The sequence below is a fragment of the Prionailurus viverrinus genome, chromosome D4 (assembly GCF_022837055.1).
Source record: "Prionailurus viverrinus isolate Anna chromosome D4, UM_Priviv_1.0, whole genome shotgun sequence".
NCBI lineage: Eukaryota > Metazoa > Chordata > Mammalia > Carnivora > Felidae > Prionailurus > Prionailurus viverrinus.
Window position 1 is genome coordinate 63,051,995 of NC_062573.1, and position 117,466 is coordinate 63,169,460.

Genomic DNA, 117,466 nt, shown 5'->3' on the forward strand with positions numbered 1-117,466 from the left:
GCATAATCCAGCTGGTGGAAAGGAAAAAATGTATGGAGACACGCTGGCCTGGTAGTGGCAGACATCATTTCTGCTCACATTCCACTAGCAATAACTTAATACTTGACCATACTAACTGGAAGAAAAGCTGAGAAAAATACAGTCTGTGTGCCCAGGAACAAGGGGAGAAGAGCCTGTGACGGACAATTAGCAGTCTGCCAGAATGATCTTGCTTCTTAGTTCACAGAGAAAATAGAAGCAGTTAGAAAAGAATTTCTATCAAATCCATAAGCCTACCTACTTCCATATGTCCCATATATGTGGAGACTGGGGGATGGGAGGTGGGATTATATTTCTAGGCTGTCGTCCCCTATCACAAAGGAGCAATTTCCAAGCTTTTAATGGGAACATGGTCGGTCAGAGGATCATACCACCCAATTACAAAATTCAAGTATACCTTCTTTCCTCGTGCACTTTAACCTCTGTGGTATGATTGTCAATAAACACTTCTTCCTGCCCCTGCCTTTATGGAACTCCCAATTTACCTTGCTTTGGTGATTCTGCATTATCCTGATTCCCCTCCTGCTTCCTCCTCCCTCTCTCTTTGCTGGTTTCCCTCATCTAGATTAGATCTCTTCTTTATTTGTTGGCTTCTCTTACCTAGGTCACAGTTTCTCAAACTGTAATGTGATACAAATCACTTGGGGTTCTTGTTAAGGATGCTGATTTAGCACGAGTTTGGGATGAGGGGGACTGAGATTGTACCTTTCCAACAAACCCCCTGGTCATGCCAGTACTGCTAGGCCACTGACCACACTTCAAGTAGCAAAGTTCTAGTGAAGATGTTCTCCAAGATTCTACCCTTTGTTTTCTTCTTTTCTCTCACAGTGATATCATTGATAGGCTGCTAACTTACCAACCTGTTTTCTAGTTCAACCCTCTTTCCTATATTTCAAAGCTTTTATTTCTAACTTCTTACTATCCACCTCTATCTGGCTGTCTCAACAATCTTTCAAACTCTTAAAGTGTCCAAATCTCAACTGATCTTTCAAAAAGCAGTTCCTACTTCTATCTCTATTTCTTCTACAATTACCTAAACTCAAAGCCTCCACTATCTTCGATTTTTCTCTTCCACCTTCATATATGTTCTCATGTTATCCCCTCTCGCTGTAAAACCAATTTATCAATCGCCAAATTCTGTGGATGCTGCTTCCACATCATCTTCTAACCAAGCTCTTTTAAATCCTTCCTGCCTTACCTTTAGTTCAGACTCATCATTACCTTTCACCTGGCCTATTGCAGGTCTATTTGGCAGTTTTCCCACCTCTGATTTCTGTATCCATTCACAGAGATGTCAAAGAAAAGGAAGGCTTTTAAGCTACGAAAACTCAAAGTACCGTATTAAATACAAAATTCTCCCACTTGGCATAGGGCCCCATTCTTGTTTGTGCCACTTCTCAACATGTCCTGGAGTTTAACCATCTGCTTTTTCCTGACCATGACTTTCATTATCAGTCTTCATTTATGTTCTCATGCTATCCTTCTTGCTGTGAAACCATTCCCATCTCCTCCATGGTCAATCCCAAATGCCTCCTCCATGCTGCCTTTTCTTTCCTGATATCCCACACAATTAGGTTTTTTTTTTTTTTAATCTTCAGTACTCTTCGTGTTTTTCATAAGGCACTTATCACGGTTTGTCTTTTATTGTAACTTTTATCTTTATTTCTTAGTCTCTGAAGGCAAGAATAACATCTTTAGCCTCCCTAACTCTGCAGATGTTACCTATGGGAGTGTATGTGTCTACTGTTAGTTAAACCAAAGTGATTTAGGGAGATTTTGTGATCGATGGTAAGCAGTACAGAATTTGAAGTCAGTACAGCAGGGTTCCGGCTCTGACTTTTATTAACTGTGAGGCTTTGGGTGAGTTACTTGGCTTGTAAAATGAGAATCCTACCTGACGGAGCACCAAGAGACAGAGAACGCTAAAGTGCTGTGTAACTCTACAGAAAACTGAGCAACGTTGGTTATTTTCCTCACGGGAGAGCAGATGCAGTCTTGTTACTGAAATCTTGATTTGCAGAACCATCCCCACTTCACTAACGGGACGTGAAACCCGGTCCACCAGGTCCCACGACCCTCTTCCGCTCCAAGGCCCCCAGATTGCTCTCCGCGACGCAGGTGAAACTGCCCAACTGCGGAGAGTGGCCTGGAGCCCTATTCCCTCGGGAGGCCTCCCTCCTTCCAAACGCCCAGGGAAAGCCCTTCTCTTCCCGGTAACCCCGAGGACCGCGGCGCCGCCGCCTACGCGAGCCGTTTGGACCCTGCCCGGCCCCCGTAGCTCCCCTTCTCCAGCAGGTGGTTCTGGTTCTCTCCCCCAACTCTGGGCGCTCACGTCACCGGCGAACCTCTACCCACGCGCCAGCGCCGCAACCAACCGAGAAAATAAACAAACCCCCGCGCGCGGCGGCGGGCGCGCCTGGCCCCGCCCCCGCTCCGCCCCGCGGCTCTCACGCCGCCCCCTCCGCCGGGACTTCCCTCCCGCCCTCGGCTCGCAACCGCGCTCTCCCCGCCCCTCACCGCAGCCTGCAGCCGCGCTCCTCTCCGCGGGCCGCCCAGCCCGCCTAGCCCGGCGCCCGCTCGCGGGGCCCGTTAGTGCCCGGCGCCCGCTCGCGGGGCCGCCGCGCGACTCCCGCCCGGCGCGAGTTCGCCCCCGCCCCTGCCCCTTGACCCAGCCTAGTCCCAACGCCCAGTGCGGCCGCCCCAGGAGCCGCGGGAGCGGCGGCGGTGGGGAGGAGGGAGAGGCGGACCGAGCCGGCGGCCGGGGAGGCCCGGTGAGTACGCGGAGGGCGGGCCCGCCTCGAGGGGGACGGCTCCGGCGCCCCTGAGGCGGTGGTGGCGCCTCGGCCGCGCCGCTCCGTGCGCCTCGGGCTCGGCGCTTGGGGACTCGGCCTGAGGCGACGGGCCCCGCTGGTCGGAGCCGCTGGGCAGAGGGCGCGGGGAGGGCCGCTCCTCGGGAAGGGCCGCGGCCCCGCGGCTCGGCGCGGAGAGGGACCCGCGCCTCCTCAGGCCCCGGCGCCCGGGCCGTGGCTGCGCCTCCTCAGACTCCGCGGGGCCCGGGCCCGGGGGCTACCGTGGTGGCGGGGCCGCCGGGTGACAGGTGCCGTCGCCCCCTCCCCGCTGCGGGCATCGCGCTGCCTCGTCGAGCCGGGCGCTCGGAAATTTCTGGAGCCACGACCGGACTCGCTGTTTTCTTCCTTTCAGGTTTGGAAGCCGCATCTCTGCCCGAGTTAGGTCTCGCCCAGCCCTGTTTCTTTCTCCGTGTACTTTGTGCGAATAAGTTTTGGAGCCTCGGTTGACAGCCTCTGGGTGAAATTTGGCTTTCGTTCGTGAATGAGGTATAGTGTATTACTTTTTGAATAAAGTGCTCCTTCTCCTCCTCCCCGCTAGCTGTTGAAAAGTAAATGAGAAGGGTTTTGAATTTTGTTTCTTGCCGTTTTTCTTTGGAACAGCCGTCAAAGAATTTTTGTCAGATCTCTAGCCTTTGGGGGGTTTAGTAGATGTTGAACAGTAATGACAAAAATGGCTTGTTCAATTGTCTTTTCTCTCAGCTTCTTTGATTTTTCACTCTCACCTTAGTCAGATTTTACGATTGAGTGGGTGCTACGGCTTTCATTAGAAGCACTAATTAAAGATCATCTTTCTTTTACTCAAAAGCCAGTGACATTTTTTCTACATCATTCACTGTTGTCTGTTTCTTTATGTAGTAACGATGCTTGTGATTGTAACCTGAATCATCAGTTTAACATATTTGACTTGCAGCAATAGGAATGTTGGAAAAACTTTATGGGAAATTGAAATATTAAAAAATACTTAATCTGTGGAAATACAGATTTTATTTCTCAACAGGTTTGTAACCGTCGTTGATATTAATCATATATCCTAATTAATGGGAGATATTCTTTTTTTTTTTTTAAGTTTACTTTACTTTTTAAGTAATCTCTACACCCAACGGGTGGCTCAAACTCCTAACTCTGAGATCAAGAGTTGTGTGCTCTACGACTGAGCCAGCCAGGCGCCCCTAATTAATGGGAGGTATTCTTAATTGTTATAAGTGGTTATAACAGACTTATCTATAAGGTACCAATTTAGTGACTTCACTCTGTGGACTAAGAGCAAGAAACTGGAAGTTGACCAAAAGCATATTGGAGCAAATGAAGATACACTTGGTACTTGCTTGTACTTTTTGCTAAAATTAGGCGCAGATTGGATTAGGGAAGCAGTACTTAACTATGAAGAAAAAGTGGAATTTAGGACATACCCATTAAATTTACATGGCTTGTTTGTAGTAAGTGTGTTGGGAGCAAGGTTTTGGTATGTACTTGGCAAGTGTTGGTTGTGAACTTTATAAGAAGCCAAAGTGAAAGATTGCTTAGTTGTGTTGCCTTGAGGAACAGAACATGAAATAATATGTTAAAATTTTTTTCACCAGGTACTGAATCACTGATAGTGCCATTTCATTTTATGCTCACTCTGTTTTTTTATTTTATTTTATTATTATTTTTTTTAAGTTTATTTTGAGAGCAAGAGCACAAGTGAGGGAGGGGCAGAGAGAGAAAGAGAGAGAGACAGAGAGAGAGAGAGAGAGAGAGAGAGAGGGAGAGAGAGAGAGAATCCCAAGCAAGCTCTGTGCTGTGAGTGGGGAGCTCAACAAAGGATTCAATCCCACGAACCCATGAAGGGGTTCAAATCATGACCTGAGCCAAAATTAAGAGGCGGTAGCTCAGCTGGCTGAACTGCCCAGGCTCCTCTCAATCTGTTTTCCTAAATCTAAGTTATATTTCAAGGAGGCCACTACCTTGTATTAATTTCTTTTTTTGATTAGGCTAAACTGGTTGATAGTGTTAATGGAAGATAATTATCATTTTATTAAAGAAATATATTTGGTTGTTGATTGAGTATTTTATACAGGTGTCAATTCTGGATTGCCCTAATTGTGGTTCCCAGGACTGAGATAGGGCTACTGCTACCATTTTTCTTGACCCTACAGAGCTCACAGTCTAGAGGAATGAGGTCATAGTGGCAGTAGTCCTCAGAACTTTGGTGGAAGAGCCTGAGAGTACTAACCATTAATCCTGCTGTTTACAGTTTAGGTTATTCATTTTTAGAAAGAGTTTATTTAATTAAGTACCTGGTATATCCTAATTCTTTTTAATCAACACTTTAACCAGTATGTTTCTTAAATATGTTTCCTGAACAAAATCGGTTGCGATGATCACTTACTAGAATGGCATTTCTAATGAAACAAATTTGAACTGCTAATAATCATTGTTCGTTCACATTTGCATTATGGGAATGGGGGGTTATCTATAGTGCACTTTGCATTTTCTTTTGCTGTGCATTCTTCTTGAAGACACATATTTCATTGCATAGAGAGCTGTGTACTTGGGGAATATAAATATTTTTTTTTAATTCAGTGAAATTATCTTTTGTGTCCGGTCCTGTGGTTTTGTTAGGGATTGACTTTCAGAATGTTGATATCATGATTGTAGGTGGCTAGGCACAAGGGTTAACAGATAATTTTAATGGAATCCATTCAATAAAGTAAATATAAACATACGGAAATATTACAGAGGGAATGATTAATTTGAGGCAGGTCAGAGAAAGCTTCATAGAGATGCTGGCCCCTGAGTAGGATTTTGAAGGATGAATAGAAGGTGTTTTTTTTTTTTTTTAATGTTTATTATTATTATTTTTTTTTTTAATTTTTTTTCAACGTTTATTTATTTTTGGGACAGAGAGAGACAGAACATGAACGGGGGAGGGTCAGAGAGAGAGGGAGACACAGAATCGGAAACAGGCTCCAGGCTCTGAGCCATCAGCCCAGAGCCCGACGCGGGGCTCGAACTCACGGACCGCGAGATCGTGACCTGGCCGAAGTCGGACGCCTAGCCGACTGCGCCACCCAGGCGCCCCTTTGTTTATTATTATTTTTGAGAGAGAGAGAGAGAGAGCGCGCACAAGTGGGGGAGGTGCAGAGAGAGACAGAGGTACAGAATCCAAAACAGGCTCCAGGCTTTGAACTGTCAGCACAGCCCGATGTGGAGCTCAAACCCACGAACTGTGAGATCGTGACCTGAACCAAAGTCAGATGCTCAACCGACTGAGCCACCCAGGCACTCCAAGAATGAATAGAAGTTGTAAGTGGAAGAGAGGGAGGGCATTTTAGGTGAAGGGAACAGAAAAAAGATATAAACAAGTAAAACTAAAAGTGTGTTCAGGAAATTTTTAAGTAGTTTATTTTGTTATAGCATCGGAGGAAGGACAGTTGCTATAGAAAGCCCTAATGTATGCTATAATATTTAATAAGTCAAATAATTGGCCTTTTGAATATTGAGTATATTTTTAAATGGAGATTTCACTATAATTTGATATTGCTGTCATCTCAAGTATAGAGCAATTAATAGTTTTTACTAATGGTAGTCTTTGAGAAATTATAGAATATTGCACTTATATGTTACAAGCTGCCTGTATATTTACATTTGTGAACTTATTTGTGTTCTTGTGCATTTTCACCTGAAACATTTGTTTTTAAATTGTTTTTGGGGGCGCCTGGGTGGCTCAGTCAGTTAAGCGACTGACTTTGACTGAGGTCATGATCTCACGGCTTGTGGGTTCAAGCCCTGCGTCAGGCTCTGTGCTGACACCTCAGAGCCTGGAGCCTGCTTCAGATTCTGTGTCTCCCTCTCTTTCTGCCCCTCCCCTGCTCACGCTCTGTCTCTCTCTCTCAAAAATAAACATTAAAAATTTTTTTAAATTGTTTTGTGAATTTTCTTTTGTCTTCCTTCAGCTACCTAAGTTAGCATATGTTATTTTTATTTTTTTGTTGAGGTAAAATTGGTATATAACACATTAGTTTCAGGTGTACAGCATAATTTATGTTTGCATATACTATAAAGTGATCGTCATAATAAGTGTAGTTACCTACTATCTGCTATCATACAGTTAACCCCTTTCATTCTTTTTCACCTATCCCCTAAACTCCTTCCCCTCTGATAACCACCAATCTGTTCTCTGTATCTATGAGTTTTATTTGTTCTTTTGCTTTTTAGATTTCACATATAAATGAAATCAGATGGTATTTGTCTTTCTCTGATTTATTTCACTTAGTATAATACTCTCAAGGTCTATCCATGTTGTCACAAATGGCAAGATTTCCTTTTATGTGACTGAATAGTAAGTGTGGTATATAAACCACATTTTCTTTATCCATTCAGACATCACTGGACACTTAGGTTGTTTACATATCTTGGCAGTTATAATATACTTACTAGTGGAATTGCTGGAACATAGGGCAGTTCAATTTTTAATTTTTTGAAGAATCACCATACTGTTTTTTCATAGCGGCTGTATCAATTTACATTCTCAACAACAGTGCACAAAGCTTCCTTTTCTCCACAACTTTTCCAACACTTGTTATTTCTTGTCTTCTTTTTTTTTAACGTCTTATTTTTGAGAGGGAGAATATGAGAGGGGGATGGACAGAGAGAGGAGACTGAGAATCAAAGCTGGCTCTGTGTTGAGAGCTGAGAGCAGAGAGCCCGATGCAGGGCTCAAACTCAAACCCTGAAATCATGACCTGAGCCAAAGTTGGACACTTAATTTACAGAGCCACCGAGGCACGTCTCTTGTCTTTTTTGATAATGGGTATTCTGACAGGTGTGAGATGACATCTCATTGTGGTTTTGATTTACATTTCCCTGATGATTAGCAATGTTGAGCATCTTTTCATGTGCCCATTGGCCATCCTTCTGACTTCTTTGGAAAAGTGTCATCCAGATCCTCTGCCCATTTTTTAATTGGATTTTGTTGTTGTTGTTACTGAGTTGTATGAGTTCTTTATATATTTTGAATAGTAGCTCCTTATCAGATATCTTCTTCCATTCAGTAGGTTGCCTTTTTTGTTTTGATAATGGTTCCTTTGCTGTGCAAATATCTTCTTCCATTCAGTAGGTTGCTTTTTTTGTTTTGATAATGGTTTCCTTTGCTGTGCAAAAGCTTTTTGTAATCCCATTTGTTTATTTTTGCTTTTGTTGCCATTGCCTTTGGAGTCAGATCCAAAACAAATACTGCCACGGGTAATGTCCAGGAGTTTACCACCCATGTTTTCTTACAGGAGTTTTATGGTTTCTGGTCTCACATTTAGGTCTTTCTAAATGTGAGTTAATATTTTGAGTTAGTATTTTGTATGGTATAAGATAGTAATCCATATAAGATAGTGGTTCTGTTTCATTCTGTTGCATGTGGCTGTCCAGTTTTCCCAGTACCATTTATTGAAGAGACTCTCCTTTGCTTATTGTGTATTTCCTCCTTTGTGTAAATTAACCATGTTTGTGTGGGTTTTCTGGGCTCTATTCTGTTGGTCTGTGTGTCTGTTTTTATGCCAGTACTATACTGTTTTGATTACTGTAGCTTTGTAATATAGTTTGAAATCAGAAGCATGATATCTCTAGTTTTGTTCAAGATTGCTTTGGCTATTTGGGATCTTGTGGTTCTATACAAATTTTAGAGTTATTTGTTCTAGTTCTGTGAAAAATGCCATTGTAGTTTTGATATGGATTGCATTCAATCTGTAGATTGCTTTGGTAATATGAACATTTTAACAATATTAATTTTTCTAGTCTATGAGCACAAAATATCCATTTATTTGGGTCTTCCTCAATTTCTTTCATCAGTGTGTTATAGGTTTTAGTGTACAGGTCTTTCAGCTGCTTGGTTAAATTCTTTTTGATGTAGTTGTAGAGGGGATTGTTAATTTGTCTTTCTGATAGCCTTTTTGTTTGTTTAAAGATTTTATTTTTAAGTGATCTCTACATTCAACATGGGGCTCAAACCTACAATTCTGAAGTCAAGAATCACATGCTCTCTGGGGCGCCTGGGTGGCTCAGTCAGTTAGGCAACTAACTAATGCTCAGTTAGTCATGATCTCGCAGTTTGTGAATTCAAGCCCCACGTAGGGCTCTATGCTGACAGCTCAGAGCCTGGAGCTTGCTCTGTCTTCTTCTGTCTCTCTCCCCTTCCCCACTCATGCGCGCTCTCTCTCTCTCTCTCTCTCTCTCTCTCTCTCTCTCTCTCTCTCAAAAATGTGAATAAACATTAAAAAAAATTTTTTTATTTTTTATTTTTTATTTTTTTATTTTGGGGACAGAGAGAGACAGAGCATGAACGGGGGAGGGGCAGAGAGAGGGAGACACAGAGTCAGAAACAGGCTCCAGGCTCTGAGCCATCAGCCCAGAGCCTGACGCGGGGCTCGAACTCATGGACCGCGAGATCGTGACCTGGCTGAAGTTGGATGCTTAACTGACTGCGCCCCCCAGGCGCCCCTAAAAAGTTTTTTTTAAATAAAGAGTCAAACGCTCTGAGCCAGCCAGGCACCCTGCCTTTAAGTTATTTTTAAAAGGAGACTCAAAGGGAAGAGGGGAAATATACAAAATAATCATTAAATTTCTGGACTAACAACGTGATTTGTATAGTATTTTAGTAATAGATAAATGGCTGTTTAATTTCCAGCACTAGCCACCACATTCATAGACTGACCAACGTTGGCAGCTTACAGGATGTCTGGCGTGTGTTTTTTGCCTTGTGTATCTTAATTATGTCCATGTCACTTAAGGGTATATAAACATCTGGACATTTGAGTATTTGGATTTTAAAGACCATATGAGACAGAAAGAAAAGGGAAATAGTAGGGGGAGGGAGAAGAGCTCTATTTGAACCTGTTTATCCTAATATCTCTCAGCTGTGACTATAGATGGAGATGCAGAAGTTTAGGACACAAGACTGAAAGAATAGTGTTCTGAAGGCATAGTAACTGTAGCCATTCCCTGAACTAGTGTCTTTATTTTTATTTTTATTTTATTTTATTTAAAAAAAAATTTTTTTTTCAACGTTTATTTATTATTTTTTTGGGACAGAGAGAGACAGAGCATGAACGGGGGAGGGGCAGAGAGAGAGGGAGACACAGAATCGGAAACAGGCTCCAGGCTCCGAGCCATCAGCCCAGAGCCTGACGCGGGGCTCGAACTCCCGGACCACGAGATCGTGACCTGGCTGAAGTCGGACGCTTAACTGACTGCACCACCCAGGCGCCCCATTTTTTTTTTTTTAATTTTTTTTTTAAATTTTTTTTAATGTTTATTTTTTGAGAGAATGAGAGACAGAGACAGAGCATGAGCACGGGAGGAGCAGAGAGAGAGCGAGACACAGAATCTGAAGCAGGGTCCAGGCTCTGAGCTGTCAGCACAGAGCCTGACGTGTGGCTCAAACCCATGAACTGTGAGATCATGACCTGAGCTGAAGTTGGATGCTTAACCGACTGAGCCACCCAGGTGCCCCTGAATTAGTGTCTTTAAAATGCCTGATATTTTCATGGTCTGCCTGTTTCTCCCCTTTTCTCTTCAAGGTTTACCAAAAAAAAAAAAAAAAAAAAAAGGTTTCAAATGAATCCCTGGATTGTATAACATGACTATCTTTTTGTAACTTCTGAAAAGTTTGTTAATGCAGGTAATGTTCTCCTAAAAGTGTGTAGTCTTTGACAACTGCCGTCTGTCATTTGTCTTCTTCATCACTAACATGAAGATCAGGGGCATCTCAATGTCAATCTGACCTGTAGTTGGCCCTTTTTAAGTTTTGATACAGGGCAGGAAAAAAATCAATATTGCAGTGATTACCTTATATTTACCCTTTTGAATTTAGGTGTAGATGACCATTTTCCCTTTTCAAAATGAATTTTTTTCTTATAGAAGAAATATGGTCATTATAGAATATTTAGGGAAATAGTGAAAACTGTAGAAAAGACAGTAAGCATATTGAGTAATCCCATGGATTTCCTTGTTTTTGGTATGTATGGAAATAATATTCATATTTACAAATTGGGGGTTGTTTTTATATTTTTATTTCCTTCTTTCATTTAAAATTTACATTTCCTTTCTCCTCCACTTCTGAAGTACTAGTGTACCCTTTGACATGGTGCATAGATTTCTTTCATGGCTATTGAAGTAGATGATGTGTTAGCTCTTACCTTTTTTTTTTTTTTAAATGTTTATTTTTTTTTTTAATTTTTTTTTTCAACGTTTATTTATTTTTGGGACAGAGAGAGACAGAGCATGAACGGGGGAGGGTCAGAGAGAGAGGGAGACACAGAATCGGAAACAGGCTCCAGGCTCTGAGCCATCAGCCCAGAGCCCGACGCGGGGCTCGAACTCACGGACCGCGAGATCGTGACCTGGCTGAAGCCGGACGCTTAACCGACTGCGCCACCCAGGCGCCCCTAAATGTTTGTTTATTTTTGAGAGAGAGAGAGATGGGGAGGGCAGAGAGAGAGAGAGAGAGACAGACAGACAGACACAGAATCCAAAGCAGGCTCCAGGCTCCAGGCTCCAGGCTCTGAGCTGTTTGCACAGAGCCCGTCGTGGGGCTCGAACTCATGAATCGAGATCATGACCTAAGCTGAAGTCGGTTGGACGCTTAACCAACTGAGCCACCCAGGAGCCCAATTTTTTTAAGTACAACGTGTAGCACAGATGATCCAGCCCTTCCAGTTGTTTCATTTCCCTACCCCCTATTCTGTTCTCCTGTTTTACATCCCTGCCTCTGACCAAACAAGGAAACATTATCCATGAACATTTCTCTTTCCAGCTATCCATTCTTAAGTTAAAAAAGTATTTTAACACATGGTTGCTGAAGTGTAGCATAGGTAGCTGCCTCCTCAGAAAAACATTTTTTGTCTTTTCACTGTTTTTCAATTAACACTATTCTAATGCTTTTCACTTTGTCGTTCTTTTATTATTTCTTTACATTCATTCAGGAATTGTTTATTGTTTGTCTGCTGTGTTTAAGACGTAGTCCTTACTGTGATTCTTGGGTTTCAGGTAGATGGGTGTTTCCCTTCTGCCATTTGTTAGGCATAATCTTCAGGTGTTTGACTGTCTTCAGTGGTTGACTGCTTGACCACTACTTCTCAGTGCCTAAATCCTTTTTCCCTTCATAAATTAAAGCCTTAGCTTTGAGAAGGGCTGGATGTTAAGTTTCATAACACTTTCTGCAATGGAGTCAGACAAGCTTAGCCAAATTTTTAAATAGCTTGTGCCAGTTCTGTGCCTTTTAGGACCTGGAGACATACTTTAGTTAAAAATCATAGTAAGAACACCAGTAGATGTTTGTATTTGAGTGCTTCTGCTGTACTGGCTACTGTTCTAAGCTCTTCACATATATTATTTAACCTTTACAACAACCCAGTGAGCTATGCACTCTTGTCCCTATTTCACAGAGGAAGCAGGTGGATTGCTCAGGAGCTCTAAGCAAGCAGCAAGTTGACCAGGTTTGACTAGGCCTTCTTGCTCCAGGTCAGCACTCATAAGGTAGCGCTCTCCTGCCCTCTGGCTTCTGCAGTACAAACATAAAAGACCAGAGCATCTCATTGTCCCCAAACTGGGAGGAGATCTACAGCGTCTTTAAAGAGCTGGGTGGAAAAAGGTGTTACATTTTCTTTATAGTATTTGATTAGGGTAAGTAAGACAAAATATAAAGTATTAGGAAAGGTATTAAATGTTGTATTTGTATAAAACTTCAGAATCTTTTCAGGGTTTCTAATGAGAAAATTGTGCTTGCTTCTATGAACATAAATTTTTAAACAGGTTTATCCATGAAATAAGAATATACAAGTGGGTGTTATATGTAAGTGATGAATCACTAAATTCTACACTTGAAACCAATTTTACCATATATATTAACTAATTAGAATTTAAATAAAAACCTGAAATCAGAAAAAATATACTATTCCTGACCCAGACTTTTAGATGATGTTTTCTTCAAATTGAGTTCTCATTGAAATTTTGTTTAGCTGAGTAGGTAATTAAAACAAAACAAAACAAAACATTTTTGTTGTATAACTGTTCAATAATTTGTAACAATTGAAAATATTTTTAGAGAATTTAAAAGCATTTCTCTGAAAATGTAATAAAGAATTTTTTTGTGATAAAATGAAAGGAGTTCAATAAGACTTTGTAACTACAAGTGTTTAAAATGACAAAACTCTTTTTGTCATTTTAAATGACAAAAATGAAAAAGCAAATGCTTTTTCAGAAAGCATGTGCATTGTTTGAGCAGTCACCTTGCAGCTAGATTTATGCCATTAAAAGGCATATCACCGGCAAGTGGGAGGAAGTACCTGCCACTTGTGAACATAGAGCTTTCAGGCCATTACTTGGAACCTTGCTCACTAGGAGATTCTGTGCTCTGCCCCTCCTCACAGCCCCTGCTGCTCCCTGTACTGCACGGCTTGCATTTGGGGCACCTAGAATACAAACTCTTCCAACAGTTCCTTGGACCTGCCTACTCTGATGGGCACCGGTGCCTTCTACACTTGTCTGAGGAAGTAGATTTCCAGGGCCTCCTGCACTGCCCTCTTCACAGTTGACAAATAACTGCAGAGCAGCATGTGCAGGCGCTGTCCTCTGGGGAGCACCACACGAGGCTGCCTGCATCTGATGGTGATGGGCCCAGCATCTCTGAATTCTCCAGGGTTTTCTTAGGTGCCCCAAGGACTGAGGGAAACAATATTTGAGGATACGTTGGTCAGAAAGCTCTGCCCTATGCCACAGAAAGAAAATTTCTGTGAGCTTTGTGGAGATGTTTTATTTTTTTTTTAATATTTTCTAAGGTTATTAATTTTGAGAGAGCGTAAGAGGGGGAAGAGCAGAGAGCAAGGGAGAGAGAGAATCCTAAGCAGGTTCACACTGTAAGCACACAACCTGATGCAGGGCTCGAACCCACAACTGTGAGATCATGACCTGAGCCAAAATCGAGTCAGACGCTTAACCAACTGAGCCACCCAGGTGCCCCAAGATGTTTTAGATAGACAATTGTGAACATTTAGCTCATGTAGAACAATCTAAATGTGAAATTCATGGTTTTGATATTAGTCCTAGAATGGAAAATAAATTTATTTGTGCAAGAAATCAGTCACGATAAGGCCAGATTATGCTGTAATAACAACCTGAAAATTTCAGCAGCCTAAAACAGCAAAGTTGCTTTCCTGCTTAAGCTACATATCCATTACAGGTTAATAAGGAGATTTTATTCATTGTAATTTCAGACTCCATCAGACTTGACTGATGGAGACTCCAGCTCAGCATATATTTCCACGATCACAGAAATAGGAATCACATTCTGGCTTTTAAAGCTTTTTAAAGCTTATATTTCACTGGCCAAAGTAAATGACATGGTCATGCCTCCCATTCAGTAGGAGAGTGGTATGTAATTCTCCTTCAGGGAGGGGCAGTAAGTATTTGTGAATGGCTGACACATGCAATTTATAGTCCCAGGAGTTAACATTAAATGTGGCAATAGTTGTTGAAAAACTGTACAGGATCTTTGTACCTAAAGTGCTCAAAGCAACTAAAACTTAAAGGATTTGGGGTGTCTGGGTGGCTCAGTCGGTTAAGCGTCTGACTTTGGCTCAGGTCATGATCTCACGGTTCCTGAGTTCATACCCTCCATAGGGCTTTCTGCTGTCAGTGTGGAGTACATTTCAGATCCCTTGTCCCCCTCTCTCTCTCTCTGCCTCTCCCCAGCACTCACTCTCTTTCTCTCTCTCTCTCTCTCTCTCAAAAATAAACAAGCTTTTTTTTTAAAAAGGATTTTAACGTGGCATGTTAAAGTTGAAGCAGTATTAATGCTTTCCATAGTGTTTTTGCGTCTTGAACTTCTTTTTCATTTTGTAATATAGTATATTCTCCCATGTAGTAACTTAATTCTCATGCTTACAGCAAAGATTAAGTCTAATAATATGTCGTAATTGGGGCGCCTGGGTAGCTCAGTCAGTTAAGCATCCGACTTAGGCTCAGGTCATGATCTCGCAGTTTGTGAGTTCGAGCCCCGTGTCGGGCTCTGTGCTGACAGCTCAGAGCCTGCAGCCTGCTTCAGATTCTTTGTCTCCCCTTCTCTCTGCCCCTCCCATGCTCATGCTCTGTCTCTCTGTTTCTCAATAACAAATAAACATTAAAAAAATATAAAAATATGTCATAATTTATCAGTGTGATGCCATCTCTATATGTCATGGTATTCAATCTTAATTTGCATATTTTTGGGTATAGGAGCAATAAGTATTAACATGGTTTTATAATAAAAATACTCTGATTTAGTAGCTACTAGGTAGCATCTTCAAATATCAGCTCTTTTTTTTTTTTTTTTTTAATTTTTGTGCATCGTTTCACAAAAAAATTGAAAGCTTTCCAAATAATTTTCCGGATTCTTAGGTTAAGATGGAAGTTTGAATGCATGCTTCTCATTTTCGTTCCCTCATGAAAACATATAAACTATAGTGTGTGGTTAGCTTTCAAAATGGACCTCAGTGATTCTCACTTCTAGTATTTGTACTTTTGCATAGTCCTCTACCATACTGAATAGGGGGGAACCTGTGGAAAAAATAGGATATTTTGGAAATGACAGTAGCTGGTTTGGATATGAGTACTGTGCCTCCAGATAGACATGTTAAAACTGTAAAGACAAGCAAACGAATAACACGAAAATTAGGATAATTATCTCTGGACAGGGTGAATTGGATGCTATTGGGGAGAGGCACACTGTTAATCTTAGTGCTGGGTAACTGGAATGTTCATTTATTTAAAAAATTTTTTTACTGAGTTGTGTACTTGATACATTTCAAAATAAAAATGAACAGATTTCTTAATTTCACAATCTATTAAGAAAATGTGGTTCTTTTTGGGGCACCTGGGTCACTCAGTTGGTTGAGTGTGAACTTCAGATCATGATCTCAAGGTTTGTGGGTTCAAGGGGTTGAGCCCTGCATCAGGCTCTGTGCTGACAGCTCAGAGCCTGGAGCCTGCTTTGGATTCTGTGTCTCCCTCTCTCTCTGCCCCTCCCCTGTGCTTGTGGTCTGTCTGTCTCTCTCTGTCTCTCTCTCAAAAATAATAAACATTAAAAAAAAGAAAAAAAAATTTTTTTAATTGAAAGAGTACCAAGTCTTCTAGAGTCTTCTAGTAGTTACGGGACTTCTTACTTTGAACTTGCAGAGCAAGGTTCAGCAAACCTAGGTTCATGTCGAGACTCTGCCAATAACTTGCAGATTGACCTTAGGCAAGTCACTTAACCAGTCTAAGTACCAGTTGCCTCCTCTGTAAAACTAAATGATTTGGGTTAGATATTACTGCAAGACCTTTAATATCCTAAGTGTATAGGTATACTCAAGGTATGCTGAAGCTAGTGAACCAGAAGATAATGTGGAAGGTGATTTGAAAAAGTTTCCTTTGGTTCTCTATTTTGTTGTCAGTTCTGTGACTTAGTAGCAGTCTCCAGAATCAATTTTAAGGTAGTATTTTGTGAATGATAGGAGTGTTTTTCCTTTTCTACTCCTTTTTTCCTGTCTTGGAAGTTGGAGATTAACATGTAGTTAGTTGGACTCTGCAATGTAAAAAATATTCCTACTTCATTGTAAACCATGTTGGTTTAACATGTTCTCTGTACATATGTATATATTACAGCAGTACACTTAAGAAAAAAATCATGAATTTTTGAAAACCATATATGGAAAAATGAATACATTTTATTGGTGGTAGTCTTGCAATAGTTGTGAAATCTCGTATCTTTTCTCTGTTTTCTATTTTACAGTTGTATATTGCTTACTTAAATTAGAAAAGAATATTATTGCCAGTAGGCCTTATGGGTATGAATCCAAATATTACTAAATCCAAGGGCGCCTGGGTGGCTCAGTTGGTTGAGCCTCCAACTCAGTCTCAGCTCAGGTCTTGATCTCCGGGTCATGAGTTCAGGCCTGGTGCTGGGCTGTGCATTGAGCTCCACACTGGGTATGAAGCCTACTTGAAAAAAAAAAAAACAAAAAAACCCCCAAAAAACCCATTACTAAATCCAGTGTTGGGAGAAGTGTGTGTGTGTGTGTGTGTGTGTGTGTGTGTGTGTGTGTTGTTCTAGAATCTAGAACAGATTTTACTGAGCATATTTACTCATCTGCCTCTTCTTCTTCCCTACAGGAATTATTCTTGACAAAAGTATTTTAAAATAGAAATCGTTACAATGGCCTCAGCAGTACTTAGTTCTGTTCCCACTACTGCTTCTCGTTTTGCCCTATTGCAAGTAGATAGTGGCAGTGGTTCTGATTCTGAGCCCGGAAAAGGCAAAGGTCGGAATACTGGAAAGTCTCAAGCAAGCAAATCAACTACAAATGAGAAAAAGAGAGAAAAAAGAAGAAAAAAGAAGGAACAACAACAGAGTGAAGCAAATGAGGTAACAATTAGAACTATTTGTGTCTGCTCTCCCAATAGACTGTGAGCAGAAGTACAAACCAAGGGGTCAGCGAGAGCCAGGCTCTGTCTGAGACTGAGTAGAGCCCTTCCTAGGCTCTTCCTAGCTTCTGTGGCTGCATCATTCAGTCTTTGCCTCTGCTGTGACTTAGCGTCCTTTGTGTGTCTCTGTCTTCACCTCTTCTTGTGGGGACAATAGTCATATTGGTTTAGGGCCCATTCTCATTCAGTGAAACTGTATTGTAAGTTATCTTGATTACCTCTGCAAGATCTTATTTTCTTTTTTTTTTTTTTTTTTAATTTTTTTTTTTCCAACGTTTTTATTTATTTTTGGGACAGAGAGAGACAGAGCATGAACGGGGGAGGGGCAGAGAGAGAGGGAGACACAGAATCGGAAACAGGCTCCAGGCTCCGAGCCATCAGCCCAGAGCCTGACGCGGGGCTCGAACTCACGGACCGCGAGATCGTGACCTGGCTGAAGTCGGACGCTTAACCGACTGCGCCACCCAGGCGCCCCAAGATCTTATTTTCTAAATGAGGTCCCATTCACGGACACCTGAGGGTTTTAGGCCTACTACATATCTGTTGGGAGATTACAATTCAATCCATAACAACTTCTTAATAGTTTTATCTCTTATTTCACTTGCTGCATCTCAGATCATGATGATGTGATTGTTACTTGAGACTGGTTTAGCCAGTCCAATTTTAGCTCATCATGTTATTTTGTGGACTAGGCCCTGTATTTTTAAGGACTAGCAAAGTAGTTGCTGGAGTTGTTTAAACTTTTAAATTTGTAAGCCATTAAACTTTAATCTTTTTTAAAAATTTTTTTTAATGTTTATTTTTGAGAGGGAGAGAGACAGAGCATGAGTGGCAGAGGGGCGGAGAGAGAGGGAGACACAGAATCTGAAGCAGGCTCCAAGCTCTGAGGTGTCCTCACAGAGCCCGACGTGGGGCTCGAACTCACAAACCGCAAGATCATGACCTGAGCCAAAGTTGGACACTTAACCGACTGAGCCACCCAGGCACCCCAACTTTAATCTTTTTTGAATCCCACTGTTTTGCTTTTTTAAAAAATGAAGTATAGTTGACATACAGTGTCATGTATGTCACGTATGTATGTTTTAAGTACTTTGCATCTGTTGACACAGTTAATAACAACACAACAACCCTGTAATAATCAGTAATGATATATTATCATTATCCCCATTTAAAAATTTTTTTCTTTTACTTGGGGGTAGTTGACACATACTGTTACATTAGTTTCAGGTGTACAGTATAGTGATTGAACAGGTTTATCCATTATGCTATGCTCACCACAAGCCATACAGTGCCATATTAGCTTCAGGTGTACAACATAGTGAAAAGTACACCTGTTATCCTGTTTTTCACTTCTATAAACTTCTTCCTTTAAGTAAAGCAGAATCATTAAAATCATGGTATGAATGAATACAGTCCATTTTCACTTATTGTTTCATTTAGAAACCCACCAATATTATCTAAATACCTGAAGTTATTATTTTACAAAGATTAAGAAAAGCACAAATAGTGACTCTGAGCATAATGAGTGGAATAGAAATATTATTGGATTCTTAACAAAAAAATCATTAGTATTCTAGAATTGGTAGACTGAATTTAATGATTTTTGTTCATTTGTTTCATAGCTCAGGAATCTTGCTTTTAAGAAAATTCCCCAGAAATCCTCCCATGCCATTTGTAATGCTCACCATGAGCTTTCATTACCAAACCCAGTGCAGAAGGATTCACGAGAAGAGAATTGGCAAGAGTGGAGGCAAAGAGATGAACAGGTACAGCTAAGTAAATCAAATTGTTTTGCTTTGTATTTTGATGAATGTGTACATTTTTATTTAATTATTTTTTAAGTTTATTTATTTATTTTGGCGGGGGAGGGGCAGAGAGAGAGGAAGAGAGAGAATCCCAAGCAGGCTCCGTGCTGACAGCCCAGAGCCTGAGGCAGGGCTCGAGCTCATGATTTGAGATCATGACCTGAGCCTAAATCAAGAGTTGGAGGCTTAGCTGACTGAGCCACCTAGGCACCCCAAACTTATGCATTTTTAAAATGGCAGTGTATCTGAATCCATGACAACACTATTCTGATGAGCATATTGTATTGGATTAATTCACACATCTTTTGCTTTTACTGAGAGGCTCTGTTTTTTATCTAGGAAAAAGTTGATATATTTGTTATTTTATGTAATTCAAAGCAGTTATTTTGTGAGTTTTCAGTTTATATGCCTTTTTACAAGTGAGGGAGAGATACAGAAGATAAAACAACAGGATTAAATTCTTTCATGTCAAGAGATGAGTATTTGTAGCGTCAGAGGTCTCTTGTTAATACTTAGTCACAGTTTTGCTTAAAAAAGAAAAACTTTGAAGGTAAACTTCCTCTTCAACTTTGATGTAACATAGTATATGACATTTGTTAGTTTAACTTATTTATATGATATTTTGTGCTTCTATTAAATAGATACCAGTAATAACCAAATCAGGTAATTTTTAAGACCAGTCAGTTTCTTTTTCTGTGTGGTGTTCAGGAAAATAACATACTAAGCCTAGAATGTACTCTAGGAGATACTGGATGTATGAGAAATGAATAGTTACTTATTTGCTTACTTGTTAAACTGTCATTTAATCCATTGGGAAGAGGTATTGTTTTATCAGATATTTGGCTTAATAGAGTGCTATACCTATCATGCTTCAGTTACTAGTTTTAAAAGATTTAGAGTATACTAAACTGTGCTCTTAACACATCAGCTGTATTAGTTATCACATTTTCATTAGGATTGTGTAGTGCCTTAGGTTCATCATCACAAGCATCAGTTATTATACAAGAGCTGTTTGCAGATGCCATTTAAAAGATATTTCCAGGCAGTGGATACTAGATACATTGTCTTGTATTAAACCCTCTAGTTTTTATTTGATTATTTCTTTTTTTCCTTCTATGGCATTTATTATGACAAATTCTTACAAGTATAAATGTAATGATCTACTTTGTTTAGACAGTAATAGAATTTACCAGTGTCTTCACCAGAGAGAATTTCTCCCAGTGGCCCTAAGAGCACTGGAAAATTAATGAAGGAAAACTACTCAAATTTGCACCAAAATCCATTTTGTGTAATGTGGGAACCTGAGCACAGATATTTGATTGCCCTTCTTCCTACCCCTACTGATTGCTGCCAGAATGACCAGGTAATTATGAAAAGGAAATAGTTGACATGGCCCTGGCCCTACACAAGAATATCATCCCTGGCTCAGGAACTTTGAGGAACTTCTGCTGGATATGCTATTGATGGGCCACTTAGGAAAACCTGGTAGCATATTTGGAAGTCTCACTTGCAGAAAATAATCAAGGTCATGAGAAGTAGAGTAGATGCTAGGATAATTAACACCGATGAATGGCAAAGAGATAAAGGCAGACCTTGGAACAGATGGACAGTAAACCATTTGGAATCTACTTTACTGTGTGGAATAACAAATTTTAAAAGTAGGGACCAGGCAGTGACTAAACTAGGCAAAAAGCCTGTAGAATGGTGGGTGTTCTCCCTGACACAATAAAGAAACAGCACAGTGAGAAATTCCAGTATTGAGGGCTGAGCCAGACAAAAAGCTGACTATAGAAAGCTAGCCTGTTATGTGGCTACTTTTTTCAATCACAAAAGAGAAATTATGCTAAGACAAACTTTCCTACTCCTAAATCACCAAGGTGACTTTGGCTTCACAGAGCCTCAGCATAAAATCTGACAGCTGGCATTAAACAGCAACCAGGTGGATAGTAAACAAGCATCTACTCCGTCTACATATGAGCAAACAGTGGAACTTAGTTGATCTCATCTCAGCTGAAGAAGTTTGTGCCATGTGAAAGGAAAAGAACATTGTACTTAGTCTCCAGAGTGAAAGCATACTTTGAAAAATATTTATTACAGGGAGCAGAAGTTGATTATAGACAGCACCTATTCTTTTAATAAAAACCAAGGAGCTAGACCATTTTGTAAAAGTCAAGGGGATTAGTAATGATATATATAAGGTGAGGTGAAAAAGTGCCAAAGTAGGGGCGCCTGGGTGGCGCAGTCGGTTAAGCGTCCGACTTCAGCCAGGTCACGATCTCGCGGTCCGGGAGTTCGAGCCCCGCGTCAGGCTCTGGGCTGACGGCTCAGAGCCTGGAGCCTGTTTCGGGTTCTGTGTCTCCCTCTCTCTCTGCCCCTCCCCCGTTCATGCTCTGTCTCTCTCTGTCCCAAAAATAAATAAACGTTGAAAAAAAAATTAAAAAAAGTGCCAAAGAAGTTGAAAAGAGGGGTGGGTGAAATAAAAAATTTTGGGGAAGTAAAATCATAGAATCTAATATTTCATTAGAAAGACTAATGAACAGAGTATACACTGAAGAAACTTGAGTCAATTGTATGAAGGAAAATTTGAGATAAATTTTGCCAATAAAATCAACCTAATAGATTGGAACACAGAACTGAAATCCAACAGAGGCAGAGTTAGGGTCCCTAAAACAAATAGAATAGAGGCAATCATTAAAGATAATGTTGATAAAAATTTTCTTAAAGGACTTGAATCTGAGCTTGAAAGAACTTTTAAGCCTTTTTCAAAGGATTTTTTGGGAAAACTTTTTAAAAATTCTCTTAAAAGTATTTAACTTTAAGAATAAGAGACACAAAAATAATACTATAAATATATGCATGGGAGAAAACAGGTAAAAAATTAGACCAGCTACTTTAAATGGCAGAATTAAAATGTTAGGACCAAGAATTCTGTATCTAGCCAAGATGTCATATTTTTGAATGCTAAAGAAATATATTCCCAGACATGCAAGGGCTAAGGAGGCATACTGCCATTATTCTTTCTGCAAATTTTTCTGAGATACACTCTTTGCCAATTAAGACAAATCTAAATAAAGAGCACAATTGGAAAGTACCAGTGGCGAACATTGAAGCTAGTTCAATACATAATTAACTCCCAGTAGTGTTTGTAAATTGTTATTAATGAGAACATAATTCACATGAAGAATTTGTCTAAAATGGAACGGAACCCCTGTTTTTGAACACAAAAATTGGTAAGGAAGTAGGTTGGGGAAGCCAATATGTATTTTAAGATTTTTCATATTGATGACAAGATACATAGTTCCAAGTGTGATTTTTTTTTTAATTTAAAAGAACTATTTATACACAAGACTTTTCATTCTATAAGTTTTAAATCAGTTGGAGAAAAAGAATTAAACCTGGTCCATATAAGCAGAAGTTATAAAGTAAAGGAAGATGCAAGGAAGCCTTTGAAATAAGATATGAAAAAGGATAATAGACAAATAATTTGTTTTATAAATAAATATAAATAGTTGAATTTACCCATTAAAAGACCAACGGGGGCAAACTGCCTAGAACACATTTCGATCCTAATTCTTATCTTTTCCTTAACATTAAAAGTTGTGACACATTGACCTGAAAGAATAGGTTCAGACTATTTAAGATATATTTTGCTGAGGTATGTTATGGAAGCTGCTAGAAATTGTAGAGATAATGTTCAATGCAATATTAGTATCTTAAGAAATGTTTGTATCTCATCTTCCATTTTGTAGACTTGTATCCATCTCAGCATACTTCAGAGTTGGAAAGATAGTGTTATATTTCCTATTTCTTTGCAGAATGGTATACATCAAAAGGAGGTATATGCTTTGCACTTGAAATGCACAAGTTTTATGTGATATAGGAAGTATGTGAATTATATCTTAGTAAGGCTGTTTTTAACAGATGAATAGGCCTGCTTTGATTTGGTCATATTTATAATTTTTACTACTTTTAATATTGAATTAAGATCAAGAGACATACTGTTCAGTAATACCTGTTGCCTGGGAATAAATCTGTGGAGATGTTGTTCAGGTATAGTTATATCTCCTTTATTCATGATACATTGATATTACTGATTCCAGTGTACCTTTTTGTAACTCTACATCATGGCTCAAAAATAATTAACTGAATAGAAAAATTTCTTCTCATGGTAAGTTTTTAGTGATAAACCAATCAAAATTTGTGTGTTTCTTCCTCTTACTGATTCAAACCGCACATCACTGGTTTTATCTGACTCCGAAGTGGATTATCTGCTAGCATGTGCACAATAGTAATTGTTCTTTCACATTGAATCCTCTACTCCATTTGATTAAAGGTGTTTTGCCAATAGCTTGTTCTATGTTTGTGAGTATACTATTTGTCATTAACCCGATGGCTGGTATAATAAGACCCTTGGCAATTGTTTGACTTGCATGTGTGTCTCTATATCTCTATAAGGAGTGCAAATTCAAATGAATCCTCTGTATTTTGGGGCTCTTTTTTTAGCAACAAAATTCATCACTTTTCTTCTGGAAAAAGCATTACTTGGTACTTGTTCTGGAAAAGACTCCTACAATTGTGCTTTGAAAGTGAAACAAAAACTGGTGTCTTCAGGCTACAGGTCTGACCATGTCTCATAGCAGGCAACTAGGAACAAATAGGTTGACTCAACAAATCAAAATTTCAAATAGTCACTGTCTTAATTTTCTATTTATAATTTTCCTTTTCAGTTGCTTATATGGTATCGCTCTTGTCCTGACACAAACAGATATATATTCTGTATTCACTGTATTTGTGTCCTGTTCATTTAAAAATTCATGGTGTTTTTTATAAGTTGCAATGTTTATAGTTCTGTTTTCATTCCTACTTTTAATCCCTCAGTATATGATTAAACCAGTTTTGTTCCTTAGAGATACAAGAGAGCATACAATAAAAATGCAGACAAAAAATGTAAACAACACTCCAAGAATAAATAAATACTAAAAAAAAATTTTTTTTAAGGGGCACCTGGGTGGTTCAGTTGGTTAAATGTCCGACTTCAGCTCAGGTCATGATCTCATGGTTCATGAGTTCGAGCCCCGCGTCAGGCTCTGTGCTGACAGCTCAGAGCATGGAGCCTGCTTCCGATTCTGTGTCTCCCTCTCTCTCTTTGCTCCTCCCCCTCTTGTACTTTGTTTTTCGTCTCTCTCAAAAGTAAAAAAACATTAAAAAAATGTAAACAACACTCAAAAGACATCAAGATACATTAAAATGAACTGAACCTGATAATTAGTGTGTACACATAGATCCAATTTTTGTAGAACATTGACAACCTTTAAAATAATAATGTTCAGTAAGACTATTAGAAGATTTCTGGGAAGATAATTCTGCTTTCCAAATTAGTGAAAGATAGGTGGTCCACACTCGGAAGATCATGGAGTTAGAGGATGACAGGGCACTGCTGCTGTTGTGACTAAATAAACAGTTGGCTGCAAGCGTGAGAGGTCTTCAGAATGATGTTCTGTGTTGTGTTATAAAATCCTGTTCCCATGATGCCTGTGGGAAATGAGGAGTAACTTCATTTAGAATTGGTTTTGCTTGAATTTAAAGTGGGTAAAATTGTTATGGTACTTAGGCTTACAAATCAATTTTTAAAAATCTAGTTCCAAAATGTTTACCGTCCTTTCCGTTTTTCATTGGTTCTTCATACTCTTTAACTGATCATAAGCCCTTGAGCTATAGGTTTGTTTAAATAGAAAAAAAAAATGTTTTACTACTAGATGATGAGTAGGAGTCAATGAAGGAAGCCAAGAGGAAGGGGTTCTGAAGTACTCCATCTTGGGCACATGTAAGTATTTTCTTCAATCCTATAGGCATTGTAGTACCTACCTACCATTTCCTCTTTTTCTTCCTTTCCTCCTCTTCTCATAAATGAGGAATTCTCTATTTGCAAGCTTAATAGAAGATACTTTTTAAAAATCATGGTGATTTTTGTGTTTTCTTGCCTGGTACCTATCTTTTAGGCTCAGACTTCTTTTCCCCTGTTGGTTCTGCCTGTACGTGTTCTGATGAATTAGGTTGACAACTGTATTTTTAGTAGTCTTATGATTAATTAATGCTGTAAGATATGTTTAGAGAATTTAGAATCATGTTTTCTTTCTCTTTCTTGAAGTTTTAGTCTTATGCTACCGTTCTCCCTGTTGTCTAGGATCAAAAATCTTATCTTTAATTCATTCTTCTTTCATACTTCATGTTCAGTTAGTCTTCTAAAACTTGGCTATTCTTTTCCAAGATATAGCCTTTATTTTCTGTACTTTTATGTTCTGGTTCTATATGTTGAGATTACAGAGGGTTAGCCAAACACATTGATTCTAAGCCTTTATTTTTATAAGGGTTCAGTTTATTTCTTTAAAATTACTTTTATCAGCATTTCTCCTTCAGCTGCCCTTAGTCTGTAATTTTTAGGGAGTATCTGGAATCTAATTCTACCCTACCTAAGCAACCTCATTTTCCACTATACTCCAACATAGAGAAGGGGAATTCTAATTCACTGTTTGTAACTCTTGTGGCAGGCAGGCACTGTGCTAGGTACTTTACATGTATTAATAGCTTTAAATCTTGAAAACTACTCTGTAAGGTTGATATTTCTATTTCCTTTTTTATATATGAAGAAACTGAAATTTACAGAACTTCTGTAATTTGCCCCAGGTCACAGCTAGCATACATGGAATTGGAATTTAAATTATCCACCTGTGTGATCTCCCAAAGCCTGGATTTTGTCCACATCTTTCTTGTATTGAATTCACATTTTATCAGGTATCCCCTTTCTTTATCAGTGTCACCCATAATACATTATTTTTAATATCATATCTTTGTTCACTTGGCTCTTTCCTCCTGAACTTCTTCTATTCCCTTTTCTACCTGTCCAAATTATATCTGTCATTTAAGGACAGACTTAAATCAATGTCTTTTCTGTATGCCTCTCTAAATTTTATTTGTTGTATATGTTTTTTCCCCACCACTTTTGTAGCACTTTCAACATCTTATTCTATTTTCTGCACTTCATATGTGTTAGTCCCCAACTGGAGTAGAAATTCTTTAAGGGCAAAACCCATACATATGCTGTTTCTTTAAAGCCCTACAGGCAAAGCACATAGAAGGTTCCCTGTTACCTTTTTTTTTTTTTTTAAGTTTATTTATTTTGAGAGAGACAGAGACAGCATAAGTGGGAGAGGAGCAGAGAAAGAGACAGAAAGGGAGAATGCCAGCACAGAGCCCGATATGGGGCTCGAGCCTATGAAACTGAGATAGTGACTTGAGCCGAAATTAAGAGTTGGACACTTAACCAACTGAGCCACCCAGACGCCCCAGGTTCTCTGTTATCCTGTTGGATCATACAGATATTTTTGGAAGATTTGTTCTAGTTCTTAGAAACTTAAATTGAAACTTAAGTCATTTTTGCCTACTTATGTTTCCTTGTATACTAGTTGATGTTAAAAATTAAAAGTTCTAAAAAAAAAAAATTAAAAGTTCTAAACTGCTATTTAGAATCAAATGCTGAAGAGAACCATAGTTTTCACTTTAAAAGTTCTATCTCATTCAGTTTTTATCATACTATTGGAATCAGCTACTTTAATATTCAAGTGCTACTAGTTAATGGAAAAAAGAATAATGACATCTTGCAAGACTCCCAAGTCTCTAACCTCTTCTCCTGCCTGCTAACTTATTTTTGGAATATCGGTCAGAATATGTAATGTATTGGAAATAATATTAAATGCAATTTTTATAAATGTTAAATGTCATTAATGTGGATTAAAAGTTTAGTGGTAAGTTGAATCAACTTTGTTCAGAATAAACTCAAGTCGTTTTGTTACTTTTTCCGTGTTGGGATGACTTCTTGGCTTTACATACGGAGAAATATTTGTACTCAGTGGCTATGAGTTTAGGTGGAGAAATTGATATAAACTTGTGTAACACATGAATCCAATTCTTTTTTACCTTATAACTGTATATTGTTTTTGAATGTCCCTTTGTATCGTAAATTGCTTAAAAGGTTAGTTTATTTTTCTTGACTATTACTAATTTGGGTTGAATTAATCCTTCAGTTTGTTTTAGTTATTTTATAGAACTATGTACAATTTACTCTGGGCTTATGGTATTTTCTAGTGCTATAATCCCTTATTTACCATATTAATTCTAATTGCATTTTTCTCTGAATTAGATTAATTTTTTTCTGTGATAAACCTACTCTTCCCCCACCCCCCCTTTTTGTTGTCTTAGTATAGGTTTAGATGAGATGCTTTCAGAGGTATGATTTGGTTAGGAATAAAAGCTTTAGTTCATTGTGTCCAGTGTTACTATTTTTCCAATTTTTAAGTTATCCCTTGGAAATATATCACTCCTTTTTGGAGTTGGTTTCTGTTTTGGTTTAGATTTTTGTTGTTGTTATCAAGCAGTAGAAATAATTCTGGTTAACTTGGCAGAGATCATTTGTTGAAAGGTTTCACAGATCTGAATTAAGAACCAAACAAGTAGGCCTTGGGGAAGATGGAAACTAAGAATTCTGGAGCACTTAGAGGAGTGACTTAGTACAACTAGTACATGCTCATTTGTAGAGGGCTGTCACATGACTAGACCCCACTTGCTTTGTGTTTGTTCTCAAAATTTAATTGCTAGGAGATCAAAAGAAGAGTTGGATCCCTTGCCCCCACGCTGTCGTTGATGATGGTAGCTTGGATTTTGTGTGGGTTTGTTGGTGGGTGGTATATAGGATTATATAACCGGCTGTCCTACTAGAATCATAGGACTTTGGGATGAAATACAGTTATTCACAGGAGTAAAGGAATGGTTTCTGAACAGACAGAAACAAGAAATATCCACTAAATGTGTGCTTTTACTATCTAGTCCACATAGGTCAACACATACATGTACACAGTCCAGGAAGTTTATGTTGTGACTCTCCTGTGTACAGCTGCAGATATAACCTTATCTCCGTGGTGGAAACCCAAAGTCCCACCCAACTACTGTAGCAATTCTGTTTGGCAATTAAGAAAGTAATTCTTGGAGAGTAGTTTGATTAGAGGGTAATGGAAGCTGTATTATAAGAAGTTAAGATGAGACTGACTGGTGGGAAAGAGGAACCAAAAGATATAGATCAAAAATTAAAGAATCATTTTTTATAGTATTAGATTACCTTAAAAGGTAGGGCAACCAAATAAAAGGATATGAGTAAAAAGATGCACTATGAATAATTATGCTATAACATCAGGGATATACCAGGACATTTGGTCACCTTTTAAAGTTTTTTGGTCACCTGTTTAAAGTTTCTGTACCCATGGATTAATCTGTATTAAGGGAATGGTATGTTTTATAATGCTGATTGTGTTATTTTTTAGTATTTTTGAGTAGTAATCCCTATTAAAATTTTCTGTGTCTTAAACTGGATACCATCATCGACATCTAATATATTGTCAATTTCTTTGTAAGTTTTTTTTGCTAAAGGGAAAAATTGATATATAAAACATAATTGACAGTGAATAGGGAAGTAGAAATATCAAAATTGGAAGTTTTGCTTTGGTATCTTCTGTAAAATACAGGGTTCCCTACTTTGGCATGGAGAGATAACTTTGGAGAACCCAGGTTATTTTTTAATGCATTTTTTTCCTTTCAGTATATATAGTCATAGTTCTTTTGCTTGTGTGGCATAATTGTGAAACTTTCTTTTTGTTTTAGCTGACATCTGAAATGTTTGAAGCAGATCTTGAGAAGGCATTATTGCTAAGTAAATTAGAATATGAAGAGCACAAAAAGGTATTTACACATTTATTGATTTAGATATTTCAGAAGTTTAATTGTTCAAAGGTTTGGACCAATCCTTCCTGAATTTTATATAAAAGTTTTCCATTTAAAGCTTGTCCTAAAGATTCATCATCATAACAATATTATTATGAAATTTTTATAGTAAGATTACTCCTCAAGTTTTGAGAGGCAACAAAAACATGAAGACTGAACTTTGGTGATTTGGAATGTTTCCTTAAGAAATTCTTGCACCTTAAGAAATTCTTCCTTAAAAAAAGGTTCCCACTCCTTTTTTTTTTTTTTTTTTTTTAAGTTTATTTATTTATTTTGAGAGAGAGTATGAGCCAGGGCGAGAGTGGGTGACACTGGGATGGCAGTGCAGAGAGAGACAGAATCCTAAGCAGGCTCGGCGCTGTCAGTGCACAGCCTGACGCTGGGCTCAGTCCCACAAACTATGAGATCAAGACTTAAGCTGAGGGGCGCCTGGGTGGCTCAGTCAGTTGAGCATCCGACTTCGGCTCAGGTCATGATCTCGCGATGTGTGGGTTCGAGCCCCGCGTTGGGCTCTGTGCTGACAGCTCAGAGCCTGGAGCCTGCATTGGATTCTGTGTCTCCCTCTCTCTCTGCCCCTCCCCTGCTCCTGCTCTGTCTCTCTCTCTCTCTCAAAAATAAATAAAAACATTAAAAAAAAAATTAAAAAAAAAAAAAGACCTAAGCTGAAATCAAGAGTTGCATGCTTAAACTGTGTAACTAAATTGTGGTATTGGCTTATGTGCTGAAAAGCATTGTATAGCTTGTAACTATAGGAACATTTAAGTTAAAGTATTGTTGCCTTCTAGTGTCTGTATTTAAGTTGAACATTTATTATTTTCATATAATTTGACATTTTAGTCTTTTATATGTATTGGGAATTTTTTTGGTCCATAAAATGTATTCAGTTTGTGATTATAGTTGATCATAAATGACCCTGATCATGCTTATGGGCCTTTAGACTATGTCATTGTACACTAGCTCCTTCAGTTAAGATGAAGGGAGGAGAGGAATTAAAATTCACAGCAGATGATTTTGCTTTTTATTTATAGTGCAAGGGAAAAAGATGAAAGTTGCCAGTAAAGTGGACTTTGTGCATTGTGTATGTTAGTTTCATTTTCCATGTCCCTATTCCTGTTACCCTAATTAATAAAGACTAACTATAATCTTTATTATTAGTTGTCCATTTAAGCACAAAGCTGGCAACTAGAAAAATGGATACAGCTAGCTTTACTATGATTTAATAATTTATTTATTTATTTATTTATTTATTTTTTATAATTTTTTTTTTAACGTTTATTTTTGAGACAGAGACAGAGCATGAACGGGGGAGGGGCAGAGAGAGAGGGAGACACAGAATTGGAAGCAGGCTCCAGGCTCTGAGCCATTAGCCCAGAGCCCGACGCAGGGCTCGAACTCATGGACCATGAGATCGTGACCTGAGCTGAAGTCGGACGCTTAACCGACTGAGCCACCCAGGTGCCCCTACAATTTAATAATTTAAATGGACTTTCAGTTATACTGGAAAAGTGTAAAAAAAAAAAAAGTTCTCCTGACTTGCTTAATCAGAGATAAAATTTATCAAATAGAATATTATCATACAATAATGATTTATTGTTGTGAGATACATGTCTAGATTCTAAAGCTAAAAGAATTAGCTATATCTTTAGAGGAGTAGAGTCGATGGTGTTGATAAAATATCATGATCCCTGCCGGTTTTCTTAGCACAATCATAGGCCTATTACCCAAAAGCATTGGTTCTGTCAGACCATAATGACTCTCAGAGAAGGGAGGAACTCCTTTTGTATGCAGTAGCTAGTTTGATGTGATTACATTAACGTAGTCATTGAGTTTTAAGTCAATATCCAAAAAAAAACTACTATAATTATTTTAGCCTAACTAACTTTATATTAACTAAAGTTTGGGATGGCATTTTATATTCTGTTCTATTACTCATTCACCAATATTTTTTTGAGTAACCAAAATGTGCTAGGCACATAATACAAAGATAAAGATATGGTCCCAGCCCTTGAATTTAGTAGAGGGAGATGTACACGTAATTACTGTGTATAGTATTGACAGATGAATGTTTTCAGTGCAGTGGTAATTCAGAAAGATGGAAGAATTTTCTTTGCCTTTGATGGGGATGAGTTTTAGAAAAGGAATTTTTTTTTATGTTTATTTATGAGAGAGAGTGTGTGTGCACACGCCCATGCCTGCATGCAGGGGTGGGGCAGAGAGAGAGGGGGACAGAGTATCTGAAGTGAGCTCTGTGCTGACAGCAGAGGCAGCCCAGTGTTTGAACTCATGAACTGTGAGATCATGACCTGAGCTGAAATAGAAACTTAACTGACTGAGCCACCCAGGCACCCCTAGAACAGGATTTTTAAAGAGGAGTCTTACAAGTCGTATAAAAGGTCACAGTGTAGGCAAGAGAAAGTAGGCATTGTCAGAGAAGGGGTGGCAAGAATACAGGATATGTGTGTATGAAAGGGTATAGCATAGTTGATTTGGAGTTGCTAGAGACACTTTCTGAAGGATAGGATCTAAAGAATCTTGAGCACCAGGTTAAGGAGATTTGGCTTTATAAATCTGTTGTCAGAGAGCTATTGAATATTTTTAATTGCTAGATTTATTTCAGGTTTTCATTTTAGAAACTCATGCTGTAGCAGTGTAGAAGATAGATGGAGGGGCTAAAATTAGAGGGTGTTGCAATGTCCAGCAGAAGATAGAGAAATGACAGAAGGTCTGAAGAGAACAGATGTAAGAGATCTTTAGGAGATAAACTCAACAAGACCTCATGACTAATTTGTATATAGTGTGTAGGAAGAACAGATAGAAGTGACTCAGGTTTCTAGTCTACAGAGTTGTGTGATGATGGTAGCATTAAACAGGTGCTTTAACGAGAGGATCCAGTAGGGAAGGCAGGGTGAACATATTTAGCTTGGAGATGTTTACTGAACATTCCAATTGAGTTGTCTGTACATACCAAAATCATGAGTGTATCATTAGAGCTTTAAATTTTGAGAAACAAGGGTCATAAAGCAAAAGAATAGCTTAAGAGTGGAATAATGATGAGAAGAGTTTAGAGAAAAGAAGCCAGTGATGGAGACTGAAGAGTAGTTAGAAGTGTATTGAGGAAACTAAGAGGTGTTTGAAAAAATAATGTCTTTGGATTTGGCATTGAGAGGGAGGTTGACCTTAATTTTAGTGGCAGAGAACAGAGGAAGCCAGATTTGATGGGGAGGTGAGAAAGGAAGTTGACTATAGATGATTGTCTTAAGTTTGGTCCTGAAATAAAGAAGAAGAGGTGGCAACTAGGAGAGGTTATAAACCAAGGTATAGCTTTTTGTTTTTATTTTAATGTTTAAGAGGCAAGAGATTGGATTGAAAAATAAAAAAAAACAGCTATCTTTTTATACAATTTGGCTAGTTTATTTATTTTGAGAGAGAGAGATAGCATGAGCAGGGCAGGTGCAGAGAGAGAGGGAGAGAGAGAATCCCAAGCAGTTTCAGCATTGTCAGCACAGAGCCCTGTGCGGGGCTCAAACTCCTGAACCTTGAGATCATGACCTGAGCCGAAATCAAGTCAGATGCTTAACTGACTGAGCCACCCAACTGCCCCTAATGTGTTGACTTTTTAATTTGCTATTTATCTTTAAAAAATAAAACTTTAAGAAATATATTACCTAATGGTATGTTGATTTTTTTTTTTTTTTTTTTTTTTACTAGTGTTAACCAAGCTTAATTGTTGGTAATTCTTTTTAGGAGTATGAAAATGCTGAAAGTGCTTCAACTCAATCAAAGGTTATGAATAAAAAAGATAAAAGAAAGAATCATCAGGGAAAAGACAGGCCTCTTACAGTATCACTAAAAGATTTTCAATCTGAAGGTAATATATGTATGAAATCTATTATGCCAGAGAAACTATTTTAAGTCTTTTTATATGTAAGTTGTAAGTTCCTTGCTAATTTTTAAAGTAAGTAAGAATTGTTTTTTTAATGTGTTACTGAGATTGTGGAAAATGGAGCCCTGTTTGGAAATAAACAATTGGGGGTAAGGGGGTGTGTAACTTTAAAGCAGTCATTAAATCCCCATAAAGCTTCAGTATGGATTTATCTTTTTGTATTTGAATTTGTCCATTTTCTAAAACTCACTGAAAATAAAAATTGTACTTGTAGTCTTTGAGTCATCTTGAAACGTTGTTGTCCTACACCTTAGAAAGTTAAAATACAAATTTTTAGGAGACTTATTACCAGAAAAGTTTATAATATTTATATTTTTTTATTGAACAGAAAGATAAATTAAAGGCAGATCATAAAACACATTACTTTTGATGTGAGAAATGGTGAAAACCCTAAGTCTGTGCTGTAAAATATGGTAGCTACTACTCATATGTGGTTATTTAAATATAAATTAATTAAAATGAACTAAAATAAAAAATTCCTTAGTTGTGTCAGCCACATTTCAGGTGCTCAGTAGCTACGTGTAACTAGTGGCTTCTACATTAGAACAGGTATGGAACATTACTATCCTTACAGAAAATTTTATTGGACGGTGCTGTGCTTATGTCAGAATAGTTGCTGACAAAATGAACTGTGTTTGTTCATTGACACAGTGATCTATTTGATTCATATGAATTTAGCTCTTAATACATTGGGCATTTGTTCTGTTAGGATTAATAACATGATAGCAATAATCTAAAAAGAAAAATATAGTGAAATACTTTACCATTTTCAGAAACAAGCCTATCTGTGAAATTTGGAATACATTTAGAGCATTGTTTTGCTTTGGTGTAAGGATCAAGACAGTTTTTCCTATAGTCTGCCTCTCTTATTAAGTGGTTTTTTTTGTTTGTTTGTTTAGGGGTTAAAAGAAGAGATGTATGTTAAGTTTCTTATTTGAGGTTAAAAGAAACAGGTGTATGTTAGAGTTTTCAGTTTTGGTAAGAAAGATTTTATATAAGATGTATTATTAAAAACTAGTCAGAAACATGAAAAGAAAGCTTTTTAAAACTTTATTTTTCATATGTTTGATTGTAAGTACTATGTAAATTTATTAAATGGATTGAGAAAGACATCAATATGATGCTGTTCTGGGGAAGCTAGACAACTATTTCAAGATGTGATTTAAAAAGTTATGATTATTCCTCAGTTTCTTGCATCTCATTGTATGCTAAGTAGAACACACTAGAAGAACGACTTTGATGTTAGGAATCAGTAGGAAATTAGAAATAAATAGGATTTGGTAGTTTGAGCTGAAACTTGTGATTTTGACATTTACTATACTTGTAGACTCTGTTCCGATCAACAAATGCTTTAGAGAACTGGGCCAGCTTTTAAATTCTCAGTCATAAGAATGCTATTCTATTAAATTTTTGTTAGTCCTTGAGAATAGAAAATTTCTGCTGTGCATAAGAAGCAATGTTAGATATTAGATATCCTGATTATCTCTAATTTAAATAAGACCTCTTGCTCCCTCTTTGTACTTGATTTCAGCCTTGTATCTGTGTGGACTCCCTTATGTCTTTCTTCATTCTGTAATCCTTTTCCAAAAATGCTGTGTTGTTACTAAGTCAATGATTTGTGGATCTGGATATTTTTCTTATTGCCTTCTTTTTTGTATTCATTTTATAAATATATGTCACTTTTTAAGATTTTTTTATAGTATTATCAAAGCACTATGATGTATATTTTTAAAACAAACTAAGAGGTTTAAAGGACCCAAATTACTCTTCTACTTTTTTCCCCCCACAAAGGCAGTGATCTGTACAATTTTGCAGTTATAATACCCTGTGATTTGATTTTAGATATATTTGTTCACCTCTTTGGCCAAAAAAAAATTGTTTAACCAAAAACCTTATTATTTGGAATTCAAATGTGTAAAATTTAATAATACCCTGTGGTATGGGTGGCATTTACTGGGATATAAAACGTAGTCCCTAAGCTGAGCAAATTAGTAATTATGTGTTGAAATTTAACATCTTATCCCTAGAGAAGAAATCTGATATTTTAGACAACCCCCAAATGACTTCTTTAACTCTTATTATAATTTTGAAAGTCTTCTCAATTACTTTGTTTGAATATTTTTACATACTGGGTATTAATTATGAATATTAATAAATTATTAATATTATTGTTAATTTTCTTCAGTGAAATGTCACCATTTTTTTTTCATTTACAGATCACCTTAGTAAAAAGACTGAGGTAAGTGTTATTGTAACCATCTTTATTCTAGAAAATACTTGATGACTTTAAGAATAATAAGTCGGTGTTTGGCAGTGCTTTTTCAGATCTAGCTATTTAAAGGACAACCCATAGGTTTGTTGTGAGTGAATCCAGTCATGTCTGGCAATTATAAGGATGTAAAACATATTGCAGTAGATTGAAAATACTATTTGCATGAAGGAAGTATGTTATTTGGCTTTAGTATCCTAATTTGTGTCTGCGTGTGCATGCGCGCGCACACACACACACCCCAAAAGGTTACCACATGTAAGCTTAAAATTTTAGGGAAAAGTGGTGTAACACTCCAATCTTTATTAAAAACATCCTGAAACCATGTCTGAAGATATTTAGGAATTATGGAAATTATGAGGTTAGCTGTGATTCTGTAGTTTATACTTGTGGATCATATGCTACTCTTACCATTCACCATCACAAGTAGCACCACCCACACGTAACTTCCTAGGGTTATTGGTTGGTTTTCTTTTTTTTAAGACTCCAGGAACACCTGGACTTAAGTTGCTGACTTTGGCACAGGTCATGATCTCTCAGTTTGTGAGTTCAAGCCCCACTCCAAAGTGGGGATGTTCTGTGCTAACAGCTCAAAGTCTGGAGCCTGCTTTGGATTCTGTGTCTCCCTCTCTCTCTCTGCCCTTCCCTGCCTCACGTTCTATCTATCTCTCTGTCTTTCAAAAAACGAATAAGCATTAAAAAAAACTTTTTTTTAAGGGGTGCCTGGGTGGCTCAGTCAGTTAAATGTCCTGACTTCAGCTCAGGTCATGATCTTGTGGTTTGTGAGTTTGAGCCCCGTGTGGAACTTTGTGCTGACAGCTCAGAGCCTGGAGCCTGCTTTGGATTTTGTGTCTCCATCTCTGTGCCCCTCCCCCACTCATGCTCTGTCTCTCTCAAAAATAAAGATTTAAAAAAAATTTTTTTTTAATAATTTTTTTTTTTTAAAAGACTCCAATACCAGATTTTACAAACCTTTTAGAATTGGGAGGTACTACTATAAAATATCTTCTAATATTGAGGGAAGTGCTAATAAAATGTTAGTGTTATTTTCACTTCTTTAGGTACTAACTTGAAAGCTTTGCTATTCTGTTATGTATATATTCTTGTTAGTAATTCTATCAGTTGATTTTTTTTCATGGTCAGACGTTCCTTGATTTCACTTTATAGTATATAAATGGTTTTTGACCATTTTTGGTGTTGTTTCAGGTATTTACTTGACAGGTCAGAGAAATGAAATCATCTCTAAGAAAACCACATCTGAATAGCTCTGTGACTATAGTAATAATATAGTCCTTAACTTTGCACACAAGCAGAAAATTGATTTATTAAAACAGATGGTAGAATTTTTTTTAATTTAAAAACCACAGTCACCATTTCTTAGATTAAAATTTAAATGACCACAAATACAGTCTGAGTATTCATTGTATGTCTGAAGTGTGGAAAACATGTACTTTTGAAAAACTGAGTCTATCTTTTAATCCATTGACTTCTTTGGAGGATAACTTTATGCAAATGAGAAAGCAGGTACAAATGGTACTCCCTATTCCTAAGAGACTACCAGCAACTGTTAGTAGAGGGAAAAATAATTTTTATAAACTGTTCCATGCTTATTTTTCCTGCTTTCCTGATTTGAAAGAGGAAAAAATAGTGCAGAATGACAGGATCTCATCTATTTAATGTATTCAATCTAAGTTGTATTTAAACAAGCATAGGTATGTGACACAGCATATATTTTGTCTTTATATTTTACAGCTGTTTTCTGATCATCTTCTGTTAAAAATAATTTGATAGGTAATAAAATTCACTTTGAATAATCCTAATGATTAAGACATTTCCTACTTTTGTAAATGCAGTCTAATTATAATTTATTTCCTATGCAACTATTTTAAGAAATTGGTCAAAAGAACATGTAATTCACTTTATCCTTTGACACTTGTTAAAAATATACCAAAGTTATGTTCCATTTCCATTAGAGGTATTACTCACTTTCTTATGACTTGAATATTTAAATGTTGCAATGGTTATGCCATTGCTCTGGGAATCTAGATGAACTTTTTCAGAGAGTTCAAAAATAAGCCTGAAAAAATATTTCTGATTTCAAGTCTGAAATGAGATCTGCTTTCTACTCCTAAAAATGTATGAGTCTTTGTTACAGTGTATACTCAATAATTGACTTAATTCTTCCTATCTGTAATATGTTACTTATGCCAAGAGATTTTTTTTTTCCATGGGAACTTTAAAATTCCTAACTTCTGTTGAGAACAATATGCATCTCATCCATTCCTTCTTAAATCAGGTATTTAGTGGATAAAATTCAAAAGAGAAAAGATTTTTTACTTTATTATAGATGATGAGGGGTACTTCTGGTATATTCCTCTAACTGCCAACTAAACTTGTTCTTGGGTTACATCATTCCCGTTTTGCTTATTCCATCCGTCTTGATTTTGTGTTACTAATCTCAGTGCTTTCTTTCTAGTCCCAATTATTTATAATCTTTCTCACCATGAAACATTTAGAATAAAAATGACACTATCAGGGCTAGAAGATGGGAACAAGTTTTCTTCATTAAATGTCCAGGACATACTGGCTCACTGCTATACCAGTCCCCTACCCATTCTTCACTACAGTATAGTCAAGAATGTCCCATGAGAATTCTAGACAAGAAGAATGGATAATAGAATAGGTGCTTGTATATACCTCTTAGAAACCTTAACTAATCATGCCTTTTAAGGAGCATTATTTGATCCTTAAAGTTGTTTTTGTTTTTAATTTTATTGTGTTATCTTAAAAAAATTTTTTTTAACATTTATTTTTGAGAGGCAGCGAGAGACAGAGCACGTGCAGGGGAGGGGCAGAAAGAGAGAGGGAGACACAGAATCTGAAGCAGGGTTCAAGCTCTGAGCTGTCAGGACAGAGCCTAACATGGGGCTTGAACTCACAACTGCAAGGTCATGACCTGAGCCGAAGTCAGATGCTTAACCGACTGAGCCACTGAGGTGCCCCTATTATGTTGTCTTTTGAAACACCAGTGCTGCAAGGTGGAGTGTCTCACAGGTACTGCTTTCTCTTTAGCTCCACTTTTATCTTGCCTTCCCAACCGCAATCCTTCTGGTACCATTCAGTAGCTTTAAAATTCTTAGTGATCATCATATGTGTTGAAGTCTAAAAGGTCAAGTCTTCAATATTCTTGAATAGACTATCTCTAAAGAGTATCCAAGAAGCTGTAATAGTGGTTAGCAAAGGGAGGGGAAGGAGGGCTTATTGGGATAGGAAAAAGGCTTACTTTTCCCAGTGTAAATTGTTGAAGTTTTTTATTATGTCTGTGTAATATGTATTTAAAAATTATATCAAAAATAAAAAGCAATGGATGAGTGAGGGAACTAGGGAACAAACCTGGTCTTATCTGGCTCCATAGCCTGTTTCATTTTTGTTGCACAGTGCTTCTTGTATGTCTACCTTAGATGTATGAGTTTGGAAGAATAATTTATTCATTTTAGGCCTTAGTTATGTTAGATGAAAAGTAACATTTCCAAAATTATAAATGATCAGTATGTGACCAAATATTATGTGCTAAAAATTGAACGCCATAGTTAACACTACCAAAACTAGTTAGACCATTAAATTTTAAAAGCAAATAAATTCTACCAAGTTAAAAACAAAACAAAACAAAACAAAACAAAATACCTCACCTAAAATCTGGCTTTACATTAGCTCTTCAGCCTGTTTCCTATTTCTCAATGTCCTGAACTGATTTTTGCTCCCATCCCTTTCCTTATTTGTATTTATTATATTTGTTGTTAGTTCTCTTTGGTTGTAAGTAAGAAGCCCAACTCAGTCCAGCACAAGCAAGAAAGAATTGCTTGTTTGATTGGTATAACCAAACCATGGAAGGTTAGGGAAAGAACTGGCCTCATAGTTGACTGGATCCAGGGATTTATGGAGGTTTAGGATTTTTCATTTCTCTCCCAAGTCTCAGTTGCTATCTATGGCTTCACCTCATGGTAGATCGCATGGTTACTGGGGGATCCTGGGGTACATCTTTACAGCTTTTCCTATAAACTGTTAGCTTTTGAGGCTTGACAGATTGAAGTTCAACTTTTCTTTGAGGAAATGAGGGAAGCAGAAATATTCCCTACATGGTATGGTTTATTATATCACATTAGGGGATGTAGAATGGTTATTTTTATAATAATAAAATTGATCTTGAAGAATTGGCTATTACTTATATAAATAACTGATTGAATAAATATATAAAAGAGAAGAGACAAATCTTCCATACAGAAAATTACAAATAATTTACGTAGATATTCCCCTTCCAGGAGAGGGAGCTTAACTCCCTCCACTCTTCTTGAGTATGGGTTGTACTTAGTAACTTGCTTCCAAAGAATAGAGTACAGAAAGGGAGGAAAATTAGTTTTACACTGTATAAACCTGGTAAACAGAACCTTGACCAGGTGATCAATATTAGTATTATTAGTGATATTTCATGTTGATAGCATGCCATCTTGATATGATGTGATGAGAATGATCTATACTTGTGTGATTTTCCTTGCAAAAAACACATAAAACCAGTCAAACAAAAACATTAGACAAATCCAAATTAAGGGACATTCTGCAAAATACCTGACCTGAATGACTAGTATTGCTCAAAACTATCAAGGTCACTAAAAACAAAGTCTGAGAAATTGACATTGACCAGAGAAGGCTAAGGAGACATGACAACTAAATGTAGTATATCCCAGGTGGAATCTTGGAACAGAAAAAGAACATTAGGGGAAAACTAGTATAATCTAAATAAAGTGTGGAATCTAGTTATACTATTGTACCAATGTTGGTTGTTTAGTGGGAAAGCATACTATAATAATGTAAGATGTTATCAACAGGGGAAACTGAGTAAGAGATATATGGAAATTGTACTATCCAAAATTTTACGTAAATCTAAGAGTATTTTAAAATTAAAAGTTTAATTTAGGGGCACCTGGGTGGTTCAGTTGGTTAAGCGTCCGACTGTTGGTTTCAGCTCAGGTCATGATCTCGCCGTTCATCAATTCGAGCCCCATGTTGGACTCTGTGTTGACTCGAGTCTGCTGGGGATTCTCTCTCTCTCTCTCTCTCTCTCTCTCTCTCTCTCTTTCTCTCTCTCTTTCTCCTTCTCTCTCTCTCTCTCTCTCTCTGCCCCCCCCAACGCTCTGGTTTCTCAAAATAAATAAATAAAAAGTTTATTTTAAAACTTGATCAGTGGGTTCAAGTGTTGTCAACCATTATAAAGTTTCCCCTTAAAGCTTTTAGCAACTATTAATGATTATTTCCTTTATCCATTATGTTTTTAGAGCATATTTTTCATTAAATTAAAATTTTTACTTCAAGAATACGTGCATATAGTAATAATTGAATGGTAGAGGAGAATTTATGAAACCAGTAGTCTCCCAGCCATTGCCCTTCCCTTACTACTTAAAAAAATTTTTTTTAATGTTTATTTTTGAGAGAGAGGGAGAGAGACAGATCGTGAGTGGGGGAGGGGCAGAGAGACATGAAGACACATAATCCGAAGCAGTCTCCAGGTTCTGAGCTATCAGCACAGAGCCCGATGTGGGGCTCGAACTCAAAAACTGTGAGATCATAACCTGAGCCGAAGTCAGACACTTAACCGACTGAGTCACCCAGGTGGCCCCCCTTACTACTTTTTAAAAATCATTCTCATATGTCATGATTGACCCTGCATGAAGCATGCAAAAGTGTTTAGAGCTTTTCTGAACATACTGTATTTTTTCATGCTGCCTTGTCTACCTATGTATTCTTCCCTACCATCTTTCTCAGTGGTATCTTATGCATGAATAGTTGTTAGTTCTGGGATGGGAGCGAAGTCAGGAACAACCCATGTCGCCATCTTGGTGATGTCACTCCCCTTCCATCTTTATTTGGCTAACTATGCTTCAGAACTTGGCTAAAGAGTCATTTTTTTCCTGGTCTTATTTAGATGCCCAGGATATTCTGTATATACTTCATAGCACTTAACACTTTTATCATTGTTTTGCTTCTTCTCTAGAATGAGTTCCTAGAGGTCTGGGACTATATGTTGTTGATTTAGTTTTCCTGTTAGTTCTAATTCCCTTCACATAGTAGGTATTGTAAATGGAAGTTGGTTGATGAATGAATGAATGTCCTGCTTTCTCACTAAAACCTTCTCTAGCCTTTTTTGGGTCTGTTTCTCCCATATATTTTTACAGTATATCAGAAGCACATTGATTTTATTTCTTCTGTCTGTTCAAGCACATTGTTAGGGCCTTCCATTTAATGGAACATTGCATGTAGGTAGAATTCTGAGACTGCATCCTTACTCAGCAAGAAAAAATTCCACTATTGATTAATTATGTGTGCCATTTATAAAGAGGAAGAAGTGGCTGCATGTCTTATAGATACTTGCTATTTCTGACATGTCTGTAGAAGAGCACTTAATTGTATTTATTATTATGTGTTAATTTTCGTGTTTTTCAGTAGATAATGAGTTCCATGAGAGTAGCCCATATGTAGCATAATAAGGGCTTAATAAGTAAATATTTCAAGTTTAAGACTTGAATCTACCAGGATCTATCTTAGGGAGGAGAAGAAAGTAGACTTACATCATATATAATGTCATCTTTAATATAATAGCTCATTTAATAATGCCATTATTTAGATTTCCCCTTGGATAAGTTAAAAGCACTCAAATGTATCAAAAGAGAAATCACGCATGTAGATAGAGCATTTGAGGTTTGCATGTTACTATATATTAATGTATCTTAAAACTGTAAAGCTGGGAGACTGTTCTTCTAAAGGTGCCTTGCATCCCCTGGAAGTTTAAAAGGAATGTTGATCAAGCATTGATATTTGTCAGTTTATTCTATAAATGGTGTGTTCTTCAATTAGGAAATAGGGACTCAATAGGAAGGTAGGTTTGTTTTTTTATTTTTTTTTTAATTTATTTTTTTAATATATGAAATTTATTGTCAAGTTGGTTTCCATACAACACCCAGTGCTCATCCCAAAAGATGCCCTCTTCAATGCCCATCCCCTACCCTTCCCTTCCTCCCACCCCCCCATCAACCCTCAGTTTGTTCTCAGTTTTTAAGGGTCTCTTACGCTTTGGCTCTCTCCCAGTCTAACCTCATTTTTTTTTTTCCTTCACCTCCCCATGGGTTTCTGTTAAGTTTCTCAGGATCCACATAAGAGTGAACACATATGGTATCTGCCTTTCTCTGTATGGCTTTTTTCACGTAGCATCACACTCTTCAGTTCCATCCACCTTGCTACAAAGTGCCATATTTAATTCTTTCTCATTGCCACGTAGTACTCAACAGTAGCCAAATTGTGGAAAAAACCTAAATTTCCATCAACTGATGAATGGATAAAGAAATTGAGGTTTGTTTTTTTAATTGAAGTGTAATTTACACACAATAGAATGTACAGGTCTTAAGTGTGCAGTTTGATGAAGTTTGACACATAAATATAACTATACGAACCTACATCCCTAACAAGGTAAAGAACATTTTCCATCACACCAGTAAGTTCCCTGCTGCCCTATGCCATTTTCTCATGTACTCGTCTGCCCCCTCTTCCCACAGGCAACCAGTGTTGTGATATCTATCACCATAGATTAATTTTGCCTCTTAATTTAAAGTAAAGCATACAATATGTTATTCTTTGGACTGGCTCTTTCCCTCCCAAAATGTTGAAGGTTTATCGATATTGTGTGTATCAGTACTTTTTTTCCTTTTCATTGCTAAGTTGTATTCCATGGTGTGAATATATCATAATGTGTTTATTTATTCTATTGATGGACATTTAGTTTCCATTTTTTGCCATTATGAATAAGGCTGTTAGAGCATTTTTTAAAATCAGTTTATTTAGGTGTAATACAATAAAAGCTATCCATTTTAAGTGTATAATTCAGTTGATTTTAGTTTATTTAAAGTTGTGCAGCCATTACCATAATCTGATTTTAGAATATTTCTATAACCCCCGAAGAAACCTTGTGCACATGACCAGTTATTCCCAATACCCCTTTTGCCCAGCCAGCCACCAGCTTCTCCCCCACCCCCACCAGCTTAAGTAACAAGTAATATATGTGGTCTGCATAGATTTGCCTGTTCTGGACATTTAGTATAAATGGAATCATACAAAATGTGTTTTTTTTAGATTTCTTAACACTTAGCATGATGTTTTTACAAGTTCGTTTATGTTGTAGCATGTATCAGTGCTTCATTCCTTTTTATTGCTAATAGTATTCCATTGTATTTGATTTTATTTACACATTCATCAGTTGGACATTTGGGTTGTTTCTACTTTTTTTTTTTTTTTTAATTTTTTTTTTCAACGTTTATTTATCTTTGGGACAGAGAGAGACAGAGCATGAATGGGGGAGGGGCAGAGAGAGAGGGAGACACAGAATCAGAAACAGGCTCCAGGCTCTGAGCCATCAGCCCAGAAGAGCCTGATGCGGGGCTCGAACTCACGGACCGCGAGATCGTGACCTGGCTGAAGTCGATGCTTAACTGACTGCGCCACCCAGGCGCCCCATCTACTTTTTAAATTATAAATAATACTCCTATGAACATTCAAGTCTTTTTATGAACATATGTTTAATTTCCCTTAGGTAAAAACCTAAGAATGAAATTGCTGTGTCATGGGGTAGATGTATGTTTCTTTTTTTCTTATTTTTTATTTTTTTTATTTTTTTAAGTTTGTTGTTGTTATTATTATTATTATTATTATTATTTTTGAGAGAGAATGAACAAGCAGGGGAGGGGCAGAGAGGAGAGAAAGAATCCCAAGCAGACTCCATGCCATTAGTGCAGAGCCCAGTGTGGTGCTCGAACTCATGAACTGTGAGATCATGACCCGAGCTGAGATCAAGAGTCCGGATACTAAACCAACAACGCCACCCAGGTGCCCCTATTTTTCTTTCTTGTTTTTAAATTTGAGTGTATTTGGCACACAATGTTATATTAGTTTCAGGTGTACAACATAGTAATTTGACAAGTTTGTATGTTATGCTGTGCTCACCACAGGTGTAGCTATCACATATAGCATTGTTATAATATCATTGGCTATATTCCTTATGCTGAGTCTTTTGTTGCCTTGAGGTATGTATGTTCAACTGTAAGAAACTACTTACAGTTTTTCAAAGTAGATGTACTGTTTTGTTTTACCCTTGTGGAGTTATAGGAGTTTATGAAATAAGGAAAGTTATTTTTGCATTCCTGGTAGGGAGGCTGACAAAAGGTTTTTATGATGCTAGCTTTAGTTCCTTTCACTATAAATGAAGATGCAGTTTCAATAATTGTTTGTATTTCTATATGCCACTAACAGCAGACAGTGTAATTAAAATCAGTATTTTTTTTATAATAATACATTATAATAACACCTTGCAATAAATTTAATAAAGATGTGGAAGGCCTATATTGGGAAAATTTTAAACTTTATTGCAAGAGAGTAAAGACTTAAATGGAGGAATATACCTTGACTTATTGTCATAAAGATGTCACTTTTTCTCAAATTAATTTATAAAATCAGTGCAATCCCAATCAAAATCACAATTTAGTTTATTTTCTTGAATTTTTATTAAAATTTTTTTTTAATGTTTGTTTATTTTTGAGAGAGACAGAGTATGAGCAGGGAGAGGTAGAGAGAGGGAGACACAGAATCCAAAGCAGGCTCCAGGCTCTGAGAGGTCAGCACAGAGTCCCACATGGGTCTTGAACTTAACGAACCATAAGATCATGACCTGAGCCAAAGTCAGATCCTTACCAACTGAGCCATCCAGGCACCCCACAATTCAGTTTTTTCTTAATTGAAGTAAAGTTGACCTACAATATTACATTAGTTTCAGGTATATAATGTAATGATTCAACATCCATTCGTATGCCCTACAGACTGCTCACTACAGTAAGTGTAGTTACCATCTGTCCCATATAAAGTTATTACAATATTACTGAGAATGTTGCCTATGTTGTACTTTAAATCCGCATGATTTATTTATTTTATAACTGGAAGCTTGTGTATCTTTAAAATTTTTTTTTAATGTTTATTTATTATTGAGAGACAGAGAGAGACAGAGCATGAGCATGGGAGGAGCAGAGAGACAGGGAGACACAGAATCTGAAGCAGACTCCAGGCTCTGAGCTGTCAGCACAGAGCCCGACACGGGGCTCAAACTCACAAACCACGAGATCATGACCTGAGCTGAAGTCAGATGCTCAACCAACTGAGCCACCCAGGCGCCCCTGGAAGCTTGTATATCTTAATCTCCTTCATCTGTGTCTCCCACGACCACCCCCTTGTCTCTGGCAACCACCAGTTCTCTGCATTTATGAGTCTGTTTCTGTTTTGTTTTGACAATTTAGGTTTTTTTTTTTTTTGTAATGTTTATTTCTGAGAGAGAGATTGATAGAGTGTGAGCAGGGGAGGAGCAGAGAAAGGGAGACACAGAATCCAAAACAGGCCCCAGGCTCTGAGCTGTCAGCACAGAGCCTGATGCAGGGCTCGAACTCACGGACGGCAAGATCATGACCTGAGCTGAAGTCAGACGCTTAACCGACTGAGCCACCCAGGCGCCCTGACAATTTAGTTTTTAAACTGAAAACTAAAGCACTTGTAAAACATTAATATGGAAATGCAAAGGACCAAGAATAACCAAAACATTCTTGAAGAAAAAGATAGGAGAATTTGCCCAACCAGATACCAAATTTTTCATAAATTTTTTTTAATGTTTGTTTATTTTTGAGAGAGAGGTAGGTTGCAAGTTGGGGAGGGGCAGAGAGGGAGAGACAGATTTGGAAGCAGGCTCCAGACTGAGCTGTCAGCACAGAACCCCATGCGGGGCTCAAACCCACGAACCATGAGATCATGACCTGAGCCAAAGTCAGACACTTAACCGACTAAGCCACCCAGGTGTCCCTCAAGATTTTTAATAAAATTAATAATTAGTATAGTAGGTATAGGGATAATGATTAATAAATAGCCATTAGCACAAAAATAGCACAGAAACAGGCCAACCACTGTGTAACCTTGATCTGTAACAGAGTGATGTGGAATAGTACTGGGTAAAAGATGAACTTTTTAAAATAAATTATTTTGGAGCAATTGAGTATTTTTATGGAAAACAAGATTTGATTATTACTTCATATCATACATAAAAATTTCTCCACAGTGGATCAAAAACCTAAAAGTCAGAGGCTATGTTATAAAGCTTTTAGGTGCTAATATAGGAATATTTTTATAACTTTAGGATAGGAAAGACACAAAACCCACTAGATTCAAATTTGTACATTAAATTAAGGACTTCTTTCCATCAAAATATATTAGAAAAGTGAAAGGTTAATCTTCAGCATAGGAAAAGATTTTTTTCCAAAATAGAACTCAATTGAAGAATGGATGAAAAAACAAGTACTCACAAAAGAGTATATATATATGTATGTGTATATATATGGCCTAAAACATATGAAAAGATGTTTAACTTCAGTCATGAAAATGCATATAAAACCACAGTGAGAATATTAATTAACCTCCAGTTTGACAAAAACCAAAGCATCTCATGATTTGAATTGTTGGTGAGGATACAAAATAATGGTATATACTGCTTATGAAAAGGTGACTTGTTACAAACAGTTTTGTTCCACATAGTACTGGAAGTCCTAGCCAGGGCAATTAGGCAAGAAAGAGAAATAAAAGACATCCAGATTGGAAAGGAAGAAGTAAAACTGTCACTATTTGTAGATGATATGATGTTGTGTATAGAAAAGACCCAATAAAGACCTCACCAAAAAACTGTTAGAACTAACGAAGTGTATGTAATCAATATACAAAAATCTGTTGCGTTTCTATATACTAATAATAACAAATTATCAGGGAAATTAACACAATCCCATTTACAGCTGTATCAATAAAATACATAGGAATAAATTTAACCAAGGAGTTGAAAGACTTGTACCCTGAAAACTATAATTGATGAAAGAAATTGAGGAAGGCACAAATAAATGGAAAGATATCCCATGCTCATGGATTGGAAGAATTAATATTGTTTAAATGTCCAAACAACCCAAAACAATGTACAGGTTTCAATGCACTCTCTATCAAAATTCCAGTGGGATTTTTCAGAGAAATAGAACAAACAATCCTAAAATTTGTATGGAATCACAAAAGACCATGTATAACCAAAGCAATCTTGAGAAAGAACAACAAAGCTGGAAGTATCATGCTCCCCGATTTCAAACTGTACTGGAGTTACAGTAATCAAAGCAGTATGCTATTGGCATAAAAACAGACACAGATCAGTGGAACAGAATAGAGAGCTCAGAAATAAATCCACACATATGTGGATGACAAAGGAAGCAAGACTATAGAATGGGGAAGGACAGTTTCTTCAATAAATGGTGTTGGGAAAACTGGACCAATGTCTTATACCATATACAAAAATTAAAATGGATTGAAGATATAAATGTAAGACCTAAAACCATAAAATTCCTAGAAAAGTTAGCAAGAAGAAGAAGAAATAAAGAAGGAGGAAGAAAAATGAAATCTTGCCATGTGTGATAACATGATGGACCTAGTGGGTGTTATGCTAAGAGATACAAGTCAGACAGAGAAAGACAAATACCATATGATTTCATTTATATGTGGCTTCTAAAAAACAAAACTAAGAAACAGAACTCATCAATAGACTCATAAATAGAGAAGAAACTAGTGGCTGCCAGAGGGGAGGGTGGTGGAGGAATAGGTAAAATGGAGAGATTAAGAAATACAACTTCCAGGCAAGGATGTGGAGAAAAAGGATCTCTTTTGCACTCCTGGTGGGAATGGAAACTGGTGCAGCCACTCTCGAAAACAGTATGGAGGTTCCTCAAAAAATTAAAAATAGAACTACCCCTGACCCAGCAATTGCACTACTAGGTATTTATCCAAGGATACAGGTATGCTGTCTCAAAGGGGCACATGTACCCCAGTGTTTACAGCAGCACTATCAATAATAGCCAAAGTATGGAAGGAGCCCAAATGTCCATCGATGGATGAATGGATAAAGAAGATGTGGTATATATATACAATGGAATATTACTCGGCAATCAGAAAGAATGAAATCTTGCCATTTGCAACAACGTGGATGGAACTAGAAGGTATTATGCTAAGTGAAATTAATCAGAGGAAGACAAATATCATATGAATTCACTCATATGATAATTTTAAGACACAGAACAGATGAACACAAGGGAAGGGAAGCAAAAATAATATAAAAACAGGGAGGGGGACAAAACATAAGAGACTTTTAAATATGGAGAACAAACAGGGTTACTGGAGGGGTTGTGGGAGAGAGGATGGGCTAAATGGGTAAGGGGCATCAAGGAATCTACTCCTGAAATCATTGTTGCACTATATGCTAACTAACTTGGATGTAAATTTAAAAAATAAAATAAAAATTAATTAATTAAAAAAAAGAATTATGTGTGTGAGGAAGTGGTTGAAACACTCTAGGCAAATAAAGGACCATATAAATACTGAAAAAAAAATACAACTGCCAGTTATAAAATGAAAAAGTTATAGGGCATAACATATAAGTTCTATAAGCATAGGGAATATAATAATATAGCATTGTATTACAACACGGAATGGTGACTGTACTTACTGTGGTGAGCATCATGTAATGTATAGAATTGTTGAATCACTGTGTTGTACACCTGAAATGAATTTAGTATTGTATGTCAACTATACTTCAACTTAAAAAAAACTAGAGGAAAACCTAGGTGGCAAGTTGGATACCACTGTTGGCAATGATTTTTTGGATTTGATGCCCAAAGCAGAGGCAACAAAAACAAACAAGTGGGGGGCGCCTGGGTGGCGCAGTCGGTTAAGTGTCCGACTTCAGCCAGGTCACGATCTCGCGGTCCGTGAGTTCGAGCCCCGCGTCGGGCTCTGGGCTGATGGCTCAGAGCCTGGAGCCTGCTTCCGATTCTGTGTCTCCCTCTCTCTCTGCCCCTCCCCCGTTCATGCTCTGTCTCTCTCTGTCCCAAAAATAAATAAACGTTGAAAAAAAATAAATAAAAAAACAAACAAGTGGGACGACATCAAAGTAAAAACTTTTTGCACTCCAAAGGAAACCATCATCAAAATGATGTGGAAGAAATGGATGGAAGAGAATATTTGCAAATCATATATCTAATAAGGGGTTGGTATTCAAAATATATATTAAAAAGTTGTACAATTCAAGAGCTAAAGCCCAAACATGTTGTTCACTAAAAAATGGGCTGAGGGGGGCACCTGGGTGGCTCAGTTGGTTGAGCATCCGACTTTGACTCAGGTCATGATCTCGTGATCAGTGGGTTTGAGCCCCACATCAAGTTCTGTGCTGACAGCTCGGTGCCTGGAACCTACTTCGGATTCTGTGTCTACCTCTCTATCTGCACCTTTCCCGCTCGTACTTTGTCTCTCTGTCTCTGTGTAAGTCTCTCAAAAATAAATAAAAACATTTAAAAAACTGGGCTGAGGAGATGCTCAACATCACTAATCATCAGGAAAATGCAAACTCAAACCACAATGAGATATCACCTCACACCTGTTAGAATAGCTGTTATCAAAAAGGACAAGAAATAACAAATGTTGGCAAAGGTATGGAGAAAAGGGAATCCTTATGCGTCGTTGGTGGGAATGCAGAGGTGCAACTGCTGTGGAAACCAATATGGAGGTTCCTTAAAAAATTAAAAATGGAACTATCGTATGACCCAGCAATTCCACTTCTGGGTATTTATATGAAGAAAAGAAAACACTAATTTGAAAAGATACATGCATTCACATGTTCAGTGCAGCATTATTTATAAGAGCCAAGACCTAGAAACAGCTTAAGTTTCACCAGCGAATGATTGGATAAAGAAATCATGGTACATGTATTACAATGGAATATTCAGCCATAAAAAAAAAAAAATGAAGTCTTGCCATTTATGAGAACATGGATGGACTTTGGCATTATGCTAAATGAAATAAGTCAAAGACAAATAATATATGATCTCACCTATATGTGGAATCTAAAACAAAAAACAAACAAAAAAAACCCCAAGCCAAGATCATAGTTACAGAGAACTGATTGGGGGTGAGGGAACAGGCAAAATGGGTGGAGGGAAGCAAAAAGTACAGTTACAGTTGTAAAATAAGTCATGGAGATATAATGTATAGCATGGTGACTGCAGTTAATACTGTATTACTTATTTGAAATCTTAAATGTTTTCATCATAGAAAAAATGTTCTGTAACTGTATGGTAACATGTTAATTAGACTAAATAACTGTGGTGATCATTTTGCAGTATATACAAATGAATTATGTTATATACCTGAAACTAACATAATGCTCTATGTCAATTATACTTCAATAAGAAATATTTAATTAAAAATTAAATAAAAATTGTAAGTAAAAATTAGTTTTCCAAACTGAAGTTGAAGATGCCCATAACCAACCCACAACCCAGCACTTTTACTCCCGAGTACATACTCTGTAGTAATGTGTGCTTATGTGGACCACTATACCTATATGAGAGTTTAAAGCATCATTGTTCGTTAAGATCAAAACCTGTAAAGAATCTAAATGCCCATCAACCATGAAATAAATAACAAACTGGCAAATTCAGTCAATGGAATACTAGTCAGCATTGAAAGTGAATGAATTATTGTTATCAGGAACAACATGATTTCATAAAAAGTTCAAAAACAAGCAAAATTGAACTTAATGTTTAAGGATGAATGCATAGGTTGACAGGCAATAAAGTCAAAGAGATTATCACAGAAAGTTCAGATAGTCATCCCCTTAATGGAGAAGAAAGGAGAAGCAAGGAATCTTCTGGGGCGCTAGGAGAGTTTTATAAATACCTTGACAGTAACTTGTAAGCATGTCATTTTTTATAATCTTCAAACTGTATATATGCTTTGTATGTGCTTAACATGAGTAGACCTAAGGGTATTATGTTAAGTGAAAGAAGTCGGACTGAGAAAGACAAGTACCATATGATAACACTCATATATGGAATTTAATAAATGAATAAAGAAACAAAAAGAATCAGACCTGCAAATATAGAGAACAAACTGGTGGTTGCCAGAGGACGGTGGAATGGGGGGGGGGATGGGAAAAATGGGTGAAGGGGAGTGGGAGATAACAGACTTCTAGAATGAATAAATCATAGGAATAAAAGGCACAGCATAGGGAATATAGTCAGTGATATTGTAATAGTGATGTATGTTGACAGATGGTAGCTACACTTGTGAACATAACAGAATATAGAGAAGTTGAATCACTATGTGGTACACCTAAATCTAATATAACATTGTGTGCCAACTATACTCAAATTTAAAAACTCAAAAAAATAAAAGCTTAGAATTGGATTTTCTTTATGCAAGTGGCAAAAGAGAAATTATTTTTCAAAAAGATCCTATTTGCAGTAGCAACAAAAAAAATTACAAGATACTTAAAGATCTAAGTATGCAGAAACTATATGGAACAAATTATAAAATTTTATTGAAAGACAAAGATGATCTACATAGATAGACATGCTGTTTGTGTGGATAAGCTTTATTATAATAAAAGTAACAATTTTTCCCAAATTGTCTTTGCATTTCCAATGAAAATCCTAAAAGCTTTTTCCCCCTAAGAACTCAACAGATTACTAATATTGAAGAACAAAGGCTACATAATAGCCAAGAGCTCCTTAAAGAAGAACTGTATTTAATGTATTACCTATCATTCATCAATATTCCACATATGCAGTGGTCTGTTTTTGGGCATTTTCGGTGATTGATTTGTTCCTGTGCTAATTCCACAATGTGCTCATTAGTTAACATTATAATGTCTTACATGTGGAAAAGCAAGGGACAGTTGTTAGTCATATTGGGAAAAAGTCAAATTGATCTCGATATTTTATCATTAATTCAAATCTATTCCTCATAGATTAAATACTTCTATGTGAAAGGCAATTAATTGTAAACCCCATACAACTAGAAAATATGGAATATATATTTGACTCTATACATAGAGAAAATCTTAACAAAAACACTGTAAAATGAAAGGTTGGTAAATTGTTATTCAAAATGAATAACTTATATTTTCAAAACTTATATTTACAAAAAGAGCAAAAAGATAGTAAAAAACCCACAAAACAAAGTTGAGAGAAAGTATTTTCAAAACAGAACTCCTAGAAAATTATTATCCAGATACAGAAAGAACTCCTGTTACATGATTAAAAAGGAAATGGCTGTCTTGTTTTCTTGCTGTCTCAAAGGATAGAAATTTTAAATATAGGTAAAAGACATCAAGCATTTTATAAAATGGAAATACGATAGGCAAAAAAATCCCGTAAAAAATGTCCAACCTTGCTACTATCAGAGAAATGCAAATTAAGACCACTCTGCAATACCTGATAGGCAAAAATTACGAAGTTTGAAAATCTTAAGAGAGGTTCTAGATGAATGGGATTGATTATAGGTCAGTTTACATTGAAGGGAATATAAATTAGTATAAATGTTGTGTTTTTGTAAAGTCGAATATACGTTGTAACCGAGGTAGCAAATATTCTAGGCTTTGGGGCACATCCTATCTTTATCACAACTACTGAACTTGGTCACTGTAGTATAAAAGCAGCCACAGGCAATACATAAATGAATGAGCATGACTGTGTTTTAATATAACTTTTTTTTGCAAAAAAGGCAACAAGCTTCTTTTGGGCCATAGTTTGGTAACCCTTGATACAACTTACGATTTAGTAGTTTACTTGTTCATAGGTATAGATGCCCAGAGATACTTATGTGTGTCCTGGGAGCTTGGCATATGTAACATGGATGAATCCAAAAGAGCATGGTGAGTGAAAGGTCTGAGACTACATCAGAGTGATAACCAAATTATAAATCTTAAAATCAAGCAAAAGAAATTATTCTTGCCAAATATGTTTAAGTCACAGATGAAGTAAGCCTTAAGATCTGACTTCCATTTTAGGAATCTAGGGATTACATGTACAAATTAAGTGATACCCAAAGGAAGCAGTCAGGCAAATCTAGGAGATGGATAATTGCAGGACAACTGGCTTGGTTTCTTCAATAAGAAAGTATTATGGAGAAGGAACAGTGAAGTGTGGGAAAGGAGTGTTCTGCATTAAAGGAGATTTAAGAGATGACCAATATAATTTTGAACCCTAGTTAGATTAGCAATAAAAGACACTTCGATAATAACTGAAGCAATTTAAACTAGGTATAAGATAATATTAAAGAATATTTTTGTTAAGTGTGATGATATGGTTAAAGTAGAAAATTTTTTGTAATTGCATGTGAATTTTAAGGTGAAATGATGTCTAGAATGTAAAAATCAAAAGGAGGTGGGATAAATTGTGAAGGAAAACCTTAAAAATTATTAAATGCAGGTGTAAAGTATGTGGGTGACGATTTCATAATAAAAACCATGCAAAATGAATATTGTTTAGTAATACATCCATAATACACTAATATAATATGGACATAATAAATCCTAAACTTATATTAACAGTTACTCTTATGTAGGGAACAAGGTACTGGTAATGTTCTAGTTTTTAACTAAAATGGTGCTATCATGGATGTCCTTTTTTAAAAAGAAACAGTCTTGGGGCATCCGGGTGGCTTAGTCAGTTAAGCAACTGACTCTTGGTTTCACCTCAGGTCGTGATCTTATGGTTTGTGGGTTCAAGCCCCGCATCGGGCTCTGCACTATGGCACAGAGCCTGCTTGGGATTCTCTCTCTCCCTCTCTCTGCCTCTCCCTTGCTTGTGTACGTTCTCTCTCTCTCTCTCTCTCTCTCTCTCTCTCTCTCTCTCAAAATAAATAAAATATAATAAAAATAAATAAAAAGAATCTTACTGAGTTATAATTTACCCTTTGTTAAGTGTATAATTCAATAGAGTAACTTATAATAAATTTAAATAACTTTGCAATCATAACCATAGTCTATTTTGAGATTTATCCATGTTACATTGTAGCATCTGTCAATAGTTCATCTCACTTTATTGCTGAATAGCATTTCATTGTATAAATGTTTATTCACCAGTTGATGGACATTTGCTGTGAATATGTGATACATGTCTTTGTGTAGATATTTGTTTTCATTTAGGTGGATACTTAGAAGTGAAATTGATGGGTAATAAGGTCAAGCTATTTTCCAGAATGTACCATTTATCACTCCCGCCGGTGATGTATGAGGGTTCCAGTTTTTCCACATCGCTGCCAACATTTGCTGTTGTCTTTTGTTTTGATGATAGCCATACTAGAACATATATATCATTGTTTTAATTTGCATTTCCCTAATGACTAGTGATTTTTGAGCATCTTTTCATGTACTCATCAGCCAGCCTTACATCTTTGGTGAAATGTCCATTCATATGTTTTGTTCATTTTTAAAGTATATTGTCATACTGTTTTGTGAGATTCCTTTACACATTCTGGATATAAGTCCTTTATCAAATATATGATTTGCAAATATTCTTTCCCAGGATGTGATTTACCTTTTTATTTTCTTAATGGTGTCTTTTGAAACACAGAAGTTTTTAATTCTGATGAAGTCTAGTTTATCATTTTTTTCTTTTATGGATTGTGCTTTTGGTGTTTGATTTAATACTCTTGCCTAACCCAAGTCCACAGTGATTTACTGTAGAAACCTTATAGTTTCAGTTATTCCTTTAAAGCCTATGATCCATTTTTTGATTGTGGAAAATACATATAAAATTTACCATCTTAACCAATTTTAAGTGTATAGTTCAGTGATACTGAGTACATTCAAATTGTGCAGCCATCGTCACTATCCATCCCCATAAATAACTCTTTTCATCTTATAAAACTGAAGATCTGTACTTACTAATAACTCCCCATTCTCCCATCCCCACAGCAACCACTATTCTACTTTCTGTCTCTATGACTTTGACTACTCTAAGTACCTCATATAAGTATAATCATTTGGTATTTGTCTTTTTGTGACTTATTTTACTTAGTTTTATATCCTCAAGTTTCACCCATGTTATACATTATTGCAGAATTTTCCTTTTTAAGGCTGAGTAGTATTCCATTGTATGTATTTACCACATTTTGCTTATCTGTTTGTCTGTCAGTGGTCACTTGGATTGCTTCCATGTTTTAGCTAATGTGAGTGCTGCTGCTGTGAACATGAGTGTGCAGATACCTCTGAGACCCTGCTTTCAATTCTTTTGGGAATACACCCAGAAGTGGAGTTGCTAGATCATATGGTAATTCTGCTTTTAATTTCTCAAGGAGCAGTCATCTTGTTTTAAACAGTGGTTGTACAGTTTTACATTCCCACCAGCAACTTGCAAGGGTTCTGATTTCTCCACATTCTTGCCAGCACTTGCTTTCTAGACACACCATTCTAATGGGTATGAGGTGGTAATTCACTGTAGTTTTGATTTGCATTTCCCTAATCATTAGTGATGTTGAAAATTTTTTCATGTGCTTATTGGCATTTGTAGATCTTCTTTGGAGTAATGTCTATTCAAGTCCTTTGCCCATTTTTAAATTGGGTTGTTTGTTGGTTTTTTGTTATTGAATTTTAGATGTTCTCTGTATATTCTGGATATGAATCCTTTAGTAGATACATGATTTGCAAATATTTTTCTTTTTCTATGGGTTGACTTGGTCATGGTGTATATAATTCTTTCAATTAGTTGTTGAATTCTGTTTGCTAATATTTTGTAGGGACATTTATTTTTTATTTTTTTAATTTACATCCCTTTATAAAAGACATTGGTGTATAGTTTTCTTGAAGTGTTTTTGTGTGTTGGTATCAAGGTTATGCTGCTTTATGAAGCATTTTCTCCATTTTTGGGAAAAATTTGAAAAGCGTTGATACTAGTCCTTTAAATGTTTGATAGAATTCACCAGTCAAACCATCAGGTCCAAGGCTTTTCTTTGTTGGGAGAATTTTGATTACTAATTACATCTCTTTAGTAGTTATAAGTCTATTCAGATTTTCTATTATTCGTGATTTCTTTTTGGTAGGCTTTTGTTTCTATGAATTTGTTCATTTCATCTAGGTTATCCAGTTTATTTGGCATATAGTTGTTCATAGTCTTCTTTTATAATCCTTATTTCTGTAGAACTAATAGTAACGTCCTGTTTACATCTCTGATTTTAGCAATTTGAGTCTTAGTCCATCTAGCTAAAAAGATATGTCAATTTTGTTGATCTTTTTAAAGAACCAACTTTTGGTTTCATTGATTTTCTCTTATTTTTCTATTCTCTATTTTGTTTACCTCTAATCTTATTTCCTTCATTTTGCTAGCATTGGGTTTAGTTTTTTATTTTTTCTAGTTCCTTAAGTTGTAAAGTTGAGTTGTTGATTTGAGATCTTGTTTTTTAAGGCAAGCATTTATAGCTATAAGTTTCCCCTTTAGCACTGCTTTTGATGCATCTTGTAAGGTTTGGTATGGTGTGTTTTGGTTTTCATTTGTCTCTAAGTATTTTTCTAATTTCCCTTGTGATTTCTTTCTTGATCCATTAATTATTTAAAACTGTGTTGTTTAATTTCTGCAATTTTGTGAATTTTCCACTTTTCTCTGTTTTTGATTTCTCCGTCCACCCCGTTGTTGTCTGAAAAGATACTTTATATAATTTGTCTTTTAAAAGCTATTGAGACTACATTTGTGGCCTCATATGTGGGCTGTCCTAGGAAATGTCCCATGTGCACTTGAAACGAATGTGTATACTGTTATTGTTGAGTAGAGTGTTCTGTATTTGTTAGATCTAGTTGGTTTATTGTGTTAAGTTCTTTATTTCCCTACTTAGCTTCTAATTATTCTCTTCATAATTGAGAGCAGGTTATTGAAGTCTCCAACTATTACTATAGAACTGCCTATTTCTCCCTTCAATTCTCTCAGTTTTTACTTCATATATTTTTATGGGTATGTCATTGGGTATGTAAATTTTTATGATTGTTATATTTTCTTGCTGTATTAGACCTTTTATTAATATATAATGTCGTCTTTGTCTCTTGTAAACTTTTTTGATTTTAAAGTCTGTTTTGTCTGATATTCATTATAGTCACTCCTGCTTTCTTTTGGTTACTATATTCACAGTATATCTTTTTCCATCTCTTCACTTTCAGTCTATTTGTGTCTTTAGATCCCAAGTGAGTCTCTTGTAGAGACCATATAGTTGGATGTGTGTTTTTATCCATTCCGCCTATCTCTGTCTTTTCATTAGGGAGTTTACTCCATTTACATTTAAAGTAATTATGGATGATGAGGGATTTCTATCAGTGTGCTGTTTATTTTTTATATGCCCTATAGCTTTGTTGTCCTTCATTTCCTGAATTACTGTCTTTTGTGTGTAGTTGATTTTTTGTAGTGAAATGTTTAAATTCCTTTCTTGTTTCCTTTTGTGTATATTCTGTAGCTATTTTCTTTGTGATTACCATGGGGATTACATTTAACATCCTGAAGCTATAACACTCTAATTTGAATTTATAACAGCTTAACTTCATTAGCATACAAAAACTCTGCTTTTTACACTGCCATCCCTAGCCCTTTGGTTGTTGATGTTACACAATTACATCTTAGTACATTGCATGCCCCAAAACATAAACTAATGATTAGTTTATGGGGTGCCTGGGTGGCTTAGTCGGTTGAGCATCTGACTTAGGCTCAGGTCATGATCTCGTGGTTCATGAGTTCGAGCCCCACATTGGGCTCTGTGCTTATGTGCTGACAACTCAGAGCCTGGAGCCTGCTTTGGATTCTGTGTCTCCCATTCTCTCTGCCCACCCTGCCCCCACCCACTTGTATGCTGTCTCACTCTGTCTCTCAAAAAGGAATAAATGTTAAAAAAATTTTTTTTAATGCATTAGTTTCCTAAATTATATAGAAAACAAGATTGGGAGTTACAAACCAAAGTTATAGTAATACTAGCTTTTACACTAATTGTTTTTTCTTAAAAAATTTTTTTTTAATGTTTATTTGTTTTTGAGAGACAGAGCACGAGTTAGGGAGGGGCAGAGAGAGAGGGGGAGACACAGTCTGAAGCAGGCTCCAGTCTCCGAGCTGTTAGAACAGAGCCTGATGCAGGGTTTGTGCTCACAAACCCAGGGATCGTGGCCCAGGCCAAAGTCAGATGCTCAAACAACTGAGCCACCCAGGCACCCCTAATTATTTTTTCTTTAAATATATTAATCTTTTAAATCTTTAGAAAAAAAAAAACCTAGTTAAATACATTGTTATAGTAACACCGGCTTTTATCATACCAATATATTTACCTTTATTTAGGTTTATGTTTCTCTGAATGGTCCTGAGTCACTGTCTTTTCTTTCTACCTTGTCAGGACTCCCTTGAGCATTTCTTCCAGGGCAGGTCTGGTGTTTACAAACAACCTCAGTTTTTGTTTATTTGGGAATGTCTCGATTTCTCCTTTATTTCTGAATGACAGTTTTGCCACATATAAGATAATTGGTTATGGGGCACCTGGGTGGCTCAGTCATTTGGGTATCTGACTCTTGTTTTCGGCCCAGGTCATGATCCCAGGGTCATGCCGTCAAGCCCTGCGTTGGGCTCCATGCTGAGCGTGGGGCCTGCTTAAGACTCTCTCCCCCTCTACCCCTCTTCTCTGCTTGTACTCTCTCACTTAAAAAAAAAAAAAAAAAAGGTTGAAAGTTTTTTTTCTTTTAGCATTTGAATATATTGGCCCATGTTTTCTGGACTCCAACGTTTCTGACGACAAATCTGCTGATGATCTCAGTGAAGCTCCCTTGTATGTGGTAATTTACTTCTTACTGCTTTTAGTATTTTTTTCTTTGTGTTTTGAAAGTTTGTTTATAGTGGGTCTTGGTGTGTCTCTCTTTGAGTTCATCTTACTTGAAATTCTTTGAACTTCTTAGATGTTTATACTCATGTCTTTCATCAAATATGGCAAATTTTCTTATTGTTTCTTCAAATATTTTCTGTTTCTTTGTCTTTTCTCCTTCTGAGACCCCCACAATGTGTATATTGTCCTGCTTGGTGGTATCCTATAGGTCCCTTAGAGTGTTTACTTTCTTCAATTATTCTTTCTAGTCTTCTGCCTATGTAATTTCCATTGTCCTATCTTTAAGTTCACTGATTCTTTCTTCTGCTAGTTCAGTTCTGCCTTTAATTTGTCATTTCAGTTGTACTTTTCAGCTCCAGAGGGTTTTTTTTTTTGGTATCTTTTCAGATTTTCTGTCTCTACTGATATTTCCATTTTGTTCACACATTGTTTTCTTGATTTTTTCCACAACTTCCTTCAGTTCTTTGAGCATCTTTTTACGATAGTTATTATAAAGTCTTTGTCACATAGGGGCGCCTGGGTGGCTTAGTCAGTTAAGTGGCCGACTTTGGCTCAGGTCATGATCTCACAGTCCGTGAGTTCGAGCCCTGCGTTGGGCTCTGTGCTGATAGCTTAGAGCCTGGAGCCTGCTTCGGATTCTGTGTCTCCCTTTCTCTCTGCCCCTCCCCCAGTCGTGCTCTGTCTCTCTGCCTTTCAAAAAAAAAAAAATGAATAAATGTTAAAAAAAGAATTTTAAAGTTTTTGTCACATATAACTGTCATATGTCTTTTTCAGGGACAGTTTCTGTTGATTTATTTTTTGCTTCTCAATAGGCTGTACTTTTGTATTTCTTTGAATACATTGTGATTTTTTTTGTTAAGTGCTAGACATTTGAAACTAATAATGTGGTAACTCTGGAAATCAAATTCTCCTTCCTTGGATAGTGGTGGGTTTTATTTAAAAAAAAAAAACAAACCTTTTTTTTTTAAATTGTTGTAGGCTATCTCTGTTCAAAGGATCAACATGAGGTGTAAACTTAATTTCTTAGGTCTTTTCTGGGCCTTTTACCTTGCACGTGCACAGTCACTTTTTAATTTTTCCCTTCTAGACATTTGCTTTTGAGTGTCCTAGTTTTTAATGTCTGGCTCCCAAAAGTGAAAAAGCAAAATATGAAGGGAGGGAAAAAGGGCACCAACCCTTTGAATCCAGTGGAAGTCACTTCAGCTGGAGGGGGAGGAGCTTGCAACAGTGTGAGGAGGTACAACTACAATGGCTGCCTGCCTCTTTGTTTCTTTGTCTGCACTTCTGTGGTCAGAGCCGCAATCAGTGACTAGAGCAGATTCCCATTATTTGGAGGACAGGGTCCTTTTTTGCCCACCCTAGTTCCCATAAATTGTGCAGATTGCTCCACAAACATTTCACACAGCTGCCTGCCACACGACTGAGGACAGGGGATGAGTAGCTGCTACTGTACTAAGAGCTAAAATTAACCAAAATTTGTCTCAGTTTACTATCTAAGTCTTTCTGGAAGTTGCAAGCCTTCAACAGATTCCAGAATTCTAAAATAGTTACATCAGATAGATTCTATCAGTGCAGTTGTCTAGATGAGGTGCTTCTTTCTCCACCATCTTCCCAGGATCCTCTCCATGATCTGTTTTGAGTTAATTTTTGTATTCAGTGTGCAAAAAGAAGCCAAATTCACCTTTGGCGTGTGTGTGCCCAGTTGTCCCTGCACCACTTGTTGAGAATACTCTTGTTTCCTTAAAGGAATACCTTGACTCCTTTTTAAAAAACTGACCATAAATGTGAAAGTTACGATCTAGAGTCTCAGTTATGTTCCAGTGATCTATAAGGCTATACTTATACAAATACCATACTGTCTTTCTCACTGTATGCTTGGCACATAATAGATGTTCAGTATTTGAGTTAAATTGAAATTTAATTGGCTCAACTTATTAAAGAGTCTGTGTTCTTACATTTGCCACATGTTTGCCTTTTTTCTGTTGGGATGTGTGTGTGGTAAGGGGAGTTGTGGGTAATTCCTTTTTGCTTCTTTTCTCCCTAGTTTCCTATCAAACTATATTTTGAAAAATTCTATCCTTATTCTACAAAGACATTTTCTGCTTCACTGAAAAATACTCCAGGACAGAGTACCTTTGGGACAGGCATGCTGTAGTAACCCTCTACAGCTAATGGTAGTAGCCTTCAAAAAACAACGATGTTGACTAGAACTGTACTCTTTAGAGAAGTGACATCCAGAGGCCTATTAGTTGCCATCATGTTATTCCTTCCATCAAAGCTTAGCTGTTTTAAGCATTGTTGTATTTATTGCTTTAAAGTAAAATCTTATCAGAATATACCGGACATATTTTATTAAGTAGTAGACTTAGAGTTATATCTGTACCATGTAACAATAGAATGACTCATGGGCAAGTTATTCAACTTTCCTGAGGCCATGATTACTTTGTGACAAAATAAGTCTTGCTCTATTAATCTCTTATGGTAATGAGAATCAAAGTGATGCCTGTGTGTTTTGCAAAATGCAAAGTGATACACAAACTTTTTAATGCCATTTGTTTATTTCTTAAGCAGCAATACACATCTTTATTTCTGTAAAATGCTATCTTTTTTTAAATGTTTATGTTAAGAGAGAGCCCCCGCACAGGGCCACGCATGCGTGCGCAAGGGGGAGGAGCAGAGAGAGAATCCCAAGCAGAGCCTGACTACAAGGGACTTGATCTCAAGACCCGTGAGATCACAATCTGAGTTGGAAGCAAGGGTCAGATGCTTAACCAACTGAGCCACCCAGGCACCCCTCTTTCAGATGCTTTCTAAGATAATATGAAAGGAAAGGAATTTGAACTGTTGGGTCATTTGCTTACAAAAACAACTGAAATGGGTAAAGTTTGAGTGTTACAGCTCAAGAATGTGGGACATTTGTGAAACCAAGGAGAATAAGAGGAACATTTCTTTAGTCTCTGTCTTTATGACAAGAAGTTGTAGAGGAAATGCTGCTTTTATTGGAGAACATGTAAAATTTCTAATTTAATGTAATTGAATAGATTGTGATAAAATCTTGTTTCTTTATCACTGGTATGTAGAATTTATGTAAAAGTTATTTCTTAAATATAAAAGATTGAGCAATACAGAGCTACAGTAATCAGGGTTGTGTGGTATGGCATAAGGGTAAACATATAGGTTAACATAATAGAAGTGAATCCAGAAGGAAACTCTTTATGAAACCAATTTATGTTCAATTGGTTTTGTATAAGCGTGCCAAGACAATTCAGTGGAGGAAGGAATGATCTTCACAATAAATAATGCTGGATATCCACATGCAAAAGAATGAGTTTGGACCCTTTGTTCACATCATACACATAAAAAAATAACTCAAAATGGATTACAGACATAAATGTAAGAGCTAAAACAGTAAAGCTCTTGGAAGAGATTATAGGAGTAAATCTTCATAACTGAGTTAGGTCATGGTTTCTTGGATAAATTGGACATTGTCAAAATTCAGAACTTTTGTAATACAAAGGTCACTATCAAGAATGTGAAAAGACAACCCATCGAATGGGAGAAGATATTTCCAAATCATATATTGGATAAGAGGCTTGTATCCAGAATATGTAGAAAAAACTCTTACTACTCAAAAATAAAAGGCAATCCATTTAAAAAGTAGGCAACACATCTCAGTAGACGTGTTTCCAAAAAGATACACCAATGTCCAATAAGCACATGAAAGAGATGCTCAGCCCCATTAGCCATCAGGGAAATGCAACTCAAAGCCACAGTGAGATACCACTCACACTCACTATAATGGCAAGTGTTGGTGAGAATGTGGAGAAATTAGAACCCTCATGAGTTCTACTGATGGGATTATAAAATGGTATGGCTGCTTTGGAAAACTATCTGGCAATTCCTCAAGAAGTTAGACATAGAGTTACCACATGTCCCAGCTACTCATAAGTATAAACCCAAGAGAATTGAAAACATAGCCACACAAAAACTTGTTCTTAAATGTTTATAGTAGCATTATTCATAACAGCCCAAAAGTGGAAACCACCTAAATTGTCCATCAGCCAATGGATGGAGAAATAGAGTGTAGTGTATCCATCGGTAGGATATTATTTGGTAATCAGGAGTGAAGTATTGATACATGTCATAATATAGGTGAACTTTGAAAGCATTGTACTAAGTGAAAGAAGCCAGTCACAAAAGGGCACATGTTGAATGGTTTCATTTATATCAAATGTCCAGAGTAGGCAGATCTATACAGACAAAAAGTAGATTAATGTCATGCAGCAGACAACTAAGGGTGAAGGTATTAGGAGGAAATGGGGAATGACTGCTAATAAGTTCAGGATTTGTTTTGGGGATGATGAAACTTATTGTAGTTATGGTTGCACACCTGTGAATATATTAAAAACCATTGAATTGTGCATATTAAATGGGTGAATTGTATGGTATATGGACAATTTTTTTTTTTTAATCAAGCAATACCCAACTCAAAAAACTATGAAGAGAAGGACATCTAAGAATGTGCCTCTACTATTTATCTTCTGGAGACAGAAAAGAATCAGATGGTTGTTTAACTCTTAGTTACCATTTTTCTTTCATTCTCTAGTCTTGTAGTGGCTGACTAGGTTTATTAAATGCATCCACTTTTGTGTTGAATGATAGTAAATCCTAATTCATTTTTGACAGGAATTGAGTTCTCAGACTTTATCACATGATGGAGGATTCTTCAATAGACTGGAAGATGATGTTCATAAAATTCTTATTAGAGAAAAAAGAAGAGAACAGCTTACAGAATATAATGGAACAGATAATTGCGCAGCTCATGAACACAACCAGGCATGTAAAATAGAAAATTCTCTTAAAATCACAGTGAAATTAAGATGCAATTTTCCTTTAAAAAAAAAAAAAACTTAAGCAGTGGAATCCAATTATGATATGATGCTACAATTTTAGGGTATTATCTTAGTCATTATCACACATAGATTCTTATGTTATCAAGTGTGAGGTCCTCCATTCATTGAATATTGCTGAATGTGTGCTATGTGCTAGGTACTGTTAGGCACCAGTACAGGGAGTGGGAATACCGAGATGGGTGAGACTGTCCTTCACTTAGATACTCAGAGCAGTGGGGATAGGAGTAGGCAGACCTATACAGTATCATTCAGCATGATGAAGGCTTTGAGAGAGAGAAGCACGATAAACACGAGGCTTTGAATAGAGAAGGTACTAGCTCCCTCCCTGGGGGAATTGTGAAAGGTGTCTGATGAATTGACATTTGGGATGGATGTTGAATGATGAATAAACTGTAAGAGAAATAGAGGGAGCCTGCGGGAAGTGCAAGAGCAGAGGCCCAGAGCTGCATAAGCCATAGACCGAATATTCAGAAAATAGAAGATTCTGCACTGAGATATGTACAGGGTATGTGAAGGTGGGGTAACAGGGCTGGGGAAATAGATTGGGTTTAGATTATGAAGGTCTTTTTTTGGAACTAAGAAGTTGGAACTTTAACGTGTAGACCAGGGGTTGCAAACTATTGCCCGCAAGCTAAGAATGCTATTCACATTTAAAAACACTCAAAAACCAAAAAAAAAAAAGTAAAGATCTTATCATGTAGAGACATATAAGTTGCCTTTATTTTTCTCACCACAACTGCTAGTCTTCTGTTTTACTGGTTCTTAAACTTGAATATGTTCTTTAACTTAAATTGACCTCTGATCCATCAGTAACTGTTCCTAGCCTGGAACTTGTAGTAATTTCAGTATTGTGCCCACAAACACCTTCCTCCTTGATTTTCTCTTCTTCCCTTTCAGATGCACAGCATTGCCTTTCACAATATTACCTACTTCCTCTATTTTGATTTAATTCCTGGGCTTCCAGGTATTGCTGGACAACCTGTTTTTTTTAAAACAGTGTAATGTTCTCCTCTGAAAATAAGTGCTATGTAACTTTTGCCACATCTTCATTTCTACTTAACAGGCCTTTGGTTCATCTCTCTCTCTCTTTAATTGAAGTATAATTAGTACACAATGTTATATTAGTTTCAGGTGTGCAATATAATGATATAACAAGTCTGTACATTTTGACTTTGAAAGATTCCTACAGTGGCTGTTCCAAATTCTAACTTTTTAAAAAAATTTACTCACTTATTTTGAGAGAGAGCACGCAAGCAGGGGAAGGACAGAGAGAGAGAATCCAAGCAGGCTCCAAGCCATCAGCACAAAGCCGGAAATGGGGCTCAGTCTCACGAACTGTGAAATCATGACCTGACCTGAAATCAAGAGTTGGGTGCTTAATCCATTGAGGCCCTCAAGCACCCTAGCTGTTCCAAATTCTAAAAGCCTGTTTCCTATCCTTTTACTCTTCTGTTGACATTATCTATTTGTTTCATTAAGATAGTCATTTAACAAATTAAACACCTACTGTGTTGTGTTATAGAGAGACGTAAAAGAAGTCAGACCTTTAAGAACTTTTTATTCTAATGTAGCAGTAAGATGGTTTATAAATAACACTAACATAATTCCACATGATACCTATTTTCTTTTTTTCTTAATTTTTAATGTTTATTTTTGAGAGAGAGCGTGAACGGGGGAGGGGCAGAGAGAGAGGGAGACAGAACCTGAAGCAGACTCCAGGCTATGAGCTGTCCGCACAGAGCCTGATGTGGGGCTCGAACTCACGGATGGTGAGAACATGACCTGAGCTGAAGTCAGGCGCTTAACTGATGGAGCCACCCAGGCAGGCACCCCTCTGTTTTCACCTTAGTAGCAGGAAATCCTTGTCTGCCCAGAAGCACTTGTGAATTTCTTTCTTTCTAGTGTTGAATTTTAATATATTCCTGTCTTGCCTTGACTGTCAAATCTTATGTATAGTCTGAGAAACTGTGTTAACATTTATCATTAGCATATGTGTTTCTTTTTTCATTGACCATGATTTTCCCCTTTGTGGTCCGTATCTTATTTTTTTAAAGTCATTTCAGATCATTTTTGTATAGAAAAAATTATATTAAGTGTATTTCAACAAATAGGTGTCTCAGAACCCTTTGTAGAACAAATTTGGGCATATATAAGTTCACTTAAATGATTAAGTAACATTAATGGTCTAGTAAAACTAAAGTGACAGTGCAGTAGAGTAGATCAACAGTCTTTGAAATCAAACAGACCTAATAACACAAACTATAGCTTCTGTAGCTTACCAGCTGTGTTACATTGAGATGAAATTACCTGCCTTTCATGTACTGTTATTAGGAGTTATGATTAATTAACAGTTATGACTTAAAATGTTTATCAGACCATGTTGTACACTGTACTTATTTAATATATAATTATTTTTATACAAGGTAGAAAATGGTATGTCCAAAAAAGGATATATGCTGGTAAAGTGCCATACTAATTCGCAAGAATGGAGATCAGAGATGACTTTCTTAGGAGAAAATGGCTTTTGTATTGGAATGTAAAAGTAGAATTTGATTATGCACAGGTGAGGGAGAAGAAACTAGAAGGCCATGAGTAAAAATATGGAGGCAATGAAGTTAAACCAGTTCAATTAAAACAGAAGGACCATTGAGTATGGTATAAGCTTGGTAAGGTGGGTTAGAAAGTATTGTGGAGGATTTAAAGGTCTGATTTCTGGTTTAGTCAATAGACAGTAAAGAATTTTTGAAAGTTTTGAGCAAGAGAACAAAATATGTGATAATAATTTCACTACAGTGCCTAGGAAAAACTGAGTGAATTTGAAGACGAGTGTTAGGAATTAAGACAGTACTCAGTATTATTAAGGGTATAGAACAACAGTAACATACTGCTAGTGGTATAGTATAAATTGGTATAACCATTTTGGAAAACAATTTGGTATTAATTTTTTATTTATTTATGTTAAAGATGCAACAATATTTGTTTCAGCTTTATTGAGTTTTAATTGACATATAAAATTGTAAGATATTTAAGATGCACATCATGATGATTTGCTGTACCTAAACATTGTGGGAAGTTTCCTCCCATCTTGTTAATTAACACATTTATCACCTCACATTTCCTTTTTTTTTCTTAGACTATTTAAGTTCTAGCCTCTTAAAAGGTCAATTATGCAGTATAGTGTTATCAACCATAATCACCATTTTGTACATTAGATCCTCCAATTTTAATTCATTTTATAGCTAAAAGTTTGGGCTGTTTCACCAGTCTCTCTCTAATTCCACTAACATTGAAGATGATGGGCAGACCACATTTTCTAGAAATTCCATCCTAAGATTAAACCCTGGGGACATGTTCAAGATGAATGTTCAAAAGTCAGTTGTTTGTAATAACCAAATGGATAGGAGAAATCAGTGGGCTACTGTTACACATAGCAACATGGATGAATATCAAAAACACAATGTTTAATGAGTAAAGCAAGTCACCAAATAGTTTGATGCCATTTATATATATTTCAAAAAATAGTAAATTTAATATATTGTTTGGAGATACAGATATATACAGTAAAAGAGGTAACAAAGGAAGAGAAAGACAATACAAAATTCATAATAGTGGATATTCTCAGGAAGGAAGGGAATGCCAAAGTAATGTTCAACTTCTTAATCTGCCTTCAGGTTATTTTCTTTTTACCTTATGTGTGTCATTATAGACTACTTCTGCATATGCAAAATTTTTCAAAATTAAAAAAATTAAGATTTTCTCATAGTATATCATTGAGTGTAACGGGGAAAAGAAAAAGATTGAAACCATTTAAAAAATACTTTTCTCAGGGCACCTGGGTGGCTCAGTCTGTTAAGCGGCGACTTCGGCTCAGGTCATGATCTCGCGGTCCATGAGTTCAAGCCCCACGTCGGGCTCTGTGCTGACAGCTCAGAGCCTGGAGCCTGTTTCAGATTCTGTATCTCCCTCTCTCTGACCCTCCCCCGTTCATGCTCTGTCTCTCTCTGTCTCAAAAATAAATAAACGTTAAAAAAAAATTTTTTTTGTTTTAAATAAAAAATACTTTTCTCTCTTTACCTCCTTCCTCTCTCCATTGTGCTCCTTTCTCAGAAAAAGAAAACTCTTCTTTTTGCCAAGGTGAAAATCCTCTTTTATTATACATTAATATGCCAGGAATTTTCAAAGGTAGAAAATAAGTCAATCCTAATAAACCTCTGTTTTTTAAAAATTTTTAATGTTTTATTTGAGAGAGAGACAGAGACTGAGCGTGAGCAGAGGAGGGGCAGAGAGAGAGAGGGAGACACAATTCGAAGCAGGCTTCAGGCTCTAACCTGTCAGCATAGAGTCTGATGCGGGGCTCAAGTCCACAAACCACGAGATCGTGACCTGAGCCGAAGTCGGATGCTTAACCTACTGAGCCACCCAGACGCCCCATCTTTTTAATTTATTTTATTGTATTTTTTTAAAGTAGGCTCCACGCCTACGTGGGGCTTGAACTCATGATTCTGAGATTAAGAGTCATGTGCTCTACTGACTGAGCCAGCCAGATGTTCCTAACCATTTTTTTTTTAAGTTTATTTATTTATTTTGAAAGAGAGCATGAGCAGGTGAGAGAAAGGGAGAGAGAGAATTCCATGCAGGCTACACACTGTCAGTGCAGAACCTGACATGGGGCTCGAACCCACAAACCTTGACATCATGACCTGAGCCAAAATCAAGGGTCAGGCACTTAACCAACTGAGCCATCCAGGCATCCCCTCCTAATTCAACCATCCTTAACACAACATGTCTCATTTTTGAATACTGCTTTTCTAGGAAAATGCCACATGCATGAGTATTTAAAAATAATTATAACAATAGGGAATACAGTTTTGTAGCCCCTTTTGTAAACCATGCATTACATTGTCAAATCAAGACAGTATAATTCACTCGGTCATTCATTGCCCTATTATTGAATATTTAGATGGTTGAGAATTGGTCACTTGATATTCATTGAACATCTTCTTATATTTAATTTTTTTATGAATTATTTTCTTGCAATTTTTTTTAAAGATTTTATTTTAGGTAATGTCTACACCCAATGTGGAGCTCGAACTCATAACCCCCAAATCAAGAGCTACACACTTCACCAACTGAGCCAGCTAGGCACCCCTCCTTGAAATAAATTCTTAAAAGTAGTAATTATAATTAAATCAAAGGATATAAACATCTGGGTTGCTCTTGATTGTGTATCAACATTGTCTTCTAGTAGCAGGGTATGAGCTTACTAGATTGTCCATAACGTTACCAGCATTGGGTGGATCATCCACTCCTGGTCTTATGGACTTGAGGGCTCTGTTTTATTAATTGCCCTTGTGGTATATCTTGCTCTTTCGTTCAGTTGATACCCATACTCACTATGTCCAAACTCATGCCCATCATTTACTCTCCAAACCAAACATTTGGCTTGACTTCCATCATTTCTGTTTTTGGTTCTGTCATTTTATCCAGATATCCAGACTCTAAACTTCTTTTACTACTTTTCTGTTTTTCAGGGTTTGGGAGTTTTTAATCGTTGAAATATTTCTCAAATCTATCTTCTCTTCTATTTTCATGAATACTTTTCTAATTTAGGCCCTCATTATGTCTTACTGGCATTATTTCAGTAATTTTTGACAAGTCTTCCTGCCTCCTGCCTTCTAATGGTAGGTGTAATTCCTCTTATACACTGCCACCAGATGGCTTTTTAAAAAGTGTGACTTCCGCCATGCCACACAAGCCCTTAAATGTCAATGTCTGTTGAATCAAGTACAGTGTCCTTGACCTGATATGTAAAGTCCTCAATCTGTGCTTTTCAAACTGAGTTCCAACTCATTTAACAGGTCCAGAAATCAATTTAGTAGATTTATAGATAGATAGTAGAAAAATATAGTAGATAATAGAAAAAAAGTGTCAAGAGTATATAAACCATCTACCTACTCGTATTTTATGAAATTTGTTCCAATGCATATATGTACACATACACAACATATACATACATACACTGACATGTATGTGCATTCTGGGTCATGATCTAAAACATTCCTTAATGTGGGTCACCGTCATATAAGTTGGAAAGCATTGTTCTGTGATATAGTTTCAACCTAATTAACTCCAACTATATTCTTTCCCAGATTTTCTCATAGCTAGAGCAGAGCATACCTGTCACAGAATGCTCAAGCCTCCCTAGCTTTGCTCAAGGTTCATGTCACATGCTATCTTCTCTGTGAAGCTTTCTCTCACTGCCCCACCCTACACGCGAAACATAGAAAATCTGGATGTGATCTTTCCTTCTTTTTCTTACTACACAGCATTTTGTTTTTCTTATGGCACATTTCACAGAGCACATTTTTATTATAACAGATTAAAAATCCCTTGTAGACATGGACTTTATCTTCTACATCCTTGTATCTTCATTATAGTATAATATTTTCTACTTAGAAGATATTTTTTAAAGTTATTTCTTGAAACACAGGATTTTATAAAAATGAATGTACATTAAAACAGCATGATTTTCTCGGGGCGCCTGGGTGGCTCAGTCAGTTGAGGGTCGGACTTCGGCTCAGCTCATGATCTCGTGGTCTGTGAGTTCGAGCCCCACGTCGGGCTCTGTGCTGACAGCTCAACACCTGGAGTCTACTTCGGATTTTGTGTTTCCCTCGCTCTCTGCCCCTCCCCCGCTCAGGCTCTGACTCTCTTTCTGTCAAAAATAAATAAAACATTAAAAAAAAAACAGTATGATTTTCTGTAAAGTGGAGAAATGATAATAGCAAAAATTAGTACTTGAGAGGTTAACATATATTAAACATTATTTAAAATGATTATTTCATTTAATGTGCACAGTTAACTAGAAGTTGGTAGATGTTATCTCCAGTTTGTAGATTCGGTGGGAAAAAATGACCTTAATTTTATTCACCTGGAGAAAACTACTGATAATTTGTTGTGGTCCTGCTTTTCTAATGATATATACTTTCTTCCTCCAATAATGTGGAAACCGTTCTATGGACCATTTTTTAGCTAAATAAATATGGTGAGCATTTTGAGTTATTAAGTAATAATTCTTATACATTAAATAATTGAGTATTTTAAAACACTAAATTGCTTTCAGTCACCCACATTGAGAAAAATATATTTTTTTATTTAAAAAATTTTTTTTGTTAATGTTTATTTATTTTTGAGACAGAGAGAGACAGAACATGAGCAGGGAATATAAGAATTTATTGTAACATACTTACGGTAGTTTAAAGAAGTGAGAAAAGGCTGAATTACAGAACAAATGTAGGTTACAGGATAAATGGCTAACTGGGGAAAAAATCAAGTTAAATAAATCCCTGCCATCCTGCACCACATACCAAAACAAATTTAAATGCAAAAAATCATCTTACAGTCAGTCACATAAGAGTATAAATTGGTTCTATTTATCTAATGACTAATGTGGCAACATTAACTTACTCTACAGAAACTCTACACCTAACTGCTAGGTGCTGTGTGTACTGACTCTTGCTCTCTGGGACTTGTCCCAGAGGAGGCAGATATAACATCAGTGCAAGGTTTTAAGCCATGAAGAAAAGCAGCACAGTGCTATAAAGGGAATAATGTGGACTATTCCCTGGTGGATCAGGGAAGTGTTCTCTGAGGTAGTGACACATAAGATGAACTTTGGGAAAAAAAAAAAAAAAAAAAAAAAGAGATGAACTTTGAGAGATGGGAAGGAACTGGTTAAGCAAAAAGTAGAGGTAAGAGATTTCCAAGTAGAAAGAGCAGTATGTTTAAAGGCTCTGAGGCAGGAGAGAGCCTGAATTTGAAGGGGAAAGAGGCCAGTATGGTTGGAGTTTAGTGAGGGGGAAGATAGTAGAAGACAGAGGCCTAATCTTAGAGGGCCTTGTGAAGCAGTGAAAGATTTTGAGCAGGACTATCAGATTTATATTTATGTTACATTTATGTTTTTCACGGATCACTTTGACTGCTGTGGAAAATGGATTAGAGTGGGTAGGAAAGGTATAAAGACCCTTTAATAACAACTGCAAACCCAGGTCAGAAAAGATTATGCCTGAGATTAGAAGTTTAGATAGAGAGAAGTATATCATAGGAAAAACTATTTGGGAGCAGAATCCACAGTATTTATTGGGGGTTGAATGTGGCAGGTGAGGATGATAGGCTTCAAGATTCTAGTTTAAGGAATAAGGGGAGTGGATCCAAATTAGACATATATATATTAGGCCCAAGAACTGCACTTCTAGGAATTTACCTTCAATAGATAAGTGAGGTGGGGAGAATATCAGAGTGTTCACTGAAGACTTATTACAACAAAAAAACTGGACTTCAATTTATTATATATATATATATATATATATATATATATATATATATATATATGTTTATTTTTGAGAAGAGGAGGGCAGAGAGAGAGAGGGAGACACAGAATCTGAAGCAGGCTCCAGGCTCCAAGCTGTCAGCACAGAGCCTGATGTGGGGCTCACACTCCCACACTGCAAGATCATGACCTGAGCTGAAGTCAGACACTTAACCAACTGAGCCAGCCAGGCAGCCCTATTATTTTTAAACGTTTATTTACTTTGAGAGGTGGAGGGGGAGATAGAGAGTGAGCAGGGAAGGGACAAATAGAAAGGGAGAGAGAGAATCCCAAGCAGGCTCTGTACTGACAGCAGACTCAAAGCCACAAACCATAAGATCATAACCTGACCTAAGCTGAAACCAAGAGCTGGATGCTTAACCTACTGAGCCACCCAGGCACCCCTGGACATCAATTTAAATGCCCAACAACAGGATACAGGCTAAACACGTGGTAAATTCACAAAACTGAAAACTCCAAAATCACTAAAAATGATATAGAACTATAAAACATTCACAGGGTCTTAATATTATGATACCATATGCAAAGAAGACATTTGGAAGGATATACACTAAAAATGTAATAACTCTTAGGAGATTTATTCTTGTGAGATTATAGAAATTTCACTTTATCATTTAAAAATTTCTTTTTATTATGGTACCTGGGTGGCTCAGCTGGCTCAGGTCATGATCTCACAGTCTGTAAGTTCGAGCCCCGCATCAGGCTCTGTGCTGACAGTGTGAAGCCTGCTTGGGATTCTTTCTCCCTTTTTCTCTGCCCTTCTCCTGCTTTCTCTCTCTCTCTCAAAATAAATAAACATTTAAAAAAACTAAAATTTCCTTTTATCAAAATTGTTTTATACTGAGTATGGAATAATATGAATTACTATTCTAGTTTTGAAAAAATGAAAATCTAGATGAATATCTATCATCTTTGAGTAGGAAAGTACTTCTGAACATACCAAAGAGAAGAAACTGAAAGGAAAAGACTGATAGATTTAACTTGATGAAAAATTTCCACAAAAATACTATAACAAAATCAAAAGGTAAATGAGAAACTGGAAAAAACAGTCACAACCATATGACAGGCATATAACCAATAAACATGAGAAAGTACACAATTTCGCCAGTAAGCAAAGAAATGTTATCTCAAACTGGTACATTTAAAATATTTTTTTTTCTCAATGTGGGTAACTGAAAGCAATTTAGTGTTTTAAAATACTCAATTATTTAATGTATAAGAATTATTACTTAATAACTCAAAATGCTCACCATATTTATTTAGCTAAAAAGTGGTCCATAGAATGGTTTCCACATTATTGGAGGAAGAAAGTATATATCATTAGAAAAGCAGGACCACAACAAATTATCAGTAGTTTTCTCCAGGTGAATAAAATTAAGGTCATTTTTTTCCCACTGAATCTACAAACTGGAGATAACATCTACCAACTTCTAGTTAACTGTGCAAATTAAATGAAATAATCATTTTAGGGGCGCCTGGGTGGCTCAGTCAGTTAAGTGCCCGACTTCGGCTCAGGTCACGATCTCACAGTTCGGGGGTTCGAGCCCTGCGTGGGGCTCTGTGCTGACAGCTCAGAGCCTGGAGCCTGCTTCAGATTCTGTGTCTCCCTCTCTCTCTGCCCCTCCCCTACTCATGGTCTGTCTCTCTCTATCAGAAATAAATAAACATTAAAAAAACATTCTTATATCTTAAGTCTCTTTCTGGAATTTCTTTTCTAGCACAATGGCTCTGTCTACCTAGGTGCCCTGACCACACTACTTTAGTTATTTTTGCAGTATAGTGTACAATTATTCGGTAGACAAATTCCTCTTCATTGCATTAACGTTTTGTTTCTGTTCTGTATTCTCCTGGGTGAAGTTTTGACTGGAATTTCAATTGAAATTTTATTGAACTACCTAAATAATATTTAGTCTTCTCATCTGCAAACATACTTTGTTCCATGTCCTCTTTGGTATTTTATAATTTTCTTTATAGATCCTAAACATTTCTGAATTTTAATTTTAGAGGTATACTTTTTAAATGGTTTTTTTTTTTTTAATTTTTTTTTTCAACATTTATTTATTTTTGGGACAGAGAGAGACAAGCATGAACGGGCGAGGGGCAGAGAGAGAGGGAGACACAGAATCGGAAACAGGCTCCAGGCTCCGAGCCATCAGCCCAGAGCCCGACGCGGGGCTCGAACTCACGGACCGCGAGATCGTGACCTGGCTGAAGTCGGACGCTTAACCGACTGTGCCACCCAGGCGCCCCTTAAATGTTTATTTTGAGAGAGAGCATGTGCGTACATCAGCAGGGGGAGGGGCAGAGAGAGAGGGAGAGAGAGAATCCCAAGCAGGTCATGCTCAGTGCGAGCCCAATGTGGGGCCATGACCTGAGCTGAAATCAGGAGTTGGATGCTTAACCGACTGAGCCACCCAGGTGCCTCTAGGGGTATTTTTTATAGCTACTGAAGAGGAATTGGTTTTTCTAGTTATATTTTCTGCCTAGTAATTGCTGATATACAGAAAAGCTGTTAATTTTGGGGTTCTATTATTTGTTACTTATTATATTTTATAATCAAGTATAAAATATAAATTATAAAATAAGTATAAATTATACTTATAAAATACTTAAATAATACTTATAAAATATAATAAAATAATACTTATAAAATATAAAAATTATAATACTTATAAAATACTTAAATTATAAGTACGTTTTGAATTCTTTTGAGTTTTAAAGATAGACTAATAGCAACTTGTCACAGAGCACTTTTTTTTTAATGTTTTATTTATTTTTGAGAGAGAGACAGACAGACAGAACATGAACAGGGAAGGGGACAGAGACAGAGAAGGAGACACAGAATCTGAAACAGTCTCCAGGCTCTGAGCTGTCAGCAGAGAGCTTTACATGGGGCTTTACATACTCAAGAACTGTGAGAGCATGACCTGAGCTGAAGTCAGATGCTCAAAACGACTGAGCCACCTAGGCGCCCCGTCACAGAGCACTTTTAATATGTTTATCCCAGTATAGAAATATTTCAAAGTTTGATATTATTCTGTTATGCTTGTAGTTTGAGATTAATCATAAATATCTTATTTGCTTTTACTGTAATAATTACAATTATAATTGAGTAGAAGTGGAAATGTAGTCAATGGTTTAGGGTTGCTTTAGAAAATGAATTAAAATTGGGAAAAATCAGGCTTTTTCCTCTTAAACGTTCACAAATATTGTAAATATTGTAAACCAGAAATGGTAGAACTATCTTAGTTCTAAAATAGTGTTTTTCTCTGTTAGGAAGTAGTTCTGAAAGATGGAAGAATTGAAAGACTAAAGTTGGAACTTGAAAGGAAAGATGCTGAAATCCAGAAGCTGAAAAATGTGATCACTCAATGGGAGGTTTGTATTTATTTACTGTTGTAAACTAAAATAATTCTCTTACATGGTACTTTTCTGTTTTTCTTATATGTAAATATGTGTAATATTTGATTAATAGAAATAACATTTCTACTGTTCAGGTTTTTAAACTCTCATTAATGATATGAAATCTGAATGACAGTGTAATTTTCTTCTCATGTTACAATATATATAACATTAAATTTTCCATTTTAACCATTTTTAAGTATACAATTTATTGGCATTAATTATCTTCACAGTGCTATGTGAATAACCACTATCTACTTCCAGAACTTTTTCATCATCCCAAGCAAATTCTGTACCCATTAAATAACTCCTGTTCTTCTTTTGTTGCAGCTACTGGTTACCTGTAATTCCAATGAATTTGCTTTATTCTGGGTACTTCATATAAATGGAATTATATAATTTTTGTCTTTGTGTGTCTGGCTTATTTCACTTAGCATAATGTTTTCAAGTTTCATCCATGTTTTTTGCATGTATCAGAATTTCATTCCTTTTATGGCTGAATTGCCCATTGTATGTATATACTACATCTTGTTTATTCATCTGTTTGTGGACATTTGCATTGTTTCCACCATTTGACTATTGTGAACAATGCTGCCATGAACATTAGTGTACAAGTATTTGAGTCCCTGCTTTTAGTTTTTGGGTATGTACCTAAAAGTAGAATTGTTGGATCACATGGTAATTATATGTTTAACTTTTGGAGAAACTGCCATATTGTTTTCCATAGCACCTGCAACATTTTACATTCCCATCACCAAAATACATGAAGGTTCCAATTTCTCCACATCCTTGTCAACATTTGTTATTTATACAGTTTATTTTAACCACAAACCTGCATATTACTCTTTGATTTGCTTCCTTAGGCTTTTTTTTTTTTAATCTCTTATTCATCTGAAGTGTCATTGTTTTTTGACTAATATTTATTCACTCAACAGTTATCTCTTGAGTGCCTATAATGTGCCAGGTGCTTTTCTGGGCCCCACATACGCAATGGTGAAAAAAATGATAACTCAAGTTCGAGCTCTGATGGTTCTTACATTTCCCTTTCTCCTCTACTTATGCCTTTAGGAATCATCCCTGCTAAAACCTTTTTGGACTGCATCCACCCATCTCCCTTAGCTTTCTCCTTGTGGTTTATATTTTCCTTTTCCTTTTCTCCTCTGTGCCAGGCACAGAGAAGAAATACAAATATGAGCTACCAAGAAGCTCATAGTCTAATGAGGAAGATACACATGTAAATAGTTGTAGTACATTGTAGAATTTATAGAGATTTGACAGAGTGCTCCCAAATCACAGAAATAATACTGAATTAGTTGCTGCCTTTGAAAATTGCTAAGCTTTTCACAGAAGAGATGGTGTTTCCAGGTAGAGACTGTACCTACAAAGGCATGGAAATGGTAAGAAATATATTGTTGCTGAAATTTAGAGAAATGGAAAGTTGTAAAAGGTTGTATTGGAGATGTTATTTGGGGTCAGTATTTGAAGGCAATTGGATTTTATTTTATTTATTTATTTTATTACAGGAAGGTAAAACCACAGAGCAATATCAGCCATGAACAAACATGCGGAAATTCTTAACAAGATCTTAGCAACTTGAGTCCAACAGATTTTTTTTTATTCATCAAATGAATTTATAACTGAAAATTAAAATTTAAAGTTACTATTGAAAGCAGTAAAATTTTAGTCGACCATGGCTAAACAAAAAATATATATAAGCCAAGAAATTTAAGTACCTTTTTGTTCTTTGATGTAATTCTTTTAATGGAACATTTCCCTTCTGGTGACAGCTTTTAACATTTAGTTTATATTTATTCACATCAATCTGGGCCCTAGGTAAAAAGAAATTGTCAGGTACTATATACATCTATATCTTATAAATATATTTAGGCCAAGTTTTTAGATAAGAATTGAAGTATATATTCATGTAGCACCAATCTAGTGGTTCTAATTGCAGTTCTTTTTTTTTTTTTCCTGCTCATAATTTATGAAGCTTTGTTTTTTTTTAATTTTATTTATTTAATTTTATATTTTTCATCATGGTGGGTGTACTCTTTAATCCCCATCACCTGTTTCCCCCATCCCCCACCCATCTCCCCTCTGGTAATCATCAATTTGTTCTCTGTAGTTAAGAGTTTGTTTCTTGGTTTTTCTCTCTTTTTTCCCCTTTGCTCATTTGTTTGTTTGTTTTTTTTAATTTCACTTATGAGTGAGATTATATGGTGTTTGATTGACTGACTTATTTCACTTAGCATTAAACTTTCTAGCTCCATCCCTGTTGTTGCAAATGGCAAGATTTCATTCTTTTTTATAGCTGAATAATATTCCATTATAGATAGATAGATAGATAGATAGATAGATAGATAGATAGATGCACACACACACTCACCACATCTTCTTTATCCATTCATCTATCGATGGACACTTAGGCTGCTTCCATAGTTTGCTTATTGTAAATAATGCAGCAATAAACATAGGGGTGCATGTATCCCTTTGAAGTAGTGTTTTTGTATTTTTTGGGTAAATCCCCACAAGTGCAATTCCTGGATTATAGGGTAGTTCTGTTTTTAATTTTTTGAGGAACCTCCATCTGTTTTCCAAGCTGCACCAGCTTGCATTCCCAACAACAGTGCAAGAGGGTTCTTTTTTCTCCACATCCTTACCAACACTTGTTTCTTGTTGTTGTTAAGTTAGCCATTCTGACAGGTGTGAGGTGATCTGTCATTGTGGTTTTGCACTTTCCTGATGACTAGTGATGTTGAGCATCTTTTCACGTGTCTGTTAGCCATCTGTATGTCTTCTTTGGAGAAGTGTCTTCTGCCCATTTTTAAAAAAAATTTTTTTTTTCAACGTTTATTTATTTTTGGGACAGAGAGAGACAGAGCATGAACGGGGGAGGGGCAGAGAGAGAGGGAGACACAGAATCGGAAACAGGCTCCAGGCTCTGAGCCATCAGCCCAGAGCCCGACGCGGGGCTCGAACTCACGGACCGTGAGATCATGACCTGGCTGAAGTTGGAGGCTTAACCGACTGCGCCACCCAGGCACCCCATCTTCTGCCCATTTTTAATTGGATTATTTGTTTTCGGGGATCTTGAGTTGTATCATTTCTTTATATGGACAGTAACCCTTTATCAGATATGTCATTTGCAGATGTCTTCTATTCTAATGGCTGCCTGAAGGCATTTGGATTTTAGTAAAGGTCTTTAGAAAGGGAAGTGGCATGAGAATTGTTTTGTGGGAGAATAATGCACATGGCTGAAGCCTTGAGTGAAGGTAGTCTGGTAAAACAATGAATAGGTATTGAGTGTGAGAGGAAGAGCACATTTTCAGCTGGTTTGGGCAGTGGGAACTAATACCCCATTTTGTATATGCTTAGTTTGAAATAGCTGTAGATGTAGGCATAGATGTTCAGGATGTAGCTGAACACAGTTGACTCACAACATATGTATCATTTAACTTAAGTGCTCTCTTTTTCATGAAATTAAAAATACTAATGAGGCACTATATGTTTCATTTGTGGTCTTACAAATTGCATGGCACATGTGTTATACATTTTGTTTTTATCAATACATTTGCTATTCAGGGTTATATGTACAAAACTATATATGCTATTTTTATGGGCAATATAAAGATTTTTCATGGATAATTTTGCTCATTTGCGATTTTTGCTTTATGAGCTGACTTTAGATTCTAAGGCTGGAATAAGAGGTGTTTCTGTGTACACTGATCTATACCTTGGACAAAAGGCTTGAGCTGAGGTAGCCTTTAGCAAGATATTAACATTGATTAAAGCCTTGAGAGAATTTCTTACAGTTTCATATTCTTAGGGGATATATTTCTATATTCATAGTGAATATACTTATAGTTGACTTTGTATGGTTTTCCCCTTCATATTCCCATGTGTCCATCTGACTTACTGCCCTCATTCATTTCTAAGATTCTCAGAAGTTCTATTCCTTTTATATTTACTGTGGTATTTACTTCTGTTCGATGTATTGACTGAAGTTATTACTGAGTATCATTACTGGTTTGTTATCAGCAATTTACTGAATAGAGTATTTAGTAAAAGCCATTTTTATCTTTATTGAACTTGATTTAAAATACATTAAATATGTTTTATAAGAAAGATTTTTGAATCGGTAACTTCTGTACTTACCTATGTACATGTTAAGAGAAGAAGTGACAAGTTTCTTGTACTGATCTGCTTTCTTTCGCTGATCTCTTGTTTTTCCATACTGTATTAAATATAGTGTTATGTCTAATGTACTAATATGTTAAATATTTATAAATAATTAAGTCCATTTAAGATATGTTGAATAAGTGTAGTGGAGTGGGCAAATTCCCTGGAATAAAGATGTTAATGTGGGAACACAGTTCCTCTTGTTCATAAGTATATAATTGTGCCATTATGTAGTATGAGAAGAAGCCAAGTCATTTAGAAAAATAGAAAAAGAATTGGAAGGTATTTCAGTAAATTATTAATTCATACCATCCAAATTTACTTTAACAATATATAGTTAGTGAAATAGTAAGTGAGAAGACATAGTACTGCACTGTACAATTGAGTAACCACTATGTGAGTGTACCTAGGCACTTTTTCAGTAGTTTAGTAGCCACATTTTGGACAGTGGCAGGTATAGAACAGATACAGAAAGTTCTAGTGTAGTACTGGACAGTCTTGGTCTAGAGCTGTGAATCATTTTTCTTTGTTTTTGCCTAATTATTTTGAATTGTGTAAGGATTTTATTTAAGGAAAAAAAGAGAAAGACTTCAAGAAAATTTAGTCCCAAATTTTGTCCAGTTTTACCTCTCTCTTCTTGATTTTTCAATATCCTATAACATTAATTTCTGTTATTGTACCAGGGATTTAATTTAGGAGTAGAGAGTTATGAATACATTTTCCTCTTTCAAAAGTAATTCCTGTCTTTCAGCAAGCCTAGAATTCATAACTTCATAATTCATAGTAAATCATCAATTACATTATTTACTTTTAAAAAATTAAATCTTTTTTCTTTGACTATTAGGCAAAGTATAAAGAAGTAAAGGCAAGAAATGCACAGTTATTGAAAATGCTTCAGGAAGGTGAAAGTAAGTGATTTGTGTGTTTTTAGAATTAAAAGTTAACCTTAAAAAATATTTGAAGATAATTTTTCAAGATATATGATTTATTAACTCAACAAAATTAAAAATTTTCTCAGAGTGATACAAATTGAATTGTTTCTGATAATTTTATTATTACAAGTCACTCTTACAGCACCTTAGTATTATACAGGTTTATGACTATTTGGGTAAGAGAAAGCTTGAAATTTCCGTTCTTCTAAAGTACTGGACTACATTCAGCAGGAAAATAAGAATAGACCTTGCTTAAGATTCTTTTTAATTATTAGAGGAGAATGCTTATTATTTTGGGTTTTCCTTCTCCCTAACTCCTTATACTTTTGTTGCCACTCTAAACTTTGGCAGTAGTTCACTAGCAGGAAGCCAAGGAAATCACTCAAAAATGATTAGAAATAATCAGATTAGTAAAGTAGATGCTATGTGAAGCCCCTCCCCACATCAGTTGCACTCCTGATTACGTATACCTAATGATACTTACCTTGAAAGTTCTATGAAGATTTTCCACTCATAACAGAAAAGGAAGTGTGTGTTAAGTTTTTAAATTTTTTTTTTAAGCTTTATTTATTTTTGAGAGAGAAGGGGAGAGAGAGAGAGCATGCACACATGAGTGGGGGAGGAGCAGAGAGAGGGAGACACAGAATCTGAAGCAGGCTCCAGGCTCTGAGCTGTCAGCACAGAGCCCGACGTGGGGCTCGGACTCATGAACCATGAGATGATGAACTGAGCCACCCAGGCGCCCCTGTGTGCTAAGTTTTTAATATGAAGCTTATGCAAAAGAAATTATAAATAATAAAAGACATATAGAAAGATATGAATAAGAGAAAATCTTCTGAACAGACAAAATTAAGGTCTATAAACAGTTTTCCCTGTTAATAAGTGTCAGTGATAAACCAAATAGATCTCTTATGAGTACTGTATAGTGTTCAAGAAATGGTGAAACTCACCTTGAAGAATAAGCAAGATAACAGAAATTGAAGATCCTGGGAGTATAATTGTCTAGTCAAAATTTAAACTATGTTAAAAAACAGTTATCAAAACAGTATGAGTAAAAACCAGAAATTATGTTCAATTGAACAGAATATATAGTGTTGAAATAGATTCAAGCTTACTGTTTTATAACTTTACTGTTTTTTGTAATATAATTTATACAGCTTAACTATGATGAAATGGAAGTTAAAGAATAATGGGGAAAGGTAGTATTTGCACAATTAGATACCAAAATTCTGAAATCACTTTAGATCTGTGCATGTTACTGAGTTCTGTGCAGATCATTTAATAAAATTATGAAAATAAAGTAATTGTTTATAAGCTGTATTTCTTTTTTTTTATTAAAAAATTTTGTTAATGTTTATTCATTTGTGAGAGAGAGAGAGCATGAGCAGGGAAGGGACAGAGAGAGAGGGAGACACAGAATCCAAAGCAGGCTCCAGGCTCTGAGTTGTCAGGACAGAGCCTGACGTGGGGCTCAAACCTACAAACCATGAGATTGTGACCTGAGCTGAACTCCGACACTCAACCAACTGAGCCATCCAGGCACCCCTCTGAGCTGTATTTCTAATTAAGGGTATCATTGGACATTGGATGCATGATTTTTAAATATGTAAAAAACAAAGTAATATTTCTATTTAGAGAAACATTTATGAAAAGTAAGAAAGTTAAATGATAAAAGCTTTCTCTCATTTAAGATGGCTACCAGTAAATGACTTCAGTGTCCATGCTATATTATAAAAAAATCCAAATGAGGTCACCTGGCTGGCTCCGTCAGGAGAGCATGCAACTCTTGAACCCAAGGTCATGAGTTTGAACCCCACATTGGATGTAGAGATTATTATGTTTTTAATTTTTTAAAATTTATTTATTTCGAGAGAGGCAGAGAGCAGGGAGGGGCAGAGAGAGAGATCCCAAGCAGGCTCCACACTGTCAGCTCAGAGCCCATGTGGGGCTTGAACTCACAAACCACATGATCATGACCTGAGCCCAAACCAAGAGTCAGAGGCTTAACTGAGTGAGCCACCCAGGTGCCTGAGATTACTTTTTAAAAAATCCAAATAGAAGAATTTTATATAGAACCATTACATGAAAAATAGAGTACATTAGAGCATACATACTCTAGCATTTATAATGTAAATGTAGGAGCGCCTGGGTGGCTCAGTCGGTTGAGCTTCTGATTTCTACTCATATCGTGATCTCAGGGTTCATGAGTTCGAGCCCTGCCTCGGGCTCTGTGCTGACAGCTCAGAGCCTGGAGCCTGCTTCAGATTCTGTGTCTCCCTCTCTCTCTACTTCTCCCCCACTCATGCTCCGTCTCTCTCTGTCTCAGAAATAAACAAACATTAAAAAAAAATTTATAATGTGAATGTAAATACAGTCAGTTCTATTATAATGCAACATATGTTCCTAACAGTCACCAATTTCTGCCTAAGTACACAATTAAAACCACAAGGATTATGGGGGAATGGGATTAGGAGTGCACAACAGTCAAAAAACTTCATTAGAGACGTGTTAAAAAAAAAAAGATAGGAATCTAATTAAAACAGTAACACAGTTTTATACATGTTAAAATGGTTAAACACAAATACTATAATAAGTATGGCACTTTACCTGAAAGACCTGAAATTTGCTTGAGAAAATAGGTTTCAGAAGGTCTGCAGGTTGTGTTTACTGTGAAGCAGTGGAAGGATGGAAAGTTGGTATAGTTCTGAACACTCAGGGAATGGAGATAGCTGAGAGATATTTGAGGTGTGTGCATGGGTGCAGTTTTCTGTGTTCGTGAAATAATGCTCAAGCAAATGTAAAGTTCGTGTTATGTTCAAGTTGTTCCCCAATACAGTAATCTCAGTGAAACAAATTTGTGTTTTCAAAACAAGCATATTATTATAAAACTGACTATAATTGAAATATCACGTAATTATTAAAAATTATTAGTTCTCAGTGAGTGTGTGTAATTCTGGGGATTGGGGAGTAGAAAACATAATACATAAAAATTCCCAGGTTGAAGGGCACCTGGGCTGGCTCAGACAGAAGAGCGTGCAACTCTTAATCTCAAGGTCATGGGTTTGAGCCCCACGTTGGGTGTAGAGATTGCTTAAATTAAAAAAAAATTACCAATTTGAATCTTGAGAGCCTATGATTTGTTTCTTGATGCAGTGTCTCACCTTCATTAAACTATAAAAAATACAATTTAATTACAGTGTTATATTGGTAGAGCTGTGGTGATATCAGTACTCATGTAGTTGATCTTTTCCTCCTTCACTAAATTTATTACAGTCTTACCTGTTCGGTTTCTCCTAGCTTGTTTTCAGAGTTCAGGAGTTAGTTTTTCATGCATTGGCCATTACCATGGGTTAAGGAGTTGTTAGCCATGTGGGGATTTTTAAGGCTTAGGAAACCTTGGCACCAAGATGTAGAGCTCGTGCTTCCTCTAAGAGGGAAAACCTCTCGACAAAGGAATAGTTCTAAATGTCCACAGGCTTATGTAATCAGTTATGATCATATGAGCTACATTTATTTGACTGTGCTGTATTGATATGAACAGTGAGATAAAAATTATTTTTGTGGGCCTTACAGTACTGCTCGCCCTGACAATTTGACAAAACAAACAAAAACATTCTACGTTGTTTTTAAAATCTTGCTTTAAGACTAGTCAAAGTATTTGTTTTATCCCTTTGAGAAATTGTTTATGCCCTTGTTCTCTGTAGTATAGTTGGAAAAAATTAATCTTTCAAGATACCTTTACAATTAATATTTTAACACCACAGAAAATGTAAAATTTCCAAGAAAAACTGCTATAGTAATAATAATGATTAGAATTTACCAGTGAAAAATAAGAGCTATATAGAACTAAGGAATACATTGATTCAGTACAAGGACAAATCTTTGCCCAATTGCACTGCTGTCTTGGTTCACTAAAGTATTATTCAAGTGTTTGAGTGACTGAAAACATTACACTGCTGTTTTTCCTTTCTTGTCAGTGAAAGATAAAGCAGAAATACTGCTGCAAGTTGATGAATCACAAAGTATCAAGAATGAGCTAACTATACAGGTAAGAAAAACTATGGAATATACAGGACTGGTTTCCTTAAGCTATTACACTTTAGTCCTAAATTATGAAACTTGATTAAACAAAAATACAGCCCATCAACACTGCAGTAAAGTGATATAAATTACACTTAGGGGCGCCTGGGTGGCTCAGTCAGTTAAGCGTCCGACTTCAGCTCGGGTCATGATCTCGCGGTTCGTGAGTTCAAGCCCCGCGTCGGGCTCTGTGCTGACAGCTCAGAGCCTAGAGCCTGTTTCAGATTCTGTGTCTCCCTCTCTCTCTATGACCCTCCCCCGTTCATACTCTCTCTCTCTCTGTCTCAAAAATAAATAAACGTTAAAAAAAAATTTTTTTTAATTAAAAAAAATAAATTACACTTTTTTATTATTATGTAATAGCAGATGGATGAAGATTCTGTTTTCCATGCTGAGAAAGTTAGGTGTGTCCTGAAGAGTAAGGGAGGATAAGGTGGTATTTCAGTTGATGCCGACTCTAAATATAGAGATAAAAAGGGCAGGTAGAACTTACCCAGTCATGAACCGTGACTTTCTTCCTTTCCCATCCTTACTTTGTCATTTTCTCTTGGAATATTGAGCTTCTCCTGTCTACTTTTAATAGACAACTGAGTAAAATGCCTAATTGAAATTGTGTGTGTGCTCAGTGGTGGGAAGGTGGTTCTCCTGTGATCCCTAGTCATCTAGTAGTCAAATTCATCCCCGGGAGTAAGTGTTAAGAATTAAGAGTATTTGCCTGAAGACACGAAGTCTTTTTTAAATTGAATGTTTGGTTTTAGGTGACTTCACTTCATGCTGCATTAGAACAAGAAAGATCGAAAGTGAAAGTATTACAAGCAGAACTAGCCAAATACCAGGTATGCGTTTCTAATTTCGAAAGTATTCTCATCACAACTACACTTAGGATAGATACTGTGTGAGAATAAAGTACTATTTTATTCAGTCTAAAATCTGTTCGCCAAACATATTAATAATGTTATTATTGGACATATCATTTACACTTTAGAAAATGTTAGGGTCATTCTAGATATTGGTATTTACAGTACTAACTAAATTCAGAAAAATCCTTGGTATGTGATGTGGCATATGTGCCAGTGAATCATATCGAGGGAAGGTGCATAATGACATTTGTCCTATTATATAAATTTGATCACATGGGTACAGCAGTTTCTCCTAGATATCTTTATTGTAAAGATATCTTTTCCCTTTATAGTTAATAAATATGTGAAGTGATACTTGGAGATTGTGTGAATATCCTTTTCTTTTTACTAAATGGTTTTAGCATCCATTGATGGTGATTTTTCTAATTGTTATTTCTTCTGCATTTATACCTGGCATTCAGCATTTTTTTCTGGACAAAGCAGTAAAAAAATCAGTTATTTGTTTCAGTATATGTGTATATGTATGTGTGTGTGTATACACACACACATACATAAAGCATTTTATGTATGTGTGTCTAAGTCATGATATAAAATGTGTTAATTAATGTGGGGAGTCATAGTCAAAAAGGTTTGAAAGCCACCACTGTTGGCCTGGAGAACATAGAAGTTGTAACAGCCCCAGGTTTGACATCTCATCATTCCCGGAAGAATTCCCTTTGCCTGGGAGACTTTGAAAAAGTCATGTATCATTGATCCATTGATCATTTTGTGTGTGGGGTTTTTTTTAATCTTGTGGAAAAGCAAGGTAAGAGTTTTAAGCTACGTGACATTGGTACCTATGCATAGTGGGTATCTACTTTGAGGAAAGCTTTTAGTAAGTGTATTTGTATTTTCCTGCTACAGGAAATAAATTTTATTTTTAATACATGGCATTACACATCTCAGGTCCCACATAACCTCTTCATACGTTTTTTTTTCTCTGGACAAATCTGTGCATAACTTTTATTTGGTCAGGAATGAATCATGACATTCTCATACTTGATTTTTTCATTTAAAAGATTGATGAAGAAATGTTTTTGACCACTAGGAGGGAAGTTATAGGCAGAACAAGGATGAAAGCAACAGAGAATAGCTGCCAACACTAGTAAATGGGTCTGGATTCCATGGGCCTCTGACCACTTTAACCACAGCCAAGTACTGGTTCCTAAACCTGGCTGACCATCAGAATCACTTGGGAACTTTTTGAATTACAGATTGTTGAGCCCATTTCTAGTAATCATAAATAAACGGATCTGGGACAAAGTCTAGACTTCAGAGTTTTTAAAATAAAACCATTTAGGTGATTCTGTTGATCAACTAAATTTAGGCATCATTGCCATAATTTATAAAAATGGAGAAGAAAACTGTAAAATTTTTGTAAGGAACCATTATTTTGTGGTTAAAATGAGGGGTAGAATAGTTCAGGATGATTTTAATTTTCCTCTTTGCACCTTTGTACTTTCTGTATTTTTACAATGAGTATTTGCTTTTTAAATCAGAGTCAGGCAGAAAATGATACGTTAAAAATAATGAATGTAAAATACTTCTTATATTTTAAGCTCCTACCTCTTTGCTTGGCTCAAATCAAACACCATAGACGGAGTTTCATTTGGAGCAAATTAAATACAGATTCATGTATATCACTGAGCAATATGAAAAGTATAGTCTTCTTTTCAACCTGATGATGAACAAAATCAGATTTCTGATGCTAATATGAATAAGACTAACTTGAATTAAAAATTGAATTATCCGAGAAGGTAATAACTAAATTACCAGATTTGCAGATCATATGGAGCAACTTATTTATTTTAGAAGTGATCAAAAATTACACTTTTAAAAAAACCTGGGACAGTCCAAATGAGGTCTAAAAAATATTGGTAGTCTTACTAAGTCTAAACTAGTTCAAGTAGAAGTAACTACTTCATACAACCCGCTTTAACCATTTGCAAAAAAATAACCTTATAAAAATAATTTAGTTGTCTGCACATTCAGATTTGCAACAAACTAAAAAAAAAAATGTTTCCTTCTCATACTCAAAAATGCCTTTGGTCTCATTTATTCTTAAAATGAAAATGCCCCCAAAATGGTACTTCCTAAATAATTTGCCCTATTTTTCTTTACAGGGTGGCAGAAAAGGGAAAAGAAACTCTGAATCCGACCAGTGTAGGTGATTGCATTAGCCTTTGAGGTCAACACAAAAATTAACACTTTCAGGGTTTTGCAAAAATGTATATATTTAATGCTGTGCAACTGCTAAACTATGCAGTTTTTGTTGAAGAAACTTAAAGTGATTAGCTCACTAACAGTCTATAATTTTATGTCCTTTTGGCTTAAAGTGAAAAGAAGAAAAATAGAATTCCAGCAGAATTCACTGATTATTGTTTACTATCCATACTTCTTATCACTTTAATTTTTCATCAGTCAATAAAATTTACTCTTCCACTAATATGTTTGAGTTTTTAAATTTCAAAAAACAGTGTGAAAGTAGTATTAATTGGATTGTTGAAGTTCAGTGACCATTTACTCAGCACTTTGTGCATGCTAAACTCTACAGGACATACAAAATGAGTGAAAAGTGGTGGATACCCTCCAGTGGGCATCGAAGCTGGGGACGACAGAAAAATACGTATGCATTAGAGTGAATAGAACGTTGATAGCACATTGTTTGGAAATTGAGAACACTTGCATGAGCTAGTTTCTGCAGGGTGGATCTCTGTTCTGTAAATTTGCCGGGAGGCATTCCAGGCAGAGGGAGCAAAATCTGTGCTGAAATATTTGTTTAAAGAACAGTATGTCTTGAGGACAAAAATATGACACACTGAGAATAGAGTGTTGAAGTTGGGGAGGAGTGAATGAGAGATCTTTCACTGGTATCATCAATCACTAGAGTGATTAGTGGTTTGTGTAATTGATGTTTTTCTTTTTTTAGTGTAGTCAGTGAAACACAAATATGATTCCTAAAAATACAGAGGTTTTTTGCTTGTTTGTTTTACATCAGAGATGAATACATAAATACTGGTGTTGGCCTCCTTTTTTTCTTTTTTTTGAAGAAAAAAAATAATGTCATCATTGCTTTTATGTCTGGCTTCTAACATGAGGCTAAATGAACCTTGCAAAGAATTGGGACTTCTTATTTCTCCCTATATTCCTAGCACTTAGTCCTTTGTGTGGCACAGAATAGATACTGGATAATTATTTAATAAAGTGGTAAAGCCTTTTAAGATAGTTTTACTTTTACTAATTTTACCTTTGATGAAGAATAGGTACCATCAGACCTCATAAGCCCCCAAATAGAAAATAAAAAAATCTTACTCTTATTGAAGTGTATATTCACTATTGCATAAATGAAAAAGTGCCTTGTTGAGTTTTTCTAGTCTATATGAATCCATTAGATTTGGCTTATGATTTATAACTCACCTCTTGATGTATGCTGAGATTAGCTTTCAACAGTCCTTCTACAGAGGGAGAAAGGAGAAGAAAGTGTCTTGAGATGCTAAAGAACTATTACCTTAGTTGTGCATTATTAAACTATTAAAAAAAAAAGAATAGGTACCATCAGGGACACCTGAGTAGCTCAGGCAGTTAAGCATTTGAATCTTGATTTCGATTCAGGTCGTGATCTCACGGTTTGTGAGTTCGAGTCCCTCATCAGGCTCTGTGCTTGACAGTGCGGAGCCTGCTCGGGATTCTGTCTCTCTCTCTCTACCCCTCCCCTGTTCACGCTCTCTCACTCTCTCTCTCAAAATAAATGAATAAACTTAGACAAAAAAAGAATAGGTACTATCAGAGCCTAATCAATTCAATAAATATATATGGTAATATTCCATGATACCATATTTTTCAACCCAGTGATGAACAAAATCAAATTTCTAATGTCTTATATGAACCAGCTAGACAGAACCTGAATAGTTTCAGTTATAATTCAATTACCCAAGGAGCTAATGAACTGAATTCCCAAACCATACTGTATCATCATCTGCTTTTGATTTTCTGCCTGCACATTATCCATTTAGTACATTATCTAGTTTCTAGCACAGTGCCTGGCACAAGGTAGATGCTAAACAGATATGCCATTTTCTTTCTTTATTTTTTTAAATTTATTTATTTTGAGAGAGAAACAGAATACACAAGTGGGGGAGGGACAGAGAGAGAGTGAGAGAGAATCCCAGGCAGGCTCTGTGCTGTCAGCATAGAGCCTGATGTGGGGCTCGAACTCATGAACTATGAGATCACAACCTGAGCCAAAGTCAAGAACTTAACCAACTAAGCCACGCAGGTGCACCCAGATATGCCATTTTCTACTAGTGTATATTGGTTTAAAATCACCTGGGCACATAGAAACCTTCATTGATCATCCTCTTTTGAGTTGGGTCTTCTCTGGAGTACTGTATTCATAGTTCTGTTTTTCTCCCTGAATTTTCTTTTTCCTGATTGATACATTCACTTCTGTGGCTCAATCTACCACTTGTAGGCTGATACCTTAGTCTCAACCACGGAAAGCTTTATCTAGTAAGAGATAGAAAAGAATCTGTGATCAAGTGGTGGTTTCTTTTCCATTAAATTGATTTCTCAGGCATTTCTATTTTTTTAAATGTTTTTAATGTTTGTTTATTTTTGAGAGAGACAGAACATGAGTGGGGGAGGGGAAGAGAGTAAGGGAGACAGAATCTGAAGCAGGCTCCAGGCTCTGAGCTGTCAACACAGAGCCCAGTACAGGTCTTGAACCCACGAACCGCAAGATCATGACCTGAGCTGAAGTCGTATGCTTAACCGACTGAGCCACCCATGAGCCCCTCTCAGGCATTTCTTTTAATAAATATTATTACTTAGATTATTTTCAATTTACAAAATGCTCAATGAAATTATTGATAGTTTAACATGTGCCAGGTGTTGTGCTAAGTACTAGAGATGCAAATATATCCATAATCAATTGGAAGGAAACAGAAATGTAAGGAAATACTCATAAAATATTCCAATAAATAATAATACTGATATGTTCAATTTGCTATTGGAGTACAGAAGAAATGCATCTTACCATTTTAAAGGGGTATCTTAGCCTTCACAAGAAAATTTAAGAATTTATTTGCATTTTAATGTATATATTCAAAAAGAGATTTTTATTTTTTTAATGTTTATTTTTGAAAGAGAGAGAGAGAGACAGAGCATGAACAGGGGTAGGGGCAGAGAGAGAGAGGGAGACACAGAAACTGAAGCAGGCTTCAGGCTCTTAGCTGTCTGCACAGAGCCCGGTCCGGGGCTCAAACTCATGAATCGTGAGATCATGACCTGAGCTGAAGTCAGACACTGAACTGACTGAGCCACTCAGGTGCCCCTTCAGTTATTTTTAAATTGGAAGTAATTTTCATTATGCTATATTGAAATGAATACACATTTCAGAATTTTCAGTAAGCCAATGGATATCATTTCTTATTAGGAATTCATTTTAATTATTTCAAATTCCATTAATAAGGTCTTACTTAAAATGTGATTATGGCAATATAGCTGGTTAATTAGATTCAGCAAATATTTTTGACATCTGTGGGATTTTTGACATTTTTTGTAGTGTTAGTAAAGCCAGAGGAACTAGAACTATATTGAAGTCTCAGTTCTATTACTTAGTTGTATGGACCTTGGCTCATAATACTCAATAAATGAACAGAGTGAAACTGAGTATCAAATGAGAGCAGCTAGTGAAAATATTGGGTAAAAAACTGAAAGATGCAGTCTCTTCCTTTAAATTATTTTTAGTCTGATAGGAGTAAAAAGGCATAGCATGTAAGTAAGTAAAATTCAATATAGAATACAGTGGATTCCATAAGGAGAATATATTTGTTAGGAAAGTCTGATGTTACTTACAGAAAAAAACGTTTTTAAACTGCTTCTTAAATTTAGAATAGGTAGCTTTTAAGGGTATAGGTCATGTACCAAAAAAAAAAAAAAAAAAAAAAAGATGTGTTCAGGGAACAGAAATATAAGCAAAGAATATGTTGAGGAAAGGGATTGCCTTCATTTTGCCTGGAGCATAAGACAGTATTGAGATAGCCAGAGAGATGATTTGGGGATAGCTATCATTCATCTTAAATTTCAGATTAAGAGGTCTGTACATAATTTGGTAGGCATGGGGAAACCATTAGAAGTTTATAGACAAAGGAGTGATGTAATCCAAGTTGCCCTTTAAGAAGATTGAAATGGCAGCAAATTATAGAAGAAAATTGATAGCAAGTTATAGAAGAAACTAATTTGGAAGAGAATGTCAAAGAAGCTTCTATAATAGAAATAGGGGGTAAAGAGGATCTGAACTACAGAGATGGCAATGGGATTCAGAAAATGAAAAAACATTCCCAGGGTGGAATCTAGCAAACTTGCTTAGAGTGAGAAAACGAACAAGGACATTAGAGATGAAAACAAGAGCTCATGCATAAACAAGAGAATACCATGAGTAGGGTCAACTGATGGAAGAATGAATGTAGAGGCAATGGACAGAATTGACTTTGATTTGTTAAATTGAATTTGTCCCCAGAACACTTAATGTAGAGGCCATCAAGTTAGAAATGCAGTTCTGATCCTTTGAGGAAAGGCTGGAGTTAACAGTTTTAGGATCCACCTACAATTAAGTTGTATGAATAGTTGATACACCCAAAGGAAAAAGTTTTTGAAGGAAGATATTGCTGAGCATTAGACTTTAGAAATGGTGGGAAACAGAGTGGTCAGAAAGGTGGGAGGCCTGGTCATGAATGTTGTAGAGAAGTCTCAGGTCATGAGCCCATGGAAGAACTGTAGGACTGCTAAAACACATTGATGACTTTCAAAATAGCTCTGGCACAGAGCAAGGCATTGAGGAAAAAGTTAAACTCTTTAACACTTTTGGCAATTAAAGAAGCCCCAACATGCCTTGAAAGGGCCACAGGATTGAATGAGGATTGGTTCGTTTTATGTAGGACTGAGGAGACCTTTACAGTGTTCATGAACAGAAAGGAGCCAGTCAAGATGACAGAGAGATTGGGGGTGGGAGTGAGGAATTGTCTTGTGAGCTCACCAATTAGGTATTTTCTTGCCATTACACTATTTGGTTGCCTTATCAACCTTCTGTAATTCGTAGTTTAAAGCTAAGTTAAGCTGCTCTCCGTTAGTGGAATTATATAGCCCTTTTCATATAACAACTTAAGAATGTTTAAGTAGAATTGAAAGACTTTAAAAAGAAACAAAATGATTTAATGATGCAGACATTACTAAACATCAATGACTTAGCTTTTATACTGAAGCTAAGGAAAAATTACTGAAGCAACAAGCAAGATGGTAAGTGAAAGTCTAAGATTCTCCAAAATCTGTAAATCATTGGCGAATTTTCTTGGGGTAAATTTTTAATTGAATTCAAAATGTTGTCTAATATGAACCCCCACTGCCTATGGGGTTGTTATGAAGTGGATGCACATATGTACTATTAGCCGCCTTGAACTTTGGTTTTTGCCATTAGGAAAAGCTCTATGGTAATAGCCAGAAAAATGTTTATACCCAATAATTACCAATATTGGATAATTAACCCTTAGGAAATAATTTGAGAGAAGAATAAATTTTAAAAGATCTATACAGATACAACAGTATGCATGGTAGGGAACCATGGAGTAACCCAAATGTCCAACTTCAATGTCTAACCCAATATCCAGCTTGAATGACTAAATAATATAACACATCAGTGGGAATTGTTATTACGCAGCCTTCAAAAAGGTGTAATTAGGATAACTATGTAAAAACCTGGAATATGTTGAACAACATTTAAATATAAAAACAAAAATAAAACTTGTATACTGATTATAGCTATATAAAAATAGATGTGCATGAGGACAAACTGGAAAGTAGTAATTCTTTTTAAAAAAATTTTTTTAAGTTTATTTATTCACTCAATACAGAGAGAACAATTTTGGGAGGGGCAGAGAGAGAGGGAGAGAGAATCCCAAGCAGGCTCTGCACTGTTAGTGCAAAACCCTATGTGGGGCCCAAACTCATGAACCATGAGATCATGACCTGAGCTAAAGTCAAACACTTAACTGACTGAGCCACCCAGGCGCCCCTGGAAAGTAGTAATTCTGAATTAAACTGCTTGTGTTGGGATAGGGGGATTATGGGTAATTATGGGTTCATTGTGTTTTCCCCCCAAATTTTATCTAATATACTGGTCTTTGTAATTAAAAAAAAAAAAGGAACACTACTACTTGTTAAGTAATTTGCTGTTATGGGAGTATGTTGTATTTACTTACCAATTTTATTGACATGTTCAAGTGAATCATGTTGATTATTATGGGATATCTTTTGGTCGTGGAAGTTTTGTTTTTCAGACCAGAACCCTTCACTGTAGAAATGGTGCGGAGAAAGTAGCATTGTGAGTCAAATAATTGTATGGCTGCAAGAAAACTTGTAAATTTTAATCAACCAGCTTGATGTTTCCCTTATTTTGTCTTCCCATTTAAAAAATTTTAGAAGTTTTACTACCATTAACCATGTCATGTTGTTCTGCTGACATTTCAGTATTAATTTTTTTGATATTCATATTATAAATTAAGATGTGAATTATTTTATAAATATTACTAAATATAGTATGCTCCTCATTGTGAATTTGTTAAGGAAGTGATCAGTTTTCTTCTCCATACCTCAATATATTAGTGTGCACTGATTGTACCATCTTACATAAAATTAGTTTTTAAAAACACAACCTTATTGACACATAATTGACATACAACTGCACATAGTAAATGGGATAAGTGAACATGCTTTGTGATTTAATCCTCTGATATTAAGATTTGCCTTAGGCACCAATATGTGACCTACCTAGTAAATGTCATGTGTGGGCTTATAAAGAATTTGCACTGTGAAGTTATTGGGCACAGTACAGTGTTCTATATATGTCCAATTAGATCAGGTTTCTTGAAATCTAATGTATCCTTAATGATTCTGTCAGTTACTGAGAGATATGTTAAAATCTAACAGTGATTATGCGCTTGTTTACTTTCTTTATGTTTTTGAGTTCTGTTGAGGTATATACAAATTTGAATGTTTCCTGTCTTCCTGCTGATTTTATTTTTACAAACTGACTATCCCTAGTATGTTTTTGTTTTAGAAGTATTTCATCCAATATTATTATAGCTACACTATTTTCCTTTCACTTAGTGTATCCATCGGTATATTTGGTACCACCCTTTTAATTGTCAGTCTTTCAGTATCTTTCTATTTTAAATAGATCTCTTTTAAACAGCATATCACACTTCTTTAAAAAGAATTTAAATTTATTGATTTAATTAAGATAAACCTGTCTTTAAAATTATCAACATTAAATATAAAACTTTTTCTACCTAAGTTTACCGAAGTCAAAGAAGTTCATGTTAATCTCTGTTGCAATTTAACAAAAATACAACTTAAAATGATTGTTAATTCTGTCTCAAAAGTTTTTATGGGTAATTGTTTGTTTTTAATTTACCTCCAAGTTAGTTAGCATATAGTGCAACAATGATTTCAGAGTAGATTCCTTAATACCCCTTACCCATTTAGCCCATGCCCCCATCCCACACCCCTCCAGTAACCCTATTCTTCATATTTAAGAGTCTCTTATGTTTTGTTCCCTCCCTGTTTTTATATTATCTTTGCTTTCCTTCCCTTGTGTTCATCTGTTCTGTGTCTTAAAGTCCTCATGTGAGTGAAGTCATATGGTTTTTGTCTTTCTCTGACTACTTTCACTTAGCATAATACCCTCTAGTTCCATCCACGTCGTTGCAAATGGCAAGATTTCATTCTTTTTGATTGCCGAGTAATACTCCATTGTATATATATACCACCACATCTTCTTTATCCATTCATCCATCGATGGACATTTGGGCTCTTTCCATACTTTGGCTATTGTTGATAGTGCTGCTATAAACATTGGGGTGCATGTGCCCTTTCGAAACAGCATATCTGCATCCCTTGGATGGATACCTAGCAGTGCAATTGCTGGTTTGTAGGGTAGTTCTATTTTTAGTTTTTTGAGGAACCTCCATACTGTTTTCCAGAGTGGCTGCCCCAGTTTGCATTCCCACCAGCAGTGCAAAAGAGATCCTCTTTCTCCGCATCCTTGCCAACATCTGTTGTGCCTGAGTTGTTAATGTTAGCCATTCTAATAGGTGTAAGGTGGTATCTCATTGTGGTTTTGATTTGTATTTCCCTGATGATTGATGTCGAGCATTTTTTCCTCTGTCTGTTGGCCATATGGAGGTATTCTTTGGAGAAGTGTCAATTCATGTCTTTTGCCCATTTCTTCACTGGATTATTTGCTTTTTGGGTGTTGAGTTTGATAAGTTCTTTATAGATTTTGGATACTAACCCTTTATCTTATATGTCGTTTGCAAATATCTTCTCCCATTCTGTTGGTTGCCTTTTAGTTTTGCTGATTGTTTCCTTCGCTGTGCAGAAGCTTTTTATTTTTATGAGGTCCCAGTAGTTTATTTTTGCTTTTGTTTCCCTTGACTCTGGAGATGTGTTGAGTACGACTGCGGCCAAGGTCAAAGAGGTCTTTGCCTGCTTTCTCCTCGAGAATTTTGATGGCTTCCTGTCTTACGTTTAGTTCCTTCATCCATTTTTAGTTTATTTTTGTGTATGGTGTAAGAAAGTGGTCCAGGTTCATTTTTCTGCATGTCGCTGTCCAGTTTTCCCAGCACCATTTGCTGAAAAGACTGTCTTTATTCCGTTGGATATTCTCTCTTGCTTTGTCAAAGATCAGTTGGCCATACGTTTGTGGGTCCATTTCTGAGTTCTGTATTCTGTTCCATTGACCTGAGTGTCTGTTTTTGTGCCACAGCATATCACACTTTTAAAAATCCCAGTCTAGGGGCACCTGGGTGGCTCAATGGGTTGAGTGTCCGACTTTGACTCAGGTCATGATCTCACAGTTTGTGGGTTCGAGCCCCACATCAGGCTCTGTGCTGACAGCTCGGAGCCTGGAGTCTACTTCAGATTCTGTGTCTCCCTCTATGTCTGCCCCTCTCCCACTTGCATTCTCTCTCTCTCAAAAATAAACATTAAAAAAAATTTTTTTAATCCCAGTCTAACACATCTTCTGTATTTGTTTCTCTCTTTTGCTCATTTTCTTTTAGTGATTGACTTGGTGACCTCTTCCTTTGTCAGACCTTCAGTGCCTTTAAGAAGTCCTTCCACATTTTAGCTTTTTCAAACTGGAGAGTTTGTCTGAACAAACTGGTTTCTCATATCCCTGGAAAAATAGGAACTAAAAATTCTATTAGTCCTGTTTTGCTATTTCCTTTAATGGATTTATACCCACTACTTTATTTTATTGCAGAGCCTGGGTTGACATTTTTAAATAACTGTTTCAAGGCCCTATCATTAAACCAGCTATTGCTGGAGGAAAACAGCTGACAATTAGAATTTAGTTACTTTTCTTCAACACTGTAGTTCATTTTGAGCCAGTGATTTTAATCTTACCAGACAAAACATTTATGTCTAGTTACCTGATCAGTAACACTATGTGTATATCTATAGATATAGGTATAGATATAGATACAGATATAGATACAGATATACACACTAAGAAATAATATATACATTTTTTGGTTTCTGTAAAGGAGAATGCTAGTCATACTATTATCATCTAGACTTATTAGCAAAGTATTATTTTTTGTGTCAGAATAATGGGTTCTTTTCCTCTTATTTCTAAGTATCAGTCTTTTATGCTTATAAGATAGAAAACAAAATTATTGTGGAATATTATAGTGAATCAGTTCTCCAGGTGATTTAAAAACTGCAACCATTGGATTGAAAACCACTAGGCTAAAAAAGCAAAAGAACTAAAATCGGTTCAGGGAAAGGTGTGTGTGTGTGTGTGTGTGTGTGTGTGTGTGTGTGTGTGTGTGTGTGTAATTCGTCACCCACAAATATTCTGTAGTGCCCCTTCTTTAATTTGGCCATGAATTATTTGGTCTATCTTCTATCAAGAAGTGGCATTTATGATTCCTTTTCTTGAATCTGGGTGGGTTCTGTGACTCTTAGCAAATAGAGTATGGCAAAAATGGCACTATATTTCTTTTTAAGCCTGGGCCTTAAGAGACTGGCAACTGCATTCCTACCCTTTTTGGAATAATCCCTGTGTGGAAAGCCAGCTAATGTGTATAACTACTTTGAGGCCTTGATGCTGTGAAAAACAAGTCACACAGAAGACCACCTATAGGTACTCTGGTTGGTGACCACAGCCTAGCCAACAGCCAGCAGCAACGGTAGACCATATGAGCAAGCCATTTTGGACATCTCTCCCAGTCAAGGCTTCATTATGACCCCAGCCTGAGCTGCATTCTGACTGCAACTGCATGAGAGATCTCAAGTGAGAACTGCCAGGATAGCCTGCAGCACAGTGGGAGGTAGTAACAAATTATTGTATTAAGGTACTAAGTTTGAGAATAGTTTGTTACACACCAATAAATACCCAAAGCAAACACTGTTACTTGGAAGGAAGATAATATTGTAATAAAACTCAGCGCATATGGCATTGGTGTTGGCACCAGGTAGTGGGGCAGAAGGTGGAAAGTGCCCAAGGGGCTTGTTAATGAATACAGAAGAAGACTTTTGTGACAGCTTAAAGGACAGGGAGACAAATGTTATTGGAAGCTGGAAAAAGGGGGCTTCTTGTGAAATGACAGAAAGATTAGCTACATTTTTGCCTATAGTAACATAGAAAATAGAAAATGAATCTCACCAAGGTTAAGTCTGTCTGGGAAGGTTTTTCAGACATTATAGAGAGTTACAATTGACATCTTATAAATACCTGTGCTACAATACAGGAAGAAATTGATGAACTAAAGGAACAATTAAGTTCTTAAGCAGAATTTAAAGAAAATATAGTGGCGACTGGGTGGCTCAGTTGGTTAAGCATCCAACTTTGGCTTAGATCATGATCTCGGAGACCGTGAGTTTGAGCCCCACTTCAAGCTCTGTGCTGACAGCTCAGAGCCTGGAGCCTGCTTCAGATTCTGTGTCTCCCTTTCTCTCTGCTCTTCCTCCCCCCTCTCCTCTCTCTCTCTCTTTTTCAAAAATAAACATTAAAAGGCCATATACCTTAGTATGTGTTAAATGTGCTAGAACTCCGTGAATAAACCGTTCCTTCTTGACTTCCTTAGAGGCGCTTCCTCCACTCCCAGGATGCTGGAATGATAACTCTCCTTCAGCTCTTCCCACTATCCTAGTACTGTCGTTTCTTTTTATCCTTTACACTGAGAAGACAGAAGGAAGCATTATTTCCTACAAATAAGTTTATGAAATGGATCACTAGAAGAATAAAAGAAAACTTGTTTTCATGTGTGCAACCAGGATATTAAGTTTTTAATTAGATAAAACAATGATTTGCACAAAGGCACCAAGTGGCCAAATCATGGGGCCAGGTACTAGAATTCTGAATGCAATTCTATTCCACTGAAACTATTTCCCAAACTCATCTGCAGACCATCTGCATTACGCTTACCTGGTGGTACTTGTTAAAACAACATGTAATTTTGGTCTTCACTCCAGCCATGGTGAATCGATATTTCTAGAGGTGGTCCTGGGTATCTAAGAATTCTAACAAACTCCTCCCCCACCCCGGGAAAAGCTTATACATATTACAATTTAACAGTCACTTCTCAAATAATATTAAGTCCACAAAACTTTAATTTCAACTGTAAAGTTCACCTTGGTTTCTTTATCTGTAAAGTGAAAATTTTCTTAGATAATATCTGAAGTCCTTTTAAGATCTGAAGGTAAATATTGTATAATTGCTGGGTTGTAGGTTAGTTCTATTTTAAACTCCTTGAGGAACCTCCATATTGTTTTCCAGAGTGGTTGCACCAGTTTGCATTCCCACCAAGAGTATAAGAGGGTTCCCCTTTCTCTGAATCCTTGCCAATGTCTGTTGTTGCCTGTGTTGTTAATTTTAGCCATTCTGGCAGGTGTGAAGTGATAGCTTATTGTAGTTTTGATTTGTATTTCCCTAATGGTGAGTGATGTTGAACATCTTTTCATGTGCCGTCCGGATGTCTTGTTTGGAAAAATGTCTATTCGTGTCTTCTGCTTATTTCTTAACTGGATTATTTGTTTTTTGGGTGTTGAGTTCTTTATAGATTTTGGATACTAACATTTTATCAGATATTTCATTTGCAAATATTTTCTCCCATTCTGAAGGTTGCCTTTTAGTTTTGTTGATTGTTTCTTTCACTGTGCAGAAGTTTTTCATCTTAATGAAGTTCCAGTAGTTCGTTTTAGCTTTTATTTCCCTTGCCATCAGAGATATATCTGGTAAAAAGTTGCTATGGCTGATGTCAAGGAGGTTGCTGCCTGTGTTTTTCAGGATTTTGATGGTTTCCTGTCTCACATTTAGGTCTTTCATCCATTTGAATTTATTTTTGTGTATGATGTAAGAAAGCAGTCCAGTTTCATGCTTTTGCATATTGCTGTCCAGTTTTCCCAACACCATTTGTTGAAGAGACTTTTTTCCATTGGATATTCTTTCCTGCTTTGTTGAAGATTAGTTGGCCATACATTTGTAGGTACATTTCTGGGTGTTCTGTTCCATTGATCTGTGTGTCTGTTTTTGTGCCAGTTGCATACTGTTTTGATCAGTACAGCTTTGTAATATTACTTGAAGTCTGGAATTGTGATGCCTCCAGCTTTGCTTTGCTCTTTCAAGGTTGCTTTGGCTATTCAGAGTCTTTTGTGGTTCCATACAGATTTTCAGATTGTTCATTCTAGCTGTCTGAAAACTGCTGGTGGTGTTTTGATAGGAATTGTATTAAAGTATGTAGATTGCTTTGGGTAGTATAGACATTTTAAATATATTTGTTTTTCTAACTCATGAGCATGGAATATTTTTTAATTTCTTCGTGTCATCTTCATTTTCTTTCATAAGTGATCTGTGGTTTTCAGAGTACAGATCTTTTACCTCTTTGGTTAAGTTTATTTCTCCTAGGTATCTTATGGGTTTTGGTGCAATACAAATGGGATCAATTTCTTGATTTCTCTTCCTGCTGCTTCATTATTGGTGTATAGAAATGCAACAGATTTCTGTACATTGATTTTGTATCCTGTGACTTTACTGAATTCATTTATCAGTTTCAGTAGTTTTTTACTGGAGTCTTTTGGGTTTTCTATGTGGAGTATCATGTTATCTGCAAATAGTTAAAGTCGGACTTCTTCCTTGCTGATTTGGATGCCTTTTACTTATTTTTTGTTGTCTGATTGCTGAGACTAGGACTTAGTACTATGTTAAATAACAGTGGTGAGAGTGGACATCCCTCCTTGTTCTGACCAGAGACGACAAGCTCTCAGGTTTTTCTCCATTGAGGATGATATTAACTGTGGGTTTTTCATATGTGTCCTTTTTTATGTTAATGTATGTTCCCTCCACTACTAGGTGTTAACCCAAAGGATACAAAAATACTGATTCAAAGGGACACATGCACTCCAATATTTATAGCAGCATTATCAACAATACCCAAATTATGGAAAGAGCCCAAATGTCCATCAATTGATGAATAGATAAAAGAAGATATGGTGTATATGTGTGTGTACACACACACACAAACACACAGTAGAATATTACTCAGCCATAAGAAAGAATGAAATCTTGGGGCGCCTGGGTGGCTTAGTTAAGTGTCCAACTTCAGCTCAGGTCATGATCTCACGGTTTGTGGTTCGAGCCCCGCATCGGGCTCTGTGCTGACAGCTCAGAGCTTGGAGCCTGCTTCGGATTCTGTGTCTCCCTCTCTCTCTGCCCGTCCCCTGCTCATGCTCTGTCTCTCTCTCAAAAGTAAATAAACATCAATAAACATTTTTAAAAAATTTTTTGAAAAAAGAAAGAATGAAATTTGCCATTTGCAATGCTGTGGATGGAGCTAGAGAGTATTATGCTAAGCAAAATAAGTCACAGAAAGACAAATACCATATGATTTGACTCACGGAATTCAAGAAAGAAAACAGATGAACACAGGTGAATACAAAAAGAGGCAATCAATAAAAGAATAAATCATAACCATAGAGAACAAACTGAGGGTTGCTGGAGGGGAGGTGGGCAAGGGGATTAGTTATATGGGTGATCGGTATTAGGGAGGGCACTTGTGGTGAGCACTGGGTGTTGTATGTAAGTTATGTGTCTAGAAATTCTACACCTGAAACTAATATTACACAGTCTATTAACTAACTGGAATTTAAATTAAAACTTGAAAAAAAGTGTTTACAAACATATGTGTCCAAGCCCATGGAAAGTGCCATATGCTTAACTCTGAAATGACACTATGTATAAACTTACTTTCAACTAAGATCTTCTTTCATTAAGATAGAAGTGTTTGCAAATTATGTGTGGAAGCCTATGGAAAGTACCATAGACTTAAGCCTTTGGAAACTACACTGGATATAAGCTTTGTTTCGACTAACATCTTCCTTCATTAAGATAGAAGCGTTTGCAAACATATGTGTGGGAGCATATGGAAGCACTGTATACTTAAGTCTTTGAAACTACACTATGTATAAACCTTTCAAGTAACATTTTCTTTCATTAAGATAGAAGTGTTGATAGGGGCACCTGGGTGGCCCAGCTGGTTAAGCATCTGACTCTTGACCTTGGCTCAGGTCATGATCTCATGGTTCACGAGTTTGAGCCTGCATCAGGCTCTGCGCTGACACTGCGGAGCATGCTTAGGATTCTCTCTGTGCCCCTCCTCCACTCTTGCACATGCGCACACTCTCTTTCTTGCTCTCTCAAAAATCAACATTAAAAAAAAAAGTGTTGGTAAACTTATAGAAGCCTGTAGAAAGAGCCATATGCTTAACTCATTGCAAATACAGTACACTGTGTATAAACCTTCTTTCAGCTAACATCTTTCATTAAGATAGAGAAAACAAATAAAGGTAAGTGTTGTTCTTCACAGAACTCTTGAAACTATAGAATGCACATTCAGTATTGAAAGAGTGACTGTGGAAAGTATCATACTGGATACCAAATAATTGGAAATTACCATTACCAAGTAATGAAAAAACACTGCCAAGTTTAACAAATACGTTATGTGCAAAGATTACTAGCTATCTACCAGTGCACCAGCTCCACATAACCCTCCTTTGGATGAAGCAAACAACCTCGCAGATAGTATTGTTCATTATAATCTCTAAAGAATTTTATGTGGAAGCATCTTTTAAAGAAGTTTCGTTTGAGCTAGAACTGCTTTCAAATGGGACATTTTGAATGAAATGGACTCCATTTGGAGAACCACATTTCTAAAATACAAGGGGAAGAAAGATTTAAAACTGTGTAAAGAAAATATTTTGAAAGTTACTTACCACAAATACTTTAATAATTGTGCTTTTTTTTTTGCTTTTAGCAATATACCTATTGTATCTTGTGAAAAGATGGCAAGTAGCTCCAGTATGACTGTTTAATATTTATTACATAAAATGAAGCACATTACTATGTCACCAAGATTTATCTGGGAGAATATCAGGTGCTGAATTTACAGCAGATTGTAACTCAGAATATAAAAGTATTTTGATCTAGATCAAAAGAGCAAAATTAAATCCAAGTACAAGAATAATCATACAATTTTTAAGCAATATTAACATTTTACAGCAAGAACAAGATATCACCTGTCAGTTCTTTTTTTTTTTTTTTTAATTTACATCCAAATTAGCATATAGTGCAACAATGATTTCAGGAGTAGATTCCTTAGTGTCCCTTTCCCATTTAGCCTATGCCCCTCCCACAACCCCTCCAGTAACCTTCTGTTTGTTCTCCATATTTATGAATCTCTTCTGTTTTGTCCCCCTCCCTGTTTTTATATTATTTTTGTTTCCCTTCCCTTATGTTCATCTGTTTTGTCTCATAGAGTCCTCATATGAGTGAATTCATATGGTTTTTGTCTTTCTCTGACTACTTTCACTTAGCATAACACCCTCCAGTTCCATCCACCTAGTTGCAAATGGCAAGATTTCATTCTTTTTGATTGCCGAGTAATACTATATAACACATTGTATATATTTACCACCACATCTTCTTTATCCATTTCATTCACCAATGGATGGGCTCTTTCCATACTTTGGCTATTGTTGACAGCGCTGCTATAAACATGGGAGTGCATGTGTCTCTTCAAAACGGCATACCTGTATCCCTTGGATAAATGCCTAGTAGTGCAATTGCTGGGTCGTAAGGTAGTTCAATTTTTAGTTTTTTGAGGAACCTTCCTACTGTTTTCCAGAGTGGCTGCGCAGTTTGCATTCCCACCAGCAGTGCAAAAGAGATCCTCTTTCTCCGCATCCTTGCCAACATCTGTTGTTGCCTGAGTTGTTAATGTTAGCCATTCTAATAGGTGTAAGGTGGTATCTCATTGTGGTTTTGATTTGTATTTCCCTGATGATTGATGTTGAGCATTTTTTCCTGTGTTGGTTGGCCATCTGGATGTCTTCTTTGGAGAAGTGTCAATTCATGTCTTTTGCCCATTTCTTCACTGGATTATTTGTTTTTTGGGTGTTGAGTTTGATAAGTTCTTTGTAGATTTTGGATAATAACCCTTTACCTGTCATGTCATTTGCGGGTATCTTCTCCCATTCTGTTGGTTGCCATTTAGTTTTGCTGATTGTTTCCTTCGCTGTGCAGAAGCTTATATGTGTTTTTTTAAACATTTATTTTTTTTTATTTTTTTTTTTATTATTTTTATTTTTTAAAAAAAATTTTTTTTCAACGTTTATTTATTTTTTGGGGGACAGAGAGAGACAGAGCATGAATGGGGGAGGGGCAGAGAGAGAGGGAGACACAGAATCGGAAACAGGCTCCAGGCTCTGAGCCATCAGCCCAGAGCCCGACGCGGGGCTCGAACTCATGGACCGCGAGATCGTGACCTGGCTGAAGTCGGACGCTTAACTGACTGCGCCACCCAGGCGCCCCTAAACATTTATTTTTGAGAGACAGCAGTGGGGGAGGGGCAGAGAGAGGGAGACACAGAATCTGAAGCAGTTTCCAGGCTCTGAGCTGTCAGCACAGAGCCCGACACAGGGCTTGAACCCACAAACTGTGAGATCATGACCCCAGCCGAAGTCTGATGCCTAACCAACTGAGCCACTCAGGAGCCCCTCTATGTAAATATGTTTAAAATGTAAAAATATATATCACAAAGTTAATTAGTAAAAAAAAAAAAGAAGCTTTTTACAAACATCTCTTGTTTTAGTACCCTCCACAGGGCAGTTCCATGCTCTATTAGAAAATGAAAAGGACCCTAGATCCTAGCACCTTAAATAAAAATAACTATTTAAATCCTTCTAGGAAGAGACTAGTCTGTCTGTGTCTCTCGGTCTCTTTCTGACTTATGGATATGTTTGGGGCTCTAGAAGCCTTTATTTTATTTTTTTTTTATTTTTTTTTTCAACGTTTATTTATTTTTGGGACAGAGAGAGACAGAGCATGAACGGGGGAGGGGCAGAGAGAGAGGGAGACACAGAATCGGAAACAGGTTCCAGGCTCTGAGCCATCAGCGCAGAGCCTGACGCGGGGCTCGAACTCACGGACCGCGATATCGTGACCTGGCTGAAGTCGGACGCTTAACCGACTGCGCCACCCAGGCGCCCCATGGGGCTCTAGAAGCCTTTAAATGTTCATTGTGCATTTTTGTGATTTAAAAATTAGGGAATTTTTGAACACCATCCAAGTTTTAAAACTGCCCTTTAACAAACATAAATGACTAAAATGGGAATACTATATGTTGAGTAGTAATCTGTGACTTAAGATCATAATGATGTGGTCATGACTTTCCCTGGCTCCTGAGAGTTGATTGTGTGCATCTCTTCCCAACTCTAAAATAAGTGATATCCCAATGACATGGATAGTTTGTAATTGGTCATGTGGGAATATTTACAGCATGGAAATTGGCAACATAAATGCTGCAAATCAGCACCCCCATCTCCACCCCATCCAATTCATCAGCATGCCTCTGCTTAAAAACTAAGAGTTCTGAATATAAACTTTCTTTCATTAACTTTCTTTTCTTTAGAGAAGCTTAACATGTTTCACAAATAATTCTATCAAGACAGTCTGGTGCCTCCTGAGTCTTAAACAGGAAAGCAGCCCAAACAAGAAAACTTAACTCAGGTGAAACTTAGAAAATAATCAAAGAGTGGAAATAAAGTAGAAGAATAAACAGAGTGTGGCATGCATTGGACCAAGCCCCTGCCACTTTCTGATAGTGTTACTAGTAGGAAAAAGAGAAATCATTGAAATAATCCCCCCTTCCTTAGTTTCCTTTGCTCAATAGTTGATTTCTACCTTCAGCTGCTCACCCAGGAGAAAATAAAACTGTCCTCTGATCCTTGGAGGTAAAACCATGGAAGCAGTTTCCTGATTCTGAAAATCATGCTATTTGGGGCTAATGTCTTCAGTATTTAATATAAAACCTTTCTTTTCTTTTTGTTCTGGATTCCTCAAGTTATTTAATCCAGGTCCCTACAATTTTATTGCTTTTATATTAATCAGAGATTCAGAAGTATTACTTATTCAGCCTTTCCCCTAGATAGAAAACTCTGAGTGTCCATCTAATAAGAACGCATCCTTGATGAGAATTCAGGAAACCCAGACTGCATGTTTGGCTGTGTTGACCGTTTACTTGATGATAGTCATTTAGCTGTGCATTGCCTGGGTCTCTGTTAAGTCTTGGGTTTTAGATACTGATGATATGATTCTTAAGGGTTTGGGTTTATCCTTTGGAGCCCTTTGGAATAAACGCAGTGTTGAATAATGTGGTAAAATAAATTTAACAATCCAACTCCACACTAGAAAAATACCTTTTACATTTCAGTGATGGCTATGTTCTCTTCCCTTTTACTGCAACGTGACCTCTTTCTTTTCTCATGCATGCTTAGTACATTTGACCCCAACAGATCTAGTTTCTACATTGAAGGAAAGCTACTCCTTTTGAAATATTTGTTTTTCCCCCAATGGCCAGCAGCTCCCAAAGTATGTTCCCCCTCCCGGCTTTTCTCTCTGTTTCTCTCCCTCTCTCTCCCCTGCTCTTATACTAGCTTGCACAGCAGTGAATTTAAAGGTACAGCATTCTAAAACAATAGCTAGTTATGTAAATTATTTTCCAGAGTCTAAACTCTTACAAAATAGGTCTAGACCCAATGTACCTATCCTGTAAAGTTTTCATTTAATTATCAAATTCAGCCTGTGCTTACAATAAAGATCTAATTCCACTGCTCCCTTAAGATGCGTTTTTTATACTTAAAAAAAATTCAGATACTTCCTGGATACTAGGAATAGATATTACACAGATAACTAGGGCACAACTCAGCCCCTTTGGAAGTTGGAAAACAATATTTGTGCCAACAAATTTTAGCTGAATTTTAAAATGAACACTGAATTTTTAAGTGAGCTATGTATGGAGGGTACCAGGCCAGCCACTGCATGAATCCTCTGTAACATCTGTAATACCACATTTTCATTTGGCTTTGACATGAACACTCACAAGTCGATTTGATCAATTGTTAAGCACCTCTAATTATTAAAGACTGTTCGTTTCGGATGTATTGAATCTGCCTCTTTATCATTTTCACTCATTGGTCTTCATTCTGTGCTCAGGAACCACATGACTACACATCACATATTTGAAAACAACTTCCATGTTCACACCAAGGCTTTTTCTCACCCAAGTTGGACTTTCCTAGCTTATTCAAGGTTGTGTAGTAGAGTGGTTAAGAGCACAAGCTCAAATCTGGCTTATATCCTGGGCCATGACAATGCTAATATTCTGCTTACTGCTACTGCTATAAAGAATAAAGTCCTTTGTCTCTGACCTGAGAGCCTTGTGTCTTCCATCCACATCTGCCCATGAAACTGCAGCGGACTGGGGCGCCTGGATGGTTCAGTGGGTTAAACGTCTGACTCTTGATTTCGGTTCAGGTCATGATCTCACAGTTCATGAGTTCAAGCCCTGTGTCAGCCTCTGTACTGACGATGTGGAGCCTGCTTTGGATTCTCTTTCTCTTTTCCTGCCTCTCTTTCTCTGCCCCTCCTCTGCTTGCACTCTCTCTCTCTCTCTCTCTCTCAAAATAAATAAATTAAAAAAGTTAAAAACCAAAGAAACTAGTGGCAGACTAAGCTTGTCAGCTTGCAAGTTGGCAAGTAGAGGCTGATATTAGTATATGTGCTGCCGAAGTGAGCACAGTAGAGGCTGATATTAGATCACCCTCAGCTTCACCCCATTGTAACAATGAGTACTAAGTTTTGCCATCTTTCAGAAAACAGTGACTCAGACGTGCAGTACATTGAACATGAAAGGGAAATTCACAACCGCTATGGGCAGAAACCAGGCAAACTTTTAGAATTTGGGCTGATCGGCTCGGGGGATGAGGGACTGGGCATACAATGCTTGTTAAGAATGGCAACAGCTGGAGGCATCTGAGCGGCTCAGTTGGTTAAGCTTCAGACTTTGGTTCAGGTCATGATATCACCTTTGCTCAGAGCTCAGAGCCTGGAGCCTGCTTCAGATTCTGTGTCTCCCTCTGTCTCTGCCCCTCCCTTCCTCACTCTCTCTCTCTCTCAAAAGTAAACATTAAAAAAAATTAAAACAAGAGAATGGCAACAGCGGGGTGCCTGGGTGGCTCAGCCAGTTAAGTACCTGCCTCTTGATCCCAGGTCATGATCTCACAGTTTGGGGCTCTCTCTCTCTCTCTCTCTCTGCCCCTCCCCTGCTCTCTCCCTGCTCTTGCGCTCGTGCAAAAAAAAAAAAAAAAAAAAAAAAAATGGCAACAGTTAAGCTGTCTTTCCCTTAAGTCTATCATGCTAATCTTAGATCCATCCAGAGATGATAGTAAGGGGTCTGAGTTTTTGTTCTTGTGGTTTTGTTTGTTCACAATGCATCCATAAGGAGTTTTGGCCCTCTCAGAGAGATTTTCCTTAGGCAGACCAATTCCTGTGAGAAACCATAAATGAGCCATTTTAGATGAGTATTAAGGCTCTTACTGTCCCAATTTGGGTTTACAGTGCTGATGAAGTAACCCCCTGAAGATTGAGAAACATACCCAAAGAAATATAGGTAAGTTCTTGCAGTCAGCCCTTCCATCATGGAAAACTTCCCCCTAGCGTTTACGTTGAATTTCGACAACAGGCAGCAGATGCGTCAGAGTGAGGTGGACTCCTCAAAAGAGGTCATCGGCCAAAGAGCACAAACCGCAGCCACGGCTGGGAAAAGTGTCTATGACCTGCCACATTTCCTACGGCTGAACTAGTCTGAGCAAATGATGACTCTGCTGTCTAATGCAGGGCTTTGGGTGGACTGATAAGATTGGAAGTCTGTTTGATTAAGCTGCAATCAGCCACTGCACTTTTTCAAACAAAGACAAGGCACCTTACTTCCAGCACGTAGTCACCCTCCTTACCTGCCTCTTGATCCCTCCCTCCCCCTCTATGCCAACTCGGCTGCTTTAAGGGAAAGGTGATTAGAGGAGAGCCAAGGTTTCCCTGTCACCCAGGAGAACCAAAGGTCTGTGCACCTGACAAGTATGCTGGGCAATTTGGGGGAGGAGAGGACCTCGAACTTGTATGGCTGTGTTGGATACTCGGGCCCAGATGTTGTTACTTTTACGTCTGAATATATAGTAGAAGTTGATGTGGTGTATCCTTGTGTTTCCTCTCCCAAAAGTGCCAGAGGAGATTTTTCTGATTGGAGAGAGCTTCAGGTAGAGAAATGCTAGTACCTTCAACACTCCACAGTTTGAGCTGTTAGTCTGATGATTTTGCTGATCAGCCCCTCTTCTTGTAAGAGGTTCTACTTTGGGGTTTGGGACACACCCCTTTTGAAAAGCAGCTGTTGGTTTGCTGCTGAGCTCTTGCTGCTGCAGTGGAAGGCCTGACTGATAAAGGCCTTGCAACTCTCAGCATGACACTCCTATTTTGGGATGGGTCCACTTGGACTGAATGACTGCCAAAGTGAGAAGGGCTCCCTAAGCCTCGCTTATCAAATGGAAATGGTATGTCCAAGATTGATGGTTTCCCCTAAATGCCTGGGTTTGATTCATTGATGGTTTGGCTACACTGAAGCCTGGTAGGTTTCAGAACCGTAACAGCTGTTCAATCTCAGCGTCACCGTGTAGAACCAAAAGTGGGGAACTCAGTGGGCAGAATCCAAGGCCACTCTCTTTATCTCTGCCCAATAGTGCTCTTGTTATATTTGTGTGGAGCCTTGGGCTGTTGCCGATGGCCTGGCTCTTTGGTCTGAACTTGGAAAACTACAGGCTGACAGATGGAAAATATCCCCCTTCTTTGGGGACATAAGCTATGGAAACAAATCACAGCTGCTGAGCCAACCACATGGGCCTCTCATGTGTTAGGTGTCCCTGGAAGGGGCCGTTCTGAGGAGACCAACTAACTAGAGTCCAGCTGCTGACAGAGCTTTGTGCTGGACACAGTCCACACCAATCATGGACCGGGCACAGAGAACAGGAATTAATGTTTCCCATGCAAAGGCTGCCACTGCCTGCCAGGATTGGACTCCTGACAGAAGGTGACAGACACATTTGTCTCACAGCAAATGAGGCCATGCCGCATGAGTATGACCCCCACCCACTCCTGGATTACATTAGACTTTTGATCCTCTCCCAGGGCCATTGGTGTGCCTCACTGCTGGTGACACTTTAACTTTGGTGTTACTGGTCTAGTCCAATTGACTGACTCTAGTCACACCACATGGCCCTTGAAGTCAACCTGTCATGTGTTAGTCTTCCTGGGCCGTTTGCTGTCTGACAGTGGTATACTTTTTTATTGCAAAAGCCACTCAACAGTGGGCTAATGACCAAGGTACTTAATGGGCTTTCCATGCTTTGTATTATCCCCAGACATCTGGTAGTGTTGAGTGTTGCAACAGTTCACCTCAGAAATCAATTCAGAAAGCTTTCTTACTCTATAGCCCTTACCTCCTCCTAGTTCATATACTTTAGTTGGGGATATTTTGGTCGCTGAATGTGTCTGTCCCCAGAAAGTCATCCCCTCCTCTTGGCCACTTCCTAGATTATGATAAGGAAGAATGGGTGGGGTAGAGAGTTTACAAACCTACTTCGAAAATCCAGAATTCTGGGGGCCTGGGTGGCTCAGTCGGTTAAGCATCCAATGCTTGTTTTTGGCTCAGGTCATGATCTCAAGGTTTGTGAGTTTGAGCCCTACGTCGGGCTGTGCACTGACAGTGAGGATCCTGCTTAGGATTCTCTCTCTCTCCCTCCTGCTGCCACTCCCTCTCTGTCTCTCTCAAAATAAATGAATTAATTTAAAAAAAATAATAAAGTTGAAAATCCAGAATTCTAGCCTGGGGCATTCCTGGGCACGATGCTTCTTTCTTTCCCCTAATGGTGATTGCAGGCTGGCCTGGTTGGCGTACCCTCATGGTGGCAGCCCAGCCAAAAGGGGGTCTAAGGGATTTAAACTTAATTCTGGCTCAGCTACTTGGATTCTCCTGTTGGACTGACCTGAACCTAGCACATCCAGATAATAACTACCTACCTGAGTACATTGCATTCTGAGTTCCCCTATAGTGGCCCATGAGGGCCCAGATGGGGAATATAATGGGTCTCCGTAAGTTTTAGGAAAATGTCTTTATCCCTTTTGCACCTTACCCTCTGGACAAAAGGTCTGGGTGTGAGTGTGAGACCATTTGGGAAAAGGTAAAATTCTAGCTACTGGAATAGAAAACACTGGTGTTTTGGTGGTGGATATAAGCAATTCCAGCACCAGGGAAAGAGACATCTTGGACCTTGGGAGGCACAGGAGAGGAAGAGATATTAATAATCTTCCACATTTCCAAGCTATCTCTGGACCTTTCTTAAGTACTCAGGTGAGGTTCTCCTGAACTAACACTAAATTTAAAGAGCTACTGGATCAGCTGTGTCCCACCAGACAGCTCTGACCACAAATGATCACCATTCTCCATAGATTTAATAGGCCAATTGAAAATGGCAGGGAATTTCCCAGCTCCTGCACCTTTCTTGCAAAACATCTGTCAACAGGGGCGCCTGGGTGGCTCAGTTGGTAAAGCGTCTGGTTTCAGCTCAGTCACCATCTTGTGGCTCATGAGTTCAAGCCCCTTGTTGGGCTCTGTGCTGACAGCTTGAAGCCTGGAGCCTGCTTCCGATTCTGTGCCTCCCTCTCTCTGCCCCTCCCCTGCTTGCACGCCTGTGCCCTCTGTCTCTGTCTCTCTCAAAAATAAATGTTAAGAAAAACATCTGTCAACACCTCTATCTTTCCCACCCTCATTCTCGTAGCCTTTACTAGTCATTCTGTGGACTGGATGATGCCACCTGGACAAACAGAACAGTTTTGACTAGACTTCATAAGTAAGGATTAGACTCAATTCAAACAGAGCTAGGACACTGAAGGCCTACCAACCATCTAAGAGGCGACAATGAAGACGCTGCCAACCTGTGCCCCCCAGCTGATGTAGATCACATTTTGGGGGTTCCAAGAATCATAAACATTCTTTCCAGGTAGACCATGCGAGCTCCCAGAACTGTACTTCTTAAGTGGAAGTCAGGAGTTAACTTGCTTGAAAACAACAGTGCCTTGGACCTTAGGGGTGTTCATAAGACAACTTCAGGTGTTTAAGAAAATACCATTAGCATATCACAGAGCCCTCAGATAACAGGGAGAAATGTCCCAAGTGATGCTGCCCTTGATTGCTTGGAGGAGTTTCTCAGAGAGAACTTGCTATTTATATGTGACCTGTGTGCAGTTATTCTTAAAATGAGAACCACCCAATTAGAAGAGGTGGAACAAAATTTGTCCTGACTTTTGCTGAAGAGATCAATGTATCACATTGGCCCTGGAAGGCATTCAAGTAAGCTTCAACTCGCTGCTCGGGGTTGTTATGATTGATATAATTGCCCTAGATTTCCTCCGTGTGGGCCATGGCAGAGTATGTACAATTGCTGATGCATCCCACTCTCCTAGATTAATACCTTGGGCCAAGGAGAAAAGTCGATGCAGAAACAATATGTAGGAGGCAGCCAAAGTAGACCTTGATGGTTTATGGGATTTGTTCAGCTGGTTGAGTCTGGACCCCTGAGGAGTGCAAGTATTAATACTAATGGTTGGCCTCATCCTGCTACTTAGAATCCTGTTGATATCAGCTTTATTAAATGCTATATGAGGGCACCTGGGTGGCTCAGCTGGTTAAGTGTCCAACTAGATTTTGGCTCAGGTTATGGTCTCACAGTTTGTAAGATCAAGCCTCAGGGCTCTGAACTGATGGGGAAAAGCCTGCTTGGGCTTCTATCTTTCTGTCCCTCCCTTTCTTGTTCTCTCTTTCTCTGTCTCTCTCTCTGTCTCAACATAAATAAACATGTAAATGCTATATGAAACAAGTTGAATGGGTTTTGCCCCAGCCTCTGTGGTCAATTTAATCAGGATGACAGAGTGGCACACTCATGGGAAAGTTGGCTAGAAGCCAAGAAATTGTAGCAACAAGGGGGATATTACTGGGAGATAGCTCTTCATGGGTATCTTATAATTCTGCACATTTTGTGAATATAGGCACTGACTGCATGTGGTGGGCAATGTAATAACTCCCCCAATATGTTCACATCCTAATCCCCAGAACCTGTGATTCTGGCACTTTACATACAAAAGAGATTCTGCAGTTATGACTCAGGATTCTGAGATGGGGAGATTATCCCAGATTATCTGGGAGGGCCCAATGTCATCACAAGGGTCCTTATAAGGGAGAAAGGAAGGCAGGAAAGTCAGAAACTGACAATGGAAGCAGAGATTGCAGTGATTTGGCCCCAAGCCAAGGAATGTGGGCAGTTTCTAGAGGCTGAAAAAGACAAAACAGATTCCCCTCTAGAGCCTCCAGAAGGAACACAGCCTCTGATTTTTGCCCTTTAAGATCCATTTTGGGAGTGCCTGGGTGGCTCAGTTAAGCGTCAGACTTTAGCTCCGGTCACAGTCTTGCAGTTCATGAGTTCGAAGCTGTGTCGGGCTCTGTGCTGACAGCTCACAGCCTGGAGCCTGCTTCGGATTCTGTCTCCTTCTCTCTTTGCCCTTCCCCCACTAATTCTCTCCTTCTCTCTCTCAAAAATAAAACATTAAAAATTTATTTTTTAAAAGATCCATTTTGGACTTCTGTCTTTCAGAATTGTAAAATAGTAAATCTGTGTTGTTTCAAGCCAGTAAATTTGTGGTTATTTGTCACAGCTGCAATAGGAAACTAATACACTGCCTTTGTTCTGGACTAGTTTTTCAAGGGTATTTGTATAGGGAACAGTCATTGAAGATGTAATATCTCCCCACCCAGAGCAAAGGGCTGTATGTTTACTGCTCATTTAAAAGATCCAAGTTCCCCATGCTTGAGGTTCCTCTCTTAGAATGCACCCCACTGCATGTGCAGGTGTCACTGGCCCTCTCTGCATCATTCTGCACAAGTTAGGACTTGGGGAACTGGTGCAAGAAAATGTAGATACACCAGCTACTGCTATTGCTGTTAGTAACAAAGTACTTTGTTTCTGACCTAGGAGTCTTGTATCTTCTGCCAGCATTCATGAAATTGTTAGCTTATAAATAGAGGAAAACCTTGGACTGTTCACAATTCTCCATAAATTATAGAACAACTCAGACAAACCATAGTGTTGTTCTGTCTTCACTTTTAACTCACTTGGCAACTGAGATAAGAATTATTTGGATGAAATGGAATAATGAGAAGACTATACACTTAAAAAAGAAAAAAACACTTCTCAGCCTCCTGTGTATGATATCTTCTTGAGTGCTACAGAACTTCCCAACATCCAGAAGCATTTTTGTTCCCCAGAAGCATTTTATCCTCTGGAGTTCCTAGATGATTTGCTTCATACAATAGGTTTTGTACACTTTAGCCTATTTCTCTCTGCCCTCAGAGAGTACCAAAATTTCCCCATGGTTCCTTTGCTTAGTTCACACAAACATAATGGCACACTCTTCATGTAATGTAACCTCCTAGGTCAGGAAACACATTGAAAATACATGTGTGTTGAATAAACTTGTCTTCTGAAAAGAAATCACTGGGCTTGGAATTCCATACAAAATAAAACCAAGCTTGAGTCTAATTTTAAAAATATTTATTGTTGTATTTATATGTGTCCAGGAGAACCTGTCTTACCACTTCTGTAAGATATTCAATGCTCGCCCTAGGGACCATGACTCAGGACAGCAGTAGTACCTGCTCATAAAAGAGGTCAAAGGAGAATAGTCTTAGAACATTTTTAGGCATTTTCATAAGGCCTGAGTAAATTCCAGTCTCCTGATAAGAGCTGTGTGGGTAAAATGCAACAACCGAGGTTAAATGCAAGTTCATAATGGAATCCTGGAAATACTTACCAATACTGGGGAAAATCTATAAGGTTTATCATGAGTTAAACTGACTCAGAACTAAAGAGACTTTGTAGTGGAATATGATTCTTTGTACAGTAGTGGTTCTCAACCAGAGGCAATTTGCCTTCTGGGGACATTAGGCAGTGTCTAGTGTCATTTGATTGTCATGATAGGGGTATGTTGGGCTGGGAGTGCTACTACTGGCATCTAGTGAGTAGAGGTCAGGATGCTGCTAAATGTCCAACAATACACACACACACACACACACACACACACACACCCACAATAAAGAACTGTCTGGCCCTAAATGTCAGTGGTGTCAAGGTTGAGAAACCCTGCTGTACAGGAAGGATAGGGGCGCCTGGGTGGCTCAGGTCATGATCTTGCAGCTTGTGGGTTCAAGCCCTGCATTGGGCTCTCTGCTGTCATCATGGAGCCTGCTTCAGATTCTCTATTCTCCCTCTCTCTGTGTCCCTCCCCCACTGGCTCGCTCTCTCTCTCTCTCTCTCTCTCTCTCTGAAGTATTAAAAAAAAGTAGTGAGGCTGGCGTGCTTGAATGGCTCAGTTGGTAGAGTCTCGAAGTCATGAATTCCAGCCCCAGGTTGGGTATAGAGATTACTTTAAAAATAAATAAATAAAAGTTGAAAATTTTAAACAGTGAAGCTGATGGTAGAATCATTCTGTGTCTTGGCTGTGATTATGGTTCTCCAAATCAATACATTGGCTAAAACTGCATAGACCCACACAAACACATCCATACACAAATGAATGCAGGTTAAAAAATATAGTTTATTTATTTATTTATTTATTTATTTATTTATTTATTTTTTCAACGTTTATTTATTTTTGGGACAGAGAGAGACAGAGCATGAACGGGGCAGGGGCAGAGAGAGAGGGAGACACAGAATCGGAAACAGGCTCCAGGCTCTGAGCCATCAGCCCAGAGCCTGACGCGGGGCTCGAACTCCCGGACCGCGAGATCGTGACCTGGCTGAAGTCGGACGCTTAACCGACTGCGCCACCCAGGCGCCCCCAGGTTAAAAAATATAGTGAAAACTGACTACGGCATGCAGTCTAGTTGAGGTCAATTTCCTAGTTTGATATTATGCAGCAATTTAAGATGTCACTATTAAGGGGGGAAGCTGGGTGAAGGGTACCTGGGACTTTTTGTACTATTTGTGCAACTTCCGATGAGTCTGTAATTATTTCAAAATGAAAAGTAAAAATATAGTGAGACTAGACCAAAATAAGGACCACAGGGGTATTCTTCGGAGGCTGGCTGTATCTCCCTCTCTTGTGCACTGCTGGCCCTCTCTCTGCTTCTGTATGTTATGCAGTGCCTGGCACAGCTGTGGGATCCTACTTGGCAGCCTTTCTTCAAAGTTTGTGGTGGCTGTATTTCACCCAGTGGTCTACGGTTTCGTTGGCAAATCAATAAAGTAAGCACCTCTCATCGCTACCGCCTCTTCCTCAGCCCTAACGCTCAGAAACTTATTGAATGTTTTACTCCATTCCCTTTGATTTTGAAGCAGCCCTGGAGATAGTTGCAGACCGTTCCTAGGCTGTGGACCACACTGAGAACAGCGCTCTAGCAGAATTTCTATTTCTCACCACTGCGTCTTTCTCATGATGCTGACCCTCTTAACACACTTAACAAAATCATACCGATTCCTTAAGGCTGGCTCAAATAATCTCCTTCAAAATTCTGACTCACCCACTTTGCCCTTCGTTATGCCAAACGGGAATGAATAATGTTTCCTTCCTCTGAACCTATTGCAAAGCAGTTTCAAGGTATGTATGTACAGATCTATTATCTTTCTATGTGTCACTATGCCATAAATCTTGGGAAAGACAAAGGTGTATAAAATGATCTATTGCTCCAAATGAATTTTCTCTCCAGTAGAAACAACAATTCAGTTCAATGGTAAATGCTTTCATGCCAAGAAATTAGTTTGAGCATTGGGGTGAGCATTCAAGGACCTTGTCTAATAAAGGAGATGTACACACAATTCAGTGTAACAACACAAGGAATGACACCAAAAAGGTCATAAAGCTATATGGAAATACAGAGTATTTAGAGAAAATTTCTAATAAAAAAAAGTTATCAGGGATAAATTGATAGGGAAAGTCACATTTCAGGTGAGGCAGCAAGGGTGGGTAAAACAATGGGGTCAGTGTGAGAGGGAGGGATTTCTACTTGCAGTGAAATTGTTGCGTTGAAGCCTTGATTCAGGAAAGTGCAGGACAAGTTTGGAGAGCTTAGTGGACTTGCTTACTTGGGAGGA

At 37.2% G+C, this 117,466-nt stretch overlaps 1 protein-coding gene across 2 annotated transcripts; it reads left to right on the top strand.

Moving 5' to 3' along the window:
- Nucleotides 1–2,555: 2,555 nt before the first annotated feature.
- On the top strand, nucleotides 2,556–88,268 carry GKAP1 (G kinase anchoring protein 1). Of its 2 annotated transcripts, XM_047829831.1 has the most exons (13): nucleotides 2,561–2,810; nucleotides 3,241–3,374; nucleotides 17,046–17,298; nucleotides 18,980–19,123; nucleotides 28,871–28,948; nucleotides 32,735–32,858; nucleotides 35,150–35,172; nucleotides 63,715–63,864; nucleotides 75,607–75,708; nucleotides 80,756–80,819; nucleotides 84,821–84,891; nucleotides 85,682–85,759; nucleotides 87,946–88,268. In XM_047829831.1, the coding sequence occupies exons 3-13, from the start codon at nucleotides 17,089–17,091 to the stop codon at nucleotides 87,991–87,993; spliced, it is 1,092 nt and encodes a 363-aa protein (XP_047685787.1). In that variant the 5' UTR covers nucleotides 2,561–2,810; nucleotides 3,241–3,374; nucleotides 17,046–17,088; the 3' UTR covers nucleotides 87,994–88,268. The 2 variants fall into 2 exon arrangements, with proteins under 2 accessions (XP_047685788.1, XP_047685787.1); XM_047829832.1 differs by lacking the exon at nucleotides 63,715–63,864 and having other exon boundaries at nucleotides 2,556–2,810.
- The last annotated feature ends 29,198 nt before the right edge of the window (nucleotides 88,269–117,466 follow it).

Excerpts from the sequence above, each read along its gene's own strand:
- GKAP1 (XM_047829831.1), top strand. The coding sequence starts at position 17,089 with ATGGCCTCAGCAGTACTTAGTTCTGTTCCCACTACTGCTTCTCGTTTT. Across the intron at positions 28,949-32,734 it reads AATATGAAGAGCACAAAAAG|GAGTATGAAAATGCTGAAAG; the intron begins GTATTTACACAT and ends AATTCTTTTTAG. Across the intron at positions 32,859-35,149 it reads AAAAGATTTTCAATCTGAAG|ATCACCTTAGTAAAAAGACT; the intron begins GTAATATATGTA and ends TTTCATTTACAG.